The sequence below is a fragment of the Schistocerca nitens genome, chromosome 1 (genome assembly GCF_023898315.1).
Source record: "Schistocerca nitens isolate TAMUIC-IGC-003100 chromosome 1, iqSchNite1.1, whole genome shotgun sequence".
Classification (NCBI taxonomy): Eukaryota; Metazoa; Arthropoda; class Insecta; order Orthoptera; family Acrididae; genus Schistocerca; species Schistocerca nitens.
In genome coordinates, this window is record NC_064614.1 from 1,305,275,352 (window position 1) to 1,305,419,530 (window position 144,179).

The following is a 144,179-nucleotide window of genomic DNA, read 5'->3' on the forward strand; positions in this document are numbered from 1 at the left end:
ATTGTGGCGGTTATTTTAGCCATCTCCCTGAGCTACGACAGCTTCTAAGCCTGACACCTGGTTTCTGCATTGCCCTCCAGGAAACCTGGTTCCCGGCAATGCGGACCCCTGTCCTTCGTGGATACAGGGGTTATTACTGCAACCGTAGCACATACAATTGTGTGGCAGGTGGAGCCTGCGTGTATGTCCTTACCTCTGTATATAGTGCTCCTGTGCCCCTTCAAACATCATTGGAAGCTGTGGCTGTACGCGTAAGGACTACCCAGGACATAACCATCTGCAGTGTCTATCTCCCTCCAGGTGGTACAGTCTCCCTGACCGAATTGGCTGCACCTGTCGCCCAACTCCCCACGCCTTTTCTTCTCCTGGGGGATTTTAACGCCCACAATCCCCTGTGGGGTGGAACGAAGGTTACTGGCCGAGGCAGAGAGGTCGAGAATCTCATCTCCCAACTCGACCTCTGCCTCTTAAACACTGGCGCCGCCACACATTTCAGTGTGGCGCATGGCACGTTCTCGGCCATAGATCTGTCATTGTGCAGCCCAGGGCTTGTACCATCGGTCCACTGGAGAGTCCATGACGACTTGTGTGGTAGTGACCATTTTCCCATCTTCCTTTCACTACCCCAGCGTCGCTCCCATGAACGCTTGCCTAGATGGGCATTTAGCAAGGCAAACTGGGAAACGTTCTCCTCTGCTGCCACTGTTGACTCTCTCCCCCACGGTACCATCGATGTGGCGGTTGAGACACTGACTGCAGCGATTGCTTCCGCTGCACAACGTACCATTCCTCGTTAGGGTGCCCCCGGCGAAAGTCAGTGCCTTGGTGATCTCCAGAGGTCGCTGAAGCCATTAAAGAACGTCGGCGGGCTCTTCAGCGACATAAGCGGCTCCCGTCTTTGGAGAACCTCATTTTTTTCAAATGTCTCCGTGCTCAGGCACGATGGCTCATCAAAAGGCAGAAACAGGAGTGCTGGGAGAGGTACGTTTCCACCATTGGTTCCCGTACTTCACCCTCCCAGGTGTGGATGAAGATTCGGCGCATCTTTGGATTGCAGCACTCTACAGGTGTCGCAGGGCTTACCATCAATGGGGCGGTAGCCACCGATGCCGATGCAATCGCCGAGCATTTCGCACAGCACCATGTTCGGGCCTCTGCGTCGGGGAATTACCCGCCCGCGTTCCGCGCGCTAAAACGCAGGGAGGAATGCAAACGGCTTTCTTTTGCTTCTCGCCACCCTGAGGCGTATAACACCCCATTTAGTTTGTGGGAACTCCAAAGCGCCCTGGCACAGTGCCCCGATACAGCCTCTGGGCCAGATGGCATCCACAATCAGATGATCAAACACCTGTCCCCGGATTGTCAGCAGTGTGTTCTCGCCATCTTCAACCGCATATGGGACGATGGTGTCTTTCCGTCGCAGTGGCGGGAGAGTACCGTCATTCCGGTGCTGAAGCCTGGTAAGGACCCGCTTAATGTGGATAGCTATCGGCCCATCAGCTTGACAAATACTCTGTGCAAGCTATTGGAACGCATGGTGAGTCGACGGCTGTGTTGGCTGCTCGAGTCTCGGGGTCTTCTGGCTCCGTGCCAGAGCGGCTTCCGTCAGGGCCGTTCCACCGCCGATACTTTGGTCTTTCTTGAGTCTGCAATCCGCACTGCTTTTTCCAGGCGCCAACACCTCGTCTCCGTCTTTTTCGATCTCTCCAGAGCATATGACACGACGTGGTGGCACCATATTCTCGCCATGTTGCACGGGTGGGGTCTCTGGGGCTCTCTTCCCATTTTTATTCAGAATTTTTTATCTATTCGGACATTCCGCGTTTTATTTGGCACATCCCATAGTTCACTTCATATCCAGGAGAACGGCGTTCCACAGGGCTCTGTATTGAGCGTGCCCCTTTTCCTTGTGGCCATTAATGGCCTTGCAGCAGCAGTAGGGTCGTCTGTCTCACCCACGTTATATACTGACGATTTCTGCATCTTTTTCAGCTCCTCCACCATTAGTGTTGCAGAACGTAGGTTGCAGGGAGCCATACACAAGGCGCAGGCGTGGGCCCTAGCCCATGGGTTTCAATTTTCTCCTGCGAAGACTTGTGTTATGCACTTTTGTCGGCGTCGAACTGTCCATCCCCACCCTGAGCTCTATCTTCAGGATGCCATGCTCAGGGTTGTTGACACTTACCGTTTCCACATATTTGTCAACTCAAGCGTCAGTGCTGGCAGCATCTGAATGCCCTTCGCTGCCTCAGCAACACAACTTGGGGTGCAGATCGTAATACGCTGCTGCAGCTCTACAAAGCCCTTGTGCTGTCCCGGCTTGATTATGGGAGTGTGGTGTATGGCTCGGCGTCGCCCTCGGCGTTGCAACTGCTGGACCCCGTTCACCACTGTGGGGTTCGACAGGCGACAGGAGCATTCCGCACCAGCCCTGTTAATAGCGTCCTTGCTGAGGCTGGGGTTCCTCCGCTTCGTATTCGGCGTCATCAATTGTTAGCCAACTATGCTGCCCACGTCCGTTGTTCTCCCCCTCACCCAAACTACTGTCTCCTTTTCGCCGATGCGGCAGTCCATATCCCACGCCGGCGGCCGCGATCAGGCCACGCAATTGGGATCCGTGTTTGGTCACTCCTTAGTGACCTCGCGTGTTTGGCTCTTCCATCTGCTTTCCATGTCCGCCCACATACACCACCTTGGTGTATTCGTCGGCCGCAGCTTCGGCTGGAACTTTCCCGATGGCCAAAAGATTCAGTTCCTCCTGCAGTCTTGCGCCGCCAATTCCTTGCTCTCCTAGGCGCATTCCATGACTCGGAGGTTATCTATACAGATGGCTCGATGGTTGATGGCCGTGTGGGGTATGCTTATGCTCATGCGGACTATGTAGACCAGCGCTCCTTGCCGGAAGGCTGCAGTGTTTACACCGCAGAGCTAACAGCCATTTTTCGTGCCCTTGAGCGTATTCGTACCAGCACTGGCGAGTCTTTTGTCATTTGCAGTGACTCTCTCAGTAGTCTGCAGGCTCTTGACCAGTGCGACCCACGCCATCCCATTGTTGTTGCCATCCAGGAGTCCGTTCATGCTCTTGAACGGCGTGGACGTTCAGCGGTGTTCATATGGACCCCGGGACACGTTGGGATAGCGGGAAACGAACACGCCGACAAGTTAGCTAAAGAAGCCACCCGCAAACTGCCGTTGGAGATCGGCCTCCCGGCAACTGATCTCCGATCGGTGTTACGCCGTCGGGTCCTTGGGATGTGGGCAGCCGAATGGCGCACTCTGTCTGTACCCAACAAGCTGCGGCGTGTAAAGGAGACCACGACTGTGTGGGGTTCCTCCATGCGGGCCTCTCGCAGGGATTCTGCTATTCTCTGTAGGCTCCACATTGGTCACTCTTGGCTGACGCATGGTCATCTGCTGCGTCGAGAGGACCCCCCTCATTGTCGCTGCGGTGCGAACATGATGGTGGCCCATATATTGTTGGAATGTCCTCTTTTAACCGCCCTCAGGCGTACTTTTAACCTCCTGGGTGATTTATCGTGCCTTTTAGCTGACGATGTCTCTATGGCAGATCGTGTTTTAGGTTTTCTTCGAGCAAGTGGCTTTTATAGGTCCCTCTAATTTTATTGCGTCACCCTCTTTTGTGCTGTATCTTTTACTTTGTTTTGTGTTGTAATTCGACTCCACCCTAATCATTTAGGCTGGAGGTTTTAACGTGTTGCAGAGTGGCTGGCTCATCCTATTATTTTCGTGATCAGCCAGCCACAGTCCTCTGCTGTGCAGTTTTAATTCCTTCTGCCTTTCTTCTCTGTGTTGTTTTTGTTGCTGTGCTCCGTTTTCCATGTTTCTTTATTATTGACCTTGGGGATTTTCTTCCCCTGGAATTTTTATCTTGTGCTTCGAATGACTAATGGATGGTTTCCATGTGCTCTGTGTGTTTATGAAACAAGGGACCGATGACCTCTGCAGTTTGGTCCCTTTAATCCTCAAACCAACCGACCAGCCATGTCCTCTCGCTGTACTTCTAGCCTCACATGTCGAGATTGTGGACGCCCATCTCATCCCGATACTCCATGTGCTCCGCCTCCCGTCTGTGCCAACTGTGGAGAGCCTCATTCCCCTTGCTCGCCGGACTGCAGTGTCTTACAGAAAGAACGCAATATCATGGAGTATAAGACCCTGGACCGACTGACTTACACTGAGGCTAAGCGGAAATTTGAACTGCTACATCCCGTGCGCATGATGTCATCTTATGCCTCCACTGTCACTCCTGCTCCAGCTCCTTCAGCTGCAAGATATACAGTCAGCTCTCAGAGTCAGAGGACCTCACCTGCCCCCTTGACAATGGGGGCCCCTTCTCTCGCTGTTGCTCCCACACCATCTACCTCGGGAGCAGCACCCACTAAACCATCGGGGATACCAGTCCCCACTTCTAAGCCGGAGAAGCGTAAGTCTTCTTCGGCTTCTCTCGCTCGGAAGGGATCCCTTGGGTCACTCCCTTCCCAGGTTCCTACCAGCGGCACAGCAGACACCAACCAGTGGCTGAAGAAGCCACAGGTCGCTGGTCGACGGGCTTCGCGATCCTCTTCGGTCCCAGTGACTGACTCCATTAAGCCCTCTCACCAACGGCAACCAAAGGAACAGCGAGAGACAACGACTTTGAAGACCCGTAAGTCCAAGACACCTGCGGAGGCACCTACTTCACCGCTACCTGAAAGCTCTGCATCTGAGGATGAGGTGGAGATCCTTGCGTCCGCTGAGGACCTCGATCTCGCCGATCCCTCAGACGTCATGGATAGCACTTGCACGGGTGCTCCATCGGAGGTAGCAGGTGACCCAGCGGCGTAATCTGCCTTCCCAGTCCCATCACGCCTTTCTCCGCAATGGCCAATACCATCCTCCAGTGGAACTGCAGCGGTTTCTTCCACCATCTAGCTGAGCTCCGCCAACTTATCAGCCTTCACCCTTTCTTCTGCATTGCTCTTCAGGAAACTTGGTTTCCAGCAATGCGAACCCCCGCCCTCCGTGGCTATCGGGGTTATTATAAGAACCGGGCAGCATATGAAAGGGTGTCTGGTGGCATCTGCATATATGTCCTTAACTCTCTTCACAGCGAGTTTGTTCCTCTACAAACAGCTTTAGAGGCTGTCGCTGTTTGGGTGTGGACGCCACAGGCTGTTACTGTCTGCAGGCTTTACCTTCCACCGGATGTTGATGTCTCGCAGCATGTCTTGGCTGCGCTGATAGCCCAATTGCCGCCACCTTTCTTGCTATTGGGCGACTTCAGCGCCCATAACGCTCTGTGGGGTGGGTCAGTGGCAACAGGTCGAGGCGCCACCGTTGAGCATTTATTGTCGCAGCTCGATCTCTCGATTTTAAATGATGGTGCCTTCACACACTTCAGTGAGGCGCATGGCACATACTCCGCCATTGACCTTTCAATCTGTAGCCCTAGCCTCTTACCGTCTGTCCAATGGAGTGTGCATGACGACCTGTGTGGTAGTGACCACTTTCCGGTCTTTCTGTCACTACCACAGCGTCACTCTTCTGGGCGCCCTAGCAGATGGGCTATGAATAAGGCTGACTGGGACTTGTTCTCCTCCACTGCCGCTATTGAGCCTCTCTCTAATGATGACATTGATGCGGTGGTTCAATCGGTCACCACAGGCATCGTTACTGCCGCCGAATGTGCCATTCCCCGTTCCTCTGCGTCCCCTCGGCGGCGGACTGTGCCATGGTGGTCGCCTGAGATCGCTGCAGCGATTACAGATCGCCGGCGGGCGCTACAGCGTCACAAGCGACATCCCTGCATTGAACACCTGATCACCTTCAAACGGCTGCGTGCGCGGGCCCGCCGCCTTATCCGCCAAAGCAAGCAGGAGTGCTGGGAGCGGTATGTGTCCACCATTGGCCTCCATGTCTCTCCATCGCAGGTCTGGGCCAAGATCTGACGCCTCTATGGCTATCGGACCCCTGTCAGCGTCCCTGCGCTCTCACTGAATGGAGCAGTTTGTACAGACTCCGACGAAATTGCCAACAGCTTGGCAGAGCATTTTGCTCTTAGTTCCGCTTCTTCCAATTACCCACTGGCCTTCCATTCCATTAAAGAGCGGATGGAATGTCGGAGCCTTTCGTTTCGCACCCACCACCCAGAATCTTACAATGCTCCATTCGATGAGTGGGAATTTCGCAGTGCCCTTGTCGTTTGCCCTGATACCGCTCCTGGACCAGATGGCATCCACTGTCAGATGCTGAAACACCTTTCAGTGGGCTGCCAGCGACGTCTCCTTGACCTTTACAAACATTAGGTTGAGGGGGAGTTTTCGTCGCAATGGCGGGAAAGTATCGTTATCCCCATTCTGAAACCAGGCAAGAACCCTTTGGAGGTGGACAGCTACCGCCCCATTAGCCTCACCAACGTTCTTTGCAAGCTTCTCGAACGGATGGTGAGCCGGCACTTGAATTGGGTACTGGAGTCTTGGGGCCTTCTGGCTCCGTCTCAGGGTGGGTTCCGTAAAGGCCGCTCCGCCGCCGACAATCTGGTGAGCCTGGAGTCGGCCATCCGAACTGTCTTTGCCAGCCGTCAGCACCTGGTCACGGTCTTTTTCGACATGCGGAAGGCGTACGATACGACATGGCGTCATGACATCCTTTCTACGCTTCATGGATGGGGTCTTCGGGGCCCTCTGCCGATCTTTCTCCGCAATTTCCTGTCGTATCGTACCTTCCGCGTGCAAGTCGCAGCCTCCTATAGTTCGTCCCACGTCCAGGAGAACGGCGTGCCACAGGGTTCTGTTTTAAGTGTCTGCCTGTTTTTAATAGCCATTTATGGGCTCGCTGCGGCCGTGGGAAATTCTGTCTCCGCTTCCCTCTATGCTGCCGACTTCTGCCTTTACTACAGCTCTACTGGCATTGCAGCTGTTGAACGTCAGCTACAGGGCGCTATCCGCAAGGCGCAGTCTTGGGCTGTAGCTCATGGGTTCCAGTTTTCGGCCTCCAAGACCCGCGTTATGCATTTCTGCCGGCGCCGAACAGTCCATCCGGCTTTATCTTGCTGACGAACGCCTTGCTGTGGTGGAGACCCACAGGTTTTTGGGTGTAGTTTTCGATGCCCGGTTGACTTGGCTGCCTCATATCCGGCAGCTCAAACAGGCGTGTTGGCGGCATCTCAATGCTCTGCGATGCTTGAGCCACACCCGCTGGGGCGCCGACCGATCTACCCTGTACGGCTCTACCAGGCGTTAATTCAGTCTCGCCTGGATTATGGGAGCCTGGCTTATGGCTCAGCATCCCCATCTGCGTTGCGGGTGCTGGACCCAATTCTCCAAAGCGGGATACGCCTTGCCACTGGTGCTTTCCGCTCCAGCCCTGTGGACAGCATACTAGTGGAGGCAGGTGTCCCTCCCCTGCAGTTACGGCGCCAACGTTTGCTGGCCACTTATGCTGCCCATGTTTTAAGCTTGCCCGGGCATCCAAACTATCGTCTCCTGTTCCCGCAGTCGGTCGTCCACTTGCCAGAACGTTGGCCCCGGTCTGGTTGTACGATCGCGGTCCGCGTCAAAGAGCTTCTCTCCTGGCTTCGGGTTTTCACTGTTCCACCTCCTTTCCGGGCCACTTTGCATACACCCCCATGGTGTGTTCCTCGCCCTTGCCTTCGGCTCGACTTGGCACAGGGCCCGAAGGACTCAGTCCCTCCAGAGGCCTTCCGCCGCCGCTTTTATTCCATCCTGGCCACGTATCAGGGCTCTAGAATTGTTTACACCGACGGTTGGATGGTTGCTGGTCGTGTCGGGTATGCACTAACTCTAGGGGACCATTCCGAACAACGGTCCTTGGCGGCTGGCTGCAGCGTTTACACTGCTGAGCTGGTCGCCATCTTTCGAGCCCTAGAGTATATCAGCTCCTGCTCAGGTGAGTCCTTCTTATCTGTAGCGATTCCCTGAGCGGTTTACGGGCTCTCGACCAGTGTTTTCCTCGTTCTCGTCTGGTGATGGCTATCCATGAGTCCCTGCATACTCTTGCGCGTTGCGGCTGCTCTGTGGTCTTTGTGTGGACCCCCGGTCATGTCGGTATCCTGGGCAATGAACATGTTGACCGCCTAGCGACAGAGGCCATGAGACAACCGTCTCTGGATGTTGGCCTCCCAGAGACTGATTTGCGAGCAGTCCTCCGCCGAAAAGTTTTTGCGCTTTGGGACACTGAATGGCGCGATCGGATCACGCCCAATAAACTCCGTGCCATTAAGGAGACGACGACTGTGTGGCAGTCATCCATGCGAGCCATCCGCAGGGACTCAGTCGTCCTTTGTCGGCTCCGCATTGGCCACTCCCGGCTGACACACAGTTATTTACTGCGCCGGGAGGATCCTCCTCTATGTCGCTGCGGGGCGGCTTTGACAGTGGCCCACATTTTGTTGGCCTGCCCCCTTTTAGCTGTGGTCTGGCAGACATTTGCGCTGCCTGATACGCTCCCTGCCCTTTTATCTGATGACCGTGTTATGGCTGGGTTAGTTTTACGTTTTATTCGGGCAGGGGTTTTTATCGTTTACTGTGAGTGTTTGTGATGTTCTTTTGTGTTGATTCTGGCCATTGGCCTACGATTTTAATCTGTGTTTTTAATGCATTTCTCGGTGGTTGGCTTTTTCTTTTTTTATTCTATGATCGGCCAACCACCATCACACTCTGTGTGATTTTAGTTGTTCTTGTTTGGTCTTTGTCTAAGTCTCTCTTGTTCTGTGTTGCCTGTGATCTATTCTGTTACTCGTTTTTATTCTCTGTGGGTGTTTTTAGTATTTGGAAAAAGGGACCGATGACCATCGCAGTCTGGTCCCTTTAATCCCACAAACCAACCAGTACTCTTTGTTGGCATAGCTACTCAAAAGCTGTTGAGTTTTTTTTTTTTGTTATGATTTTAAGGCGCAAAACTGATACAGTCATTAGCACCCGGTCTGTGACTTAGGAAAAGCTAAAAATACGAAACTGGGAACCAACAGCAATGGGAGCAAAAGTCAAAAAAGTGGGAAAACCAAAAACAGAAGGAAAGCTTAAAAAACCACTATAGAAGGGGGTTGTTTGTCCCCAAAAAGAGCTTCAAATTACTGACGTTATCTCACTGGCACTAATGAACTCGAGAATGCGATCGGCTGATCTCATGTGATCTGCTAAAATGGAAGATATATCAGGCAACAGCTGTAGACGGGCGCGTAATGCAGTAAAATAGAGGCACTCAAGTAAAAGGTGTCTCACCGTCCACAGTTGAGAGCAGGGGGCTACAGAGTGGGGGAGGATCGCCGCTTAAAAGATGTCGATGGCTAAGAAGACAGTGCCCTATCCGGAGTCTAGTTAAAATTACCTCCTCCCGACGACGAGTTCTGGAGGTAGAGGTCCAAGCACGGGGAAGAGCTTTCACATCCCACAATTTATTATTGGGAAGTGTCGACCAATGTGCGTGCCATACAAGAGCAACACGACGCCATAAAACACTCCGTAGATCGGCGAACGGAATCATGCGAATAGTTAGCCGAAGTAGAGAGACTACAGCCTTGGGCGCTATATCGGTCGCCTCATTTCCACATATACCAACGTGTCCCGGGAGCCAGAGGAACGCCACCGAGACGCCCCCCAGGTGGAGCAATTGGAGGCAGTCCTGCATCCGGTGGACCAGAGGGTGGACAGGGTAGAGAGCTTGGGACTGAGGAGAGAGCTGAGCGAATCTGAGCAGATAACATACTGTATCCCCTGATGGCGACAGTTGTATTGGACAGCCTGGAGAACAGCGTAAAGCTCTGCAGTGTAAACTGAATACTGGTTGGGAAGCCGAAATCGATTTGGGGTGTCGTCAAAAATATAGGCACTCCCAACATCAAACAATGTTTTTGAGCCATCAGTGTAAATAAATGTGGCATCCTTCATATGTGCACCTAGAGCAGCAAATGCCCGACGATAAACAACAGAAGGGGTACCATCCTTGGGAAACTGACAAAGGTCATGGAGTAGGCAGGTCTGGGGCTGGAGCCAAGGGGGTGCTGTACCCCAAATTGTCAAGAAAGTTTTAGGAAAGTGGAAGGAAAGAGACTGGAGCAGTTGACGGAAGCGGACTCCCGGTGGTAGTAGGGAGGAAGGGCGGCCAGCATACCCTAAATCCAAGGAGGCGTCGAAAAAAATGTCATGAGCCGGATTTTCAGGCATGGAAGACAGATGGCTAGCATAACGACTCAGAAGGACAGCTCGCCGATTGGACAGTGGAGGTTCAGCAGTCTCAGCATAAAGGCTTTCCACAGGGCTGGTGTAGAAAGCTCCAGACACTAAACGTAATCCACGGTGGTGGATAGAGTCGAGACGCCGAAGAATAGTCGGCCAAGTAAACTATGCTTCCAAAGTCCAATTTCGAACGCACTAAGGCGCGATAGAGGCGGAGAAGGACCACTCGGTCCGCTCCCCAGGAGGTGCCATTCAGGACACTGAGGGTGTTGAAGGATCACAGACAGCGAGCCGAAAGATAGGAAATGTGGGAAGACCAGCACAGTTTTCTGTCAAGCATAAGACCCAAGAAATTAGCGACGTCCGCGAATGGAAGGTTGACAGGTCCTAGATGTAAGGAAGGCGGAAGAAACTCCGTACGACGCCAAAAATTAACACAAACGGTCTTACTGGGAGAAAAGTGGAAGCCGGTTTCGATGCACCAAGAGTGGAGGCGATCGAGACGTCCTTGAAGACGTCGTTCAAGAAGGCTGGTCCGTTGAGAGCTGTAGTAGATCGCAACATCGTCCACAAAGAGTGAGCCCGAGACATCAGGAAGGAGACAATCCATAATTGGATTTATAGCAATGGCAAACAGTACAAAACTTAGCACGGAGCCCTGGGGTACCCCGTTTTCTTAGGAGAAGGTACGGGAGAGAGTAGTGTTCACCCGCATCCTAAATGTGCGTTCTGCCAAAAATTCACGAAGAAAAAGGGGCAGCCGACCTCGAAAGCCCCAAGAGAACAGTGTGCGGAGGATGTCTGTCCTCCAACAGGTATCGTATGCTCTCTCCAGATCAAAAAATATCGCCACTGTTTGGCGTTTCCGGAGAAAATTGTTCATGATATCACAGGAGAGAGCAACAAGATGGTCAACTGCAGAACGATGCTTTCGGAAACCGCATTGGGAGGTGTTAAAAGACTGCGGGACTCCAGCCATCAGGCTAAACGGCAATTCACCATACGCTCCAAAACCTTACATACACTACTCATGAGAGAAATGGGGCGATAGCTAGAGGGGAGATGTTTGTCCTTTCCAGGTTTCGGAACAGGAACGACGATAGCTTCCCGCCATCGTCTGGGAAAAGTACTGTCGGTACAAATTCGATTATAAAGGCGAAGGAGGTAACGGAGACTATGGTATGATAAATGCAGCAACATTTGTATGTGGATACCATCCGGTCCTGGGGAAGAAGAGCGAGAAGAAGAGAGTGCATGTTGGAGTTCCCGCATGGAGAAAACAGTATTGTAGCTTTCGCGATTTTGAGAGGAGAAGGCAAGAGGTTGCACTTCCACTGCACGTTTCTTCGGGAGAAACGCTGGCGGGTAATTTGAAGAGCTCGAAATCTCAGCAAAGTGTTGACCCAATGAGTTAGAAATTGCGACGGGGTCCACTAATTTATCATGCACGACAGTGAGCCCAGAGACCGGGCAGAAACTAGACGCTCCAGATAACCGCCGAATCGACTCCAAACTTCCGAGGAGGGAGTGAAGGTGTTAAAGGAGCTAGTAAAGAAGTCCCAGCTTGCCTTCTTGCTATCGCGGATGACGCGACGGCATCGCGCACGTAACTGCTCGCAGTCTAACCCCCATAAACCAACCAACCACGGAACTGCTTATAGCGGATACAGTTGGCCAAAGTAGGATGGTGTCTGAAAACGCGAAGAGCACGTCGCCGCTCACGTATTGCGTCACAGCATGCCGCGTTCCACCAAAGAACTGGGGGGCGCCGGGGCAATTCGGAGGTGCGAGGTATTGAACGTTCTGCAGCTGTAAGAATAACTTCTGTAATATGAGTGACCTCATCGTCGACGCTAGGAAAGTGACGGTCATCGAATGTCGCTAGAGACGAAAAAATCAGCTCGGGCAAACTTCCAGCGTCTCGGGCGCATATATGGCAGTCGTGACTGCAATCGAAGGACACTCGAGTGTGTATCAGCAAGAGCGAACCATTCGAAGCGTCGAGCTAGCGGAACAGTACCGACCGAAAGGTCCAAATGAGAGAAGTTTGTCGTGGAGGCAGACAAAAACGTAGGATCCCCAGTGTTGAGGCAAACAAGATCCGCTTGGTGGAAGACGTCTATCAATAGCGAGCCGCGCCAACAAGGATGTGGAGATCCCCAAAACAGGTGGTGGGCATTGAAGTCCCCAACCAGCAAATAGGGGGGCGGAAGCTGACCAAGAAGATAGAGGAGATCAGCTCGCGCCACTGGTGTGGATGATGGAATGTAGACAGTACAAAGAGAGAAGGTGTATCCCGAAAGGGAAAGATGGACAGCGACAGCTTGGAAGGAAGTGCTTGAGGAGATTGGGTATAATGGAGAGTATCATGGAGAAGAATCATGAGTCCTCCATGTGCTGGAGTGCCTTCAACAGAGGGGAGATCAAGTCAGACTAAGCTGAGCCGGCCGAAGTGGCCGCGCGGTTCTGGCGCTGCAGTCTGGAGCCACAAGACCGCTACGGTCGCAGGTTCGAATCCTGCCTCGGGCATGGATGTGTGTGATGTCCTTAGGTTAGTTAGGTTTAACCAGTACTAAGTTCTAGGGGACTAATGACCTCAGCAGTTGAGTCCCATAGTGCTCAGAGCCATTTGAACCATTTTTTTGACTGAAGCTGGGGGAAAACAAAGTGGTCGTGGGGACACAGCTTTGTTTCCTGAAGACAGAAGATGACTAGGATCGTAAGAGGATCGACAATTCATCCCTAGTGGCTCGAATGTCGCGGGTATTCCAATGGATAATGGACATATGGTGGACAGAAAATGGATGAATGTGACCAAGGTTGCCCTCAACTGAACGACTGCTCAGAGCTTGCGACCGACAGCGTGGAACAGCATTCAGTCGAAGGCAGAAGATGCTCATCCATAGGTTGTTCGGGAGCAGCTCCAGCCACCAGCGATCGACCGGTTGATCGGCCGCCAGCAGTACGCCTCGGCGACACAGAAGATGGCCGAGGGCGGTTACCTCCAGGCGGTGCTGTTGATGAGACACGCCGTGGCGGAGAAGGAGAGGAACTGGGTTTCTTATTAGCCTTTTTGGAAACAGAACATTGAGATGAAGGAGGAACCGATGGTTGTGAAGTTGGGGTACGTAAAAAATCTTCACAAGTAGGCTCTTTTTTGGCAGTCCGGGTGTCAGAGTTTGGGGCTTGAGATTTAGCAGAACCCGATGACGGGTGAGCCATAGAGTGAGCAGGTGAGAGTGGGGACGCTGAACGGACGATCTTTGCGCTGGCCGATCTGACGACCATGGCAGTAAAGGTGAGATCACAAGTCTGAGTGGCTGCCTCCTTTGTTGGCCGAGGAGAGGCAAGGACAGTGCTGTATTTACCTGTGTGAGTCACAGTGGGCTTTCGACTAGCGAATAACTTTCAAGCAGCAAAGTTCGACACCTTTTCCTTCACTCTGATTTCCTGAATGAGCCATTCGTCTTTAAAAATGGGGCAATCTCTAGAGGAAGCAGCGTGGTCACCCATACAGTTGATGCAACGAGTGGATGGAGGTGGACAAGCACCCTCATGGGCATCCTTGCCACACGTAATGCATTTGGCCGGATTGCACAGGACTGGCTGGTATGATTGAACTGCTGACGCCGATAGCAATGTGTAGGGTTTGTGATGTAAGGGCGAACGGAAATTCTCTCATAGCCCGCTTTTATGTCCGATGGGTGTTGAACTCTGTCAAATGTCAAGAAGATAGTATGGGTTGGAACCAAGTCCTTGTCAACCCTTTTGAAGACTCAATGTACAGCCATAACCCCCTGGTCAGCCAGGTAGTTTTGAATTTCCTCATTGGACTATCCGTCGAGTCAGCGTGTATAAACGACCCCATGTGATGAATTTAAAGTGCAGTGCGCTTTCACCTGGACAGGGGAGGTGTGTAGCAGTGAACTACGCAGCAATTTTTGTGCCTGGAGGACACTGACTGTTTCTAACAAGAAGGTGCCATTTCGTAATCTGGAACAAGACTTTACAGGATCTGGAAGTGCATCGACACCTTTCTGAATAATGAAAGGGTTGACCGTGGAGAAGTCGTGACCTTCGTCAGACAGAGAAACAACAAGGAACTGTGGCAACGATGGAAGAACTGTCCGTGGCTGAGACTCATTGAACTTACGCTTGTGAGCATACATAGTAGATGATGAGGAAACCATTGCGGAAGTATCCCCCATGATTACCGGCGTCTCCGATGGCGCGCTCCTTCCTTATGGAGGCCCTCTCTGAGGGCACTCCCGCCTTAGGTGATTGTTCACACCTCAGGTCATATCTCCCGAGAAACGGATGGAGGGACCAATCGACGCTTTCGGAAGGTATCAGGTCGGGTAATCACCCCTCTCTGAGCCTGGCCGTTGCCAGGGGGTACGTACATACGTACATATCCTACCTGTCTACCCGGGGTGGGGAATTACGCGTTACCCCGTCACCGGCTATGCAAGGGAATGCATGGGTCAGCCTTCAGACACGCACAGGGAGGAAAAAAGAGAAAGGGAAAATCAAAGAAAGGGAAAGGAAAGAAGAGAGGTCTCAAACGCCGCAGTGGAGAAAAGGGTAAAGAGAAGAGGTAAGGAAAAGAGAAGGACAAAGACTTGCAAGCAGAGAAAGCGAAGAAGAGAGACTGTTTTACATTTTCGAGCGTCTGTCTCCGGACGTAGGCACAAAACATACTCCCAGAGGGGGACAAAGGGAAGGAAAGAGGCGGAGGTGAGGGGGGGGGCGAAGATGGGGGTTGGGGAAGGATACGGAAAAGGAAGGTATGCAGCCCGGAAAGGAAGGAGGGCCACATTACCTCGGGGTCCCGTGCTCGCTAGACACATATCCACAAAAGAGTTGTGGACCCCCTGGGGGGGGGGGGGGAGGCAGTTGAGTTGTAATACTAGGTGAAATATTAATGAAAGAAGATGCAGAAAGCTCCTCTGATACTAGTTATTCTTTGTTGGCATAGCTACTCAAAAACCGTACTTGTCCCAGTTGAGTTGAAACCCTGGATGAAATATTTATAAAGAAGATGCAGGCAGCTCCTCTCATACTAGTTACTCTTTGTTGGCATAGCTACTCCTAAGCCGTACTTGTCCCAGTTGAGTTGTAACACTAGATGAAATATTTATGAGAGAAGATGCAGAAAGCTTCTCTCCCACTAGAGAGCTTTGTTGGTATAGTTACTATAACAGTGTAGTGCTCACATATAGATGGTAACCCTAGGCGAAATATTTATGAAAGATGCTGCAGAAAGCTTCTCACCCAGTAGTAGTGACTCCTTGTTGGTATAGTAACTAGAAAGCCAATACTAGTCACATATATTTCGTAACCATATGTGAAAATTTTGTGAAAAAAGCTGCAGAAAGCTTCTCTCCCTCTAGAGACTCTTTGTAGGTGTAGTTACTACAGTACTGTACTGGTCCAATATAGTTCGTAACTCTAGGTGAAATATATATGTAAGATGCTGCACAAAGCTTCTCAACCAGTAGTGGTATAGTTACTACAAAGCATACACTAGTCACATATAGTTCGTAACCCAATGTGAAAAATTTTTGAAAGAAGCTGCAGAAAGCTTCTTCCATACTAGTAACTCTTTGTTGGCATAGCTACTCAAATGCTGTAATTGTTCCAGTTGAGTTGTAACACTAGGTGAAATATGTATGAAAAAGGTGCTGAAAGCTTCTCTCATTCTAGTTACTCTTTGTTGGCATAGATCTTCAAAATCCATACTCGTCCCAGTTTAGTTGTAACACTAGACGAAATATTGATGAAAGAAGATGCAGAAAGCTCCTCTCATACTAGTTATTCTTTGTTGGCATAGGTACTCAAAAGCCGTAATTGTCCCATATGGGTTTTAACGCTAGGTGAAGTATTTATGAAAGAACAAGCAGTAAGCTCCTCTCATATCTAGTTACTGTTTGTTGGCATAGCTTCTCAAACAACGTACTTGTCCCAGTTGAGTTGTAACAGTAGGTTAAATATTTATGAAAGAAGATGCAGAAAGCTTCTTGTATTAACACGATTCATGTTGGCCATCACACTTCACATAGTGTAGACCGGGAACTGTGCGCTTGGCATGCCCGATGTGAAAACTGACCTGGCATGGCCCGTGCTGCCAGAGTTGTTGTTGTTCCACAGGCAGAGGGCGCGGCCGAATTCTCGCGTGCCCTCTGGTGGACTGGACTTTACTTGCGGCAACTACTGTCCGTGATGCGCCATGCTGATGTGCGCCTCCCGCGATCTTCCTGGTGGCTACTGCACTTCTCCTCCTTTTGCGGGGGTGAAGCCACTGTGATGCACTGCTTTGGCAGATGGAGTGTCGTGCAGTAGCGATGACCTCGACGTCCATTGGAATTCTGGAGTCGGGGTGATCTGCCAACCCTCGAGCTGGAACCTTCGAATACGGTTGGAAGTGACCCACACGAAAAGCCCGCGTCGTCCCACCACCAGAACCCGGGACACAACGGGCGAGAAGCTGTCGAACTCCGGATCCCGTTCCACCTCGGGAGGGGCAAGTCCCAGTGGCAGGGACGATGGGAAAGGCACGACCACAGGTGAGCCAGCCGCCTGAGAAACTGGGCCTGCGAGGGGGGCTGGCTCTCGCCGGTGCATCTCTAAAGATGTCGATGCTCGTGCTGGAGCTACTGGAGGCCGCCAAGGCTGAGAACCATCGCAGTCTGGCGGAGTCACAAGTGGGAGGGGCGGTAGCGTCCCCCGGGAAAACAACACCGTTGCCGGCAATGGGGAAGCCGGCGCCTGAGGGGTCGGAGGGTGGGTGCCCAAATGTGGACGTAGCTGATTTTGGTGACTATGTACCTCCTGGTCCCACACCCGCAAGGTATAGAGCCGGCGGCCATTGTGGTGCAGGACCACTGCCTGTATCCAACGTGGATTGCGACCAAACCCACGTGCCCAGACCGACATATCTGGTGGAAAGCCGGTTACCCCATTTTGCGAAGACTTGCGATTACCAGGCCAGAGTTGCAGTAGACTCCTAGGTTGGCGCCCATTGAGGAGCTCTTCAGGGCTGTGTTCTCCCATCGGTGTGGTCTGGTATGCCGTGAGGAAAAATGTCAACGCCTCCTGTGCAGGAAATTCGTGCACATACTTTCTCATCTGCATCTTAAATGTGTGCACCATGCGCTCAGCTTTCCCATTCGATTGTGGATGAAAGGGGGGGAGAGCAAACATGCAGAATACCGAAGCACCTACAAAAATCCTGGAAGGTCTGTGAAATAAACTAAGGTCCATTGTCTGATACCAGGGTGACTGGCAGACCTTCCACAGAAAAGGTTTTTGCGAGTGCCTGGATTGCAACCTCTGAAGTGGTTGAGGAGCAGCAAACCACATATGGTAATCGTGAATAAGCATCACTGACAATAAGCCAAAAGCCATTGAGAAACGGGCCCGCAAAATCTACGTGAACACGTTCCCATGCAGGCGGCCATGAAGAGAACGCTGACCTGGGAGACGCCTGTTGGCTCGTACACTGGGAACAGGCGGCCACGAAGTGCTCAATTTCTCTGTCAGTACCGGGCCAGTACACACGTCTGCGAGCCAAGGTTTTAGTACGGGAAACATCCCAGTGCCCCTCATGTAATAACGTGAGGACCTCCCTTTGCAAACTTGCAGGAACAACCACGTGAGGAGCTGTATCATCGGTAGCCAGAAGGACAACTCCTTTTAAGACAGAGGCAGTCTCGCAGAACAAAATAATTACAAAGAGGGTCCGAGGCTCGGCCTGGAGGTCAGCACGACTACCGCTGCTGAACGAGGCGAACTACTTGTCGGAGAACCGGGTCAGCTGCCGTTTCCCTGGCGACTCTAGAACTAGTGATCGGGAAGCCATCAACTGCTTGGCAGGACGCCACATCCAAATGAAAACACATAATCTCCTCCCGACCGAACTTAGGATCCGGGCCCACCGGAAGACGGGAAAGAGCGTCGGCGTTGGCATGCTGTCCGGTAGGGCGAAAATGAATGTCATAATGGTACTTAGAGAGGAGCAAGGCCCAGCGCTGCAGTCTGTTGGCCGCCCTACCCAGAATCTGAGAGGCGGGGACAAATAACGATATTAATGGTTTATGGTCAGTGATTAACTGAAACTTCGTGCCATACAAGAAAGGGTGAAACTTGGTAACAGCGTAGACAATGGCCAAAGCCTCTTTTTCCACCTGGGAGTAATGGGCCTGCACGGGGCTAAGAGTTTTAGACGCAAACGCCAGTGGCTGCTCGGAGCCATCCGCGTTGCGATGGGCCACGACCGCCACCACCCCATACTGCGAAGCATCTGTAGCCAGGACCAACGGCTCATCAGGGTCAAAAGTAGCCAAACAAGGAGCTGACATGAGGAGGCCCTTCAACGAGGTGAACGCTCTCTCGCATGCCGGCAACCAATCAAAAGGAACACCCTTGCGCAGAAGGCAGTACAGGGGGCGGACTATGGTGGAAGCCCTGGGAATGAACCGGTGGTAATAGGCAATCTTGCCTAAAAAAGGTTGTAACTCCTTCAGCGAAGCGGGCCACTGAAGTTCGACGATACCTCAGACCAAAGTTCCTAGCAGCTGAACGCCGTGCCGGGAGATGGTGTAGCCCATACTCAATGGACGATTGGAAGAAATTCGACTTACGCAGGTTGCAACGCAGGCCCACGGACCTGAATTTGAGAAAGAGGGTTCGAAGGTTGTGCAAGTGTTCCTTCGTGCTGCGGCCTGTGACAATTATGTCGTCCAGGTAATTAATACAATGAGGTATTGTCGACGCGACGTGCTCAAGATAACGCTGAAAAGTCTGAAACATGCCCCAGGCCCTCCTCAAAGATATCCTTAATGTCAGAGGTGAAAGATTCCAATGATTGCTAGGGAACGTCATCAGGGACCAACTGTATGGTGTCTGCGATAGAAAAACCGAAAGCTTGAAAGGCATCCAATCCAAAAAAAGTTAGCGGAGCTCGCATCACTGACAACAATAAAAAGTAAGAGGCCGAGTGACTGATTTGTAAGTAACCTCGGTAGTGAATTGACCCAGTAGGGGAATGAACTGTGTACCATAACCGCGGAGACGCCGGCGACCCAAGGTATCTACTTGCAGTTGTAGTCGGCGCGACCAAATCGACACTTCGATAAAGAGTTTGTGCCGATGCGTCGGGAGCCTGGCACGATGAAAGTTCCTGAATGTCAACGTCCATGTCCTCTGTAACCGCTTCCATCGATTCTTTTGAGGCTGACCGGCAAACTTTAGCAATGTGTCCTTTTCTATTACATTTGCGACAAACGGCCCAACGCTGGGGGCACTCTGACGGATCATGATGTATATAGCAGGATGCACAGGACGGTAACAGGGGCCGCTCGCACGTCGTCCACCCCGGACGCAGTGGACGCGGCCGCGCCGCCCTGAACCGCCGCGACGTCGCACCACGCTTCCAACTGTTGACCTGCGGCGTGAGAGACGTCATACGATTGAGCAATGGACAGGACTTACTCGAGGGAAGGGTCTTCCAATTTCAGGGCTCGTTGCCGGACCTCCCTATCAGGGGTGAACGAACAATGACGTCTCGCACCATAACGTGGGCAGACGACTCTCGCGACTGGTCCGTGACAAAATGACACTTGCGACTGAGACCGTGCAGCGTAGCGGCCCACGCCCGGTAAGACTGATGGGGCTGTTTCTTGCATTGATAGAACTCGACATGCGTGCGGCGGCGGCGATAATATGAAGACAGCAATGAACACAATGCGTCAAAAGACAAGGACGTGGGTTCCTGCAACGGCGCTAGCTGCCGCAAAACTTGATACAGCGAGGGAGAAAACCAAGACGAGAAGAGAGCACGACATACCTCCGCATCGGCTACATGAAATGCCTGGAAATGCTGCCGAAGGCGATGTTCATATGCGTCCCAGTCCTCCGCCGTCTCGTCATAGGGAGGAGGGAACGGCGCTGGAGCAGACTGCGTGGAAAGCAACGCCGGAAGCGCTTGTGTCATGGTTGCCATGAGCTCCGCCTACTGCCCAACCAAAACCCGCACGAAATCTTCCATGCCGTGGATAAGCTGCGAAACCGGAACAACGACGCAACACGCGAAAGAACGGTCCTACTCGTCGCCAATTGTGTATTAACACGATTCAAGTTGTCCATCACACTTCACATAGGTAGACCGGGAACTGTCTGCTAGGCATGCCCGATGAAGAAACTGACTGGGCACGGCCCGTGCTGCCTGAGTTGTTGTTCCGCCGGCAGAGGGCGCGGCCGAATTCTCGCGTGCCCTCTGGTGGACGAGACTTTACTTGCGGCAAATACCGTCCGCGACGCCCGAGCCGATGTGCGCCTCCCGCGATCTTTTTGGTGGCTACTGCACTTCTCTCATACTAGTTACTCTTTGTTGGAATAGCTACTCAAAAGCCGTACTACTCCCAGTTGAGTTGTAGTACTATATGAAAGAAGATGCAGAAAGCTCCTCTCATACTAGTTACTCTTTGTTGGCATAGATCCTCAAAAGCCCTACTTCTCCCAGTTTATTTGTAACACTAGGTGATGTATTGATAGAAGTAGATGCAGAAAGCTTTTCTCTCACTAGAGACTCTTTGTTGGTATAGCTACTAGTAGACCGTACTGATCACATATAGTTCGTAACCCTAGGTGAAATATTAATCAAAGATTCTGCAGAATGCATCTCCCCCTGTAGTGACTCCTTGTTGGTGGATGTTATAAGTTCAAGTTGAACAAATATATTTCAAGGAAGACGCCATACATGAAAGTCAAAGACCAAGTAAACAGAGTAAGATGTCTGTACACTTTAACAGTCAAATCATAACTCAGTCCAAGTCTAGCGGCTGCTGCTGTCTGGCCGCTTAGGTGGCACTGCTGCTGCATGGCTGGCAGACAGCGCCGCATGATAGAGGGCGCGCGTAACTGCGCGGCGGCACTTTGGTTGGTTTGTGGGATTAAAGGGACCAGACTGCGACGGTCATCGGTCCCTTTTTCCAAAAATTAAAACCGCCCAAAGAGAATAAAAACGAACAGCAGGAAAGACGTCAGACGACACAGGACAAGAAATACTCCGACAAAGATCAGACAAAACAAATTAAAATCACACAGAGTGTGACGGTGGTTGGCCGACCATAGAGAAGAAAAAAAAAAAAAGGAAAAGCCAACCACTGAGAACACATTAAAAACTCAATTTAAAATCGGAGGCCAAAAGCCAGAATCAACACTAAAAAACAGAAACACTCAGATTAAATGATAAAAACCCCCTGCCCGAATAAAACGCAAAACTAAGCCAGCCATAGCAGAGTCATCTGTTAAAAGGGCAGGGAGCGTGTCAGGCAGTGCGAACGTCTGCCTGAGCACAGCTAAATGCGGACACTCCAATAAAATGTGAACCACAGATAAAACGGAGCCGCAGCGACACACACCTGATACCGCTCCTGGGCCAGATGGCATCCACTGTCAGATGCTGAAACACCTATCAGTGGACTGCCAGCGGCGCCTTCTCGATCTTTACAACCGTCTTTGGGTCGAGGGGGAGTTTCCGTCGCAATGGCGGGAAGGCATTGTCGTCCCCGTTTTGAAACCTGGAAAGAACCCTCTGGAGGTGGACAGCTACCGTCCCATTAGCCTCACCAACGTTCTTTGCAAGTTGCTTGAACGGATGGTGAGCCGGCGCTTGAATTGGGTACTGGAGTCTCGGGACCTTCTGGCTCCGTCTCAGGGTGGGTTCCGTAAAGGCCGCTCCGCCACCGACAATCTGGTGAGCCTGCAGTCGGCCATCCGTACTGCCTTTGCCCGCCGTCAGCACCTGGTCGCTGTCTTTTTCGACATGCGGAAGGCGTACGATACGACATGGCGTCATCATATCCTTTCTACGCTTCATGGATGGGGTCTTCGTGGTCCTCTGCCGATTTTTATCCGCAATTTTCTGTCGTGTCGTACCTTCCGCGTGCAAGTCGCGGCCTCGTATAGTTCCTCCCACGTCCAGGAGACCGGTGTGCCACAGGGTTCTGTTTTAAGTGTCTGTCTGTTTTTAATAGCCATTAACGGGCTTGCTGCGGCCGTGGGAACTTCTGTCTCCGCTTCCCTGTATGCTGACGACTTTTGCCTTTACTACAGAGCTACTGGCATGCAGCTGTTGAACGTCAGCTACAGGGCGCTATCCGTAAGGCGCAGTCTTGGGCTGTAGCGCATGGGTTTCAGTTTTCGGCTGCCAAGACCCGCGTTATGCATTTCTGCCGGCGCCGAACAGTCCATCCTGAGCCGCGGCTTTATCTTGCCGACGAACTGCTTGCTGTGTTGGAGACCCACAGGTTTTTGGGGGTGGTTTTCGATGCCCGGTTGACTTGGCTGCCTCATATCCGGCAGCTCAAACAGGCGTGTTGGCGGCATCTCAATGCTCTGCGATGTTTGAGCCACACCCGCTGGGGCGCCGACCGCTCTACCCTGTTACGGCTCTACCAGGCGTTAATCCAGTCCCGCCTGGATTATGGGAGCCTGGCTTATGGCTCAGCATCCCCATCTGCGTTGCGGGTGCTGGACCCAATTCTCCACAGCGGGATACGCCTTGCCACTGGTGCTTTCCGCACCAGCCCTGTGGACAGCGTCCTAGTGGAGGCAGGTGTCCCTCCACTGCGGTTCCGACGCCAACACTTACTGCCTGCTTATGCTGCCCATGGTTTTAGCTCGCCTGGGCATCCAAATTACCGTGTGCTGTTCCCGCAGTCGGTCGTCCATCTGCCAGAGCGTCGGCCCCGGTCGGGTTGTCCGATCGCCGTGCGCGTTAAGGAGCTTCTCTCCGGGCTTGGATTTTTCCCTGTTCCACCTCCTTTCCGGGCCACTTTGCGTACACCCCGATGGTGTGTTCCTCGCCCTTACCTTCGGCTCGACTTAGCACAGAGCCCGAAGAACTTAGTCCCTCCAGAGGCCTTCCGCCGCCGCATTTCTTCCCTCCTGGCCACGTATCAGGGCTCTGGAATTGTTTACACTGACGGTTCGATGGTTGCTGGTCGAGTCGGTTATGCGCTCACTCTAGGGGACCAGTCCGAACAACGTTCCTTGGCGGCTGGCTGCAGCGTTTACACTGCTGAGCTGGTCGCCATCTTTCGAGCACTAGAGTATATCCGCTCCTGCTCAGGTGAGTCCTTCGTTATCTGTAGCGACTCCCTGAGCAGTTTACGAGCTCTCGACCAGTGTTTCCCTCGTTCCCGTCTAGTGATGGCTATCCAGGAGTACCTGTCTACTCTTGCGCGTTGCGGCCGCTCTGTGGTCTTTGTTTGGACCCCAGGCCATGTTAGGATCCCCGGCAATGAGAATGTTGACCGCCTGGCGAAAGAGGCCACCAGTCAACCACCTCTGGAGATTGGCCTCCTGGCGACTGATTTGCGGGCACTATTACGCCGCAAAATTTTCGCTTTATGGGACGCTGGATGGCGCAACCTGCCCGTACCGAACAAACTCCGTTGTATCAAGGCGTCGACGACTGTGTGGCGGTCGTCCATTCGGGTCTCCCGCCAGGAGTCTGTTGCCCTCTGCCGGCTGCGCATTGGGCACACTCGGCTGACACACGGCCACTCATTGCGCCGTGAGGACCCACCTCTGTGTCGCTCCGGCTCCGTTTTATCTGTGGTGCACATTTTATTGGAGTGTCCGCTTTTAGCTGTGCTCAGGCAGACGTTCGCACTGCCTGACACGCTCCCTGCCCTTTTACTAGATGACTCTGCCATGGTGGACTTAGTTTTGCGTTTTATTCGGGCAGGGGGTTTTTATAGTTTAATCTGAGTGTTTGTTTTTTAGCGTTGATTCTGGCTTTTAGCCTCTGATTTTAAACTGAGTTTTTAATGTGTTCTTGGTGGTTGGCTTTTCCTGTTTTTTTCTCTATGGTCGGCCAACCACCGTCACTGGGCGCTAATGACCGTTGACGTTGTGCGCCACAAAAAAAAAAAAAAAACCAACCACCGTCACACTCTGTGTGTTTTACTTTGTTTTGTCTGATCTCTGTTGGAGTCTTTTTCGTCCTGTCTCGTTTGACGTCTTTTCTGCTGTTTGTTTTTTATTCTCTTTGGGCGGTTTTAATTTTTTTGGAAAAAGGGACCGATGCCCATCGCAGTCTGGTCCCTTTCATCCCACAAACCAACCAACCAACCAATCTATCACGTTGACGATGGCACACAGAAATTGCCTCGCCTATTCATTCATCTTGGTAGAACCTGAGTTTTCTCTGAACTCAGTCGATTACCGAAAGTGCATGTAATGTCAGCTGCAAATAGATGTCTCTCTGATGCAAGTTTCCATGGTTACGCTAGACTTGAACCTATCATGGTTACGATGGGACACAGAATCTGCCTCGACTTTTCATACAATGGGGAACTTCCGACGTCTCTATTACTGACGCGAATACGGTAAGTGCGTGAAACCCCCCCAGGGGCTCAGCATTCATTTGCTGAGTACGGGCATGGCGACCCCGGGGTCCTGAGCTGGGGACTGGTCGGCGCCGCCAGTCTCCTGTCCCCGTAACCCCCGGACATGCTTCAGCGACCACCATATGGCGCGGCGGTAGAATGTTGTGTGCTGCGTGGAATGGTAATCTTGGCTTGACCGCCTGGATTACGAGGAAGGACGACCTCTATAAAAACCCCTCAATCTTCCGGTGTGCTCCGCGCCTATGAGATGCATGGCTGTTGAGGTGGAACAGTCGCAAGCGGGCAACCTCTGGGGCACCTGCCACACCCCAGTTGTATAAGGCTTACTCAGGCACGCGGGGCTCTGTCTGAGCGGACCTTTAGTTCCCTAGCTGCTTGTGGGACCGCAATGGACCCTTCGACCTCTACATTTCCCCCTTACCAGTGGCTTGGGTGGGCCACTGGTAGGACAACACACCCCATCGAAGAAGCGACTTCGTGCTGCGAGTCCTCCAGCGCCTAGTGTTGATCGAGATTTATCGGACTGTCGTAACAGAGCACATGCTGATAATCAGAATGTGTTTTTGATTATTAAACGGAAGGAGGGTAGCTTTGAGAGGGTTTCTCCCTTTTACATCCACAAGGGTCTTGAGGGAATTGCAGGAACACTTAAATCTGTGAAGCGACTGCGCAATGGGACTCTGTTAGTTGAGACATCTAGTTCCCGTCAAGTCACTTCTCTTCGGAAAGCAACCTGTCTCGGTGAGTACGCTATCGAGTCCGAGCTCCACTCCACTCTGAACTACAGTAAGGGTGTTGTGACATGTCGGTACTTGGTGGATATCCCCACAGACGAGTTAAAATCTGAATGGGCTGATGAAGGTATTGTTGACGTGCAGCACATTATGAAACGAGTCGATGGGAACCTAATCAAATCCGACTCGTTTATTCTCACGTTCAGTTGCCCACGACTCCCAGAGCATGTTAAAGCGGGGTTCTTACGTTTACCAGTAAGGCCATATTTCCCCAACCCAATGCGCTGTTTTAAATGTCAGCGCTTTGGGCATACCACGTTGGGGTGCAATGGGATAGCCACTTGTGGTAAATGTGGTCAGCCTGCCCATGAAGAAGCCGATTGTTCATCGCCTGTGAAGTGCGTGAATTGCTCTGGGAGTCACCCTGTCTGGAGCCGGGTCTGCCCCATCTATCTCGACGAACGGAAGATCCAGGAGATCAAAACATCTAAGCGCATCCCCTATGGTGAGGCCAGGAAGCTCTTTAAGGCCATGCAACCTCCTGTGGTTACGACATCTTTCGCTTCCGCTCTGAAAAAAACCGGTACAAATGGCCACTGTTGCTACGCAAACGGAGGTTGCTAGTGTTAGCACTAATACCTGCATCTGCCAGTGCACTTGTGCTGCTGCGGTTGTTTTGAAACCTGCGGCTCTCCCCGCAACGTCGGACAATGCCGTGGTTGCTGACATTGGGGTACTTCCTGCCTCTTCCCATATCGCGCCTCCTGCCCAGGCAGGTACAGCTCCACCTGCTGCCAAGGCTCTGCCTTCTAAGCCCCCCAAGACAAAGACGCCGAAGGTGAAGGTTTTGCCACCTGAGGAGACTGGTCAGGGTCGGTCCGATGACGAGGCCATCGTACTGTCTGACATCTCCCGTGGGTCGTCATCGGAGCTGATGGACATTGATGTCGACCGGGGGCGATCTTCTCGCCCCAGGAATAAATCTCCGGCCAGTACGGGCTCTCCTCCAAAACACAGAGGCAGGGTGAAAGTTCAGCCACCCTGATCACTGGCTCCCATATTACAATGGAACCTGAATGGGTTCAGGACGCATGTGGCCGAATTACAACTCCTTGTACGAGAGTGCCCTTTGTGCTTATGCCTCCAAGAGACACATTTTCGGGCCACTGATGCTCCTTCTTTACGGGGCTATACCGTATATCGGAAAGATGATCTGACGGGGGAACGGGCAAAGGGTGGTGTAGCGGTTTTTGTCCGTGACATGCACCCCTCATCTGAGCTCCCTCTCGTTACAGACTTGCAAACAGTTGCAGTTGATGTTCTTGTGGGTCGGAAGCTCACAGTCTGTTCACTTTACTTACCACCTCAGGATGCGATAGACTCTGAGGCTCTCACAGACCTTATTAGCCAACTCCCCCGCCCATTTCTTCTTCTGGGGGACTTCAATGCTCATAATGTCTTATGGGGCTCTTCGACTACTTGCCCCAGGGGTCGCATTCTGGAAAACCTCATGATGTCTGAAGAACTGTGCATCCTCAACTCTGGTGCTCCCACTCATTTCTGTACTGCTTCTGGGTCATCATCAGCTATTGACCTTTCCTTTTGCTCTCCAGCACTCGCGGATTCTGCTCTGTGGGAGGTTGCTGCAGACCTCCATTCTAGTGACCACTTCCCCCTTTGGATTCGCCTCGTGGCTGAGGCTATGGCATTACCAGTGCCGCCCCAGTGGCACCTCTGCAGAGCTGACTGGACACTTTTAACCAACTGGCTGTTTTGGAACACCGTGCCAGCGTCCACGAATGGGTAGACCATGTTACAGCCGTGATCTCCCATGCTGCTGAATTGTCAATCCCACGGTCATCCGGTCATCCCAAGAGGCGTCCTGTCCCTTGGTGGACCACTGAGTGCCGCTCAGCCATCCGAGCCCGCCGTGCAGCTCTGCGCCGCTTCAAGTGCCGTCCCTCAGCTGACAATCTTGCAGCCTTTCAGGTGGCGAGGGCAAGATGTCGCCGCATTATTCGTGAGAGCAAGAAGAGGTCGTGGCAAAAGTTCCTGAACACCATTAATCGTTCCACCAAAAGTTCCATTGTGTGGGAGACCATCAGGAGAATTTCTGGCAGAGGAGGGAGGTGCCCCATAGCTGCTGTGATGAATAACGGCACTCTCCACACAGATCCGCGAGACATTGCCCAGACTATGGCAGCATATTTTGCGACAGTTACTGCCACAACCAGTCAGGATCCAGGTTTCCAGCGCCATAGAGCGGTTGCTGAGAGGTGTAGTCTGAACTTCCAGTCCACCTCTCATGAAGTTTACAACTGCCCTTTTTCTATGTGGGAGCTGGATTCTGCATTGTCTGGAGCTCGTGACACATCCCCTGGTCACGACAGGATCCATTACAGTATGCTATGGCACCTCACAATGCGCAACAGAGAACTCCTCCTCGCACTTTTTAATGACATTTGGGCGTCGGGTCACTTTCCTGACGCGTGGCGTGAGGCAGTTTTAATCCCTTTTTTAAAACCTGGGAAAGACCGCACGAGCCCAAGTAGCTACCGTAGTATTGCTCTCACTAGTTGCATAGGGAAGACCTTGGAGCGGATGGTCAACCGCCGCCTTGTCTGGATGTTAGAATCCCGGCAACTCCTTAGTCGCTTTCAGTGTGGGTTCAGGAGGTTTCGTTCCACCTTCGATAACCTTGCCCTCCTGGAGGCGGCTATACAACAAGCTTTCCTACGCCGTCATCACCTTATAGGTGTATTTTTCGACATCGAGAAGGCCTACGATACCACTTGGCGGCGTCTCATCCTGGAGCAGCTTCACGAATGTGGTTTTCGTGGTTGTCTTCCTCTTTTTATTCAGTCTTTCCTCTCGCCACGATATTTTCGATACCGAATTGGTGACGTCCTGTCTGATCGCTTTGAGCAGGAGAATGGTGTCCCTCAGGGTAGCGTTTTAAGTGTGACTCTCTTTGCCATCGCTATTAATAGCATTACGTCCATAGTGAAAAGTCCTGTCCAGTGTTCTTTGTTTGTGGATGATTTCTCTTTGTTCTGCTCTTCTTCAAGCCTTGCAACGACAACTCGTCAGTTGCAACTTACGATTAGGCGTTTGGATGACTGGGCGCTGAAGAGTGGCTTTAAGTTTTCCACCGATAATTCTGTATGTGTTCTTTTTAACCGTTCTCGTTCGATTTTCACCTTTACTGAGTTGCGCTTGAGGGACACTATTCTGTCTTTTAAAGACACGGTGAGATATCTGGGGCTCATTTTTGACTCGAGGCTCACGTGGTTACCTCATCTTAAAGACCTGAAACGGCGGTCGCTTCAGGCTTTAAGTATTTTAAAATGTCTTAGCCACAGCACATGGGGAGGTGACAGGACTTGTCTGCTCCAGTTTTACAGGGCGTTTGTGCGATCTCGGCTCGATTATGGGTGCACGGTGTATGGGTCTGCGAAGCCTTCTTACTTAAAGATTTTGGACGTTGTCCACCATGAAGGGCTTCAGTTGGCCACTGGGGCATTCCGAACTAGCCCCATACCAAGCCTCTGTGCAGAGGCTGGTGAACCGCCACTTCATATGCGGCAACGGCTACTTACGGTACGCCAGGCGTATAAAACTTTGTCCAAACCATACACACCTGCATACCATACCGTTGCTCAGCCTCCTGTGGCACGGTTATTTCATAACCGGCAACATCCGACGCAGCCCTATGGGATTCGCGCACAGGATTGCCTCGCTGCACTGTCTATGGCTGGTCTTCGTGTTTTACGTCGCGGTTGGAGCAGATCTCCACCTTGGCTCCTCCGGAGACCCAAACTTATTTTAGATTTGACTCGTTTTAAAAAGGATGGCACGCCACATTTTACATTCCAGTCACTTTTTTTAAACATTTTAGATGTGCATCACGCCCCCCTGCGGGTTCGGGGGTTAGAATAGGCCCGCGGTATTCCTGCCTGTCGTAAGAGGCGACTAAAAGGAGTCTCAAATGTTTCGGCCTAATGTGATGGTCCCCTCTCGGGTTTGACCTCCATCTTTCTAAATTATTCCGAAGAGCGTGCCAATTGGGGAAGGGCGCCTTACTTGGTGCCTTGTGTCCATGTTGTGTTCAGAACTTTCGCCATCTTCTTCGTCGTTGCATTGTAGTCCTGCCCGCTCTCCATCGCTTGGGCATGGCTACGCTCTTGCGTACCCTTTCTGCCAAACACTGTGCAGGGCCCTTTTCTGCACTGACGGCGACCATGGACCACATGTCACCTCACATCCAGCACGGTAGCCAGTCCGTTGTGGTGGGGCCGCCATGTACCCTCTTGGTTGTAGCCCCCTGACAACACAGGGATCGCTCTACTGATGCCTGCGCCATTAACTCCCCACGTATGCCTAGGAGTAGATGCCCATCTCCTTGGGGCATCAGGACTCCCGGCAATGGCCGTCCTGGCAGATGGCTATTGCTGCGGCTGGGTGGCGCCCGTGGGGAGGGCCCTTGGTCGGAGTAGGTGGCATCAGGGCGGATGACCCGCAATGAAGCGTGGTACATCATCTATCGCTGGTGGGCCTCCACCAGCAGTCTCTAAGCGATCGAGGTCTAACCTCAACGGGAAAAAATGTGATCAGAGATCGTTTCCCTCCCTAGGTACTCCATGGGAGGAACGTCTTGCTAAAGAAGGCAGTGGAGAATATTCACCCCGGTACCTCGTGTGTACGCGGGTTGATGGAGAATCGTTCCTGTCGACCAAGCCCCAGTTTTTTGTGGAGCATTTAGAGGACAAGTTCGGGGAGGTGGAGGGCTTGTCCAAGATGCGCTCTGGTTCTGTGCTCATCAAAACGGCATCCTCTGCCCAGTCACGGAGGTTGCTCAATTGTAACAAGTTGGGGGATGTTTCCGTTAGCATCACGCCGCATAAGAGTCTCAACATGGTCCAGGGTATTATATTCCACAGGGATCTTCTTCTGCAGTCCGACGATGAATTACGCGCCAACCTCGAACGACGAGGTGTTCACTTCGTCCGGCGCGTCCATCGGGGTCCGAGGGATAATCAGGTAGCCGCCGGTGCCTTCATCTTGGCCTTCGAAGGTGATGTATTACCCGAAAAGGTCAAGGTGATGGTTTACCGTTGTGATGTGAAGCCATATATCCCTCCTCCGATGCGGTGTTTGAAATGCTGGAAGTTCGGGCACATGTCATCTCGTTGTACTTCCAGCCTCATGTGTCGGGATTGTGGACGTCCTTCGCATCCCGATACTCCATGTGCCCCGCCTCCTATCTGTGTTAACTGCGGAGAACACCATTCCCCCTGCTCGCCGGACTGTAGGATATTGCAGAAAGAAAGGAAGATAATGGAATATAAGACCCTGGACCGACTGACCTACCCCGAGGCTAGACGGAAATATGAGAGGCTCCATCCTGTGGCAATGACGTCAACCTACGCCGCTGCTGCAACGACGGTTCTCCCATCATCACGAATCGGCTCTAAGATCGGTCAGCATCCACCAGCCCCCTTGCTTGTGGGGGGCACTTCACACCCTGTTGCTCCTGCTCCATCTTCTCCAGGAGCAACACCCTCCCAACCATCGGGGACATCAGCTCCCTCTTCCCAGCCGGAGAAGCGTAAGACTTCTTCGGCTACTCTCGCCAGGAAGGGATCCCTTGGGGACCTCCCTTCGCAAGTTCCGACCAGCGGCACAGCAGCCACCGGCAAGTGGCTCAAACAACCACCAGCCCCTGGTCGTAGGGCCGCCCGGTCGTCCTCAGTCCCTGAGACTGACCCTGTGAAGCCCTCTAAGCCCTCCAAGCCTGAACCACCGAAGGCACAACGGGAGAAACAGAAACAGAACCAGAAGAAAGTCCCCAAGAATACCAACATTGCGGTGGCACCCGTCCCACCGCTTACTACAAGCTCCGCCTCGGAGGACGAGGTGGAGATTCTGGCGTCCGCTGAGGACCTCGATCTCGGCGGTCCCTCAGACGCCATGAATAGCACTAGCGCGGGTGCTCAATTGGAGGCAGCAGGTGACCCGTCGGCGTAATCTGCCTTCCCAGTCCCGTCACGCCTTTCCCAGCCATGGACAACACCATCCTCCAGTGGAACTGCAGCGGTTTCTTCCACCATCTAGCTGAGCTCCGCCAACTTATCAGCCTTCACCCTTTCTTCTGCATTGCTCTCCAGGAAACTTGGTTTCCAGCAATGCGAACCCCCGCCCTCCGTGGCTATCGGGGTTATTATAAGAACCGAGCAGCTTATGAAAGGGTGTCTGGTGGCGTCTGCATATATGTCCTTCACACTCTGCACAGCGAGTCTGTCCCGCTCCAGACGCCTTTAGAGGCTGTCGCTGTACGCGTGTGGACGCCGCAGGCTGTTACCGTCTGCAGTCTTTACCTTCCACCGGATGGTGATGTCTCGCAGCATGTCCTGGCTGCACTGGTCGCCCAATTGCCGCCACCTTTCTTGCTATTGGGCGACTTCAACGCCCATAACCCTCTGTGGGGTGAGTCAGTGGCAACAGGTCGAGGCGCCATCGTTGAGAATTTATTGTCACAGCTCGATCTCTCGCTGTTAAATGATGGTGCCTTCACACACTTCAGTGTGGCGCATGGCACCTACTCCGCCATTGACCTTTCAATCTGTAGCCATAGCCTCTTACCGTCTGTCAAATGGAGTGTGCATGACGACCTGTGTGGTAGTGACCACTTTCCGCTCTTTTTGTCACTACCACAGCGTCACTCTTCTGGGCGCCCTAGCAGATGGGCTATGAATAAGGCTGACTGGGACTTGTTCTCCTCCACTGCCGCTTTTGAGCCTCTCCCTACTGATGACATTGACGCGGTGGTTCAATCGGTCACCACCGGCATCGTTACTGCCGCTGAATCAGCCATTCCCCGTTCCTCTGGGTCCCCTCGGCGGCGGACTGTGCCTTGGTGGTCGCCTGAGATCGCTGAAGCGATTAAAGATCGCCGGCGGGCGCTCCAGCGTCACAAGCGACATCCCTCCATCGACCACCTTATCGCCTTCAAACGGCTGCGTGCGCGGGCCCGCCTCCTTATCCGCCAAGGCAAGAAGGAGTGCTGGGAGCGGTATGTATCCACCATTGGCCTCCATGTCACTCCATCGCAGGTCTGGGCCAAGATCGACGCGTCTACGGCCATCGGATCCCTGCCAACATCCCTGCGCTCTCACTGAATGGAGCAGTTTGTACTGACTCCGACGTCATTGCAAATCGCTTAGCAGAGCATTTTGCTATGAGTTCCGCCTCTGCAAATTACCCCCAGGCCTTCCGCTCCATTAAAGAGCGGATGGAACGTCGGAGCCTTTCGTTTCGCACTAACCACCTAGAATCTTACAATGCTCCATTTAGTGAGTGGGAATTTCGCAGTGCCGTAGCTGCTTGCCCTGATACCGCTCCTGGGCCAGATGGCATCCACTGTCAGATGCTGAAATACCTTTCAGTGGACTGCCAGCGGCGCCTTCTCGATCTTTACAACCGTCTTTGGGTCGAGGGGGAGTTTCCGTCGCAAAGGCGGGAAGGCATTGTCATCCCCGTTTTGAAAACTGGTAAGAACCCTCTGGAGGTGGACAGCTACCGTCCCATTAACCTCACCAACGTTCTTTGCAAGTTGCTTGAACGGATGGTGAGCCGGCGCTTGAATTGGGTACTGGAGACTCGGGGCCTTCTGGCTCCGTCCCAGGGTGGGTTCCGTAAAGGCCGCTCCGCCACCGACAATCTGGTGAGCCTGGAGTCGGCCATCCGTACTTCCTTTGCCCGCCGTCAGCACCTGGTCGCTTTTTCGACATGTGGAAGGCGTACGATACGACATGGCGTCATCACATCCTTTCTACGCTTCATGGATGGGGTCTTCGGGGTCCTCTGCCGATTTTTCTCCGCAATTTTCTGTCGTGTCGTACCTTCCGCGTGCAAGTCATATAGTTCACCCCCTGTGGGTTCAGGGGTTAGAATAGGCCCGCGGTATTCCTGCCTGTCGTAAGAGGCGACTAAAAGGAGTCTCAAATGTTTCGGCCTTATGTGATGGTCCCCTCTCGGGTTTGACCTCCATCTTTCTAAATTCTTCCGAAGAGCGAGCCAATTGGGGAAGGGCGCCTTACATGGTGCACTGTATCCATCGTGCAATTAGACCTTTAGCCGGCTTTCTCGTCGTTGCAATGGTGTCCCGCTCGTTTTCGATCTCTTGGGCGATTACCACACTGCACTCTGCAGTGTTTCTTTTAACTGCGACGACGACCTTGGACAGTTTTGCACCTAAGATCCAGCACGGTAGCCAGTCCGTTGTGGTGGGGCCTCCATGTACCTTCTTGGTTGTAGCCCCCTGACAACACAGGGATCGCTCTACTGATGCCTGCGCCGTTAACTCCGCACGTATGCCAAGGAGTAGATGCCCATCTCCTTGGGGCATCAGGACTCCCGGCAATGGCCGTCCTGCCAGGTGGCTATTGCTGCGGCTGGGTGGCGCCCGTGGGGAGGGCCCTTGGTCGGAGTAGGTGGCATCAGGGCGGATGACCCGCAATGAAGCGTGGTACATCATCTCTCGCTAGCGGCCAGCCGCCAGCAGTCTCTAAGCGTTCTCGGGCTCAATTTAATGCTCAGAAGTACGACCCAAAAACGTTCCCCTCCCTGGCCACGCCGTGGGAAGAGCGTAAGTCTCAGGCTGGAGGTAACAGTTATTCGCCCCGATTCTTAGTTTGCACGAGAGCTGATGGGGAGTCTTTTCTCTCCACAAAGCCTCAGTTCTTCGTCGAGCATCTAGAGGACAAGTTTGGGGAGGTGGAGGGCTTGTCTAAAATGCGCTCTGGGTCAGTACTGATACAAACGGCATCCTCCGCCCAGTCACGCAGGTTACTTGCTTGTGACAAGTTGGGGGATGTTAACGTTACTATTACACCACATAAGAGTTTGAATATGGTCCAGGGTGTTATTTTCCATAGGGACCTCCTTTTGCAGTCTGATGACGAGCTGCGCGCCAACTTAGAACGTAGAGCTGTTCATTTCGTCCGGCGCGTTCATCGGGGTCCGAGGGACAATCAGGTTGCTACCGGTGCCTTCATCTTGGCCTTCGAGGGTGATACGTTACCGGAGAAAGTCAAGGTGATGGTCTACCGATGTGACGTCAAGCCCTATATCCCTCCCCCGATGCGGTGCTTCAAGTGCTGGAAGTTCGGCCATATGTCTTCCCGCTGCACTTCCAGCCTCACATGTCGAGTTTGTGGACGCCCATCTCATCCCGATACTCCATGTGCCCCGCCTCCCATCTGCATCAACTGTGGGGAGCACCATTCACCTTGCTCGCCAGACTGCAGAATATACCAGAAAGAGCGCAAAATCATGGAATATAAGACCCTGGACAGACTGACTTATACTGAGGCCAAAAGGAAATACGACCGATTACATCCAGTGAGAATGACATCTTCCTATGCCGCTGCTACATCACCTGTTGTCGCCCCATCAGTTTCGCGACTTCCGGCCGGATCGCTGAGTGGTACAACTCGTCCCGCCCTCTTGCCAGAGGGGGGCTCTACCCACCGGGTTGCTCCTGCGCCACCTACCTCAGGGACAACACCATCCCCCCCCATCAGGGACGTCCGTCCCTGCTTCTAAGCCGGAGAAGTGTCCAACTTCTTCGGCTTCTCACGCTCGCAAAGGTTCCCTTGGGTCCCTCCCTTCCCAGGTTTCCACCAGCGGGAAGGCTGACGACCGACAGTGGCGTAAGTGCCCACAATCAGCTGGTCGAAGGGCTTCACGATCCTCTTCAGTCCCAGAGACTGAATCGGTGAAGCCCTCCCAGCCAGTTAAACCCAAGGAGCAGCGTGAGAAACCAAAGAAGAAGAGCTCTAAGCCCAAGGAACTCGCGGTGGCAGCCACCCCACCACAACCTTCCAGCTTTGCGTCTGAGGACGAGGTGGAGATTCTGGCGTCCGCTGAGGACATGGATCTCGCCGGTCCCTCAGACGCCATGAATAGCACTAGCGCGGGTGCTCAATCGGGGGCAGCAGGTGACCCGGCGGCGTAATCTGCCTTCCCAGTCCCGTCACGCTTTTCCCAGCCATGGCCAATACCATCCTCCAGTGGAACTGCAGCGGTTTCTTCCACCATCTAGCTGAGCTCCGCCAACTTATCAGCCTTCACCCTTTCTTCTGCATTGCTCTCCAGGAAACTTTGTTTCCAGCAATGCGAACCCCCGCCCTCCGTGGCTATCGGGGTTATTATAAGAACCGAGCATCTTATGAAAGGGTGTCTGGTGGCGTCTGCATATATGTCCTTCACACTCTGCACAGCGAGTCTGTCCCTCTCCAGACGCCTTTAGAGGCTGTTGCTGTACGGGTGTGGACGCCACAGGCTGTTACCGTCTGCAGTCTTTACCTTCCTTCGGATGGTGATGTCTCGCAGCATGTCCTGGCTGCACTGGTCGCCCAATTGCCGCCACCTTTCTTGCTATTGGGCGACTTCAACGCCCATAACCCTCTGTGGGGTGGGTCAGTGGCAACAGGTCGAGGCGCCATCGTTGAGCATTTATTGTCGCAGCTCGATCTCTCGCTGTTAAATGATGGTGCCTTCACACACTTCAGTGTGGCGCATGGCACCTACTCCGCCATTGACCTTTCAATCTGTAGCCACAGCCTCTTACCGTCTGTCCAATGGAGTGTGCATGACGACCTGTGTGGTAGTGACCACTTTCCGCTCCTTTTGTCACTACCACAGCGTCACTCTTCTGGGCGCCCTAGCAGATGGGCTATGAATAAGGCTGACTGGGACTTGTTCTCCTCCACTGCCGCTTTTGAGCCTCTCTCTACTGATGACATTGATGCGGTGGTTCAATCGGTCACCACCGGCATCGTTACTGCCGCCGAATCTGCCATTCCCCGTTCTTCTGGGTCCCCTCGGCGGAAGGCTGTGCCTTGGTGGTCGCCTGAGATCGCTGAAGCGATGAAAGATCGCCGGCGGGCGCTCCAGCGTCACAAGCGATATCCCTCCATAGACCACCTTATCGCCTTCAAACGGCTGCGTGCGCGGGCTCGCCTCCTTATCCGCCAAGGCAAGAAGGAGTGCTGGGAGCGGTATGTGTCCACCATTGGCCTCCATGTCACTCCATCGCAGGTCTGGGCCAAGATTCGACGCGTCTACGGCTATCGGCCACCTGTCAGCGTCCCTGCGCTCTCACTGAATGGAGCAGTTTGTACTGACTCCGACGTCATTGCAAATCGCTTAGCAGAGCATTTTGCTATGAGTTCCGCTTCTGCGAATTACCCCCAGGCCTTCCGCTCCATTAAAGAGCGGATGGAACGTCGGAGCCTTTCGTTTCGCACCAACCACCCAGAATCTTACAATGCTCCATTCAGTGAGTGGGAATTTCGCAGTGCCCTAGCTGCTTGCCCTGATACCGCTCCTTGGCCAGATGGCATCCACTGTCAGATGCTGAAACACCTTTCAGTGGACTGCCAGCGGCGCCTTCTCGATCTTTACAACCGTCTTTGGGTCGAGGGGGAGTTTCCGTCGCAATGGCGGGAAGGCATTGTCATCCCCGTTTTGAAACCTGGAAAGAACCCTCTGGAGGTGGACAGCTACCGTCCCATTAGCCTCACCAACGTTCTTTGCAAGTTCCTTGAACGGTTGGTGAGCCGGCGCTTGAATTGGGTACTGGAGTCTCGGGGCCTTCTGGCTCCGTCTCAGGGTGGGTTCCGTAAAGGCCGCTCCGCCACCGACAATCTGGTGAGCCTGGAGTCGGCCATCCGTACTGCCTTTGCCCGCCTTCAGCACCTGGTCGCTGTCTTTTTCGACATGCGGAAGGCGTACGATACGACATGGCGTCATCACATCCTTTCTACGCTTCATGGATGGGGTCTTCGTGGTCCTCTGCCGATTTTTATCCGCAATTTTCTGTCGTGTCGTACATTCCGCGTGCAAGTCGCGGCCTCGTATAGTTCCTGCCACGTCCAGGAGAACGGTGTGCCACAGGGTTCTGTTTTAAGTGTCTGTCTGTTTTTAATAGCCATTAACGGGCTTGCTGCGGCCGTGGGAACTTCTGTCTCCGCTTCCCTGTATGCTGACGACTTTGGCTTTACTACAGCTCTACTGGCATTGCAGCTGTTGAACGTAGCTACAGGGCGCTATCCGCAAGGCGCAGTCTTGGGCTGTAGCGGATGGGTTTCAGTTTTCGGCAGCCAAGACCCGCGTCATGCATTTCTGCCGGCGCCGAACAGTCCATCCTGAGCCGCGGCTTTATCTTGCCGACGAACTGCTTGCTGTGGTGGAGACCCACAGGTTTTTGGGGGTGGTTTTCGATGCCCGGTTGACTTGGCTGCCTCATATCCGGCAGCTCAAACAGGCGTGTTGGCGGCATCTCAATGCTCTGCGATGTTTGAGCCACACCCGCTGGGGCGCCGACCGCTCTACCCTGTTGCGGCTCTACCAGGCGTTAATCCAGTCCCGCCTGGATTATGGGAGCCTGGCTTATGGGTCAGCATCCCCATCTGCGTTACGGGTGTTGGACCCAATTCTCCACAGCGGGATACGCCTTGCCACTGGTGCTTTCCGCACCAGCCCTGTGGACAGCGTACTAGTGGAGGCAGGTGTCCCTCCACTGCGGTTCCGACGCCAACAATTACTGGCTGTTTATGCTGCCCATGTTTTTAGCTTGCCCGGGCATCCAAATTACCGTGTGCTGTTCCCACAGTCAGTCGTCCATCTGCCAGAGCGTCGGCCCCGGTCGGGTTGTCCGATCGCCGTACGCGTTAAGGAGCTTCTCTCCGGGCTTGGATTTTTCCCTGTTCCACCTCCTTTCCGGGCCACTTCGCGTACGCCCCCATGGTGTTGTCCTCGCCCTTGCCTTCGGCTCGACTTGGCACAGGGCTCGAAGGACTCGGTCCCTTCAGAGGCCTTCCGCCGCCGCTTTTCTTCCATCCTGGCCACGTATGAGGGCTCTGGAATTGTTTACACCGACGGTTCGATGGTTGCTGGTCGAGTCGGTTATGCGCTCACTCTAGGGGACCATTCCGAACAACGTTCCTTGCCGGATGGCTGCAGCGTTTACACTGCTGAGCTGGTTGCCATCTTTCGTGCCCTAGAGTATATCCGCTCCTGCTCAGGTGAGTCCTTCGTTATCTGTAGCGATTCCCTGAGCAGTTTACGAGCTCTCGACCGGTGTTTTCCTCGTTCCCGTCTGGTGATGGCTATCCATGAGTCCCTGCATACTCTTGCGCGTTGCGGCCGTTCTGCGGTCTTCGTGTGGACCCCAGGCCATGTTGGGATCCCCGGCAACGAGAATGTTGACCGGCAGGCGAAAGAGGCGACTAGTGCACCATCTCTGGATGTTGGCCTCCCGGAGACAGATTTGCGAGCGTTCCTTCGCCGCAAAATTCTGGACCTTTGGGACACTGAATGGCGCGCCGTGCCTTCACGCAACAAACTTCGGGCCATCAAGGGGGCTACCGGTGTGTGGCGCTCCTCCTTGCGGGTCTCTCGCAAGGAGTCTGTTGTCCTATGCCGGCTGCGCATTGGGCACACTCGGCTTACGCACGGCCACTTATTGCGCCGTGAGGACGCACCTCTCTGTCGCTGCGGCTCCGTTTTCTCTGTGGTCCATATTTTATTGGAGTGTCCGCTTTTAGCTGTGCTCAGGCAGTCGTTCGCACTGCCTGACACGCTCCCTGCCCTTTTATCTGATGACTCTGTTATGGCTGGCTTAGTTCTACGTTTTATTCGGGCAGGGGGTTTTTATCATTTAATCTAAGTGTTTCTCTGTTATCTTGTTGTTTTGGTGTTGATTCTGGCCTTTGGCCTCCGGTTTTAAACTGATTTTTTTTAATGTGTTTTAAGTGGTTGGCTTTTCCTTTTTTATTTCTATGGTCGGCCAACCACCATCACACTCTGTGTGATTTTAGTTCGTTTTGTCTGGTCTTTGTCTCAGTCTCTCTTGTTCTGTGTTGTCTGTGCTCTATTCTGTGTCTCGATTTTATTCTCTGTGGGTGTTTTTAGTACTTGGAAAAAGGGACCGATGACCGTAGCAGTCTGGTCCCTTTGATCCCCCAAACCAACCAACCAACCTACAATGGGACTCATTATTTGCCACGACTTTTCATACAACAGGGAACTTCCGCCGTCTCTATTACTGAGGGCAACTCGGTAAGGCCGTGAAACAACTGCTGAGCCCAAAAAACTTTACTCCGATGCTCTTTTGCATGTTTATTCTACATGTGGGTCTATCTAGTTGACGATGGAACACAGAAATTGCCTCGCCCATTCATTCAACTGGGTCGAATCACAAGTTTTTCTGTACTCAGTCAATTACGGAAAGCGCATGTAACGTCTGCTACCCATAAATATCTTCTCTCTGATAAAAGAATCCATTTATACGCTAGACTTGAACCTATCATGGTTACGATGGGACACAGTATTTGCCTCGACTTTTCATACAACAGGGAACTTGCGACGTCACTATTACTGAGGGCAATTCGGTAAGGGCGTGAAACGACTGCTGAGTGTAAAAAACGTGACTCTGATGCTCTTTTGCAGGTTTATTCTACATGTGGGTCTATCACGTTGACGATGGAACACAGAAATTGCCTCGCCTATTCATTAAACTGGGTGGAACCCCAGTTTTCTCTCAACTCAGTCGATTACGGAAAGCGCATGTAACGTCTGCTGCCCATAAATAACTTCTCTCTGATGCTAGATTCCATGGTCACGCTAGACTTGAACCTATCATGGTTACGATGGGACACAGTATTTGCCTCGACTTTTCATACAACAGGGAACTTGCGACGTCTCTATTACTGAGGGCAATTCGGTAAGGGCGTAAAACGACTGCTGAGTGTAAAAAACGTGACTCTGATGCTCTTTTGCAGGTTTATTCTATATGTGGGTCTATCGCGTTGACGATGGAACACAGAAATTGCCTCGCCTATTCATTAAACTGGGTCGAACCCCAGTTTTCTCTCAACTCAGTCGATTACGGAAAGCGCATGTAACGCCTGCTGCCATAAATAACTTCTCTCTGATGCTAGATTCCATGGTCACGCTAGACTTGAACCTATCATGGTTACGATGGGACACAGTATTTGCCTCGACTTTTCATACAAAAGGGAACTTCCGACGTCTCTGTTACTGAGGCCAATTCGGTAAGGGCGTGAAACGACTGCTGAGTGTAAAAACGTGACTCCGATTCTCTTTTGCATGTTTATTCTACATGTGGGTATATCACGTTGACGATGGATTACAGAAGTTGCCTCGCCTATTCATTCAACTTGGTCGAACCCGAGTTTTCTCTGAACTCAGTCGATTACGGAAAATTCCCATACATAACTTCTCTCTGATGCAAGTTTCCATGCTTACTCTAGACTTACACCTATCATGCTTACGATGGGACACAGAATTTGTCTCAACTTTTCATACAGCAGGGAACTTCCGACGTCTCTATTACTGATGCCAATTCGGTAAGGGCCTGAAACACCTGCTGAGTGTGAAAAACGTGACTCTGATGCTCTTTTGCAGGTTTATTGTACGTGTGGGTCTATCACGTTGACGATGGAACACAGAAATTGCCTCGCCTATTCATTCAACTGGGTCGATCCCGAGTTTTCTCTCAACTCAGTCGATTACGGAAAGCGCATTAACGTCTGCTGCCATAAATAACTTCTCTCTGATGCAAGTTTCCATGGTTACGCTAGACTTGAACCTATCATGGTTACGATGGGACACAGTATTTGCCTCGACTTTTCATACAACAGGGAACTTGCGACGTCTCTATTACTGAGGGCAATTCGGTAAGGGAGTGAAACGACTGCTGAGTGTAAAAAACGTGACTCTGATGCTCTTTTGCAGGTTTATTCTACATGTGGGTCTATCACGTTGACGATGGAACACAGAAATTGCCTCGCCTATTCATTCAACTGGGTCGATCCCGAGTTTTCTCTCAACTCAGTCGATTACGGAAAGCGCATGTAACGTCTGCTGCCATAAATAACTTCTCTCTGATGCAAGTTTCCATGGTTACGCTAGACTTGAACCTATCATGGTTACGATGGGACACAGTATTTGCCTCGACTTTCCATACAACAGGGAACTTGCGACGTCTCTATTACTGAGGGCAATTCGGTAAGGGCGTAAAACGACCGCTGAGTGTAAAAAACGTGACTCTGATGCTCTTTTGCAGGTTTATTCTACATGTGGGTCTACCACGTTGACGATGGAACACAGAAATTGCCTCGCCTATTCATTCAACTGGGTCGTTCCCGAGTTTTCTCTCAACTCAGTCGATTACGGAAAGCGCATGTAACGTCTGCTGCCATAAATAACTTCTCTCTGATGCAAGTTTGCATGGTTACGCTAGACTTGAACCTATCATGGTTACGATGGGACACAGTATTTGCCTCGACTTTTCATACAACAGGGAACTTGCGACGTCTCTATTACTGAGGCCAATTCGGTAAGGGCGTAAAACGACTGCTGAGTGTAAAAAACATGACTCTGATGCTCTTTTGCAGGTTTATTCTACATGTGGGTCTATCGCGTTGACGATGGAACACAGAAATTGCCTCGCCTATTCATTCAACTGGGTCGATCCCGAGTTTTCTCTCAACTCAGTCGATTACGGAAAGCGCATGTAACGTCTGCTGCCATAAATAACTTCTCTCTGATGCAAGTTTCCATGGTTACGCTAGACTTGAACCTATCATGGTTACGATGGGACACAGTATTTGCCTCGACTTTTCATTCAACAGGGAACTTCCGACGTCTCTATTACTGAGGCCAATTCGGTAAGGGCGTGAAACGACTGCTGAGTGTGAAAAACTTGCCTCCGTTGCTCTTTTGCAGGTTTATTCTACATGTGGGTCTATCACGTTGACGATGGAACACAGAAATTGCCTCGCCTATTCATTCAACTGGGTCGATCCCGAGTTTTCTCTCAACTCAGTCGATTACGGAAAGCGCATGTAACGTCTGCTGCCATAAATAACTTCTCTCTGATGCAAGTTTCCATGGTTACGCTAGACTTGAACCTATCATGGTTACGATGGGACACAGTATTTGCCTCGACTTTTCATACAACAGGGAACTTGCGACGTCTCTATTACTGAGGGCAATTCGGTAAGGGCGTAAAACGACTGCTGAGTGTAAAAAACGTGACTCTGATGCTCTTTTGCAGATTTATTCTACATGTGGGTCTATCACGTTGACGATGGAACACAGAAATTGCCTCGCCTATTCATTCAACTGGGTCGATCCCGAGCTTTCTCTCAACTCAGTCGATTACGGAAAGCGCATGTAACGTCTGCTGCCATAAATAACTTCTCTCTGATGCAAGTTTCCATGGTTACGCTAGACTTGAACCTATCATGGTTACGATGGGACACAGTATATGCCTCGACTTTTCATACAACAGGGAACTTGCGACGTCTCTATTACTGAGGGCAATTCGGTAAGGGCGTGAAACGACTGCTGAGTGTGAAAAACTTGCCTCCGTTGCTCTTTTGCAGGTTTATTCTACATGTGGGTCTATCACGTTGACGATGGAACACAGAAATTGCCTCGCCTATTCATTCAACTGGGTCGATCCCGAGTTTTCTAACTCAGTCGATTACGGAAAGCGCATGTAACGTCTGCTGCCATAAATAACTTCTCTCTGATGCAAGTTTCCATGGTTACGCTAGACTTGAACCTATCATGGATACGATGGGACACAGTATTTGCCTCGACTTTTCATACAACAGGGAACTGGCGACGTCTCTATTACTGAGGGCAATTCGGTAAGGGCGTAGAACGACTGCTGAGTGTAAAAAACGTGACTCTGATGCTCTTTTGCAGGTTTATTCTCCATGTGGGTCTATCACGTTGACGATGGAACACAGAAATTGCCTCGCCTATTCATTCAACTGGGTCGATCCCGAGTTTTCTCTCAACTCAGTCGATTACGGAAAGCGCATGTAACGTCTGCTGCCATAAATAACTTCTCTCTGATGCAAGTTTCCATGGTTACGCTAGACTTGAACCTATCATGGTTACGATGGGACACAGTATTTGCCTCGACATCTCATACAACAGGGAACTTGCGGGCAATTCGGTAAGGGCGTAAAACGACTGCTGAGTGTGAAAAACTTGCCTCCGTTGCTCTTTTGCAGCTTTATTCTACATGTGGGTCTATCACGTTGACGATGGAACACAGAAATTGCCTCGCCTATTCATTAAACTGGGTCGATCCCGAGTTTTCTCTCAACTCAGTCGATTACGGAAAGCGCATGTAACGTCTGCTGCCATAAATAACTTCTCTCTGATGCAAGTTTCCATGGTTACGCTAGACTTGAACCTATCATGGTTACGATGGGACACAGTATTTGCCTCGACTTTTCATACAACAGGGAACTTGCGACGTCTCTATTACTGAGGGCAATTCGGTAAGGGCGTGAAACGACTGCTGAGTGTAAAAAACGTGACTCTGATGCTCTTTTGCAGGTTTATTCTACATGTGGGTCTATCACGTTGACGATGGAACACAGAAATTGCCTCGCCTATTCATTCAACTGGGTCGATCCCGAGTTTTCTCTCAACTCAGTCGATTACGGAAAGCGCATGTAACGTCTGCTGCCATAAATAACTTCTTTCTGATGCAAGTTTCCATGGTTACGCTAGACTTGAACCTATCATGGTTACGATGGGACACAGTATTTGCCCGACTTTTCATTCAACAGGGAACTTGCGACGTCTCTATTACTGAGGGCAATTCGGTAAGGGCGTGAAACGACTGCTGAGTGTGAAAAACTTGCCTCCGTTGCTCTTTTGCAGGTTTAGTCTACATGTGGGTCTATCACGTTGACGATGGAACACAGAAATTGCCTCGCCTATTCATTCAACTGGGTCGATCCCGAGTTTTCTCTCAACTCAGTCGATTACGGAAAGCGCATGTAATGTCTGCTGCCATAAATAACTTATCTCTGATGCAAGTTTCCATGGTTACGCTAGACGTGAACCTATCATGGTTAAGATGGGACACAGTATTTGCCTCGACTTTTCATACAACAGGGAACTTGCGACGTCTCTATTACTGAGGGCAATTCGGTAAGGGCGTAAAACGACTGCTGAGTGTGAAAAACTTGCCTCCGTTGCTCTTTTGCAGGTTTATTCTACATGTGGGTCTATCACGTTGACGATGGAACACAGAAATTGCCTCGCCTATTCATTCAACTGGGTCGATCCCGAGTTTTCTCTCAACTCAGTCGATTACGGAAAGCGCATGTAACGTCTGCTGCCATAAATAACTTCTCTCTGATGCAAGTTTCCATGGTTACGCTAGACTTGAACCTATCATGGTTACGATGGGACACAGTATTTGCCTCGACTTTTCATACAACAGGGAACTTCCGACGTCTATATTACAGAGGCCAATTCGGTAAGGGCCTGAAACGACTGCTGAGTGTGAAAAACTTGCCTCCGTTGCTCTTTTGCATGTTGATTCTACATGTGGGTCTATCACGTTGACGATGGAACACAGAAATTGCCTCGCCTATTCATTCAACTGGGTCGATCCCGAGTTTTCTCTCAACTCAGTCGATTACAGAAAGCGCATGTAACGTCTGCTGCCATAAATAACTTCTCTCTGATGCAAGTTTCCATGGTTACGCTAGACTTGAACCTATCATGGTTACGATGGGACACAGTATTTGCCTCGACTTTTCATACAACAGGGAACTTGCGACGTCTCTATTACTGAGGGCAATTCGGTAAGGGCGTAAAACGACTGCTGAGTGTAAAAAACGTGACTCTGATGCTCTTTTGCAGGTTTATTCTACATGTGGGTCTATCACGTTGACGATGGAACACAGAAATTGCCTCGCCTATTCATTCAACTGGGTCGATCCCGAGTTTTCTCTCAACTCAGTCGATTACGGAAAGCGCATGTAACGTCTGCTGCCATAAATAACTTCTCTCTGATGCAAGTTTCCATGGTTACGCTAGACTTGAACCTATCATGGTTACGATGGGACACAGTATTTGCCTCGACTTTTCATTCAACAGGGAACTTGCGACGTCTCTATTACTGAGGGCATTTCGGTAAGGGCGTGAAACGACTGCTGAGTGTGAAAAACGTGACTCTGATGCTCTTTTGCAGATTTATTCTACATATGGGTCTATCGCGTTGACGATGGAACACAGAAATTGCCTCGCCTACTCATTCAACTGGGTCGATCCCGAGTTTTCTCTCAACTCAGTCGATTACGGAAAGCGCATGTAACGTCTGCTGCCATAAATAACTTCTCTCTGATGCAAGTTTCCATGGTTACGCTAGACTTGAACCTATCATGGTTACGATGGGACACAGTATTTGCCTCGACTTTTCATTCAACAGGGAACTTCCGACGTCTCTATTACTGAGGCCAATTCCGTAAGGGCGTGAAACGACTGCTGAGTGTGAAAAACGTGACTCTGATGCTCTTTTGCAGATTTATTCTACATGTGGGTCTATCGCGTTGACGATGGAACACAGAAATTGCCTCGCCTATTCATTCAACTTGGTCGATCCCGAGTTTTCTCTCAACTCAGTCGATTACGGAAAGCGCATGTAACGTCTGCTGCCATAAATAACTTCTCTCTGATGCAAGTTTCCATGGTTACGCTAGACTTGAACCTATCATGGTTACGATGGGACACAGTATTTGCCTCGACTTTTCATACAACAGGGAACTTGCGACGTCTATATTACAGAGGCCAATTCGGTAAGGGCGTGAGACGACTGCTGAGTGTGAAAAACTTGCCTCCGTTGCTCTTTTGCAGGTTTATTCTACATGTGGGTCTATCACGTTGACGATGGAACACAGAAATTGCCTCGCCTATTCATTCAACTGGGTCGATCCCGAGTTTTCTCTCAACTCAGTCGATTACGGAAAGCGCATGTAACGTCTGCTGCCATAAATAACTTCTCTCTGATGCAAGTTTCCATGGTTACGCTAGACTTGAACCTATCATGGTTACGATGGGACACAGTATTTGCCCCGACTTTTCATTCAACAGGGAACTTGCGACGTCTCTATTACTGAGGGCAATTCGGTAAGGGCGTGAAACGACTGCTGAGTGTGAAAAACGTGACTCTGATGCTCTTTTGCAGATTTATTCTACATGTGGGTCTATCACGTTGACGATGGAACACAGAAATTGCCTCGCCCATTCATTCAACTGGGTCGATCCCGAGTTTTCTCTCAACTCAGTCGATTACGGAAAGCGCATGTAACGTCTGCTGCCATAAATAACTTCTCTCTGATGCAAGTTTCCATGGTTACGCTAGACTTGAACCTATCATGGTTACGATGGGACACAGTATTTGCCTCGACTTTTCATTCAACAGGGAACTTCCGACGTCTCTATTACTGAGGCCAATTCGGTAAGGGCGTGAAACGACTGCTGAGTGTGAAAACGTGACTCTGATGCTCTTTTGCAGATTTATTCTACATGTGGGCCTATCGCGTTGACGATGGAACACAGAAATTGCCTCGCCTATTGATTCAACTGGGTCGATCCCGAGTTTTCTCTCAACTCAGTCGATTACGGAAAGCGCATGTAACGTCTGCTGCCATAAATAACTTCTCTCTGATGCAAGTTTCCATGGTTACGCTAGACTTGAAACTATCATGCTTACGATGGGACACAGTATTTGCCTCGACTTTTCATTCAACAGGGAACTTGCGACGTCTCTATTACTGAGGCCAATTCGGTAAGGGCGTGAAACGACTGCTGAGTGTGAAAAACTTGCCTACGTTGCTCTTTTGCAGGTTTATTCTACATGTGGGTCTATCACGTTGACGATGGAACACAGAAATTGCCTCGCCTATTCATTCAACTGGGTCGATCCCGAGTTTTCTCTCAACTCAGTCGATTACGGAAAGCGCATGTAACGTCTGCTGCCATAAATAAATTCTCTCTGATGCAAGTTTCCATGGTTACGCTAGACTTGAACCTATCATGGTTACGATGGGACACAGTATTTGCCTCGACTTTTCATTCAACAGGGAACTTGTGAAGTCTCTATTACTGAGGGCAATTCGGTAAGGGCGTGAAACGACTGCTGAGTGTGAAAAACGTGACTCTGATGCTCTTTTGCAGATTTATTCTACATGTGGGTCTATCGCGTTGACGATGGAACACAGAAATTGCCTCGCCTATTCATTCAACTGGGTCGATCCCGAGTTTTCTCTCAACTCAGTCGATTACGGAAAGCGCATGTAACGTCTGCTGCCATAAATAACTTCTCTCTGATGCAAGTTTCCATGGTTACGCTAGACTTGAACCTATCATGGTTACGATGGGACACAGTATTTGCCTCGACTTTTCATTCAACAGGGAACTTGCGACGTCTCTATTACTGAGGCCAATTCGGTAAGGGCGTGAAACGACTGCTGAGTGTGAAAAACTTGCCTCCGTTGCTCTTTTGCAGGTTTATTCTACATGTGGGTCTATCACGTTGACGATGGAACACAGAAATTGCCTCGCCTATTCATTCAACTGGGTCGATCCCGAGTTTTCTCTCAACTAAGTCGATTACGGAAAGCGCATGTAACGTCTGCTGCCATAAATAACTTCTCTCTGATGCAAGTTTCCATGGTTACGCTAGACGTGAACCTATCATGGTTAAGATGGGACACAGTATTTGCCTCGACTTTTCATACAACAGGGAACTTCCGACGTCTCTATTACTGAGGCCAATTCGGTAAGGGCGTGAAACGACTGCTGAGTGTGAAAAACTTGCCTCCGTTGCGCTTTTGCAGGTTTATTCTACATGGGGGTCTATCACGTTGACGATGGAACATAGAAATTGCCTCGCCTATTCATTCAACTGGGTCGATCCCGAGTTTTCTCTCAACTCAGTCGATTACGGAAAGCGCATGTAACGTCTGCTGCCATAAATAACTTCTCTCTGATGCAAGTTTCCATGGTTACGCTAGACTTGAACCTATCATGGTTACGATGGGACACAGTATTTGCCTCGACTTTTCATTCAACAGGGAACTTCCGACGTCTCTATTACTGAGGCCAATTCGGTAAGGGCGTGAAACGACTGCTGAGTGTGAAAACGTGACTCTGATGCTCTTTTGCAGATTTATTCTATATGTGGGCCTATCGCGTTGACGATGGAACACAGAAATTGCCTCGCCTATTCATTCAACTGGGTCGATCCCGAGTTTTCTCTCAACTCAGTCGATTACGGAAAGCGCATGTAACGTCTGCTGCCATAAATAACTTCTCTCTGATGCAAGTTTCCATGGTTACGCTAGACTTGAACCTATCATGGTTACGATGGGACACAATATTTGCCTCGTCTTTTCATACAACAGGGAACTTCCGACGTCTATATTACAGAGGCCAATTCGGTAAGGGCCTGAAACGACTGCTGAGTGTGAAAAACTTGCCTCCGTTGCTCTTTTGCATGTTGATTCTACATGTGGGTCTATCACGATGACGATGGAACACAGAAATTGCCTCGCCTATTCATTCAACTGGGTCGATCCCGAGTTTTCTCTCAACTCAGTCGATTACGGAAAGCGCATGTAACGTCTGCTGCCATAAATAACTTCTCTCTGATGCAAGTTTCCATGGTTACGCTAGACTTGAACCTATCATGGTTACGATGGGACACAGTATTTGCCTCGACTTTTCATACAACAGGGAACTTGCGACGTCTCTATTACTGAGGGCAATTCGGTAAGGGCGTAAAACGACTGCTGAGTGTAAAAAACGTGACTCTGATGCTCTTTTGCAGGTTTATTCTACATGTGGGTCTATCACGTTGACGATGGAACACAGAAATTGCCTCGCCTATTCATTCAACTGGGTCGATCCCGAGTTTTCTCTCAACTCAGTCGATTACGGAAAGCGCATGTAACGTCTGCTGCCATAAATAACTTCTCTCTGATGCAAGTTTCCATGGTTACGCTAGACTTGAACCTATCATGGTTACGATGGGACACAGTATTTGCCTCGACTTTTCATTCAACAGGGAACTTGCGACGTCTCTATTACTGAGGGCATTTCGGTAAGGGCGTGAAACGACTGCTGAGTGTGAAAAACGTGACTCTGATGCTCTTTTGCAGATTTATTCTACATATGGGTCTATCGCGTTGACGATGGAACACAGAAATTGCCTCGCCTATTCATTCAACTGGGTCGATCCCGAGTTTTCTCTCAACTCAGTCGATTACGGAAAGCGCATGTAACGTCTGCTGCCATAAATAACTTCTCTCTGATGCAAGTTTCCATGGTTACGCTAGACTTGAACCTATCATGGTTACGATGGGACACAGTATTTGCCTCGACTTTTCATTCAACAGGGAACTTCCGACGTCTCTATTACTGAGGCCAATTCCGTAAGGGCGTGAAACGACTGCTGAGTGTGAAAAACGTGACTCTGATGCTCTTTTGCAGATTTATTCTACATGTGGGTCTATCGCGTTGACGATGGAACACAGAAATTGCCTCGCCTATTCATTCAACTGGGTCGATCCCGAGTTTTCTCTCAACTCAGTCGATTACGGAAAGCGCATGTAACGTCTGCTGCCATAAATAACTTCTCTCTGATGCAAGTTTCCATGGTTACGCTAGACTTGAACCTATCATGGTTACGATGGGACACAGTATTTGCCTCGACTTTTCATACAACAGGGAACTTGCGACGTCTATATTACAGAGGCCAATTCGGTAAGGGCGTGAAACGACTGCTGAGTGTGAAAAACTTGCCTCCGTTGCTCTTTTGCAGGTTTATTCTACATGTGGGTCTATCACGTTGACGATGGAACACAGAAATTGCCTCGCCTATTCATTCAACTGGGTCGATCCCGAGTTTTCTCTCAACTCAGTCGATTACGGAAAGCGCATGTAACGTCTGCTGCCATAAATAACTTCTCTCTGATGCAAGTTTCCATGGTTACGCTAGACTTGAACCTATCATGGTTACGATGGGACACAGTATTTGCCTCGACTTTTCATTCAACAGGGAACTTGCGACGTCTCTATTACTGAGGGCAATTCGGTAAGGGCGTGAAACGACTGCTGAGTGTGAAAAACGTGACTCTGATGCTCTTTTGCAGATTTATTCTACATGTGGGTCTATCGCGTTGACGATGGAACACAGAAATTGCCTCGCCCATTCATTCAACTGGGTCGATCCCGAGTTTTCTCTCAACTCAGTCGATTACGGAAAGCGCATGTAACGTCTGCTGCCATAAATAACTTCTCTCTGATGCAAGTTTCCATGGTTACGCTAGACTTGAACCTATCATGGTTACGATGGGACACAGTATTTGCCTCGACTTTTCATTCAACAGGGAACTTCCGACGTCTCTATTACTGAGGCCAATTCGGTAAGGGCGTGAAACGACTGCTGAGTGTGAAAACGTGACTCTGATGCTCTTTTGCAGATTTATTCTACATGTGGGCCTATCGCGTTGACGATGGAACACAGAAATTGCCTCGCCTATTCATTCAACTGGGTCGATCCCGAGTTTTCTCTCAACTCAGTCGATTACGGAAAGCGCATGTAACGTCTGCTGCCATAAATAACTTCTCTCTGATGCAAGTTTCCATGGTTACGCTAGACTTGAAACTATCATGCTTACGATGGGACACAGTATTTGCCTCGACTTTTCATTCAACAGGGAACTTGCGACGTCTCTATTACTGAGGCCAATTCGGTAAGGGCGTGAAACGACTGCTGAGTGTGAAAAACTTGCCTACGTTGCTCTTTTGCAGGTTTATTCTACATGTGGGTCTATCACGTTGACGATGGAACACAGAAATTGCCTCGCCTATTCATTCAACTGGGTCGATCCCGAGTTTTCTCTCAACTCAGTCGATTACGGAAAGCGCATGTAACGTCTGCTGCCATAAATAAATTCTCTCTGATGCAAGTTTCCATGGTTACGCTAGACTTGAACCTATCATGGTTACGATGGGACACAGTATTTGCCTCGAGTTTTCATTCAACAGGGAACTTGTGAAGTCTCTATTACTGAGGGCAATTCGGTAAGGGCGTGAAACGACTGCTGAGTGTGAAAAACGTGACTCTGATGCTCTTTTGCAGATTTATTCTACATGTGGGTCTATCGCGTTGACGATGGAACACAGAAATTGCCTCGCCTATTCATTCAACTGGGTCGATCCCGAGTTTTCTCTCAACTCAGTCGATTACGGAAAGCGCATGTAACGTCTGCTGCCATAAATAACTTCTCTCTGATGCAAGTTTCCATGGTTACGCTAGACTTGAACCTATCATGGTTACGATGGGACACAGTATTTGCCTCGACTTTTCATTCAACAGGGAACTTGCGACGTCTCTATTACTGAGGCCAATTCGGTAAGGGCGTGAAACGACTGCTGAGTGTGAAAAACTTGCCTCCGTTGCTCTTTTGCAGGTTTATTCTACATGTGGGTCTATCACGTTGACGATGGAACACAGAAATTGCCTCGCCTATTCATTCAACTGGGTCGATCCCGAGTTTTCTCTCAACTAAGTCGATTACGGAAAGCGCATGTAACGTCTCCTGCCATAAATAACTTCTCTCTGATGCAAGTTTCCATGGTTACTCTAGACGTGAACCTATCATGGTTAAGATGGGACACAGTATTTGCCTCGACTTTTCATACAACAGGGAACTTCCGACGTCTCTATTACTGAGGCCAATTCGGTAAGGGCGTGAAACGACTGCTGAGTGTGAAAAACTTGCCTCCGTTGCTCTTTTGCAGGTTTATTCTACATGTGGGTCTATCACGTTGACGATGGAACATAGAAATTGCCTCGCCTATTCATTCAACTGGGTCGATCCCGAGTTTTCTCTCAACTCAGTCGATTACGGAAAGCGCATGTAACGTCTGCTGCCATAAATAACTTCTCTCTGATGCAAGTTTCCATGGTTACGCTAGACTTGAACCTATCATGGTTACGATGGGACACAGTATTTGCCTCGACTTTTCATTCAACAGGGAACTTCCGACGTCTCTATTACTGAGGCCAATTCGGTAAGGGCGTGAAACGACTGCTGAGTGTGAAAACGTGACTCTGATGCTCTTTTGCAGATTTATTCTACATGTGGGCCTATCGCGTTGACGATGGAACACAGAAATTGCCTCGCCTATTCATTCAACTGGGTCGATCCCGAGTTTTCTCTCAACTCAGTCGATTACGGAAAGCGCATGTAACGTCTGCTGCCATAAATAACTTCTCTCTGATGCAAGTTTCCATGGTTACGCTAGACTTGAAACTATCATGCTTACGATGGGACACAGTATTTGCCTCGACTTTTCATTCAACAGGGAACTTGCGACGTCTCTATTACTGAGGCCAATTCGGTAAGGGCGTGAAACGACTGCTGAGTGTGAAAAACTTGCCTACGTTGCTCTTTTGCAGGTTTATTCTACATGTGGGTCTATCACGTTGACGATGGAACACAGAAATTGCCTCGCCTATTCATTCAACTGGGTCGATCCCGAGTTTTCTCTCAACTCAGTCGATTACGGAAAGCGCATGTAACGTCTGCTGCCATAAATAAATTCTCTCTGATGCAAGTTTCCATGGTTACGCTAGACTTGAACCTATCATGGTTACGATGGGACACAGTATTTGCCTCGACTTTTCATTCAACAGGGAACTTGTGAAGTCTCTATTACTGAGGGCAATTCGGTAAGGGCGTGAAACGACTGCTGAGTGTGAAAAACGTGACTCTGATGCTCTTTTGCAGATTTATTCTACATGTGGGTCTATCGCGTTGACGATGGAACACAGAAATTGCCTCGCCTATTCATTCAACTGTGTCGATCCCGAGTTTTCTCTCAACTCAGTCGATTACGGAAAGCGCATGTAACGTCTGCTGCCATAAATAACTTCTCTCTGATGCAAGTTTCCATGGTTACGCTAGACTTGAACCTATCATGGTTACGATGGGACACAGTATTTGCCTCGACTTTTCATTCAACAGGGAACTTGCGACGTCTCTATTACTGAGGCCAATTCGGTAAGGGCGTGAAACGACTGCTGAGTGTGAAAAACTTGCCTCCGTTGCTCTTTTGCAGGTTTATTCTACATGTGGGTCTATCACGTTGACGATGGAACACAGAAATTGCCTCGCCTATTCATTCAACTGGGTCGATCCCGAGTTTTCTCTCAACTAAGTCGATTACGGAAAGCGCATGTAACGTCTGCTGCCATAAATAACTTCTCTCTGATGAGAGTTTCCATGGTTACGCTAGACGTGAACCTATCATGGTTAAGATGGGACACAGTATTTGCCTCGACTTTTCATACAACAGGGAACTTCCGACGTCTCTATTACTGAGGCCAATTCGGTAAGGGCGTGAAACGACTGCTGAGTGTGAAAAACTTGCCTCCGTTGCTCTTTTGCAGGTTTATTCTACATGTGGGTCTATCACGTTGACGATGGAACATAGAAATTGCCTCGCCTATTCATTCAACTGGGTCGATCCCGAGTTTTCTCTCAATTCAGTCGATTACGGAAAGCGCATGTAACGTCTGCTGCCATAAATAACTTCTCTCTGATGCAAGTTTCCATGGTTACGCTAGACGTGAACCTATCATGGTTAAGATGGGACACAGTATTGCCTCGACTTTTCATACAACAGGGAACTTGCGACGTCTCTATTACTGAGGGCAATTCGGTAAGGGCGTAAAACGACTGCTGAGTGTGAAAAACTTGCCTCCGTTGCTCTTTTGCAGGTTTATTCTACATGTGGGTCTATCACGTTGACGATGGAACACAGAAATTGCCTCGCCTATTCATTCAACTGGGTCGATCCCGAGTTTTCTCTCAACTCAGTCGATTACGGAAAGCGCATGTAACGTCTGCTGCCATAGATAACTTCTCTCTGATGCAAGTTTCCATGGTTACGCTAGACTTGAACCTATCATGGTTACGATGGGACACAGTATTTGCCTCGACTTTTCATACAACAGGGAACTTGCGACGTCTATATTACAGAGGCCAATTCGGTAAGGGCGTGAAACGACTGCTGAGTGTGAAAAACTTGCCTCCGTTGCTCTTTTGCAGGTTTATTCTACATGTGGGTCTATCACGTTGACGATGGAACACAGAAATTGCCTCGAGTATTCATTCAACTGGGTCGATCCCGAGTTTTCTCTCAACTCAGTCGATTACGGAAAGCGCATGTAACGTCTGCTGCCATAAATAACTTCTCTCTGATGCAAGTTTCCATGGTTACGCTAGACGTGAACCTATCATGGTTACGATGGGACACAGTATTTGCATCGACTTTTCATTCAACAGGGAACTTTCGACGTCTGTATTACTGAGGGCAATTCGGTAAGGGCGTGAAACGACTGCTGAGTGTGAAAAACGTGACTCTGATGCTCTTTTGCAGATTTATTCTACATGTGGGTCTATCGCGTTGACGATGGAACACAGAAATTGCCTCGCCTATTCATTCAACTGGATCGACCCCGAGTTTTCTCTCAACTCAGTCGATTACGGAAAGCGCATGTAACGTCTGCTGCCATAAATAACTTCTCTCTGATGCAAGTTTCCATGGTAACGCTAGACTTGAACCTATCATGGTTACGATGGGACACAGTATTTGCCTCGACTTTTCATACAACAGGGAACTTCCGACGTCTCTATTACTGAGGGCAATTCGGTAAGGGCGTAAAACGACTGCTGAGTGTAAAAAACGTGACTCTGATGCTCTTTTGCAGATTTATTCTACATGTGGGTCTATCACGTTGACGATGGAACACAGAAATTGCCTCGCCTATTCATTCAACTGGGTCGATCCCGAGCTTTCTCTCAACTCAGTCGATTACGGAAAGCGCATGTAACGTCTGCTGCCATAAATAACTTCTCTCTGATGCAAGTTTCCATGGTTACGCTAGACTTGAACCTATCATGGTTACGATGGGACACAGTATTTGCCTCGACTTTTCATACAACAGGGAACTTGCGACGTCTCTATTACTGAGGGCAATTCGGTAAGGGCGTGAAACGACTGCTGAGTGTGAAAAACTTGCCTCCGTTGCTCTTTTGCAGGTTTATTCTACATGTGGGTCTATCACGTTGACGATGGAACACAGAATTTGCCTCGCCTATTAATTCAACTGGGTCGATCCCGAGTTTTCTCCCAACTCAGTCGATTACGGAAAGCGCATGTAACGTCTGCTGCCATAAATAACTTCTCTCTGATGCAAGTTTCCATGGTTACGCTAGACTTGAACCTATCATGGTTACGATGGGACACAGTATTTGCCTCGACTTTTCATACAACAGGGAACTTGCGACGTCTCTATTACTGAGGGCAATTCGGTAAGGGCGTAAAACGACTGCTGAGTGTAAAAAACGTGACTCTGATGCTCTTTTGCAGGTTTATTCTACATGTGGGTCTATCACGTTGACGATGGAACACAGAAATTGCCTCGCCTATTCATTCAACTGGGTGGATCCCGAGTTTTCTCTCAACTCAGTCGATTACGGAAAGCGCATGTAACGTCTGCTGCCATAAATAACTTCTCTCTGATGCAAGTTTCCATGGTTACGCTAGACTTGAACCTATCATGGTTACGATGGGACACAGTATTTGCCTCGACTTTTCATACAACAGGGAACTTGCGACGTCTCTATTACTGAGGGCAATTCGGTAAGGGCGTGAAACGACTGCTGAGTGTGAAAAACTTGCCTCCGTTGCTCTTTTGCAGGTTTATTCTACATGTGGGTCTATCACGTTGACGATGGAACACAGAAATTGCCTCGCCTATTCATTCAACTGGGTCGATCCCGAGTTTTCTCCCAACTCAGTCGATTACGGAAAGCGCATGTAACGTCTGCTGCCATAAATAACTTCTCTCTGATGCAAGTTTCCATGGTTACGCTAGACTTGAACCTATCATGGTTACGATGGGACACAGTATTTGCCTCGACTTTTCATTCAACAGGGAACTTGCGACGTCTCTATTACTGAGGCCAAATCGGTAAGGGCGTGAAACGACTGCTGAGTGTGAAAAACGTGACTCTGATGCTCTTTTGCAGGTTTATTCTACATGTGGGTCTATCACGTTGACGATGGAACACAGAAATTGCCTCGCCTATTCATTCAACTGGGTCGATCCCGAGTTTTCTCTCAACTCAGTCGATTACGGAAAGCGCATGTAACGTCTGCTGCCATAAATAACTTCTCTCTGATGCAAGTTTCCATGGTTACGCTAGACTTGAACCTATCATGGTTACGATGGAACACAGTATTTGCCTCGACTTTCCATACAACAGGGAACTTGCGACGTCTCTATTACTGAGGGCAATTCGGTAAGGGCGTAAAACGACTGCTGAGTGTAAAAAACGTGACTCTGATGCTCTTTTGCAGGTTTATTCTACATGTGGGTCTATCACGTTGACGATGGAACACAGAAATTGCCTCGCCTATTCATTCAACTGGGTCGATCCCGAGTTTTCTAACTCAGTCGATTACGGAAAGCGCATGTAACGTCTGCTGCCATAAATAACTTCTCTCTGATGCAAGTTTCCATGGTTACGCTAGACTTGAACCTATCATGGATACGATGGGACACAGTATTTGCCTCGACTTTTCATACAACAGGGAACTGGCGACGTCTCTATTACTGAGGGCAATTCGGTAAGGGCGTAAAACGACTGCTGAGTGTAAAAAACGTGACTCTGATGCTCTTTTGCAGGTTTATTCTACATGTGGGTCTATCACGTTGACGATGGAACACAGAAATTGCCTCGCCTATTCATTCAACTGGGTCGATCCCGAGTTTTCTCTCAACTCAGTCGATTACAGAAAGCGCATGTAACGTCTGCTGCCATAAATAACTTCTCTCTGATGCAAGTTTCCATGGTTACGCTAGACTTGAACCTATCATGGTTACGATGGGACACAGTATTTGCCTCGACTTCTCATACAACAGGGAACTTGCGGGCAATTCGGTAAGGGCGTAAAACGACTGCTGAGTGTGAAAAACTTGCCTCCGTTGCTCTTTTGCAGGTTTATTCTACATGTGGGTCTATCACGTTGACGATGGAACACAGAAATTGCCTCGCCTATTCATTCAACTGGGTCGATCCCGAGTTTTCTCTCAACTCAGTCGATTACGGAAAGCGCATGTAACGTCTGCTGCCATAAATAACTTCTCTCTGATGCAAGTTTCCATGGTTACGCTAGACTTGAACCTATCATGGTTACGATGGGACACAGTATTTGCCTCGACTTTTCATACAACAGGGAACTTGCGACGTCTCTATTACTGAGGGCAATTCGGTAAGGGCGTGAAACGACTGCTGAGTGTGAAAAACTTGCCTCCGTTGCTCTTTTGCAGGTTTATTCTACATGTGGGTCTATCACGTTGACGATGGAACACAGAAATTGCCTCGCCTATTCATTCAACTGGGTCGATCCCGAGTTTTCTCCCAACTCAGTCGATTACGGAAAGCGCATGTAACGTCTGCTGCCATAAATAACTTCTCTCTGATGCAAGTTTCCATGGTTACGCTAGACTTGAACCTATCATGGTTACGATGGGACACAGTATTTGCCTCGACTTTTCATTCAACAGGGAACTTGCGACGTCTCTATTACTGAGGCCAAATCGGTAAGGGCGTGAAACGACTGCTGAGTGTGAAAAACGTGACTCTGATGCTCTTTTGCAGGTTTATTCTACATGTGGGTCTATCACGTTGACGATGGAACACAGAAATTGCCTCGCCTATTCATTCAACTGGGTCGATCCCGAGTTTTCTCTCAACTCAGTCGATTACGGAAAGCGCATGTAACGTCTGCTGCCATAAATAACTTCTCTCTGATGCAAGTTTCCATGGTTACGCTAGACTTGAACCTATCATGGTTACGATGGAACACAGTATTTGCCTCGACTTTCCATACAACAGGGAACTTGCGACGTCTCTATTACTGAGGGCAATTCGGTAAGGGCGTAAAACGACTGCTGAGTGTAAAAAACGTGACTCTGATGCTCTTTTGCAGGTTTATTCTACATGTGGGTCTATCACGTTGACGATGGAACACAGAAATTGCCTCGCCTATTCATTCAACTGGGTCGATCCCGAGTTTTCTAACTCAGTCGATTACGGAAAGCGCATGTAACGTCTGCTGCCATAAATAACTTCTCTCTGATGCAAGTTTCCATGGTTACGCTAGACTTGAACCTATCATGGATACGATGGGACACAGTATTTGCCTCGACTTTTCATACAACAGGGAACTGGCGACGTCTCTATTACTGAGGGCAATTCGGTAAGGGCGTAAAACGACTGCTGAGTGTAAAAAACGTGACTCTGATGCTCTTTTGCAGGTTTATTCTACATGTGGGTCTATCACGTTGACGATGGAACACAGAAATTGCCTCGCCTATTCATTCAACTGGGTCGATCCCGAGTTTTCTCTCAACTCAGTCGATTACGGAAAGCGCATGTAACGTCTGCTGCCATAAATAACTTCTCTCTGATGCAAGTTTCCATGGTTACGCTAGACTTGAACCTATCATGGTTACGATGGGACACAGTATTTGCCTCGACTTCTCATACAACAGGGAACTTGCGGGCAATTCGGTAAGGGCGTAAAACGACTGCTGAGTGTGAAAAACTTGCCTCCGTTGCTCTTTTGCAGGTTTATTCTACATGTGGGTCTATCACGTTGACGATGGAACACAGAAATTGCCTCGCCTATTCATTCAACTGGGTCGATCCCGAGTTTTCTCTCAACTCAGTCGATTACGGAAAGCGCATGTAACGTCTGCTGCCATAAATAACTTCTCTCTGATGCAAGTTTCCATGGTTACGCTAGACTTGAACCTATCATGGTTACGATGGGACACAGTATTTGCCTCGACTTTTCATACAACAGGGAACTTGCGACGTCTCTATTACTGAGGGCAATTCGGTAAGGGCGTGAAACGACTGCTGAGTGTAAAAAACGTGACTCTGATGCTCTTTTGCAGGTTTATTCTACATGTGGGTCTATCACGTTGACGATGGAACACAGAAATTGCCTCGCCTATTCATTCAACTGGGTCGATCCGGAGTTTTCTCTCAACTCAGTCGATTACGGAAAGCGCATGTAACGTCTGCTGCCATAAATAACTTCTCTCTGATGCAAGTTTCCATGGTTACGCTAGACTTGAACCTATCATGGTTACGATGGGACACAGTATTTGCCTCGACTTTTCATACAACAGGGAACTTCCGACGTCTATATTACAGAGGCCAATTCGGTAAGGGCCTGAAACGACTGCTGAGTGTGAAAAACTTGCCTCCGTTGCTCTTTTGCATGTTTATTCTACATGTGGGTCTATCACGTTGACGATGGAACACAGAAATTGCCTCGCCTATTCATTCAACTGGGTCGATCCCGAGTTTTCTCTCAACTCAGTCGATTACGGAAAGCGCATGTAACGTCTGCTGCCATAAATAACTTCTCTCTGATGCAAGTTTCCATGGTTACGCTAGACTTGAACCTATCATGGTTACGATGGGACACAGTATTTGCCTCGACTTTTCATACAACAGGGAACTTGCGACGTCTCTATTACTGAGGGCAATTCGGTAAGGGCGTAAAACGACTGCTGAGTGTAAAAAACGTGACTCTGATGCTCTTTTGCAGGTTTATTCTACATGTGGGTCTATCACGTTGACGATGGAACACAGAAATTGCCTCGCCTATTCATTCAACTGGGTCGATCCCGAGTTTTCTCTCAACTCAGTCGATTACGGAAAGCGCATGTAACGTCTGCTGCCATAAATAACTTCTCTCTGATGCAAGTTTCCATGGTTACGCTAGACTTGAACCTATCATGGTTACGATGGGACACAGTATTTGCCTCGACTTTTCATTCAACAGGGAACTTGCGACGTCTCTATTACTGAGGGCATTTCGGTAAGGGCGTGAAACGACTGCTGAGTGTGAAAATCGTGACTCTGATGCTCTTTTGCAGATTTATTCTACATATGGGTCTATCGCGTTGACGATGGAACACAGAAATTGCCTCGCCTATTCATTCAACTGGGTCGATCCCGAGTTTTCTCTCAACTCAGTCGATTACGGAAAGCGCATGTAACGTCTGCTGCCATAAATAACTTCTCTCTGATGCAAGTTTCCATGGTTACGCTAGACTTGAACCTATCATGGTTACGATGGGACACAGTATTTGCCTCGACCTTTCATTCAACAGGGAACTTCCGACGTCTCTATTACTGAGGCCAATTCCGTAAGGGCGTGAAACGACTGCTGAGTGTGAAAAACGTGACTCTGATGCTCTTTTGCAGATTTATTCTACATGTGGGTCTATCGCGTTGACGATGGAACACAGAAATTGCCTCGCCTATTCATTCAACTGGGTCGATCCCGAGTTTTCTCTCAACTCAGTCGATTACGGAAAGCGCATGTAACGTCTGCTGCCATAAATAACTTCTCTCTGATGCAAGTTTCCATGGTTACGCTAGACTTGAACCTATCATGGTTACGATGGGACACAGTATTTGCCTCGACTTTTCATACAACAGGGAACTTGCGACGTCTATATTACAGAGGCCAATTCGGTAAGGGCGTGAAACGGCTGCTGAGTGTGAAAAACTTGCCTCCGTTGCTCTTTTGCAGGTTTATTCTACATGTGGGTCTATCACGTTGACGATGGAACACAGAAATTGCCTCGCCTATTCATTCAACTGGGTCGATCCCGAGTTTTCTCTCAACTCAGTCGATTACGGAAAGCGCATGTAACGTCTGCTGCCATAAATAACTTCTCTCTGATGCAAGTTTCCATGGTTACGCTAGACTTGAACCTATCATGGTTACGATGGGACACAGTATTTGCCTCGACTTTTCATACAACAGGGAACTTGCGACGTCTCTATTACTGAGGGCAATTCGGTAAGGGCGTAAAACGACTGCTGAGTGTAAAAAACGTGACTCTGATGCTCTTTTGCAGGTTTATTCTACATGTGGGTCTATCACGTTGACGATGGAACACAGAAATTGCCTCGCCTATTCATTCAACTGGGTCGATCCCGAGTTTTCTCTCAACTCAGTCGATTACGGAAAGCGCATGTAACGTCTGCTGCCATAAATAACTTCTCTCTGATGCAAGTTTCCATGGTTACGCTAGACTTGAACCTATCATGGTTACGATGGGACACAGTATTTGCCTCGACTTTTCATTCAACAGGGAACTTGCGACGTCTCTATTACTGAGGGCAATTCGGTAAGGGCGTGAAACGACCGCTGAGTGTGAAAAACGTGGCTCTGATGCTCTTTTGCAGATTTATTCTACATGTGGGTCTATCGCGTTGACGATGGAACACAGAAATTGCCTCGCCTATTCATTCAACTGGGTCGATCCCGAGTTTTCTCTCAACTCAGTCGATTACGGAAAGCGCATGTAACGTCTGCTGCCATAAATAACTTCTCTCTGATGCAAGTTTCCATGGTTACGCTAGACTTGAACCTATCATGGTTACGATGGGACACAGTATTTGCCTCGACTTTTCATTCAACAGGGAACTTCCGACGTCTCTATTACTGAGGCCAATTCGGTAAGGGCGTGAAACGACTGCTGAGTGTGAAAACGTGACTCTGATGCTCTTTTGCAGATTTATTCTACATGTGGGCCTATCGCGTTGACGATGGAACACAGAAATCGCCTCGCCTATTCATTCAACTGGGTCGATCCCGAGTTTTCTCTCAACTCAGTCGATTACGGAAAGCGCATGTAACGTCTGCTGCCATAAATAACTTCTCTCTGATGCAAGTTTCCATGGTTACGCTAGACTTGAAACTATCATGCTTACGATGGGACACAGTATTTGCCTCGACTTTTCATTCAACAGGGAACTTGCGACGTCTCTATTACTGAGGCCAATTCGGTAAGGGCGTGAAACGACTGCTGAGTGTGAAAAACTTGCCTACGTTGCTCTTTTGCAGGTTTATTCTACATGTGGGTCTATCACGTTGACGATGGAACACAGAAATTGCCTCGCCTATTCATTCAACTGGGTCGAACCCGAGTTTTCTCTCAACTCAGTCGATTACGGAAAGCGCATGTAACGTCTGCTGCCATAAATAAATTCTCTCTGATGCAAGTTTCCATGGTTACGCTTGACTTGAACCTATCATGGTTACGATGGGACACAGTATTTGCCTCGACTTTTCATACAACAGGGAACTTGTGAAGTCTCTATTACTGAGGGCAATTCGGTAAGGGCGTGAAACGACTGCTGAGTGTGAAAAACGTGACTCTGATGCTCTTTTGCAGATTTATTCTACATGTGGGTCTATCGCGTTGACGATGGAACACAGAAATTGCCTCGCCTATTCATTCAACTGTGTCGATCCCGAGTTTTCTCTCAACTCAGTCGATTACGGAAAGCGCATGTAACGTCTGCTGCCATAAATAACTTCTCTCTGATGCAAGTTTCCATGGTTACGCTAGACTTGAACCTATCATGGTTACGATGGGACACAGTATTTGCCTCGACTTTTCATTCAACAGGGAACTTGCGACGTCTCTATTACTGAGGCCAATTCGGTAAGGGCGTGAAACGACTGCTGAGTCTGAAAAACTTGCCTCCGTTGCTCTTTTGCAGGTTTATTCTACATGTGGGTCTATCACGTTGACGATGGAACACAGAAATTGCCTCGCCTATTCATTCAACTGGGTCGATCCCGAGTTTTCTCTCAACTAAGTCGATTACGGAAAGCGCATGTAACGTCTGCTGCCATAAATAACTTCTCTCTGATGCAAGTTTCCATGGTTACGCTAGACGTGAACCTATCATGATTAAGATGGGACACAGTATTTGCCTCGACTTTTCATACAACAGGGAACTTCCGACGTCTCTATTACTGAGGCCAATTCGGTAAGGGCGTGAAACGACTGCTGAGAGTGAAAAACTTGCCTCCGTTGCTCTTTTGCAGGTTTATTCTACATGTGGGTCTATCACGTTGACGATGGAACATAGAAATTGCCTCGCCTATTCATTCAACTGGGTCGATCCCGAGTTTTCTCTCAACTCAGTCGATTACGGAAAGCGCATGTAACGTCTGCTGCCATAAATAACTTCTCTCTGATGCAAGTTTCCATGGTTACGCTAGACGTGAACCTATCATGGTTAAGATGGGACACAGTATTTGCCTCGACTTTTCATACAACAGGGAACTTGCGACGTCTCTATTACTGAGGGCAATTCGGTAAGGGCGTAAAACGACTGCTGAGTGTAAAAAACGTGACTCTGATGCTCCTTTGCAGGTTTATTCTACATGTGGGTCTATCGCGTTGACGATGGAACACAGAAATTGCCTCGCCTATTCATTCAACTGGATCGACCCCGAGTTTTCTCTCAACTCAGTCGATTACGGAAAGCGCATGTAACGTCTGCTGCCATAAATAACTTCTCTCTGATGCAAGTTTCCATGGTAACGCTAGACTTGAACCTATCATGGTTACGATGAGACACAGTATTTGCCTCGACTTTTCATTCAACAGGGAACTTGCGACGTCACTATTACTGAGGCCAATTCGGTAAGGGCGTGAAACGACTGCTGAGTCTGAAAAACTTGCCTCCGTTGCTCTTTTGCAGGTTTATTCTACATGTGGGTCTATCACGTTGACGATGGAACACAGAAATTGCCTCGCCTATTCATTCAACTGGGTCGATCCCGAGTTTTCTCTCAACTCAGTCGATTACGGAAAGCGCATGTATCGTCTGCTGCCATAAATAACTTCTCTCTGATGCAAGTTTCCATGGTTACGCTAGACTTGAACCTATCATGGTTACGATGGGACACAGTATTTGCCTCGACTTTTCATTCAACAGGGAACTTGCGACGTCTCTATTACTGAGGGCAATTCGGTAAGGGCGTAAAACGACTGCTGAGTGTAAAAAACGTGACTCTGATGCTCTTTTGCAGGTTTATTCTACATGTGGGTCTATCACGTTGACGATGGAACACAGAAATTGCCTCGCCTATTCATTCAACTGGGTCGATCCCGAGTTTTCTCTCAACTCAGTCGATTACGGAAAGCGCATGTAACGTCTGCTGCCATAAATAACTTCTTTCTGATGCAAGTTTCCATGGTTACGCTAGACTTGAACCTATCATGGTTACGATGGGACACAGTATTTGCCTCGACTTTTCATACAACAGGGAACTTCCGACGTCTCTATTACTGAGGCCAATTCGGTAAGGGCGTGAAACGACTGCTGAGTGTGAAAAACTTGCCTCCGTTGCTCTTTTGCAGGTTTATTGTACATGTGGGTCTATCACGTTGACGATGGAACACAGAAAGTGCCTCGCCTATTCATTCAACTGGGTCGATCCCGCGTTTTCTCTCAACTCAGTCGATTACGGAAAGCGCATGTAACGTCTGCTGCCATAAATAACTTCTCTCTGATGCAAGTTTCCATGGTTACGCTAGACGTGAACCTATCATGGTTAAGATGGGACACAGTATTTGCCTCGACTTTTCATACAACAGGGAACTTGCGACGTCTCTATTACTGAGGGCAATTCGGTAAGGGCGTGAAACGACTGCTGAGTGTGAAAAACTTGCCTCCGTTGCTCTTTTGCAGGTTTATTGTACATGTGGGTCTATCACGTTGACGATGGAACACAGAAAGTGCCTCGCCTATTCATTCAACTGGGTCGATCCCGAGTTTTCTCTCAACTCAGTCGATTACGGAAAGCGCATGTAACGTCTGCTGCCATAAATAACTTCTCTCTGATGCAAGTTTCCATGGTTACGCTAGACGTGAACCTATCATGGTTAAGATGGGACACAGTATTTGCCTCGACTTTTCATACAACAGGGAACTTGCGACGTCTCTATTACTGAGGGCAATTCGGTAAGGGCGTGAAACGACTGCTGAGTGTGAAAAACTTGCCTCCGTTGCTCTTTTGCAGGTTTATTCTACATGTGGGTCTATCACGTTGACGATGGAACACAGAAATTGCCTCGCCTATTCATTCAACTGGGTCGATCCCGAGTTTTCTCTCAACTCAGTCGATTACGGAAAGCGCATGTAACGTCTGCTGCCATAAATAACTTCTCTCTGATGCAAGTTTCCATGGTTACGCTAGACTTGAACCTATCATGGTTACGATGGGACACAGTATTTGCCTCGACTTTTCATACAACAGGGAACTTGCGACGTCTCTATTACTGAGGGCAATTCGGTAAGGGCGTAAAACGACTGCTGAGTGTAAAAAACGTGACTCTGATGCTCTTTTGCAGGTTTATTCTACATGTGGGTCTATCACGTTGACGATGGAACACAGAAATTGCCTCGCCTATTCATTCAACTGGGTCGATCCCGAGTTTTCTCTCAACTCAGTCGATTACGGAAAGCGCATGTAACGTCTGCTGCCATAAATAACTTCTCTCTGATGCAAGTTTCCATGGTTACGCTAGACTTGAACCTATCATGGTTACGATGGGACACAGTATTTGCCTCGACTTTTCATTCAACAGGGAACTTCCGACGTCTCTATTACTGAGGCCAATTCGGTAAGGGCGTGAAACGACTGCTGAGTGTGAAAAACGTGACTCTGATGCTCTTTTGCAGATTTATTCTACATGTGGGTCTATCGCGTTGTCGATGGAACACAGAAATTGCCTCGCCTATTCATTCAACTGGGTCGATCCCGAGTTTTCTCTCAACTCAGTAGATTACGGAAAGCGCATGTAACGTCTGCTGCCATAAATAACTTCTCTCTGATGCAAGTTTCCATGGTTACGCTAGACGTGAACCTATCATGGTTACGATGGGACACAGTATTTGCCTCGACTTTTCATTCAACAGGAAACTTCCGACGTCTCTATTACTGAGGGCAATTCGGTAAGGGCGTGAAACGACTGCTGAGTGTGAAAACGTGACGCTGATGCTCTTTTGCAGATTTATTCTACATGTGGGTCTATCGCGTTGACGATGGAACACAGAAATTGCCTCGCCTATTCATTCAACTAGGTCGATCACGAGTTTTCTCTCAACTCAGTAGATTACGGAAAGCGCATGTAACGTCTGCTGCCATAAATAAATTCTCTCTGATGCAAGTTTCCATGGTTACGCAAGACTTGAACCTATCATGGTTACGATGGGACACAGTATTTGCCTCGACTTTTCATACAACAGGGAACATGCGACGTCTCTATTACTGAGGGCAATTCGGTAAGGGCGTAAAACGACTGCTGAGTGTAAAAAACGTGACTCTGATGCTCTTTTGCAGATTTATTCTACATGTGGGTCTATCACGTTGACGATGGAACACAGAAATTGCCTCGCCTATTCATTCAACTGGGTCGATCCCGAGTTTTCTCTCAACTCAGTCGATTACGGAAAGCGCATGTAACGTCTGCTGCCATAAATAACTTCTCTCTGATGCAATTTTCCATGGTTACGCTAGACTTGAACCTATCATGGTTACGATGGGACACAGTATTTGCCTCAACTTTTCATACAACAGGGAACTTGCGACGTCTCTATTACTGAGGGCAATTCGGTAAGGGCGTAAAACGACTGCTGAGTGTAAAAAACGTGACTCTGATGCTCTTTTGCAGGTTTATTCTACATGTGGGTCTATCACGTTGACGATGGATCACAGAAATTGCCTCGCCTATTCATTCAACTGGGTCGATCCCGAGTTTTCTCTCAACTCAGTCGATTACGGAAAGCGCATGTAACGTCTGCTGCCATAAATAACTTCTCTCTGATGCAAGTTTCCATGGTTACGCTAGACTTGAACCTATCATGGTTACGATGGGACACAGTATTTGCCTCGACTTTTCATACAACAGGGAACTTGCGACGTCTCTATTACTGAGGCCAATTCGGTAAGGGCGTGAAACGACTGCTGAGTGTGAAAAACGTGCCTCCGTTGCTCTTTTGCAGGTTTATTCTACATGTGGGTCTATCACGTTGACGATGGAACACAGAAATTGCCTCGCCTATTCATTCAACTGGGTCGATCCCGAGTTTTCTCTCAACTCAGTCGATTACGGAAAGCGCATGTAACGTCTGCTGCCATAAATAACTTCTCTCTGATGCAAGTTTCCATGGTTACGCTAGACTTGAACCTATCATGGTTACGATGGGACACAGTATTTGCCTCGACTTTTCATACAACAGGGAACTTGCGACGTCTCTATTACTGAGGGCAATTCGGTAAGGGCGTTAAACGACTGCTGAGTGTAAAAAACGTGACTCTGATGCTCTTTTGCAGGTTTATTCTACATGTGGGTCTATCACGTTGACGATGGAACACAGAAATTGCCTCGCCTATTCATTCAACTGGGTCGATCCCGAGTTTTCTCTCAACTCAGTCGATTACGGAAAGCGCATGTAACGTCTGCTGCCATAAATAACTTCTCTCTGATGCAAGTTTCCATGGTTACGCTAGACTTGAACCTATCATGGTTACGATGGGACACAGTATTTTCCTCGACTTTTCATACAACAGGGAAATTGCGACGTCTATATTACTGAGGGCAATTCGGTAAGGGCGTAAAACGACTGCTGAGTGTAAAAAACGTGACTCTGATGCTCTTTTGCAGGTTTATTCTACATGTGGGTCTATCACGTTGAAGATGGAACACAGAAATTGCCTCGCCTATTCATTCAACTGGGTCGATCCCGAGTTTTCTCTCAACTCAGTCGATTACGGAAAGCGCATGTAACGTCTGCTGCCATAAATAACTTCTCTCTGATGCAAGTTTCCATGGTTACGCTAGACTTGAACCTATCATGGTTACGATGGGACACAGTATTTGCCTCGACTTTTCATACAACAGGGAACTTGCGACGTCTATATTACAGAGGCCAATACGGTAAGGGCGTAAAACGACTGCTGAGTGTAAAAAACGTGACTCTGATGCTCTTTTGCAGGTTTATTCTACATGTGGGTCTATCACGTTGACGTTGGAACACAGAAATTGCCTCGCCTATTCATTCAACTGGGTCGATCCCGAGTTTTCTCTCAACTCAGTCGATTACGGAAAGCGCATGTAACGTCTGCTGCCATAAATAACTTCTCTCTGATGCAAGTTTCCATGGTTACGCTAGACTTGTACCTATCATGGTTACGATGGGACACAGTATTTGCCTCGACTTTTCATACAACAGGGAACTTCCGACGTCTCTATTACTGAGGCCAATTCGGTAAGGGCGTGAAACGACTGCTGAGTGTGAAAAACTTGCCTCCGTTGCTCTTTTGCAGGTTTATTCTACATGTGGGTCTATCACGTTGACGATGGAACACAGAAATTGCCTCGCCTATTCATTCAACTGGGTCGATCCCGAGTTTTCTCTCAACTCAGTCGATTACGGAAAGCGCATGTAACGTCTGCTGCTATAAATAACTTCTCTCTGATGCAAGTTTCCATGGTTACGCTAGACTTGAACCTATCATGGTTACGATGGGACACAGTATTTGCCTCGACTTTTCATACAACAGGGAAGTTGCGACGTCTATATTACAGAGGCCAGTTCGGTAAGGGCGTGAAACGACTGCTGAGTGTGAAAAACTTGCCTCCGTTGCTCTTTTGCAGCTTTATTCTACATGTGGGTCTATCACGTTGACGATGGAACACAGAAATTGCCTCGCCTATTCATTAAACTGGGTCGATCCCGAGTTTTCTCTCAACTCAGTCGATTACGGAAAGCGCATGTAACGTCTGCTGCCATAAATAACTTCTCTCTGATGCAAGTTTCCATGGTTACGCTAGACTTGAACCTATCATGGTTACGATGGGACACAGTATTTGCCTCGACTTTTCATACAACAGGGAACTTGCGACGTCTCTATTACTGAGGGCAATTCGGTAAGTGCGTAAAACGACTGCTAAGTGTAAAAAACGTGACTCTGATGCTCTTTTGCAGGTTTATTCTACATGTGGGTCTATCACGTTGACGATGGAACACAGAAATTGCCTCGCCTATTCATTCAACTGGGTCGATCCCGAGTTTTCTCTCAACTCAGTCGATTACGGAAAGCGCATGTAACGTCTGCTGCCATAAATAACTTCTCTCTGATGCAAGTTTCCATGGTTACTCTAGACTTGAACCTATCATGGTTACGATGGGACACAGTATTTGCCTCGACTTTTCATACAACAGGGAACTTGCGACGTCTCTATTACTGAGGCCAATTCGGTAAGGGCGTAAAACGACTGCTGAGTGTAAAAAACGTGACTCTGATGCTCTTTTGCAGGTTTATTCTACATGTGGGTCTATCACGTTGACGATGGAACACAGAAATTGCCTCGCCTATTCATTCAACTGGGTCAATCCCGAGTTTTCTCTCAACTCAGTCGATTACGGAAAGCGCATGTAACGTCTGCTGCCATAAATAACTTCTCTCTGATGCAAGTTTCCATGGTTACGCTAGACTTGAACCTATCATGGTTACGATGGGACACAGTATTTGCCTCGACTTTTCATACAACAGGGAACTTCCGACGTCTCTATTACTGAGGCCAATTCGGTAAGGGCGTGAAACGACTGCTGAGTGTGAAAAACTTGCCTCCGTTGCTCTTTTGCAGGTTTATTCTACATGTGGGTCTATCACGTTGACGATGGAACACAGAAATTGCCTCGCCTATTCATTCAACTGGGTCGGTCCCGAGTTTTCTCTCAACTCAGTCGATTACGGAAAGCGCATGTAACGTCTGCTGCCATAAATAACTTCTCTCTGATGCAAGTTTCCATGGTTACGCTAGACTTGAACCTATCATGGTTACGATGGGACACAGTATTTGCCTCGACTTTTCATACAACAGGGAACTTGCGACGTCTATATCACAGAGGCCAATTCGGTAAGGGCGTGAAACGACTGCTGAGTGTGAAAAACTTGCCTCCGTTGCTCTTTTGCAGGTTTATTCTACATGTGGGTCTATCACGTTGACGATGGAACACAGAAATTGCCTCGCCTATTCATTCAACTGGGTCGATCCCGAGTTTTCTCTCAACTCAGTCGATTACGGAAAGCGCATGTAACGTCTGCTGCCATAAATAACTTCTCTCTGATGCAAGTTTCCATGGTTACGCTAGACTTGAACCTATCATGGTTACGATGGGACACAGTATTTACCTCGACTTTTCATACAACAGGGAACTTGCGACGTCTCTATTACTGAGGGCAATTCGGTAAGGGCGTGAAACGACTGCTGAGTGTGAAAAACTTGCCTCCGTTGCTCTTTTGCAGGTTTATTCTACATGTGGGTCTATCACGTTGACGATGGAACACAGAAATTGCCTCGCCTATTCATTCAACTGGGTCGATCCCGAGTTTTCTCCCAACTCAGTCGATTACGGAAAGCGCATGTAACGTCTGCTGCCATAAATAACTTCTCTCTGATGCAAGTTTCCATGGTTACGCTAGACTTGAACCTATCATGGTTACGATGGGACACAGTATTTGCCTCGACTTTTCATACAACAGGGAACTTGCGACGTCTCTATTGCTGAGGGCAATTCGGTGAGGGCGTAAAACGACTGCTGAGTGTAAAAAACGTGACTCTGATGCTCTTTTGCAGGTTTATTCTACATGTGGGTCTATCACGTTGACGATGGAACACAGAAATTGCCTCGCCTATTCATTCAACTGGGTCGATCCCGAGTTTTTTCTCAACTCAGTCGATTACGGAAAGCGCATGTAACGTCTGCTGCCATAAATAACTTCTCTCTGATGCAAGTTTCCATGGTTACGCTAGACTTGAACCTATCATGGTTACGATGGGACACAGTATTTGCCTCGACTTTTCATACAACAGGGAACTTGCGACGTTTCTATTACTGAGGCCAGTTCGGTGAGGGCGTGAAACGAGTGCTGAGTGTGAAAAACGTGACTCTGATGCTCTTTTGCAGGTTTATTCTACATGTGGGTCTATCACGTTGACGATGGAACACAGAAATTGCCTCGCCTATTCATTCAACTGGGTCGATCCCGAGTTTTCTCTCAACTCAGTCGATTACGGAAAGCGCATGTAACGTCTGCTGCCATAAATAACTTCTCTCTGATGCAAGTTTCCATGGTTACGCTAGACTTGAACCTATCATGGTTACGATGGGGCACAGTATTTGCCTCGACTTTTCATACAACAGGGAACTTGCGACGTCTCTATTACTGAGGGCAATTCGGTAAGGGCGTAAAACGACTGCTGAGTGTAAAAAACGTGACTCTGATGCTCTTTTGCAGGTTTATTCTACATGTGGGTCTATCACGTTGACGATGGAACACAGAAATTGCCTCGCCTATTCATTCAACTGGGTCGATCCCGAGTTTTCTCTCAACTCAGTCGATTACGGAAAGCGCATGTAACGTCTGCTGCCATAAATAACTTCTCTCTGATGCAAGTTTCCACGGTTACGCTAGACGTGAACCTATCATGGTTACGATGGGACACAGTATTTGCCTCGATTTTTCATACAACAGGGAACTTGCGACGTCTCTATTACTGAGGGCAATTCGGTAAGGGCGTAAAACGACTGCTGAGTGTAAAAAACGTGACTCTGATGCTCTTTTGCAGGTTTATTCTACATGTGGGTCTATCACGTTGACGATGGAACACAGAAATTGCCTCGCCTATTCATTCAACTGGGTCGATCCCGAGTTTTCTCTCAACTCAGTCGATTACGGAAAGCGCATGTAACGTCTGCTGCCATAAATAACTTCTCTCTGATGCAAGTTTCCATGGTTACGCAAGACTTGAACCTATCATGGTTACGATGGGACACAGTATTTGCCTCGACGTTTCATACAACAGGGAACTTCCGACGTCTCTATTACTGAGGCCAATTCGGTAAGGGCGTGAGACGACTGCTGAGTGTGAAAAACTTGCCTCCGTTGCTCTTTTGCAGGTTTATTCTACATGTGGGTCTATCACGTTGACGATGGAACACAGAAATTGCCTCGCCTATTCATTCAACTGGGTCGATCCCGAGTTTTCTCTCAACTCAGTCGATTACGGAAAGCGCATGTAACGTCTGCTGCCATAAATAACTTCTCTCTGATGCAAGTTTCCATGGTTACGCTAGACTTGAACCTATCATGGTTACGATGGGACACAGTATTTGCCTCGACGTTTCATACAACAGGGAACTTGCGACGTCTCTATTACTGAGGGCAATTCGGTAAGGGCGTAAAACGACTGCTGAGTGTAAAAAACGTGACTCTGATGCTCTTTTGCAGGTTTATTCTACATGTGGGTCTATCACGTTGACGATGGAACACAGAAATTGCCTCGCCTATTCATTAAACTGGGTCGATCCCGAGTTTTCTCTCAACTCAGTCGATTACGGAAAGCGCATGTAACGTCTGCTGCCAGAAATAACTTCTCTCTGATGCAAGTCTCCATGGTTACGCTAGACTTGAACCTATCATGGTTACGATGGGACACAGTATTTGCCTCGACTTTTCATACAACAGGGAACTTCCGACGTCTCTATTACTGAGGCCAATTCGGTAAGGGCGTGAAACGACTGCTGAGTGTGAAAAACTTGCCTCCGTTGCTGTTTTGCAGGTTTATTCTACATGTGGGTCTATCACGTTGACGATGGAACACAGAAATTGCCTCGCCTATTCATTCAACTGGGTCGATCCCGAGTTTTCTCTCAACTCAGTCGATTACGGAAAGCGCATGTAACGTCTGCTGCCATAAATAACTTCTCTCTGATGCAAGTTTCCATGGTTACGCTAGACTTGAACCTATCATGGTTACGATGGGACACAGTATTTGCCTCGACTTTTCATACAACAGGGAACTTGCGACGTCTCTATTACTGAGGGCAATTCGGTAAGGGCGTAAAACGACTGCTGAGTGTAAAAAACGTGACTCTGATGCTCTTTTGCAGGTTTATTCTACATGTGGGTCTATCACGTTGACGATGGAACACAGAAATTGCCTCGCCTATTCATTCAACTGGGTCGATCCCGAGTTTTCTCTCAACTCAGTCGATTACGGAAAGCGCATGTAACGTCTGCTGCCATAAATAACTTCTCTCTGATGCAAGTTTCCATGGTTACGCTAGACGTGAACCTATCATGGTTACGATGGGACACAGTATTTGCCTCGACTTTTCATACAACAGGGAACTTCCGACGTCTCTATTACTGAGGCCAATTCTGTAAGGGCGTGAAACGACTGCTGATTGTGAAAAACTTGCCTCCGTTGCTCTTTTGCAGGTTTATTCTACATGTGGGTCTATCACGTTGACGATGGAACACAGAAATTGCCTCGCCTATTCATTCAACTGGGTCGATCCCGAGTTTTTTCTCAACTCAGTCGATTACAGAAAGCGCATGTAACGTCTGCTGCCATAAATAACTTCTCTCTGATGCAAGTTTCCATGGTTACGCTAGACTTGAACCTATCATGGTTACGATGGGACACAGTATTTGCCTCGACTTTTCATACAACAGGGAACTTGCGACGTTTCTATAACTGAGGCCAATTCGGTGAGGGCGTGAAACGACTGCTGAGTGTGAAAAACGTGACTCTGATGCTCTTTTGCAGGTTTATTCTACATGTGGGTCTATCACGTTGACGATGGAACACAGAAATTGCCTCGCCTATTCATTCAACTGGGTCGATCCCGAGTTTTCTCTCAACTCAGTCGATTACGGAAAGCGCATGTAACGTCTGCTGCCATAAATAACTTCTCTCTGATGCAAGTTTCCATGGTTACGCTAGACTTGAACCTATCATGGTTACGATGGGACACAGTATTTGCCTCGACGTTTCATACAACAGAGAACTTCCGACGTCTCTATTACTGAGGCCAATTCGGTAAGGGTGTGAGACGACTGCTGAGTGTGAAAAACTTGCCTCCGTTGCTCTTTTGCAGGTTTATTCTACATGTGGGTCTATCACGTTGACGATGGAACACAGAAATTGCCTCGCCTATTCATTCAACTGGGTCGATCCCGAGTTTTCTCTCAACTCAGTCGATTACGGAAAGCGCATCTAACGTCTGCTGCCATAAATAACTTCTCTCTGATGCAAGTTTCCATGGTTACGCTAGACTTGAACCTATCATGGTTACGATGGGACACAGTATTTGCCTCGACGTTTCATACAACAGGGAACTTGCGACGTCTCTATTACTGAGGGCAATTCGGGAAGGGCGTAAAACGACTGCTGAGTGTAAAAAACGTGACTCTGATGCTCTTTTGCAGGTTTATTCTACATGTGGGTCTATCACGTTGACGATGGAACACAGAAATTGCCTCGCCTATTCATTCAACTGGGTCGATCCCGAGTTTTCTCTCAACTCAGTCCATTACGGAAAGCGCATGTAACGTCTGCTGCCATAAATAACTTCTCTCTGATGCAAGTTTCCATGGTTACGCTAGACTTGAACCTATCATGGTTACGATGGGACACAGTATTTGCCTCGACGTTTCATACAACAGGGAACTTCCGACGTCTCTATTACTGAGGCCAATTCGGTAAGGGCGTGAGACGACTGCTGAGTGTGAAAAACTTGCCTCCGTTGCTCTTTTGCAGGTTTATTCTACATGTGGGTCTATCACGTTGACGATGTAACACAGAAATTGCCTCGCCTATTCATTCAACTGGGTCGATCCCGAGTTTTCTCTCAACTCAGTCGATTACGGAAAGCGCATGTAACGTCTGCTGCCATAAATAACTTCTCTCTGATGCAAGTTTCCATGGTTACGCTAGACTTGAACCTATCATGGTTACGATGGGACACAGTATTTGCCTCGACGTTTCATACAACAGGGAACTTGCGACGTCTCTATTACTGAGGGCAATTCGGTAAGGGCGTAAAACGACTGCTGAGTGTAAAAAACGTGACTCTGATGCTCTTTTGCAGGTTTATTCTACATGTGGGTCTATCACGTTGACGATGGAACACAGAAATTGCCTCGCCTATTCATTAAACTGGGTCGATCCCGAGTTTTCTCTCAACTCAGTCGATTACGGAAAGCGCATGTAACGTCTGCTGCCAGAAATAACTTCTCTCTGATGCAAGTCTCCATGGTTACGCTAGACTTGAACCTATCATGGTTACGATGGGACACAGTATTTGCCTCGACTTTTCATACAACAGGGAACTTCCGACGTCTCTATTACTGAGGCCAATTCGGTAAGGGCGTGAAACGACTGCTGAGTGTGAAAAACTTGCCTCCGTTGCTGTTTTGCAGGTTTATTCTACATGTGGGTCTATCACGTTGACGATGGAACACAGAAATTGCCTCGCCTATTCATTCAACTGGGTCGATCCCGAGTTTTCTCTCAACTCAGTCGATTACGGAAAGCGCATGTAACGTCTGCTGCCATAAATAACTTCTCTCTGATGCAAGTTTCCATGGTTACGCTAGACTTGAACCTATCATGGTTACGATGGGACACAGTATTTGCCTCGACTTTTCATACAACAGGGAACTTGCGACGTCTCTATTACTGAGGGCAATTCGGTAAGGGCGTAAAACGACTGCTGAGTGTAAAAAACGTGACTCTGATGCTCTTTTGCAGGTTTATTCTACATGTGGGTCTATCACGTTGACGATGGAACACAGAAATTGCCTCGCCTATTCATTCAACTGGGTCGATCCCGAGTTTTCTCTCAACTCAGTCGATTACGGAAAGCGCATGTAACGTCTGCTGCCATAAATAACTTCTCTCTGATGCAAGTTTCCATGGTTACGCTAGACGTGAACCTATCATGGTTACGATGGGACACAGTATTTGCCTCGACTTTTCATACAACAGGGAACTTCCGACGTCTCTATTACTGAGGCCAATTTATGTAAGGGCGTGAAACGACTGCTGATTGTGAAAAACTTGCCTCCGTTGCTCTTTTGCAGGTTTATTCTACATGTGGGTCTATCACGTTGACGATGGAACACAGAAATTGCCTCGCCTATTCATTCAACTGGGTCGATCCCGAGTTTTTTCTCAACTCAGTCGATTACAGAAAGCGCATGTAACGTCTGCTGCCATAAATAACTTCTCTCTGATGCAAGTTTCCATGGTTACGCTAGACTTGAACCTATCATGGTTACGATGGGACACAGTATTTGCCTCGACTTTTCATACAACAGGGAACTTGGGACGTTTCTATAACTGAGGCCAATTCGGTGAGGGCGTGAAACGACTGCTGAGTGTGAAAAACGTGACTCTGATGCTCTTTTGCAGGTTTATTCTACATGTGGGTCTATCACGTTGACGATGGAACACAGAAATTGCCTCGCCTATTCATTCAACTGGGTCGATCCCGAGTTTTCTCTCAACTCAGTCGATTACGGAAAGCGCATGTAACGTCTGCTGCCATAAATAACTTCTCTCTGATGCAAGTTTCCATGGTTACGCTAGACTTGAACCTATCATGGTTACGATGGGACACAGTATTTGCCTCGACGTTTCATACAACAGAGAACTTCCGACGTCTCTATTACTGAGGCCAATTCGGTAAGGGTGTGAGACGACTGCTGAGTGTGAAAAACTTGCCTCCGTTGCTCTTTTGCAGGTTTATTCTACATGTGGGTCTATCACGTTGACGATGGAACACAGAAATTGCCTCGCCTATTCATTCAACTGGGTCGATCCCGAGTTTTTTCTCAACTCAGTCCATTACGGAAAGCGCATGTAACGTCTGCTGCCATAAATAACTTCTCTCTGATGCAAGTTTCCATGGTTACGCTAGACTTGAACCTATCATGGTTACGATGGGACACAGTATTTGCCTCGACTTTTCATACGACAGGGAACTTGCGACGTCTCTTTTACTGAGGCCAATTCGGTGAGGGCGTGAAACGACTGCTGAGTGTGAAAAACGTGACTCTGATGCTCTTTTGCAGGTTTATTCTACATGTGGGTCTATCACGTTGACGATGGAACACAGAAATTGCCTCGCCTATTCATTCAACTGGGTCGATCCCGAGTTTTCTCTCAACTCAGTCGATTACGGAAAGCGCATGTAACGTCTGCTGCCATAAATAACTTCTCTCTGATGCAAGTTTCCATGGTTACGCTAGACTTGAACCTATCATGGTTACGATGGGACACAGTATTTGCCTCGACTTTTCATACAATAGGGAACTTGCGACGTCTCTATTACTGAGGGCAATTCGGTAAGGGCGTAAAACGACTGCTGAGTGTAAAAAACGTGACTCTGATGCTCTTTTGCAGGTTTATTCTACATGTGGGTCTATCACGTTGACGATGGAACACAGAAATTGCCTCGCCTATTCATTCAACTGGGTCGATCCCGAGTTTTCTCTCAACTCAGTCGATTACGGAAAGCGCATCTAACGTCTGCTGCCATAAATAACTTCTCTCTGATGCAAGTTTCCATGGTTACGCTAGACTTGAACCTATCATGGTTACGATGGGACACAGTATTTGCCTCGACTTTTCATACAACAGGGAACTTCCGACGTCTCTATTACTGAGGCCAATTCGGTAAGGGCGTGAAACGACTGCTGAGTGTGAAAACCTTGCCTCCGTTGCTCTTTTGCAGGTTTATTCTACATGTGGGTCTATCACGTTGACGATGGAACACAGAAATTGCCTCGCCTATTCATTCAACTGGGTAGATCCCGAGTTTTCTCTCAACTCAGTCGATTACGGAAAGCGCATGTAACGTCTGCTGCCATAAATAACTTCTCTCTGATGCAAGTTTCCATGGTTACGCTGGACTTGAACCTATCATGGTTACGATGGGACACAGTATTTGCCTCGACTTTTCATACAACAGGTAACTTGCGACGTCTCTATTACTGAGGGCAATTCGGTAAGGGCGTAAAACGACTGCTGAGTGTAAAAAACGTGACTCTGATGCTCTTTTGCAGATTTATTATACATGTGGGTCTGTCACGTTGACGATGGAACACAGAAATTGCCTCGCCTATTCATTCAACTGGGTCGATCCCGAGTTTTCTCTCAACTCAGTCGATTACGGAAAGCGCATGTAATGTCTGCTGCCATAAATAACTTCTCGCTGATGCAAGTTTCCATGGTTACGCTAGACTTGAACCTATCATGGTTACGATGGGACACAGTATTTGCCTCGACTTTTCATACAACAGGGAACTTGCGACGTCTCTATTACTGAGGCCAATTCGGTAAGGGCGTAAAACGACTGCTGAGTGTAAAAAACGTGACTCTGATGCTCTTTTGCAGGTTTATTCTACATGTGGGTCTATCACGTTGACGATGGAACACAGAAATTGCCTCACCTATTCATTCAACTGGGTCGATCCCGAGTTTTCTCTCAACTCAGTCGTTTACGGCAAGCGCATGTAACGTCTGCTGCCATAAATAACTTCTCTCTGATGCAAGTTTCCATGGTTACGCTAGACTTGAACCTATCATGGTTACGATGGGACACAGTATTTGCCTCGACTTTTCATACAACAGGGAACTTCCGACGTCTCTATTACTGAGGGCAATTCGGTAAGGGCGTAAAACGACTGCTGAGTGTAAAAAACGTGACTCTGATGCTCTTTTGCAGGTTTATTCTACATGTGGGTCTATCACGTTGACGATGGAACACAGAAATTGCCTCGCCTATTCATTCAACTGGGTCGATCCCGAGTTTTCTCTCAACTCAGTCGATTACGGAAAGCGCATGTAACGTCTGCTGCCATAAATAACTTCTCCCTGATGCAAGTTTCCATGGTTACGCTAGACTTGAACCTATCAAGGTTACGATGGGACACAGTATTTGCCTCGACTTTTCATACAACAGGGAACTTGCGACGTCTCTATTACTGAGGCCAATTCGGTAAGGGCGTGAAACGACTGCTGAGTGTGAAAAACGTGACTCTGATGCTCTTTTGCAGGTTTATTCTACATGTGGGTCTATCACGTTGACGATGGAACACAGAAATTGCCTCGCCTATTCATTCAACTGGGTCGATCCCGAGTTTTCTAACTCAGTCGATTACGGAAAGCGCATGTAACGTCTGCTGCCATAAATAACTTCTCTCTGATGCAAGTTTCCATGGTTACGCTAGACTTGAACCTATCATGGATACGATGGGACACAGTATTTGCCTCGACTTTTCATACAACAGGGAACTGGCGACGTCTCTATTACTGAGGGCAATTCGGTAAGGGCGTAAAACGACTGCTGAGTGTAAAAAACGTGACTCTGATGCTCTTTTGCAGGTTTATTCTACATGTGGGTCTATCACGTTGACGATGGAACACAGAAATTGCCTCGCCTATTCATTCAACTGGGTCGATCCCGAGTTTTCTCTCAACTCAGTCGATTACGGAAAGCGCATGTAACGTCTGCTGCCATAAATAACTTCTCTCTGATGCAAGTTTCCATGGTTACGCTAGACTTGAACCTATCATGGTTACGATGGGACACAGTATTTGCCTCGACTTTTCATACAACAGGGAACTTCCGACGTCTCTATTACTGAGGCCAATTCGGTAAGGGCGTGAAACGACTGCTGAGTGTGAAAAACTTGCCTCCGTTGCTCTTTTGCAGGTTTATTCTACATGTGGGTCTATCACGTTGACGATGGAACACAGAAATTGCCTCGCCTATTCATTCAACTGGGTCGGTCCCGAGTTTTCTCTCAACTCAGTCGATTACGGAAAGCGCATGTAACGTCTGCTGCCATAAATAACTTCTCTCTGATGCAAGTTTCCATGGTTACGCTAGACTTGAACCTATCATGGTTACGATGGGACACAGTATTTGCCTCGACTTTTCATACAACAGGGAACTTGCGACGTCTATATCACAGAGGCCAATTCGGTAAGGGCGTGAAACGACTGCTGAGTGTGAAAAACTTGCCTCCGTTGCTCTTTTGCAGGTTTATTCTACATGTGGGTCTATCACGTTGACGATGGAACACAGAAATATCCTCGCCTATTCATTCAACTGGGTCGATCCCGAGTTTTCTCTCAACTCAGTCGATTACGGAAAGCGCATGTAACGTCTGCTGCCATAAATAACTTCTCTCTGATGCAAGTTTCCATGGTTACGCTAGACTTGAACCTATCATGGTTACGATGGGACACAGTATTTGCCTCGACTTTTCATACAACAGGGAACTTGCGACGTCTCTATTACTGAGGGCAATTCGGTAAGGGCGTGAAACGACTGCTGAGTGTGAAAAACTTGCCTCCGTTGCTCTTTTGCAGGTTTATTCTACATGTGGGTCTATCACGTTGACGATGGAACACAGAAATTGCCTCGCCTATTCATTCAACTGGGTCGATCCCGAGTTTTCTCCCAACTCAGTCGATTACGGAAAGCGCATGTAACGTCTGCTGCCATAAATAACTTCTCTCTGATGCAAGTTTCCATGGTTACGCTAGACTTGAACCTATCATGGTTACGATGGGGCACAGTATTTGCCTCGACTTTTCATACAACAGGGAACTTGCGACGTCTCTATTACTGAGGGCAATTCGGTAAGGGCGTAAAACGACTGCTGAGTGTAAAAAACGTGACTCTGATGCTCTTTTGCAGGTTTATTCTACATGTGGGTCTATCACGTTGACGATGGAACACAGAAATTGCCTCGCCTATTCATTCAACTGGGTCGATCCCGAGTTTTCTCTCAACTCAGTCGATTACGGAAAGCGCATGTAACGTCTGCTGCCATAAATAACTTCTCTCTGATGCAAGTTTCCACGGTTACGCTAGACGTGAACCTATCATGGTTACGATGGGACACAGTATTTGCCTCGATTTTTCATACAACAGGGAACTTGCGACGTCTCTATTACTGAGGGCAATTCGGTAAGGGCGTAAAACGACTGCTGAGTGTAAAAAACGTGACTCTGATGCTCTTTTGCAGGTTTATTCTACATGTGGGTCTATCACGTTGACGATGGAACACAGAAATTGCCTCGCCTATTCATTCAACTGGGTCGATCCCGAGTTTTCTCTCAACTCAGTCGATTACGGAAAGCGCATGTAACGTCTGCTGCCATAAATAACTTCTCTCTGATGCAAGTTTCCATGGTTACGCTAGACTTGAACCTATCATGGTTACGATGGGACACAGTATTTGCCTCGACGTTTCATACAACAGGGAACTTCCGACGTCTCTATTACTGAGGCCAATTCGGTAAGGGCGTGAGACGACTGCTGAGTGTGAAAAACTTGCCTCCGTTGCTCTTTTGCAGGTTTATTCTACATGTGGGTCTATCACGTTGACGATGGAACACAGAAATTGCCTCGCCTATTCATTCAACTGGGTCGATCCCGAGTTTTCTCTCAACTCAGTCGATTACGGAAAGCGCATGTAACGTCTGCTGCCATAAATAACTTCTCTCTGATGCAAGTTTCCATGGTTACGCTAGACTTGAACCTATCATGGTTACGATGGGACACAGTATTTGCCTCGACGTTTCATACAACAGGGAACTTGCGACGTCTCTATTACTGAGGGCAATTCGGTAAGGGCGTAAAACGACTGCTGAGTGTAAAAAACGTGACTCTGATGCTCTTTTGCAAGTTTATTCTACATGTGGGTCTATCACGTTGACGATGGAACACAGAAATTGCCTCGCCTATTCATTAAACTGGGTCGATCCCGAGTTTTCTCTCAACTCAGTCGATTACGGAAAGCGCATGTAACGTCTGCTGCCAGAAATAACTTCTCTCTGATGCAAGTCTCCATGGTTACGCTAGACTTGAACCTATCATGGTTACGATGGGACACAGTATTTGCCTCGACTTTTCATACAACAGGGAACTTCCGACGTCTCTATTACTGAGGCCAATTCGGTAAGGGCGTGAAACGACTGCTGAGTGTGAAAAACTTGCCTCCGTTGCTGTTTTGCAGGTTTATTCTACATGTGGGTCTATCACGTTGACGATGGAACACAGAAATTGCCTCGCCTATTCATTCAACTGGGTCGATCCCGAGTTTTCTCTCAACTCAGTCGATTACGGAAAGCGCATGTAACGTCTGCTGCCATAAATAACTTCTCTCTGATGCAAGTTTCCATGGTTACGCTAGACTTGAACCTATCATGGTTACGATGGGACACAGTATTTGCCTCGACTTTTCATACAACAGGGAACTTGCGACGTCTCTATTACTGAGGGCAATTCGGTAAGGGCGTAAAACGACTGCTGAGTGTAAAAAACGTGACTCTGATTCTCTTTTGCAGGTTTATTCTACATGTGGGTCTATCACGTTGACGATGGAACACAGAAATTGCCTCGCCTATTCATTCAACTGGGTCGATCCCGAGTTTTCTCTCAACTCAGTCGATTACGGAAAGCGCATGTAACGTCTGCTGCCATAAATAACTTCTCTCTGATGCAAGTTTCCATGGTTACGCTAGACGTGAACCTATCATGGTTACGATGGGACACAGTATTTGCCTCGACTTTTCATACAACAGGGAACTTCCGACGTCTCTATTACTGAGGCCAATTCTGTAAGGGCGTGAAACGACTGCTGATTGTGAAAAACTTGCCTCCGTTGCTCTTTTGCAGGTTTATTCTACATGTGGGTCTATCACGTTGACGATGGAACACAGAAATTGCCTCGCCTATTCATTCAACTGGGTCGATCCCGAGTTTTTTCTCAACTCAGTCGATTACAGAAAGCGCATGTAACGTCTGCTGCCATAAATAACTTCTCTCTGATGCAAGTTTCCATGGTTACGCTAGACTTGAACCTATCATGGTTACGATGGGACACAGTATTTGCCTCGACTTTTCATACAACAGGGAACTTGCGACGTTTCTATAACTGAGGCCAATTCGGTGAGGGCGTGAAACGACTGCTGAGTGTGAAAAACGTGACTCTGATGCTCTTTTGCAGGTTTATTCTACATGTGGGTCTATCACGTTGACGATGGAACACAGAAATTGCCTCGCCTATTCATTCAACTGGGTCGATCCCGAGTTTTCTCTCAACTCAGTCGATTACGGAAAGCGCATGTAACGTCTGCTGCCATAAATAACTTCTCTCTGATGCAAGTTTCCATGGTTACGCTAGACTTGAACCTATCATGGTTACGATGGGACACAGTATTTGCCTCGACGTTTCATACAACAGAGAACTTCCGACGTCTCTATTACTGAGGCCAATTCGGTAAGGGTGTGAGACGACTGCTGAGTGTGAAAAACTTGCCTCCGTTGCTCTTTTGCAGGTTTATTCTACATGTGGGTCTATCACGTTGACGATGGAACACAGAAATTGCCTCGCCTATTCATTCAACTGGGTCGATCCCGAGTTTTCTCTCAACTCAGTCGATTACGGAAAGCGCATCTAACGTCTGCTGCCATAAATAACTTCTCTCTGATGCAAGTTTCCATGGTTACGCTAGACTTGAACCTATCATGGTTACGATGGGACACAGTATTTGCCTCGACGTTTCATACAACAGGGAACTTGCGACGTCTCTATTACTGAGGGCAATTCGGGAAGGGCGTAAAACGACTGCTGAGTGTAAAAAACGTGACTCTGATGCTCTTTTGCAGGTTTATTCTACATGTGGGTCTATCACGTTGACGATGGAACACAGAAATTGCCTCGCCTATTCATTAAACTGGGTCGATCCCGAGTTTTCTCTCAACTCAGTCGATTACGGAAAGCGCATGTAACGTCTGCTGCCATAAATAACTTCTCTCTGATGCAAGTCTCCATGGTTACGCTAGACTTGAACCTATCATGGTTACGATGGGACACAGTATTTGCCTCGACGTTTCATACAACAGGGAACTTGCGACGTCTCTATTACTGAGGCCAATTCGGTAAGGGCGTGAAACGACTGCTGAGTGTGAAAAACTTGCCTCCGTTGCTCTTTTGCAGGTTTATTCTACATGTGGGTCTATCACGTTGACGATGGAACACAGAAATTGCCTCGCCTATTCATTCAACTGGGTCGATCCCGAGTTTTTTCTCAACTCAGTCCATTACGGAAAGCGCATGTAACGTCTGCTGCCATAAATAACTTCTCTCTGATGCAAGTTTCCATGGTTACGCTAGACTTGAACCTATCATGGTTACGATGGGACACAGTATTTGCCTCGACTTTTCATACGACAGGGAACTTGCGACGTCTCTTTTACTGAGGCCAATTCGGTGAGGGCGTGAAACGACTGCTGAGTGTGAAAAACGTGACTCTGATGCTCTTTTGCAGGTTTATTCTACATGTGGGTCTATCACGTTGACGATGGAACACAGAAATTGCCTCGCCTATTCATTCAACTGGGTCGATCCCGAGTTTTCTCTCAACTCAGTCGATTACGGAAAGCGCATGTAACGTCTGCTGCCATAAATAACTTCTCTCTGATGCAAGTTTCCATGGTTACGCTAGACTTGAACCTATCATGGTTACGATGGGACACAGTATTTGCCTCGACTTTTCATACAATAGGGAACTTGCGACGTCTCTATTACTGAGGGCAATTCGGTAAGGGCGTAAAACGACTGCTGAGTGTAAAAAACGTGACTCTGATGCTCTTTTGCAGGTTTATTCTACATGTGGGTCTATCACGTTGACGATGGAACACAGAAATTGCCTCGCCTATTCATTCAACTGGGTCGATCCCGAGTTTTCTCTCAACTCAGTCGATTACGGAAAGCGCATGTAACGTCTGCTGCCATAAATAACTTCTCTCTGATGCAAGTTTCCATGGTTACGCTAGACTTGAACCTATCATGGTTACGATGGGACACAGTATTTGCCTCGACTTTTCATACAACAGGGAACTTCCGACGTCTCTATTACTGAGGCCAATTCGGTAAGGGCGTGAAACGACTGCTGAGTGTGAAAACCTTGCCTCCGTTGCTCTTTTGCAGGTTTATTCTACATGTGGGTCTATCACGTTGACGATGGAACACAGAAATTGCCTCGGCTATTCATTCAACTGGGTAGATCCCGAGTTTTCTCTCAACTCAGTCGATTACGGAAAGCGCATGTAACGTCTGCTGCCATAAATAACTTCTCTCTGATGCAAGTTTCCATGGTTACGCTGGACTTGAACCTATCATGGTTACGATGGGACACAGTATTTGCCTCGACTTTTCATACAACAGGTAACTTGCGACGTCTCTATTACTGAGGGCAATTCGGTAAGGGCGTAAAACGACTGCTGAGTGTAAAAAACGTGACTCTGATGCTCTTTTGCAGATTTATTATACATGTGGGTCTGTCACGTTGACGATGGAACACAGAAATTGCCTCGCCTATTCATTCAACTGGGTCGATCCCGAGTTTTCTCTCAACTCAGTCGATTACGGAAAGCGCATGTAATGTCTGCTGCCATAAATAACTTCTCTCTGATGCAAGTTTCCATGGTTACGCTAGACTTGAACCTATCATGGTTACGATGGGACACAGTATTTGCCTCGACTTTTCATACAACAGGGAACTTGCGACGTCTCTATTACTGAGGCCAATTCGGTAAGGGCGTAAAACGACTGCTGAGTGTAAAAAACGTGACTCTGATGCTCTTTTGCAGGTTTATTCTACATGTGGGTCTATCACGTTGACGATGGAACACAGAAATTGCCTCACCTATTCATTCAACTGGGTCGATCCCGAGTTTTCTCTCAACTCAGTCGTTTACGGCAAGCGCATGTAACGTCTGCTGCCATAAATAACTTCTCTCTGATGCAAGTTTCCATGGTTACGCTAGACTTGAACCTATCATGGTTACGATGGGACACAGTATTTGCCTCGACTTTTCATACAACAGGGAACTTCCGACGTCTCTATTACTGAGGGCAATTCGGTAAGGGCGTAAAACGACTGCTGAGTGTAAAAAACGTGACTCTGATGCTCTTTTGCAGGTTTATTCTACATGTGGGTCTATCACGTTGACGATGGAACACAGAAATTGCCTCGCCTATTCATTCAACTGGGTCGATCCCGAGTTTTCTCTCAACTCAGTCGATTACGGAAAGCGCATGTAACGTCTGCTGCCATAAATAACTTCTCCCTGATGCAAGTTTCCATGGTTACGCTAGACTTGAACCTATCAAGGTTACGATGGGACACAGTATTTGCCTCGACTTTTCATACAACAGGGAACTTGCGACGTCTCTATTACTGAGGCCAATTCGGTAAGGGCGTGAAACGACTGCTGAGTGTGAAAAACGTGACTCTGATGCTCTTTTGCAGGTTTATTCTACATGTGGGTCTATCACGTTGACGATGGAACACAGAAATTGCCTCGCCTATTCATTCAACTGGGTCGATCCCGAGTTTTCTAACTCAGTCGATTACGGAAAGCGCATGTAACGTCTGCTGCCATAAATAACTTCTCTCTGATGCAAGTTTCCATGGTTACGCTAGACTTGAACCTATCATGGATACGATGGGACACAGTATTTGCCTCGACTTTTCATACAACAGGGAACTGGCGACGTCTCTATTACTGAGGGCAATTCGGTAAGGGCGTAAAACGACTGCTGAGTGTAAAAAACGTGACTCTGATGCTCTTTTGCAGGTTTATTCTACATGTGGGTCTATCACGTTGACGATGGAACACAGAAATTGCCTCGCCTATTCATTCAACTGGGTCGATCCCGAGTTTTCTCTCAACTCAGTCGATTACGGAAAGCGCATGTAACGTCTGCTGCCATAAATAACTTCTCTCTGATGCAAGTTTCCATGGTTACGCTAGACTTGAACCTATCATGGTTACGATGGGACACAGTATTTGCCTCGACTTTTCATACAACAGGGAACTTCCGACGTCTCTATTACTGAGGCCAATTCGGTAAGGGCGTGAAACGACTGCTGAGTGTGAAAAACTTGCCTCCGTTGCTCTTTTGCAGGTTTATTCTACATGTGGGTCTATCACGTTGACGATGGAACACAGAAATTGCCTCACCTATTCATTCAACTGGGTCGGTCCCGAGTTTTCTCTCAACTCAGTCGATTACGGAAAGCGCATGTAATGTCTGCTGCCATAAATAACTTCTCTCTGATGCAAGTTTCCATGGTTACGCTAGACTTGAACCTATCATGGTTACGATGGGACACAGTATTTGCCTCGACTTTTCATACAACAGGGAACTTGCGACGTCTATATCACAGAGGCCAATTCGGTAAGGGCGTGAAACGACTGCTGAGTGTGAAAAACTTGCCTCCGTTGCTCTTTTGCAGGTTTATTCTACATGTGGGTCTATCACGTTGACGATGGAACACAGAAATTGCCTCGCCTATTCATTCAACTGGGTCGATCCCGAGTTTTCTCTCAACTCAGTCGATTACGGAAAGCGCATGTAACGTCTGCTGCCATAAATAACTTCTCTCTGATGCAAGTTTCCATGGTTACGCTAGACTTGAACCTATCATGGTTACGATGGGACACAGTATTTGCCTCGACTTTTCATACAACAGGGAACTTGCGACGTCTCTATTACTGAGGGCAATTCGGTAAGGGCGTGAAACGACTGCTGAGTGTGAAAAACTTGCCTCCGTTGCTCTTTTGCAGGTTTATTCTACATGTGGGTCTATCACGTTGACGATGGAACACAGAAATTGCCTCGCCTATTCATTCAACTGGGTCGATCCCGAGTTTTCTCCCAACTCAGTCGATTACGGAAAGCGCATGTAACGTCTGCTGCCATAAATAACTTCTCTCTGATGCAAGTTTCCATGGTTACGCTAGACTTGAACCTATCATGGTTACGATGGGGCACAGTATTTGCCTCGACTTTTCATACAACAGGGAACTTGCGACGTCTCTATTACTGAGGGCAATTCGGTAAGGGCGTAAAACGACTGCTGAGTGTAAAAAACGTGACTCTGATGCTCTTTTGCAGGTTTATTCTACATGTGGGTCTATCACGTTGACGATGGAACACAGAAATTGCCTCGCCTATTCATTCAACTGGGTCGATCCCGAGTTTTCTCTCAACTCAGTCGATTACGGAAAGCGCATGTAACGTCTGCTGCCATAAATAACTTCTCTCTGATGCAAGTTTCCACGGTTACGCTAGACGTGAACCTATCATGGTTACGATGGGACACAGTATTTGCCTCGATTTTTCATACAACAGGGAACTTGCGACGTCTCTATTACTGAGGGCAATTCGGTAAGGGCGTAAAACGACTGCTGAGTGTAAAAAACGTGACTCTGATGCTCTTTTGCAGGTTTATTCTACATGTGGGTCTATCACGTTGACGATGGAACACAGAAATTGCCTCGCCTATTCATTCAACTGGGTCGATCCCGAGTTTTCTCTCAACTCAGTCGATTACGGAAAGCGCATGTAACGTCTGCTGCCATAAATAACTTCTCTCTGATGCAAGTTTCCATGGTTACGCTAGACTTGAACCTATCATGGTTACGATGGGACACAGTATTTGCCTCGACGTTTCATACAACAGGGAACTTCCGACGTCTCTATTACTGAGGCCAATTCGGTAAGGGCGTGAGACGACTGCTGAGTGTGAAAAACTTGCCTCCGTTGCTCTTTTGCAGGTTTATTCTACATGTGGGTCTATCACGTTGACGATGGAACACAGAAATTGCCTCGCCTATTCATTCAACTGGGTCGATCCCGAGTTTTCTCTCAACTCAGTCGATTACGGAAAGCGCATGTAACGTCTGCTGCCATAAATAACTTCTCTCTGATGCAAGTTTCCATGGTTACGCTAGACTTGAACCTATCATGGTTACGATGGGACACAGTATTTGCCTCGACGTTTCATACAACAGGGAACTTGCGACGTCTCTATTACTGAGGGCAATTCGGTAAGGGCGTAAAACGACTGCTGAGTGTAAAAAACGTGACTCTGATGCTCTTTTGCAGGTTTATTCTACATGTGGGTCTATCACGTTGACGATGGAACACAGAAATTGCCTCGCCTATTCATTAAACTGGGTCGATCCCGAGTTTTCTCTCAACTCAGTCGATTACGGAAAGCGCATGTAACGTCTGCTGCCAGAAATAACTTCTCTCTGATGCAAGTCTCCATGGTTACGCTAGACTTGAACCTATCATGGTTACGATGGGACACAGTATTTGCCTCGACTTTTCATACAACAGGGAACTTCCGACGTCTCTATTACTGAGGCCAATTCGGTAAGGGCGTGAAACGACTGCTGAGTGTGAAAAACTTGCCTCCGTTGCTGTTTTGCAGGTTTATTCTACATGTGGGTCTATCACGTTGACGATGGAACACAGAAATTGCCTCGCCTATTCATTCAACTGGGTCGATCCCGAGTTTTCTCTCAACTCAGTCGATTACGGAAAGCGCATGTAACGTCTGCTGCCATAAATAACTTCTCTCTGATGCAAGTTTCCATGGTTACGCTAGACTTGAACCTATCATGGTTACGATGGGACACAGTATTTGCCTCGACTTTTCATACAACAGGGAACTTGCGACGTCTCTATTACTGAGGGCAATTCGGTAAGGGCGTAAAACGACTGCTGAGTGTAAAAAACGTGACTCTGATGCTCTTTTGCAGGTTTATTCTACATGTGGGTCTATCACGTTGACGATGGAACACAGAAATTGCCTCGCCTATTCATTCAACTGGGTCGATCCCGAGTTTTCTCTCAACTCAGTCGATTACGGAAAGCGCATGTAACGTCTGCTGCCATAAATAACTTCTCTCTGATGCAAGTTTCCATGGTTACGCTAGACGTGAACCTATCATGGTTACGATGGGACACAGTATTTGCCTCGACTTTTCATACAACAGGGAACTTCCGACGTCTCTATTACTGAGGCCAATTCTGTAAGGGCGTGAAACGACTGCTGATTGTGAAAAACTTGCCTCCGTTGCTCTTTTGCAGGTTTATTCTACATGTGGGTCTATCACGTTGACGATGGAACACAGAAATTGCCTCGCCTATTCATTCAACTGGGTCGATCCCGAGTTTTTTCTCAACTCAGTCGATTACAGAAAGCGCATGTAACGTCTGCTGCCATAAATAACTTCTCTCTGATGCAAGTTTCCATGGTTACGCTAGACTTGAACCTATCATGGTTACGATGGGACACAGTATTTGCCTCGACTTTTCATACAACAGGGAACTTGCGACGTTTCTATAACTGAGGCCAATTCGGTGAGGGCGTGAAACGACTGCTGAGTGTGAAAAACGTGACTCTGATGCTCTTTTGCAGGTTTATTCTACATGTGGGTCTATCACGTTGACGATGGAACACAGAAATTGCCTCGCCTATTCATTCAACTGGGTCGATCCCGAGTTTTCTCTCAACTCAGTCGATTACGGAAAGCGCATGTAACGTCTGCTGCCATAAATAACTTCTCTCTGATGCAAGTTTCCATGGTTACGCTAGACTTGAACCTATCATGGTTACGATGGGACACAGTATTTGCCTCGACGTTTCATACAACAGAGAACTTCCGACGTCTCTATTACTGAGGCCAATTCGGTAAGGGTGTGAGACGACTGCTGAGTGTGAAAAACTTGCCTCCGTTGCTCTTTTGCAGGTTTATTCTACATGTGGGTCTATCACGTTGACGATGGAACACAGAAATTGCCTCGCCTATTCATTCAACTGGGTCGATCCCGAGTTATCTCTCAACTCAGTCGATTACGGAAAGCGCATGTAACGTCTGCTGCCATAAATAACTTCTCTCTGATGCAAGTTTCCATGGTTACGCTAGACTTGAACCTATCATGGTTACGATGGGACACAGTATTTGCCTCGACGTTTCATACAACAGGGAACTTGCGACGTCTCTATTACTGAGGGCAATTCGGTAAGGGCGTAAAACGACTGCTGAGTGTAAAAAACGTGACTCTGATGCTCTTTTGCAGGTTTATTCTACATGTGGGTCTATCACGTTGACGATGGAACACAGAAATTGCCTCGCCTATTCATTAAACTGGGTCGATCCCGAGTTTTCTCTCAACTCAGTCGATTACGGAAAGCGCATGTAACGTCTGCTGCCATAAATAACTTCTCTCTGATGCAAGTCTCCATGGTTACGCTAGACTTGAACCTATCATGGTTACGATGGGACACAGTATTTGCCTCGACGTTTCATACAACAGGGAACTTGCGACGTCTCTATTACTGAGGCCAATTCGGTAAGGGCGTGAAACGACTGCTGAGTGTGAAAAACTTGCCTCCGTTGCTCTTTTGCAGGTTTATTCTACATGTGGGTCTATCACGTTGACGATGGAACACAGAAATTGCCTCGCCTATTCATTCAACTGGGTCGATCCCGAGTTTTTTCTCAACTCAGTCCATTACGGAAAGCGCATGTAACGTCTGCTGCCATAAATAACTTCTCTCTGATGCAAGTTTCCATGGTTACGCTAGACTTGAACCTATCATGGTTACGATGGGACACAGTATTTGCCTCGACTTTTCATACGACAGGGAACTTGCGACGTCTCTTTTACTGAGGCCAATTCGGTGAGGGCGTGAAACGACTGCTGAGTGTGAAAAACGTGACTCTGATGCTCTTTTGCAGGTTTATTCTACATGTGGGTCTATCACGTTGACGATGGAACACAGAAATTGCCTCGCCTATTCATTCAACTGGGTCGATCCCGAGTTTTCTCTCAACTCAGTCGATTACGGAAAGCGCATGTAACGTCTGCTGCCATAAATAACTTCTCTCTGATGCAAGTTTCCATGGTTACGCTAGACTTGAACCTATCATGGTTACGATGGGACACAGTATTTGCCTCGACTTTTCATACAATAGGGAACTTGCGACGTCTCTATTACTGAGGGCAATTCGGTAAGGGCGTAAAACGACTGCTGAGTGTAAAAAACGTGACTCTGATGCTCTTTTGCAGGTTTATTCTACATGTGGGTCTATCACGTTGACGATGGAACACAGAAATTGCCTCGCCTATTCATTCAACTGGGTCGATCCCGAGTTTTCTCTCAACTCAGTCGATTACGGAAAGCGCATGTAACGTCTGCTGCCATAAATAACTTCTCTCTGATGCAAGTTTCCATGGTTACGCTAGACTTGAACCTATCATGGTTACGATGGGACACAGTATTTGCCTCGACTTTTCATACAACAGGGAACTTCCGACGTCTCTATTACTGAGGCCAATTCGGTAAGGGCGTGAAACGACTGCTGAGTGTGAAAACCTTGCCTCCGTTGCTCTTTTGCAGGTTTATTCTACATGTGGGTCTATCACGTTGACGATGGAACACAGAAATTGCCTCGCCTATTCATTCAACTGGGTAGATCCCGAGTTTTCTCTCAACTCAGTCGATTACGGAAAGCGCATGTAACGTCTGCTGCCATAAATAACTTCTCTCTGATGCAAGTTTCCATGGTTACGCTGGACTTGAACCTATCATGGTTACGATGGGACAAAGTATTTGCCTCGACTTTTCATACAACAGGTAACTTGCGACGTCTCTATTACTGAGGGCAATTCGGTAAGGGCGTAAAACGACTGCTGAGTGTAAAAAACGTGACTCTGATGCTCTTTTGCAGATTTATTATACATGTGGGTCTGTCACGTTGACGATGGAACACAGAAATTGCCTCGCCTATTCATTCAACTGGGTCGATCCCGAGTTTTCTCTCAACTCAGTCGATTACGGAAAGCGCATGTAATGTCTGCTGCCATAAATAACTTCTCTCTGATGCAAGTTTCCATGGTTACGCTAGACTTGAACCTATCATGGTTACGATGGGACACAGTATTTGCCTCGACTTTTCATACAACAGGGAACTTGCGACGTCTCTATTACTGAGGCCAATTCGGTAAGGGCGTAAAACGACTGCTGAGTGTAAAAAACGTGACTCTGATGCTCTTTTGCAGGTTTATTCTACATGTGGGTCTATCACGTTGACGATGGAACACAGAAATTGCCTCACCTATTCATTCAACTGGGTCGATCCCGAGTTTTCTCTCAACTCAGTCGTTTACGGCAAGCGCATGTAACGTCTGCTGCCATAAATAACTTCTCTCTGATGCAAGTTTCCATGGTTACGCTAGACTTGAACCTATCATGGTTACGATGGGACACAGTATTTGCCTCGACTTTTCATACAACAGGGAACTTCCGACGTCTCTATTACTGAGGGCAATTCGGTAAGGGCGTAAAACGACTGCTGAGTGTAAAAAACGTGACTCTGATGCTCTTTTGCAGGTTTATTCTACATGTGGGTCTATCACGTTGACGATGGAACACAGAAATTGCCTCGCCTATTCATTCAACTGGGTCGATCCCGAGTTTTCTCTCAACTCAGTCGATTACGGAAAGCGCATGTAACGTCTGCTGCCATAAATAACTTCTCCCTGATGCAAGTTTCCATGGTTACGCTAGACTTGAACCTATCAAGGTTACGATGGGACACAGTATTTGCCTCGACTTTTCATACAACAGGGAACTTGCGACGTCTCTATTACTGAGGCCAATTCGGTAAGGGCGTGAAACGACTGCTGAGTGTGAAAAACGTGACTCTGATGCTCTTTTGCAGGTTTATTCTACATGTGGGTCTATCACGTTGACGATGGAACACAGAAATTGCCTCGCCTATTCATTCAACTGGGTCGATCCCGAGTTTTCTCTCAACTCAATCGATTAAGAAACCGCATGTAAAGTCTGCTGCCATAAATAACTTCTCTCTGATGCAAGTTTCCATGGTTACGCTAGACTTGAACCTATCATGGTTACGATGGGACACAGTATTTGCCTCGACTTTTCATACAACAGGGAACTTGCGACGTCTCTATTACTGAGGCCAAATCGGTAAGGGCGTGAAACGACTGCTGAGTGTGAAAAACGTGACTCTGATGCTCTTTTGCAGGTTTATTCTACATGTGGGTCTATCACGTTGACGATGGAATACAGAAATTGCCTCGCCTATTCATTTAACTGGGTCGATCCCGAGTTTTCTCTCAACTCAGTCGATTACGGAAAGCGCATGTAATGTCTGCTGCCATAAATAAATTCTCTCTGATGCAAGTTTCCATGGTTACGCTAGACTTGAACCTATCATGGTTACGATAGGACACAGTATTTGCCTCGACTTTTCATACAACAGGGAACTTCCGACGTCTCTATTACTGAGGCCAATTCGGTAAGGGCGTGAAACGACTGCTGAGTGTGAAAACCTTGCCTCCGTTGCTCTTTTGCAGGTTTATTCTACATGTGGGTCTATCACGTTGACGATGGAACACAGAAATTGCCTCGCCTATTCATTCAACTGGGTCGATCCCGAGTTTTCTCTCAACTCAGTCGATTACGGAAAGCGCATGTAACGTCTGCTGCCATAAATAACTTCTCCCTGATGCAAGTTTCCATGGTTACGCTAGACTTGAACCTATCATGGTTACGATGGGACACAGTATTTGCCTCGACTTTTCATACAACAGGGAACTTCCGACGTCTCTATTACTGAGGCCAATTCGGTAAGGGCGTGAAACGACTGCTGAGTGTGAAAAACTTGCCTCCGTTGCTCTTTTGCAGGTTTATTCTACATGTGGGTCTATCACGTTGACGATGGAACACAGAAATTGCCTCGCCTATTCATTCAACTGGGTCGATCCCGGGTTTTCTCTCAACTCAGTCCATTACGGAAAGCGCATGTAACGTCTGCTGCCATAAATAACTTCTCTCTGTTGCAAGTTTCCATGGTTACGCTAGACTTGAACCTATCATGGTTACGATGGGACACAGTATTTTCCTCGACTTTTCATACAACAGGGAACTTCCGACGTCTCTATTACTGAGGCCAATTCGGTAAGGGCGTGAAACGACTGCTGAGTGTGAAAAACGTGACTCTGATGCTCTTTTGCAGGTTTATTCTACATGTGGGTCTATCACGTTGACGATGGAATACAGAAATTGCCTCGCCTATTCATTTAACTGGGTCGATCCCGAGTTTTCTCTCAACTCAGTCGATTACGGAAAGCGCATGTAACGACTGCTGCCATAAATAACTTCTCTCTGATGCAAGTATCCACGGTTACGCTAGACTTGAACCTATCATGGTTACGATGGGACACAGTATTTGCCTCGACTTTTCATACAACAGGGAACTTGCGACGTCTCTATTACTGAGGCCAATTCGGTAAGGGCGTGAAACGACTGCTGAGTGTGAAAAACTTGCCTCCGTTGCTCTTTTGCAGGTTTATTCTACATGTGGGTCTATCACGTTGACTATGGAACACAGAAATTGCCTCGCCTATTCATTAAACTGGGTCGATCCCGAGTTTTCTCTCAACTCAGTCGATTACGGAAAGCGCATGTAACGTCTGCTGCCATAAATAACTTCTCTCTGATGCAAGTTTCTATGGTTACGCTAGACTTGAACCTATCATGGTTACGATGGGACACAGTATTTTCCTCGACTTTTCATACAACAGGGAACTTCCGACGTCTCTATTACTGAGGCCAATTCGGTAAGGGCGTGAAACGACTGCTGAGTGTGAAAAACGTGACTCTGATGCTCTTTTGCAGGTTTATTCTACATGTGGGTCTATCACGTTGACGATGGAATACAGAAATTGCCTCGCCTATTCATTTAACTGGGTCGATCCCGAGTTTTCTCTCAACTCAGTCGATTACGGAAAGCGCATGTAACGTCTGCTGCCATAAATAACTTCTCTCTGATGCAAGTTTCCATGGTTACGCTAGACTTGAACCTATCATGGTTACGATGGGACACAGTATTTGCCTCGACTTTTCATACAACAGGGAGCTTGCGACGTCTCTATTACTGAGGCCAATTCGGTAAGGGCGTGAAACGACTGCTGAGTGTGAAAAACTTGCCTCCGTTGCTCTTTTGCAGGTTTATTCTACATGTGGGTCTATCACGTTGACGATGGAACACAGAAATTGCCTCGCCTATTCATTTAACTGGGTCGATCCCGAGTTTTCTCTCAACTCAGTCGATTACGGAAAGCGCATGTAATGTCTGCTGCCATAAATAACTTCTCTCTGATGCAAGTTTCCATGGTTACGCTAGACTTGAACCTATCATGGTTACGATGGGACACAGTATTTGCCTCGACTTTTCATACAACAGGGAGCTTGCGACGTCTCTATTACTGAGGCCAATTCGGTAAGGGCGTGAAACGACTGCTGAGTGTGATAAACGTGACTCTGATGCTCTTTTGCATGTTTATTCTACATGTGGGTCTATCACGTTGACGATGGAACACAGAAATTGCCTCGCCTATTCATTCAACTGGGTCGATCCCGAGTTTTCTCTCAACTCAATCGATTACGAAACCGCATGTAACGTCTGCTGCCATAAATAACTTCTCTCTGTTGCAAGTTTCCATGGTTACGCTAGACTTGAACCTATCATGGTTACGATGGGACACAGTATTTTCCTCGACTTTTCATACAACAGGGAACTTCCGACGTCTCTATTACTGAGGCCAATTCGGTAAGGGCGTGAAACGACTGCTGAGTGTGAAAAACGTGACTCTGATGCTCTTTTGCAGGTTTATTCTACATGTGGGTCTATCACGTTGACGATGGAATACCGAAATTGCCTCGCCTATTCATTTAACTGGGTCGATCCCGAGTTTTCTCTCAACTCAGTCGATTACGGAAAGCGCATGTAACGACTGCTGCCATAAATAACTTCTCTCTGATGCAAGTATCCACGGTTACGCTAGACTTGAACCTATCATGGTTACGATGGGACACAGTATTTGCCTCGACTTTTCATACAACAGGGAACTTGCGACGTCTCTATTACTGAGGCCAATTCGGTAAGGGCGTGAAACGACTGCTGAGTGTGAAAAACTTGCCTCCGTTGCTCTTTTGCAGGTTTATTCTACATGTGGGTCTATCACGTTGACTATGGAACACAGAAATTGCCTCGCCTATTCATTAAACTGGGTCGATCCCGAGTTTTCTCTCAACTCAGTCGATTACGGAAAGCGCATGTAACGTCTGCTGCCATAAATAACTTCTCTCTGATGCAAGTTTCTATGGTTACGCTAGACTTGAACGTATCATGGTTACGATGGGACACAGTATTTGCCTCGACTTTTCATACAACAGGGAACTTCCGACGTCTCTATTACTGAGGCCAATTCGGTAAGGGCGTGAAACGACTGCTGAGTGTGAAAAACGTGACTCTGATGCTCTTTTGCAGGTTTATTCTACATGTGGGTCTATCACGTTGACGATGGAATACAGAAATTGCCTCGCCTATTCATTTAACTGGGTCGATCCCGAGTTTTCTCTCAACTCAGTCGATTACGGAAAGCGCATGTAACGTCTGCTGCCATAAATAACTTCTCTCTGATGCAAGTTTCCATGGTTACGCTAGACTTGAACCTATCATGGTTACGATGGGACACAGTATTTGCCTCGACTTTTCATACAACAGGGAACTTGCGACGTCTCTATTACTGAGGCCAATTCGGTAAGGGCGTGAAACGACTGCTGAGTGTGAAAAACGTGACTCTGATGCTCTTTTGCAGGTTTATTCTACATGTGGGTCTATCACGTTGACGATGGAACACAGAAATTGCCTCGTCTATTCATTCATCTGGGTCGATCCAGAGTTTTCCCTCAACTCAGTCGATTACGGAAAGCGCATGTAACGTCTGCTGCCATAAATAAATTCTCTCTGATGCAAGTTTCCATGGTTACGCTAGACTTGAACCTATCATGGTTACGATGGGACACAGTATTTGCCTCGACTTTTCATACAACAGGGAGCTTGCGACGTCTCTATTACTGAGGCCAATTCGGTAAGGGCGTGAAACGACTGCTGAGTGTGAAAAACGTGACTCTGATGCTCTTTTGCAGGTTTATTCTACATGCGGGTCTATCACGTTGACGATGGAACACAGAAATTGCCTCGCCTATTCATTCAACTGGGTCGATCCCGAGTTTTCTCTCAACTCAGTCGATTACGGAAAGCGCATGTAACGTCTGCTGCCATAAATAACTTCTCTCTGATGCAAGTTTCCATGGTTACGCTAGACTTGAACCTATCATGGTTACGATGGGACACAGTATTTGCCTCGACTTTTCATACAACAGGGAACTTGCGACGTCTCTATTACTGAGGGCAATTCGGTAAGGGCGTAAAACGACTGCTGAGTGTAAAAAACGTGACTCTGATGCTCTTTTGCAGGTTTATTCTACGAGGGTCTGTCAAAAAGTAATGCCTCCCATTTTTTTTCTACTTAAAGAAATTAAGTTAAGTGAAAAATTTGAATTTGGCGCCATTCCTCAAACCTTCTTCTGCAATCCACTGCAGTAGTAACTTTCTGTGTCAACAGGTGGCAGCACAGCAGAAGTTTGTAAGATGGCCGACATCGATGTTCGTTTGAGACAGCGTTGTGTGATTGAATTCTTGAATGCAGAAGGTGAAACGCCCATACGCATTCATGAAAGACTGAAGAAGGTGTATGGTGTTGTGACAGTGGATGTCAGCACTGTTAGACGATGGGTTCGTCGTTGTAAGGAAGCTGAAGGGCAAACACCGTTGACTGACGAAAAGCGGAGCGGCAGGCCGGTGAGTGCAGTGACTCCACACAACATTCAGCAAGTTGATGACATCATTCGTGGTGACCGTCGAGTGACTGCAGATGAAGTGTGTCGCATTATTTCTCTTAGTAAAGGCAGTGTGATCACGATTATTAAACAATTGGGGTACTCAAAAGTTTGTGCACGGTGGGTTCCAAGAATGTTAACCGATCAGAATAAAGAGGCAAGGAAAACAATAGCCTCCCAACACTTGCAGCGCTTCCGTTTGGAGGGAGATGAGTTTCTGAAAAAAATTGTGACCGGGGACGAAACATGGGTGCATTTTTTTGAACCCGAATCAAAGAGGCAGTCAATGGAGTGGCGTCACACAAGCTCGCCGAGGAAGAAAAAATTCAAAACTGTGCGATCGGCAGGGAAAGTTATGGCAACAGTTTTCTGGGATACAGAGGGTGTGATTCTGGTTGATTTTTTGGAGCAGGGATGCACAATAAATTCTGTTCAATACGTCACAACCCTCAAAAAACTTAAAGCACGTCTTCAGCGAGTTCGCCCAACAAAATCAATGGCAGATGTTCTTCTTTTGCATGACAATGCAAGACCACACACCAGTCGTCACACCTCTGACGAGATTGTCAAAATTGGATGGGAAGTTTTGCCTCATCCCCCATACAGCCCTGACCTGGCACCATCAGACTTCCATCTGTTCGGGCCACTAAAAGAAGCTCATCGTGGGATTCATTTTGAAGATGAGGAGGCCGTCAAAACATCCGTGCGTCAATGGCTTAGGAAGCAGAGCTGTGATTTTTACCGTGCTGGGATACATGCCCTTGTTCAAAGATGGACCAAAACTGTAGAGATGGGCGGAGATTACATTGAAAAATGACAAAATGATCCTCAATGTTGTGGTTTTCAACCTATGTAATTGCATTTAAATTTCCTGACAATTAAACGTAGAAAAAAAAATAGGAGGCATTACTTTTTGACTGACCCTCGTACATGTGGGTCTATCACGTTGACGATGTAACACAGAAATTGCCTCGCCTCTTCATTCAACTGGGTCGATCCCGAGTTTTCTCTCAACTCAGTCGATTACGGAAAGCGCATGTAACGTCTGCTGCCATAAATAACTTCTCTCTGATGCAAGTTTCCATGGTTACGCTAGACTTGAACCTATCATGGTTACGATGGGACACAGTATTTGCCTCGACTTTTCATACAACAGGGAACTTCCGACGTCTCTATTACTGAGGCCAATTCGGTAAGGGCGTGAAACGACTGCTGAGTGTGAAAAACTTGCCTCCGTTGCTCTTTTGCAGGTTTATTCTACATGTGGGTCTATCACGTTGACGATGGAACACAGAAATTGCCTCGCCTATTCATTCAACTGGGTCGATCCCGAGTTTTCTCTCAACTCAGTCGATTACGGAAAGCGCATGTAACGTCTGCTGCCATAAATAACTTCTCTCTGATGCAAGTTTCCATGGTTACGCTAGACGTGAACCTATCATGGTTACGATGGGACACAGTATTTGCCTCGACTTTTCATACAACAGGGAACTTGCGACGTCTCTATTACTGAGGGCAATTCGGTAAGGGCGTAAAACGACTGCTGAGTGTAAAAAACGTGACTCTGATGCTCTTTTGCAGGTTTATTCTACATGTGGGTCTATCACGTTGACGATGGAACACAGAAATTGCCTCGCCTATTCATTAAACTGGGTCGATCCCGAGTTTTCTCTCAACTCAGTCGATTACGGAAAGCGCATGTAACGTCTGCTGCCATAAATAACTTCTCTCTGATGCAAGTTTCCATGATTACGCTAGACATAAACCTATCATGGTTACGATGGGACACAGTATTTGCCTCGACTTTTCATACAACAGGGAACTTGCGACGTCTCTATTACTGAGGGCAATTCGGTAAGGGCGTAAAACGACTGCTGAGTGTAAAAAACGTGACTCTGATGCTCTTTTGCAGGTTTATTCTACATGTGGGTCTATCACGTTGACGATGTAACACAGAAATTGCCTCGCCTATTCATTCAACTGGGTCGATCCCGAGTTTTCTCTCAACTCAGTCGATTACGGAAAGCGCATGTAACGTCTGCTGCCATAAATAACTTCTCTCTGATGCAAGTTTCCATGGTTACGCTAGACGTGAACCTATCATGGTTACGATGGGACACAGTATTTGCCTCGACTTTTCATACAACAGGGAACTTCCGACGTCTCTATTACTGAGGCCAATTCGGTAAGGGCATGAAACGACTGCTGAGTGTGAAAAACTTGCCTCCGTTGCTCTTTTGCAGGTTTATTCTACATGTGGGTCTATCACGTTGACGATGGAACCCAGAAATTGCCTCGCCTATTCATTCAACTGGGTCAATCCCGAGTTTTCTCTCAACTCAGTCGATTACGGAAAGCGCATGTAACGTCTGCTGCCATAAATAACTTCTCTCTGATGCAAGTTTCCATGGTTACGCTAGACGTGAACCTATCATGGTTACGATGGGACACAGTATTTGCCTCGACTTTTCATACAACAGGGAACTTGCGACGTCTCTATTACTGAGGGCAATTCGGTAAGGGCGTAAAACGACTGCTGAGTGTAAAAAACGTGACTCTGATGCTCTTTTGCAGGTTTATTCTACATGTGGGTCTATCACGTTGACGATGGAACACAGAAATTGCCTCGCCTATTCATTCAACTGGGTCGATCCCGAGTTTTCTCTCAACTCAGTCGATTACGGAAAGCGCATGTAACGTCTGCTGCCATAAATAACTTCTCTCTGATGCAAGTTTCCATGGTTACGCTAGACTTGAACCTATCATGGTTACGATGGGACACAGTATTTGCCTCGACTTTTCATACAACAGGGAACTTGCGACGTCTCTATTACTGAGGGCAATTCGGTAAGGGCGTAAAACGACTGCTGAGTGTAAAAAACGTGACTCTGATGCTCTTTTGCAGGTTTATTCTACATGTGGGTCTATCACGTTGACGATGGAACACAGAAATTGCCTCGCCTATTCATTCAACTGGGTCGATCCCGAGTTTTCTCTCAACTCAGTCGATTACGGAAAGCGCATGTAACGTCTGCTGCCATAAATAACTTCTCTCTGATGCAAGTTTCCATGGTTACGCTAGACGTGAACCTATCATGGTTACGATGGGACACAGTATTTGCCTCGACTTTTCATACAACAGGGAACTTGCGACGTCTCTATTACTGAGGGCAATTCGGTAAGGGCATAAAACGACTGCTGAGTGTAAAAAACGTGACTCTGATGCTCTTTTGCAGGTTTATTCTACATGTGGGTCTATCACGTTGACGATGGAACACAGAAATTGCCTCGCCTATTCATTCAACTGGGTCGATCCCGAGTTTTCTCTCAACTCAGTCGATTACGGAAAGCGCATGTAACGTCTGCTGCCATAAATAACTTCTCTCTGATGCAAGTTTCCATGGTTACGCTAGACATAAACCTATCATGGTTACGATGGGACACAGTATTTGCCTCGACTTTTCATACAACAGGGAACTTGCGACGTCTCTATTACTGAGGGCAATTCGGTAAGGGCGTAAAACGACTGCTGAGTGTAAAAAACGTGACTCTGATGCTCTTTTGCAGGTTTATTCTACATGTGGGTCTATCACGTTGACGATGGAACACAGAAATTGCCTCGCCTATTCATTTAACTGGGTCGATCCCGAGTTTTCTCTCAACTCAATCGATTACGGAAAGCGCATGTAACGTCTGCTGCCATAAATAACTTTTCCCTGATGCAAGTTTCCATGGTTACGCTAGACTTGAACCTATCAAGGTTACGATGGGACACAGTATTTGCCTCGACTTTTCATACAACAGGGAACTTGCGACGTCTCTATTACTGAGGCCAATTCGGTAAGGGCGTGAAACGACTGCTGAGTGTGAAAAACGTGACTCTGATGCTCTTTTGCAGGTTTATTCTACATGTGGGTCTATCACGTTGACGATGGAACACAGAAATTGCCTCGCCTATTCATTCAACTGGGTCGATCCCGAGTTTTCTCTCAACTCAATCGATTACGAAACCGCATGTAAAGTCTGCTGCCATAAATAACTTCTCTCTGATGCAAGTTTCCATGGTTACGCTAGACTTGAACCTATCATGGTTACGATGGGACACAGTATTTGCCTCGACTTTTCATACAACAGGGAACTTGCGACGTCTCTATTACTGAGGCCAAATCGGTAAGGGCGTGAAACGACTGCTGAGTGTGAAAAACGTGACTCTGATGCTCTTTTGCAGGTTTATTCTACATGTGGGTCTATCACGTTGACGATGGAATGCAGAAATTGCCTCGCCTATTCATTTAACTGGGTCGATCCCGAGTTTTCTCTCAACTCAGTCGATTACGGAAAGCGCATGTAATGTCTGCTGCCATAAATAACTTCTCTCTGATGCAAGTTTCCATGGTTACGCTAGACTTGAACGTATCATGGTTACGATGGGACACAGTATTTGCCTCGACTTTTCATACAACAGGGAACTTGCGTCGTCTCTATTACTGAGGCCAATTCGGTAAGGGCGTGAAACGACTGCTGAGTGTGAAGACCTTGCCTCCGTTGCTCTTTTGCAGGTTTATTCTACATGTGGGTCTATCACGTTGACGATGGAACACAGAAATTGCCTCGCCTATTCATTCAACTGGGTCGATCCCGAGTTTTCTCTCAACTCAGTCGATTACGGAAAGCGCATGTAACGTCTGCTGCCATAAATAACTTCTCTCTGATGCAAGTTTCCATGGTTACGCTAGACTTGAACCTATCATGGTTACGATGGGACACAGTATTTGCCTCGACTTTTCATACAACAGGGAACTTCCGACGTCTCTATTACTGAGGCCAATTCGGTAAGGGCGTGAAACGACTGCTGAGTGTGAAAAACTTGCCTCCGTTGCTCTTTTGCAGGTTTATTCTACATGTGGGAATATCACGTTGACGATGGAACACAGAAATTGCCTCGCCTATTCATTCAACTGGGTCGATCCCGAGTTTTCTCTCAACTCAGTCGATTACGGAAAGCGCATGTAACGTCTGCTGCCATAAATAACTTCTCTCTGATGCAAGTTTCCATGGTTACGCTAGACTTGAACCTATCATGGTTACGATGGGACACAGTATTTGCCTCGACTTTTCATACAACAGGGAACTTGCGACGTCTCTATTACTGAGGGCAATTCGGTAAGGGCGTAAAACGACTGCTGAGTGTAAAAAACGTGACTCTGATGCTCTTTTGCAGGTTTATTCTACATGTGGGTCTATCACGTTGACGATGGAACACAGAAATTGCCTCGCCTATTCATTCAACTGGGTCGATCCCGAGTTTTCTCTCAACTCAGTCGATTACGGAAAGCGCATGTAACGTCTGCTGCCATAAATAACTTCTCTCTGATGCAAGTTTCCATGGTTACGCTAGACGTGAACCTATCATGGTTACGATGGGACACAGTATTTGCCTCGACTTTTCATACAACAGGGAACTTGCGACGTCTCTATTACTGAGGGCAATTCGGTAAGGGCGTAAAACGACTGCTGAGTGTAAAAAACGTGACTCTGATGCTCTTTTGCAGGTTTATTCTACATGTGGGTCTATCACGTTGACGATGGAATGCAGAAATTGCCTCGCCTATTCATTCAACTGGGTCGATCCCGAGTTTTCTCTCAACTCAGTCGATTACGGAAAGCGCATGTAACGTCTGCTGCCAAAAATAACTTCTCTCTGATGCAAGTTTCCATGGTTACGCTAGACATAAACCTATCATGGTTACGATGGGACGCAGTATTTGCCTCGACTTTTCATACAACAGGGAACTTCCGACGTCTCTATTACTGAGGGCAATTCGGTAAGGGCGTAAAACGACTGCTGAGTGTAAAAAACGTGACTATGATGCTCTTTTGCAGGTTTATTCTACATGTGGGTCTATCACGTTGACGATGGAACACAGAAATTGCCTCGCCTATTCATTTAACTGGGTCGATCCCGAGTTTTCTCTCAACTCAATCGATTACGGAAAGCGCATGTAACGTCTGCTGCCATAAATAACTTCTCCCTGATGCAAGTTTCCATGGTTACGCTAGACTTGAACCTATCAAGGTTACGATGGGACACAGTATTTGCCTCGACTTTTCATACAACAGGGAACTTGCGACGTCTCTATTACTGAGGCCAATTCGGTAAGGGCGTGAAACGACTGCTGAGTGTGAAAAACGTGACTCTGATGCTCTTTTGCAGGTTTATTCTACATGTGGGTCTATCACGTTGACGATGGAACACAGAAATTGCCTCGCCTATTCATTCAACTGGGTCGATCCCGAGTTTTCTCTCAACTCAATCGATTACGAAACCGCATGTAAAGTCTGCTGCCATAAATAACTTCTCTCTGATGCAAGTTTCCATGGTTACGCTAGACTTGAACCTATCATGGTTACGATGGGACACAGTATTTGCCTCGACTTTTCATACAACAGGGAACTTGCGACGTCTCTATTACTGAGGCCAAATCGGTAAGGGCGTGAAACGACTGCTGAGTGTGAAAAACGTGACTCTGATGCTCTTTTGCAGGTTTATTCTACATGTGGGTCTATCACGTTGACGATGGAATGCAGAAATTGCCTCGCCTATTCATTTAACTGGGTCGATCCCGAGTTTTCTCTCAACTCAGTCGATTACGGAAAGCGCATGTAATGTCTGCTGCCATAAATAACTTCTCTCTGATGCAAGTTTCCATGGTTACGCTAGACTTGAACCTATCATGGTTACGATGGGACACAGTATTTGCCTCGACTTTTCATACAACAGGGAACTTGCGACGTCTCTATTACTGAGGCCAATTCGGTAAGGGCGTGAAACGACTGCTGAGTGTGAAAACCTTGCCTCCGTTGCTCTTTTGCAGGTTTATTCTACATGTGGGTCTATCACGTTGACGATGGAACACAGAAATTGCCTCGCCTATTCATTCAACTGGGTCGATCCCGAGTTTTCTCTCAACTCAGTCGATTACGGAAAGCGCATGTAACGTCTGCTGCCATAAATAACTTCTCTCTGATGCAAGTTTCCATGGTTACGCTAGACTTGAACCTATCATGGTTACGATGGGACACAGTATTTGCCTCGACTTTTCATACAACAGGGAACTTCCGACGTCTCTATTACTGAGGCCAATTCGGTAAGGGCGTGAAACGACTGCTGAGTGTGAAAAACTTGCCTCCGTTGCTCTTTTGCAGGTTTATTCTACATGTGGGAATATCACGTTGACGATGGAACACAGAAATTGCCTCGCCTATTCATTCAACTGGGTCGATCCCGAGTTTTCTCTCAACTCAGTCGATTACGGAAAGCGCATGTAACGTCTGCTGCCATAAATAACTTCTCTCTGATGCAAGTTTCCATGGTTACGCTAGACTTGAACCTATCATGGTTACGATGGGACACAGTATTTGCCTCGACTTTTCATACAACAGGGAACTTGCGACGTCTCTATTACTGAGGGCAATTCGGTAAGGGCGTAAAACGACTGCTGAGTGTAAAAAACGTGACTCTGATGCTCTTTTGCAGGTTTATTCTACATGTGGGTCTATCACGTTGACGATGGAACACAGAAATTGCCTCGCCTATTCATTCAACTGGGTCGATCCCGAGTTTTCTCTCAACTCAGTCGATTACGGAAAGCGCATGTAACGTCTGCTGCCATAAATAACTTCTCTCTGATGCAAGTTTCCATGGTTACGCTAGACGTGAACCTATCATGGTTACGATGGGACACAGTATTTGCCTCGACTTTTCATACAACAGGGAACTTGCGACGTCTCTATTACTGAGGGCAATTCGGTAAGGGCGTAAAACGACTGCTGAGTGTAAAAAACGTGACTCTGATGCTCTTTTGCAGGTTTATTCTACATGTGGGTCTCTCACGTTGACGATGGAACACAGAAATTGCCTCGCCTATTCATTCAACTGGGTCGATCCCGAGTTTTCTCTCAACTCAGTCGATTACGGAAAGCGCATGTAACGTCTGCTGCCATAAATAACTTCTCTCTGATGCAAGTTTCCATGGTTACGCTAGACATAAACCTATCATGGTTACGATGGGACGCAGTATTTGCCTCGACTTTTCATACAACAGGGAACTTCCGACGTCTCTATTACTGAGGGCAATTCGGTAAGGGCGTAAAACGACTGCTGAGTGTAAAAAACGTGACTCTGATGCTCTTTTGCAGGTTTATTCTACATGTGGGTCTATCACGTTGACGATGGAACACAGAAATTGCCTCGCCTATTCATTTAACTGGGTCGATCCCGAGTTTTCTCTCAACTCAATCGATTACGGAAAGCGCATGTAACGTCTGCTGCCATAAATAACTTCTCCCTGATGCAAGTTTCCATGGTTACGCTAGACTTGAACCTATCAAGGTTACGATGGGACACAGTATTTGCCTCGACTTTTCATACAACAGGGAACTTGCGACGTCTCTATTACTGAGGCCAATTCGGTAAGGGCGTGAAACGACTGCTGAGTGTGAAAAACGTGACTCTGATGCTCCGTTGCAGGTTTATTCTACATGTGGGTCTATCACGTTGACGATGGAACACAGAAATTGCCTCGCCTATTCATTCAACTGGGTCGATCCCGAGTTTTCTCTCAACTCAATCGATTACGAAACCGCATGTAAAGTCTGCTGCCATAAATAACTTCTCTCTGATGCAAGTTTCCATGGTTACGCTAGACTTGAACCTATCATGGTTACGATGGGACACAGTATTTGCCTCGACTTTTCATACAACAGGGAACTTGCGACGTCTCTATTACTGAGGCCAAATCGGTAAGGGCGTGAAACGACTGCTGAGTGTGAAAAACGTGACTCTGATGCTCTTTTGCAGGTTTATTCTACATGTGGGTCTATCACGTTGACGATGGAATACAGAAATTGCCTCGCCTATTCATTTAACTGGGTCGATCCCGAGTTTTCTCTCAACTCAGTCGATTACGGAAAGCGCATGTAATGTCTGCTGCCATAAATAACTTCTCTCTGATGCAAGTTTCCATGGTTACGCTAGACTTGAACCTATCATGGTTACGATGGGACACAGTATTTGCCTCGACTTTTCATACAACAGGGAACTTGCGACGTCTCTATTACTGAGGCCAAATCGGTAAGGGCGTGAAACGACTGCTGAGTGTGAAAAACGTGACTCTGATGCTCTTTTGCAGGTTTATTCTACATGTGGGTCTATCACGTTGACGATGGAATACAGAAATTGCCTCGCCTATTCATTTAACTGGGTCGATCCCGAGTTTTCTCTCAACTCAGTCGATTACGGAAAGCGCATGTAATGTCTGCTGCCATAAATAACTTCTCTCTGATGCAAGTTTCCATGGTTACGCTAGACTTGAACGTATCATGGTTACGATGGGACACAGTATTTGCCTCGACTTTTCATACAACAGGGAACTTGCGACGTCTCTATTACTGAGGCCAATTCGGTAAGGGCGTGAAACGACTGCTGAGTGTGAAAACCTTGCCTCCGTTGCTCTTTTGCAGGTTTATTCTACATGTGGGTCTATCACGTTGACGATGGAACACAGAAATTGCCTCGCCTATTCATTCAACTGGGTCGATCCCGAGTTTTCTCTCAACTCAGTCGATTACGGAAAGCGCATGTAACGTCTGCTGCCATAAATAACTTCTCTCTGATGCAAGTTTCCATGGTTACGCTAGACTTGAACCTATCATGGTTACGATGGGACACAGTATTTGCCTCGACTTTTCATACAACAGGGAACTTGCGACGTCTCTATTACTGAGGCCAATTCGGTAAGGGCGTGAAACGACTGCTGAGTGTGAAAAACTTGCCTCCGTTGCTCTTTTGCAGGTTTATTCTACATGTGGGTCTATCACGTTGACGATGGAACACAGAAATTGCCTCGCCTATTCATTCAACTGGGTCGATCCCGAGTTTTCTCTCAACTCAGTCGATTACGGAAAGCGCATGTAACGTCTGCTGCCATAAATAACTTCTCTCTGATGCAAGTTTCCATGGTTACGCTAGACTTGAACCTATCATGGTTACGATGGGACACAGTATTTGCCTCGACTTTTCATACAACAGGGAACTTGCGACGTCTCTATTACTGAGGCCAATTCGGTAAGGGCGTAAAACGACTGCTGAGTGTAAAAAACGTGACTCTGATGCTCTTTTGCAGGTTTATTCTACATGTGGGTCTATCACGTTGACGATGGAACCCAGAAATTGCCTCGCCTATTCATTCAACTGGGTCGATCCCGAGTTTTCTCTCAACTCAGTCGATTACGGAAAGCGCATGTAACGTCTGCTGCCATAAATAACTTCTCTCTGATGCAAGTTTCCATGGTTACGCTAGACGTGAACCTATCATGGTTACGATGGGACACAGTATTTGCCTCGACTTTTCATACAACAGGGAACTTGCGACGTCTCTATTACTGAGGGCAATTCGGTAAGGGCGTAAAACGACTGCTGAGTGTAAAAAACGTGACTCTGATGCTCTTTTGCAGGTTTATTCTACATGTGGGTCTATCACGTTGACGATGGAACACAGAAATTGCCTCGCCTATTCATTCAACTGGGTCGATCCCGAGTTTTCTCTCAACTCAGTCGATTACGGAAAGCGCATGTAACGTCTGCTGCCATAAATAACTTCTCTCTGATGCAAGTTTCCATGGTTACGCTAGACATAAACCTATCATGGTTACGATGGGACACAGTATTTGCCTCGACTTTTCATACAACAGGGAACTTCCGACGTCTCTATTACTGAGGGCAATTCGGTAAGGGCGTAAAACGACTGCTGAGTGTAAAAAACGTGACTCTGATGCTCTTTTGCAGGTTTATTCTACGAGGGTCGGTCAAAAAGTAATGCCTCCCATTTTTTTTCTACTTAAAGAAATTAAGTTAAGTGAAAAATTTGAATTTGGCGCCATTCCTCAAACCTTCTTCTGCAATCCACTGCAGTAGTAACTTTCTGTGTCAACAGGTGGCAGCACAGCAGAAGTTTGTAAGATGGCCGACATCGATGTTCGTTTGAGACAGCGTTGTGTGATTGAATTCTTGAATGCAGAAGGTGAAACGCCCATACGCATTCATGAAAGACTGAAGAAGGTGTATGGTGTTGTGACAGTGGATGTCAGCACTGTTAGACGATGGGTTCGTCGTTGTAAGGAAGCTGAAGGGCAAACACCGTTGACTGACGAAAAGCGGAGCGGCAGGCCGGTGAGTGCAGTGACTCCACACAACATTCAGCAAGTTGATGACATCATTCGTGGTGACCGTCGAGTGACTGCAGATGAAGTGTGTCGCATTATTTCTCTTAGTAAAGGCAGTGTGATCACGATTATTAAACAATTGGGGTACTCAAAAGTTTGTGCACGGTGGGTTCCAAGAATGTTAACCGATCAGAATAAAGAGGCAAGGAAAACAATAGCCTCCCAACACTTGCAGCGCTTCCGTTTGGAGGGAGATGAGTTTCTGAAAAAAATTGTGACCGGGGACGAAACATGGGTGCATTTTTTTGAACCCGAATCAAAGAGGCAGTCAATGGAGTGGCGTCACACAAGCTCGCCGAGGAAGAAAAAATTCAAAACTGTGCGATCGGCAGGGAAAGTTATGGCAACAGTTTTCTGGGATACAGAGGGTGTGATTCTGGTTGATTTTTTGGAGCAGGGATGCACAATAAATTCTGTTCAATACGTCACAACCCTCAAAAAACTTAAAGCACGTCTTCAGCGAGTTCGCCCAACAAAATCAATGGCAGATGTTCTTCTTTTGCATGACAATGCAAGACCACACACCAGTCGTCACACCTCTGACGAGATTGTCAAAATTGGATGGGAAGTTTTGCCTCATCCCCCATACAGCCCTGACCTGGCACCATCAGACTTCCATCTGTTCGGGCCACTAAAAGAAGCTCATCGTGGGATTCATTTTGAAGATGAGGAGGCCGTCAAAACATCCGTGCGTCAATGGCTTAGGAAGCAGAGCTGTGATTTTTACCGTGCTGGGATACATGCCCTTGTTCAAAGATGGACCAAAACTGTAGAGATGGGCGGAGATTACATTGAAAAATGACAAAATGATCCTCAATGTTGTGGTTTTCAACCTATGTAATTGCATTTAAATTTCCTGACAATTAAACGTAGAAAAAAAAATAGGAGGCATTACTTTTTGACTGACCCTCGTACATGTGGGTCTATCACGTTGACGATGTAACACAGAAATTGCCTCGCCTCTTCATTCAACTGGGTCGATCCCGAGTTTTCTCTCAACTCAGTCGATTACGGAAAGCGCATGTAACGTCTGCTGCCATAAATAACTTCTCTCTGATGCAAGTTTCCATGGTTACGCTAGACTTGAACCTATCATGGTTACGATGGGACACAGTATTTGCCTCGACTTTTCATACAACAGGGAACTTCCGACGTCTCTATTACTGAGGCCAATTCGGTAAGGGCGTGAAACGACTGCTGAGTGTGAAAAACTTGCCTCCGTTGCTCTTTTGCAGGTTTATTCTACATGTGGGTCTATCACGTTGACGATGGAACACAGAAATTGCCTCGCCTATTCATTCAACTGGGTCGATCCCGAGTTTTCTCTCAACTCAGTCGATTACGGAAAGCGCATGTAACGTCTGCTGCCATAAATAACTTCTCTCTGATGCAAGTTTCCATGGTTACGCTAGACTTGAACCTATCATGGTTACGATGGGACACAGTATTTGCCTCGACTTTTCATACAACAGGGAACTTCCGACGTCTCTATTACTGAGGCCAATTCGGTAAGGGCGTGAAACGACTGCTGAGTGTGAAAAACTTGCCTCCGTTGCTCTTTTGCAGGTTTATTCTACATGTGGGTCTATCACGTTGACGATGGAACACAGAAATTGCCTCGCCTATTCAGTCAACTGGGTCGATCCCGAGTTTTCTCTCAACTCAGTCGATTACGGAAAGCGCATGTAACGTCTGCTGCCATAAATAACTTCTCTCTGATGCAAGTTTCCATGGTTACGCTAGACGTGAACCTATCATGGTTACGATGGGACACAGTATTTGCCTCGACTTTTCATACAACAGGGAACTTGCGACGTCTCTATTACTGAGGGCAATTCGGTAAGGGCGTAAAACGACTGCTGAGTGTAAAAAACGTGACTCTGATGCTCTTTTGCAGGTTTATTCTACATGTGGGTCTATCACGTTGACGATGGAACACAGAAATTGCCTCGCCTATTCATTAAACTGGGTCGATCCCGAGTTTTCTCTCAACTCAGTCGATTACGGAAAGCGCATGTAACGTCTGCTGCCATAAATAACTTCTCTCTGATGCAAGTTTCCATGATTACGCTAGACATAAACCTATCATGGTTACGATGGGACACAGTATTTGCCTCGACTTTTCATACAACAGGGAACTTCCGACGTCTCTATTACTGAGGGCAATTCGGTAAGGGCGTAAAACGACTGCAGAGTGTAAAAAACGTGACTCTGATGCTCTTTTGCAGGTTTATTCTACATGTGGGTCTATCACGTTGACGATGGAACACAGAAATTGCCTCGCCTATTCATTCAACTGGGTCGATCCCGAGTTTTCTCTCAACTCAGTCGATTACGGAAAGCGCATGTAACGTCTGCTGCCATAAATAACTTCTCTCTGATGCAAGTTTCCATGGTTACGCTAGACGTGAACCTATCATGGTTACGATGGGACACAGTATTTGCCTCGACTTTTCATACAACAGGGAACTTGCGACGTCTCTATTACTGAGGCCAATTCGGTAAGGGCATGAAACGACTGCTGAGTGTGAAAAACTTGCCTCCGTTGCTCTTTTGCAGGTTTATTCTACATGTGGGTCTATCACGTTGACGATGGAACACAGAAATTGCCTCGCCTATTCAGTCAACTGGGTCGATCCCGAGTTTTCTCTCAACTCAGTCGATTACGGAAAGCGCATGTAACGTCTGCTGCCATAAATAACTTCTCTCTGATGCAAGTTTCCATGGTTACGCTAGACTTGAACCTATCATGGTTACGATGGGACACAGTATTTGCCTCGACTTTTCATACAACAGGGAACTTGCGACGTCTCTATTACTGAGGGCAATTCGGTAAGGGCGTAAATCGACTGCTGAGTGTAAAAAACGTGACTCTGATGCTCTTTTGCAGGTTTATTCTACATGTGGGTCTATCACGTTGACGATGGAACACAGAAATTGCCTCGCCTATTCATTAAACTGGGTCGATCCCGAGTTTTCTCTCAACTCAATCGATTACGGAAAGCGCATGTAACGTCTGCTGCCATAAATAACTTCTCCCTGATGCAAGTTTCCATGGTTACGCTAGACTTGAACCTATCAAGGTTACGATGGGACACAGTATTTGCCTCGACTTTTCATACAACAGGGAACTTGCGACGTCTCTATTACTGAGGCCAATTCGGTAAGGGCGTGAAACGACTGCTGAGTGTGAAAAACGTGACTCTGATGCTCTTTTGCAGGTTTATTCTACATGTGGGTCTCTCACGTTGACGATGGAACACAGAAATTGCCTCGCCTATTCATTCAACTGGGTCGATCCCGAGTTTTCTCTCAACTCAATCGATTACGAAACCGCATGTAAAGTCTGCTGCCATAAATAACTTCTCTCTGATGCAAGTTTCCATGGTTACGCTAGACTTGAACCTATCATGGTTACGATGGGACACAGTATTTGCCTCGACTTTTCATACAACAGGGAACTTGCGACGTCTCTATTACTGAGGCCAAATCGGTAAGGGCGTGAAACGACTGCTGAGTGTGAAAAACGTGACTCTGATGCTCTTTTGCAGGTTTATTCTACATGTGGGTCTATCACGTTGACGATGGAATGCAGAAATTGCCTCGCCTATTCATTTAACTGGGTCGATCCCGAGTTTTCTCTCAACTCAGTCGTTTACGGAAAGCGCATGTAATGTCTGCTGCCATAAATAACTTCTCTCTGATGCAAGTTTCCATGGTTACGCTAGACTTGAACCTATCATGGTTACGATGGGACACAGTATTTGCCTCGACTTTTCATACAACAGGGAACTTGCGTCGTCTCTATTACTGAGGGCAATTCGGTAAGGGCGTGAAACGACTGCTGAGTGTGAAAAGCTTGCCTCCGTTGCTCTTTTGCAGGTTTATTCTACATGTGGGTCTATCACGTTGACGATGGAACACAGAAATTGCCTCGCCTATTCATTCAACTGGGTCGATCCCGAGTTTTCTCTCAACTCAGTCGATTACGGAAAGCGCATGTAACTTCTGCTGCCATAAATAACTTCTCTCTGATGCAAGTTTCCATGGTTACGCTAGACTTGAACCTATCATGGTTACGATGGGACACAGTATTTGCCTCGACTTTTCATACAACAGGGAACTTGCGACGTCTCTATTACTGAGGGCAATTCGGTAAGGGCGTAAAACGACTGCTGAGTGTAAAAAACGTGACTCTGATGCTCTTTTGCAGGTTTATTCTACATGTGGGTCTATCACGTTGACGATGGAACACAGAAATTGCCTCGCCTATTCATTCAACTGGGTCGATCCCGAGTTTTCTCTCAACTCAGTCGATTACGGAAAGCGCATGTAACGTCTGCTGCCATAAATAACTTCTCTCTGATGCAAGTTTCCATGGTTACGCTAGACGTGAACCTATCATGGTTACGATGGGACACAGTATTTGCCTCGACTTTTCATACAACAGGGAACTTGCGACGTCTCTATTACTGAGGGCAATTCGGTAAGGGCATAAAACGACTGCTGAGTGTAAAAAACGTGACTCTGATGCTCTTTTGCAGGTTTATTCTACATGTGGGTCTATCACGTTGACGATGGAACACAGAAATTGCCTCGCCTATTCATTCAACTGGGTCGATCCCGAGTTTTCTCTCAACTCAGTCGATTACGGAAAGCGCATGTAACGTCTGCTGCCATAAATAACTTCTCTCTGATGCAAGTTTCCATGGTTACGCTAGACATAAACCTATCATGGTTACGATGGGACACAGTATTTGCCTCGACTTTTCATACAACAGGGAACTTGCGACGTCTCTATTACTGAGGGCAATTCGGTAAGGGCGTAAAACGACTGCTGAGTGTAAAAAACGTGACTCTGATGCTCTTTTGCATGTTTATTCTACATGTGGGTCTATCACGTTGACGATGGAACACAGAAATTGCCTCGCCTATTCATTCAACTGGGTCGATCCCGAGTTTTCTCTCAACTCAGTCGATTACGGAAAGCGCATGTAACGTCTGCTGCCATAAATAACTTCTCCCTGATGCAAGTTTCCATGGTTACGCTAGACTTGAACCTATCAAGGTTACGATGGGACACAGTATTTGCCTCGACTTTTCATACAACAGGGAACTTGCGACGTCTCTATTACTGAGGCCAATTCGGTAAGGGCGTGAAACGACTGCTGAGTGTGAAAAACGTGACTCTGATGCTCTTTTGCAGGTTTATTCTACATGTGGGTCTATCACGTTGACGATGGAACACAGAAATTGCCTCGCCTATTCATTCAACTGGGTCGATCCCGAGTTTTCTCTCAACTCAATCGATTACGAAACCGCATGTAAAGTCTGCTGCCATAAATAACTTCTCTCTGATGCAAGTTTCCATGGTTACGCTAGACTTGAACCTATCATGGTTACGATGGGACACAGTATTTGCCTCGACTTTTCATACAACAGGGAACTTGCGACGTCTCTATTACTGAGGCCAAATCGGTAAGGGCGTGAAACGACTGCTGAGTGTGAAAAACGTGACTCTGATGCTCTTTTGCAGGTTTATTCTACATGTGGGTCTATCACGTTGACGATGGAATGCAGAAATTGCCTCGCCTATTCATTTAACTGGGTCGATCCCGAGTTTTCTCTCAACTCAGTCGATTACGGAAAGCGCATGTAATGTCTGCTGCCATAAATAACTTCTCTCTGATGCAAGTTTCCATGGTTACGCTAGACTTGAACCTATCATGGTTACGATGGGACACAGTATTTGCCTCGACTTTTCATACAACAGGGAACTTGCGTCGTCTCTATTACTGAGGCCAATTCGGTAAGGGCGTGAAACGACTGCTGAGTGTGAAAAGCTTGCCTCCGTTGCTCTTTTGCAGGTTTATTCTACATGTGGGTCTATCACGTTGACGATGGAACACAGAAATTGCCTCGCCTATTCATTCAACTGGGTCGATCCCGAGTTTTCTCTCAACTCAGTCGATTACGGAAAGCGCATGTAACGTCTGCTGCCATAAATAACTTCTCTCTGATGCAAGTTTCCATGGTTACGCTAGACTTGAACCTATCATGGTTACGATGGGACACAGTATTTGCCTCGACTTTTCATACAACAGGGAACTTGCGACGTCTCTATTACTGAGGCCAATTCGGTAAGGGCGTGAAACGACTGCTGAGTGTGAAAAACTTGCCTCCGTTGCTCTTTTGCAGGTTTATTCTACATGTGGGAATATCACGTTGACGATGGAACACAGAAATTGCCTCGCCTATTCATTCAACTGGGTCGATCCCGAGTTTTCTCTCAACTCAGTCGATTACGGAAAGCGCATGTAACGTCTGCTGCCATAAATAACTTCTCTCTGATGCAAGTTTCCATGGTTACGCTAGACTTGAACCTATCATGGTTACGATGGGACACAGTATTTGCCTCGACTTTTCATACAACAGGGAACTTGCGACGTCTCTATTACTGAGGGCAATTCGGTAAGGGCGTAAAACGACTGCTGAGTGTAAAAAACGTGACTCTGATGCTCTTTTGCAGGTTTATTCTACATGTGGGTCTATCACGTTGACGATGGAACACAGAAATTGCCTCGCCTATTCATTCAACTGGGTCGATCCCGAGTTTTCTCTCAACTCAGTCGATTACGGAAAGCGCATGTAACGTCTGCTGCCATAAATAACTTCTCTCTGATGCAAGTTTCCATGGTTACGCTAGACGTGAACCTATCATGGTTACGATGGGACACAGTATTTGCCTCGACTTTTCATACAACAGGGAACTTGCGACGTCTCTATTACTGAGGGCAATTCGGTAAGGGCGTAAAACGACTGTTGAGTGTAAAAAACGTGACTCTGATGCTCTTTTGCAGGTTTATTCTACATGTGGGTCTATCACGTTGACGATGGAACACAGAAATTGCCTCGCCTATTCATTCAACTGGGTCGATCCCGAGTTTTCTCTCAACTCAGTCGATTACGGAAAGCGCATGTAACGTCTGCTGTCAAAAATAACTTCTCTCTGATGCAAGTTTCCATGGTTACGCTAGACATAAACCTATCATGGTTACGATGGGACGCAGTATTTGCCTCGACTTTTCATACAACAGGGAACTTCCGACGTCTCTATTACTGAGGGCAATTCGGTAAGGGCGTAAAACGACTGCTGAGTGTAAAAAACGTGACTCTGATGCTCTTTTGCAGGTTTATTCTACATGTGGGTCTATCACGTTGACGATGGAACACAGAAATTGCCTCGCCTATTCATTTAACTGGGTCGATCCCGAGTTTTCTCTCAACTCAATCGATTACGGAAAGCGCATGTAACGTCTGCTGCCATAAATAACTTCTCCCTGATGCAAGTTTCCATGGTTACGCTAGACTTGAACCTATCAAGGTTACGATGGGACACAGTATTTGCCTCGACTTTTCATACAACAGGGAACTTGCGACGTCTCTATTACTGAGGCCAATTCGGTAAGGGCGTGAAACGACTGCTGAGTGTGAAAAACGTGACTCTGATGCTCTTTTGCAGGTTTATTCTACATGTGGGTCTATCACGTTGACGATGGAACACAGAAATTGCCTCGCCTATTCATTCAACTGGGTCGATCCCGAGTTTTCTCTCAACTCAATCGATTACGAAACCGCATGTAAAGTCTGCTGCCATAAATAACTTCTCTCTGATGCAAGTTTCCATGGTTACGCTAGACTTGAACCTATCATGGTTACGATGGGACACAGTATTTGCCTCGACTTTTCATACAACAGGGAACTTGCGACGTCTCTATTACTGAGGCCAAATCGGTAAGGGCGTGAAACGACTGCTGAGTGTGAAAAACGTGACTCTGATGCTCTTTTGCAGGTTTATTCTACATGTGGGTCTATCACGTTGACGATGGAATGCAGAAATTGCCTCGCCTATTCATTTAACTGGGTCGATCCCGAGTTTTCTCTCAACTCAGTCGATTACGGAAAGCGCATGTAATGTCTGCTGCCATAAATAACTTCTCTCTGATGCAAGTTTCCATGGTTACGCTAGACTTGAACCTATCATGGTTACGATGGGACACAGTATTTGCCTCGACTTTTCATACAACAGGGAACTTGCGACGTCTCTATTACTGAGGCCAATTCGGTAAGGGCGTGAAACGACTGCTGAGTGTGAAAACCTTGCCTCCGTTGCTCTTTTGCAGGTTTATTCTACATGTGGGTCTATCACGTTGACGATGGAACACAGAAATTGCCTCGCCTATTCATTCAACTGGGTCGATCCCGAGTTTTCTCTCAACTCAGTCGATTACGGAAAGCGCATGTAACGTCTGCTGCCATAAATAACTTCTCTCTGATGCAAGTTTCCATGGTTACGCTAGACTTGAACCTATCATGGTTACGATGGGACACAGTATTTGCCTCGACTTTTCATACAACAGGGAACTTCCGACGTCTCTATTACTGAGGCCAATTCGGTAAGGGCGTGAAACGACTGCTGAGTGTGAAAAACTTGCCTCCGTTGCTCTTTTGCAGGTTTATTCTACATGTGGGAATATCACGTTGACGATGGAACACAGAAATTGCCGCGCCTATTCATTCAACTGGGTCGATCCCGAGTTTTCTCTCAACTCAGTCGATTACGGAAAGCGCATGTAACGTCTGCTGCCATAAATAACTTCTCTCTGATGCAAGTTTCCATGGTTACGCTAGACTTGAACCTATCATGGTTACGATGGGACACAGTATTTGCCTCGACTTTTCATACAACAGGGAACTTGCGACGTCTCTATTACTGAGGGCAATTCGGTAAGGGCGTAAAACGACTGCTGAGTGTAAAAAACGTGACTCTGATGCTCTTTTGCAGGTTTATTCTACATGTGGGTCTATCACGTTGACGATGGAACACAGAAATTGCCTCGCCTATTCATTCAACTGGGTCGATCCCGAGTTTTCTCTCAACTCAGTCGATTACGGAAAGCGCATGTAACGTCTGCTGCCATAAATAACTTCTCTCTGATGCAAGTTTCCATGGTTACGCTAGACGTGAACCTATCATGGTTACGATGGGACACAGTATTTGCCTCGACTTTTCATACAACAGGGAACTTGCGACGTCTCTATTACTGAGGGCAATTCGGTAAGGGCGTAAAACGACTGCTGAGTGTAAAAAACGTGACTCTGATGCTCTTTTGCAGGTTTATTCTACATGTGGGTCTCTCACGTTGACGATGGAACACAGAAATTGCCTCGCCTATTCATTCAACTGGGTCGATCCCGAGTTTTCTCTCAACTCAGTCGATTACGGAAAGCGCATGTAACGTCTGCTGCCATAAATAACTTCTCTCTGATGCAAGTTTCCATGGTTACGCTAGACATAAACCTATCATGGTTACGATGGGACGCAGTATTTGCCTCGACTTTTCATACAACAGGGAACTTCCGACGTCTCTATTACTGAGGGCAATTCGGTAAGGGCGTAAAACGACTGCTGAGTGTAAAAAACGTGACTCTGATGCTCTTTTGCAGGTTTATTCTACATGTGGGTCTATCACGTTGACGATGGAACACAGAAATTGCCTCGCCTATTCATTTAACTGGGTCGATCCCGAGTTTTCTCTCAACTCAATCGATTACGGAAAGCGCATGTAACGTCTGCTGCCATAAATAACTTCTCCCTGATGCAAGTTTCCATGGTTACGCTAGACTTGAACCTATCAAGGTTACGATGGGACACAGTATTTGCCTCGACTTTTCATACAACAGGGAACTTGCGACGTCTCTATTACTGAGGCCAATTCGGTAAGGGCGTGAAACGACTGCTGAGTGTGAAAAACGTGACTCTGATGCTCCGTTGCAGGTTTATTCTACATGTGGGTCTATCACGTTGACGATGGAACACAGAAATTGCCTCGCCTATTCATTCAACTGGGTCGATCCCGAGTTTTCTCTCAACTCAATCGATTACGAAACCGCATGTAAAGTCTGCTGCCATAAATAACTTCTCTCTGATGCAAGTTTCCATGGTTACGCTAGACTTGAACCTATCATGGTTACGATGGGACACAGTATTTGCCTCGACTTTTCATACAACAGGGAACTTGCGACGTCTCTATTACTGAGGCCAAATCGGTAAGGGCGTGAAACGACTGCTGAGTGTGAAAAACGTGACTCTGATGCTCTTTTGCAGGTTTATTCTACATGTGGGTCTATCACGTTGACGATGGAATACAGAAATTGCCTCGCCTATTCATTTAACTGGGTCGATCCCGAGTTTTCTCTCAACTCAGTCGATTACGGAAAGCGCATGTAATGTCTGCTGCCATAAATAACTTCTCTCTGATGCAAGTTTCCATGGTTACGCTAGACTTGAACCTATCATGGTTACGATGGGACACAGTATTTGCCTCGACTTTTCATACAACAGGGAACTTGCGACGTCTCTATTACTGAGGCCAAATCGGTAAGGGCGTGAAACGACTGCTGAGTGTGAAAAACGTGACTCTGATGCTCTTTTGCAGGTTTATTCTACATGTGGGTCTATCACGTTGACGATGGAATACAGAAATTGCCTCGCCTATTCATTTAACTGGGTCGATCCCGAGTTTTCTCTCAACTCAGTCGATTACGGAAAGCGCATGTAATGTCTGCTGCCATAAATAACTTCTCTCTGATGCAAGTTTCCATGGTTACGCTAGACTTGAACCTATCATGGTTACGATGGGACACAGTATTTGCCTCGACTTTTCATACAACAGGGAACTTGCGACGTCTCTATTACTGAGGCCAATTCGGTAAGGGCGTGAAACGACTGCTGAGTGTGAAAACCTTGCCTCCGTTGCTCTTTTGCAGGTTTATTCTACATGTGGGTCTATCACGTTGACGATGGAACACAGAAATTGCCTCGCCTATTCATTCAACTGGGTCGATCCCGAGTTTTCTCTCAACTCAGTCGATTACGGAAAGCGCATGTAACGTCTGCTGCCATAAATAACTTCTCTCTGATGCAAGTTTCCATGGTTACGCTAGACTTGAACCTATCATGGTTACGATGGGACACAGTATTTGCCTCGACTTTTCATACAACAGGGAACTTGCGACGTCTCTATTACTGAGGCCAATTCGGTAAGGGCGTGAAACGACTGCTGAGTGTGAAAAACTTGCCTCCGTTGCTCTTTTGCAGGTTTATTCTACATGTGGGTCTATCACGTTGACGATGGAACACAGAAATTGCCTCGCCTATTCATTCAACTGGGTCGATCCCGAGTTTTCTCTCAACTCAGTCGATTACGGAAAGCGCATGTAACGTCTGCTGCCATAAATAACTTCTCTCTGATGCAAGTTTCCATGGTTACGCTAGACTTGAACCTATCATGGTTACGATGGGACACAGTATTTGCCTCGACTTTTCATACAACAGGGAACTTGCGACGTCTATATTACTGAGGCCAATTCGGTAAGGGCGTAAAACGACTGCTGAGTGTAAAAAACGTGACTCTGATGCTCTTTTGCAGGTTTATTCTACATGTGGGTCTATCACGTTGACGATGGAACCCAGAAATTGCCTCGCCTATTCATTCAACTGGGTCAATCCCGAGTTTTCTCTCAACTCAGTCGATTACGGAAAGCGCATGTAACGTCTGCTGCCATAAATAACTTCTCTCTGATGCAAGTTTCCATGGTTACGCTAGACGTGAACCTATCATGGTTACGATGGGACACAGTATTTGCCTCGACTTTTCATACAACAGGGAACTTGCGACGTCTCTATTACTGAGGGCAATTCGGTAAGGGCGTAAAACGACTGCTGAGTGTAAAAAACGTGACTCTGATGCTCTTTTGCAGGTTTATTCTACATGTGGGTCTATCACGTTGACGATGGAACACAGAAATTGCCTCGCCTATTCATTCAACTGGGTCGATCCCGAGTTTTCTCTCAACTCAGTCGATTACGGAAAGCGCATGTAACGTCTGCTGCCATAAATAACTTCTCCCTGATGCAAGTTTCCATGGTTACGCTAGACTTGAACCTATCAAGGTTACGATGGGACACAGTATTTGCCTCGACTTTTCATACAACAGGGAACTTGCGACGTCTCTATTACTGAGGCCAATTCGGTAAGGGCGTGAAACGACTGCTGAGTGTGAAAAACGTGACTCTGATGCTCCTTTGCAGGTTTATTCTACATGTGGGTCTATCACGTTGACGATGGAACACAGAAATTGCCTCGCCTATTCATTCAACTGGGTCGATCCCGAGTTTTCTCTCAACTCAATCGATTACGAAACCGCATGTAAAGTCTGCTGCCATAAATAACTTCTCTCTGATGCAAGTTTCCATGGTTACGCTAGACTTGAACCTATCATGGTTACGATGGGACACAGTATTTGCCTCGACTTTTCATACAACAGGGAACTTGCGACGTCTCTATTACTGAGGCCAAATCGGTAAGGGCGTGAAACGACTGCTGAGTGTGAAAAACGTGACTCTGATGCTCTTTTGCAGGTTTATTCTACATGTGGGTCTATCACGTTGACGATGGAATACAGAAATTGCCTCGCCTATTCATTTAACTGGGTCGATCCCGAGTTTTCTCTCAACTCAGTCGATTACGGAAAGCGCATGTAATGTCTGCTGCCATAAATAACTTCTCTCTGATGCAAGTTTCCATGGTTACGCTAGACTTGAACCTATCATGGTTACGATGGGACACAGTATTTGCCTCGACTTTTCATACAACAGGGAACTTCCGACGTCTCTATTACTGAGGCCAATTCGGTAAGGGCGTGAAACGACTGCTGAGTGTGAAAACCTTGCCTCCGTTGCTGTTTTGCAGATTTATTCTACATGTGGGTCTATCACGTTGACGATGGAACACAGAAATTGCCTCGCCTATTCATTCAACTGGGTCGATCCCGAGTTTTCTCTCAACTCAGTCGATTACGGAAAGCGCATGTAACGTCTGCTGCCATAAATAACTTCTCTCTGATGCAAGTTTCCATGGTTACGCTAGACTTGAACCTATCATGGTTACGATGGGACACAGTATTTGCCTCGACTTTTCATACAACAGGGAACTTCCGACGTCTCTATTACTGAGGCCAATTCGGTAAGGGCGTGAAACGACTGCTGAGTGTGAAAAACTTGCCTCCGTTGCTCTTTTGCAGGTTTATTCTACATGTGGGTCTATCACGTTGACGATGGAACACAGAAATTGCCTCGCCTATTCATTCAACTGGGTCGATCCCGAGTTTTCTCTCAACTCAGTCGATTACGGAAAGCGCATGTAACGTCTGCTGCCATAAATAACTTCTCTCTGATGCAAGTTTCCATGGTTACGCTAGACTTGAACCTATCATGGTTACGATGGGACACAGTATTTGCCTCGACGTTTCATACAACAGGGAACTTCCGACGTCTCTATTACTGAGGCCAATTCGGTAAGGGCGTGAGACGACTGCTGAGTGTGAAAAACTTGCCTCCGTTGCTCTTTTGCAGGTTTATTCTACATGTGGGTCTATCACGTTGACGATGGAACAGAGAAATTGCCTCGCCTATTCATTCAACTGGGTCGATCCCGAGTTTTCTCTCAACTCAGTCGATTACGGAAAGCGCATGTAACGTCTGCTGCCATAAATAACTTCTCTCTGATGCAAGTTTCCATGGTTACGCTAGACTTGAACCTATCATGGTTACGATGGGGCACAGTATTTGCCTCGACGTTTCATACAACAGGGAACTTGCGACGTCTCTATTACTGAGGGCAATTCGGTAAGGGCGTAAAACGACTGCTGAGTGTAAAAAACGTGACTCTGATGCTCTTTTGCAGGTTTATTCTACATGTGGGTCTATCACGTTGACGATGGAACACAGAAATTGCCTCGCCTATTCATTAAACTGGGTCGATCCCGAGTTTTCTCTCAACTCAGTCGATTACGGAAAGCGCATGTAACGTCTGCTGCCATAAATAACTTCTCTCTGATGCAAGTCTCCATGGTTACGCTAGACTTGAACCTATCATGGTTACGATGGGACACAGTATTTGCCTCGACTTTTCATACAACAGGGAACTTCCGACGTCTCTATTACTGAGGCCAATTCGGTAAGGGCGTGAAACGACTGCTGAGTGTGAAAAACTTGCCTCCGTTGCTCTTTTGCAGGTTTATTCTACATGTGGGTCTATCACGTTGACGATGGAACACAGAAATTGCCTCGCCTATTCATTCAACTGGGTCGATCCCGAGTTTTCTCTCAACTCAGTCGATTACGGAAAGCGCATGTAACGTCTGCTGCCATAAATAACTTCTCTCTGATGCAAGTTTCCATGGTTACGCTAGACTTGAACCTATCATGGTTACGATGGGACACAGTATTTGCCTCGACTTTTCATACAACAGGGAACTTGCGACGTCTCTATTACTGAGGGCAATTCGGTAAGGCGTGAAACGACTGCTGAGTGTGAAAAACGTGACTCTGATGCTCCTTTGCAGGTTTATTCTACATGTGGGTCTATCACGTTGACGATGGAACACAGAAATTGCCTCGCCTATTCATTCAACTGGGTCGATCCCGAGTTTTCTCTCAACTCAATCGATTACGAAACCGCATGTAAAGTCTGCTGCCATAAATAACTTCTCTCTGATGCAAGTTTCCATGGTTACGCTAGACTTGAACCTATCATGGTTACGATGGGACACAGTATTTGCCTCGACTTTTCATACAACAGGGAACTTGCGACGTCTCTATTACTGAGGCCAAATCGGTAAGGGCGTGAAACGACTGCTGAGTGTGAAAAACGTGACTCTGATGCTCTTTTGCAGGTTTATTCTACATGTGGGTCTATCACGTTGACGATGGAATACAGAAATTGCCTCGCCTATTCATTTAACTGGGTCGATCCCGAGTTTTCTCTCAACTCAGTCGATTACGGAAAGCGCATGTAATGTCTGCTGCCATAAATAACTTCTCTCTGATGCAAGTTTCCATGGTTACGCTAGACTTGAACCTATCATGGTTACGATGGGACACAGTATTTGCCTCGACTTTTCATACAACAGGGAACTTCCGACGTCTCTATTACTGAGGCCAATTCGGTAAGGGCGTGAAACGACTGCTGAGTGTGAAAACCTTGCCTCCGTTGCTGTTTTGCAGATTTATTCTACATGTGGGTCTATCACGTTGACGATGGAACACAGAAATTGCCTCGCCTTTTCATTCAACTGGGTCGATCCCGAGTTTTCTCTCAACTCAGTCGATTACGGAAAGCGCATGTAACGTCTGCTGCCATAAATAACTTCTCTCTGATGCAAGTTTCCATGGTTACGCTAGACTTGAACCTATCATGGTTACGATGGGACACAGTATTTGCCTCGACTTTTCATACAACAGGGAACTTCCGACGTCTCTATTACTGAGGCCAATTCGGTAAGGGCGTGAAACGACTGCTGAGTGTGAAAAACTTGCCTCCGTTGCTCTTTTGCAGGTTTATTCTACATGTGGGTCTATTACGTTGACGATGGAACACAGAAATTGCCTCGCCTATTCATTCAACTGGGTCGATCCCGAGTTTTCTCTCAACTCAGTCGATTACGGAAAGCGCATGTAACGTCTGCTGCCATAAATAACTTCTCTCTGATGCAAGTTTCCATGGTTACGCTAGACTTGAACCTATCATGGTTACGATGGGACACAGTATTTGCCTCGACGTTTCATACAACAGGGAACTTCCGACGTCTCTATTACTGAGGCCAATTCGGTAAGGGCGTGAGACGACTGCTGAGTGTGAAAAACTTGCCTCCGTTGCTCTTTTGCAGGTTTATTCTACATGTGGGTCTATCACGTTGACGATGGAACACAGAAATTGCCTCGCCTATTCATTCAACTGGGTCGATCCCGAGTTTTCTCTCAACTCAGTCGATTACGGAAAGCGCATGTAACGTCTGCTGCCATAAATAACTTCTCTCTGATGCAAGATTCCATGGTTACGCTAGACTTGAACCTATCATGGTTACGATGGGACACAGTATTTGCCTCGACGTTTCATACAACAGGGAACTTGCGACGTCTCTATTACTGAGGGCAATTCGGTAAGGGCGTAAAACGACTGCTGAGTGTGAAAAACGTGACTCTGATGCTCTTTTGCAGGTTTATTCTACATGTGGGTCTATCACGTTGACGATGGAACACAGAAATTGCCTCGCCTATTCATTAAACTGGGTCGATCCCGAGTTTTCTCTCAACTCAGTCGATTACGGAAAGCGCATGTAACGTCTGCTGCCATAAATAACTTCTCTCTGATGCAAGTCTCCATGGTTACGCTAGACTTGAACCTATCATGGTTACGATGGGACACAGTATTTGCCTCGACTTTTCATACAACAGGGAACTTCCGACGTCTCTATTACTGAGGCCAATTCAGTAAGGGCGTGAAACGACTGCTGAGTGTGAAAAACTTGCCTCCGTTGCTCTTTTGCAGGTTTATTCTACATGTGGGTCTATCACGTTGACGATGGAACACAGAAATTGCCTCGCCTATTCATTCAACTGGGTCGATCCCGAGTTTTCTCTCAACTCAGTCGATTACGGAAAGCGCATGTAACGTCTGCTGCCATAAATAACTTCTCTCTGATGCAAGTTTCCATGGTTACGCTAGACTTGAACCTATCATGGTTACGATGGGACACAGTATTTGCCTCGACTTTTCATACAACAGGGAACTTGCGACGTCTCTATTACTGAGGGCAATTCGGTAAGGGCGTAAAACGACTGCTGAGTGTAAAAAACGTGACTCTGATGCTCTTTTGCAGGTTTATTCTACATGTGGGTCTATCACGTTGACGATGGAACACAGAAATTGCCTCGCCTATTCATTCAACTGGGTCGATCCCGAGTTTTCTCTCAACTCAGTCGATTACGGAGAGCGCATGTAACGTCTGCTGCCATAAATAACTTCTCTCTGATGCAAGTTTCCATGGTTACGCTAGACGTGAACCTATCATGGTTACGATGGGACACAGTATTTGCCTCGACTTTTCATACAACAGGGAACTTCCGACGTCTCTATTACTGAGGCCAATTCGGTAAGGGCGTGAAACGACTGCTGATTGTGAAAAACTTGCCTCCGTTGCTCTTTTGCAGGTTTATTCTACATGTGGGTCTATCACGTTGACGATGGAACACAGAAATTGCCTCGCCTATTCATTCAACTGGGTCGATCCCGAGTTTTTTCTCAACTCAGTCGATTACAGAAAGCGCATGTAACGTCTGCTGCCATAAATAACTTCTCTCTGATGCAAGTTTCCATGGTTACGCTAGACTTGAACCTATCATGGTTACGATGGGACACAGTATTTGCCTCGACTTTTCATACAACAGGGAACTTGCGACGTTTCTATTACTGAGGCCAATTCGGTGAGGGCGTGAAACGACTGCTGAGTGTGAAAAACGTGACTCTGATGCTCTTTTGCAGGTTTATTCTACATGTGGGTCTATCACGTTGACGATGGAACACAGAAATTGCCTCGCCTATTCATTCAACTGGGTCGATCCCGAGTTTTCTCTCAACTCAGTCGATTACGGAAAGCGCATGTAACGTCTGCTGCCATAAATAACTTCTCTCTGATGCAAGTTTCCATGGTTACGCTAGACTTGAACCTATCATGGTTACGATGGGACACAGTATTTGCCTCGACGTTTCATACAACAGGGAACTTCCGACGTCTCTATTACTGAGGCCAATTCGGTAAGGGCGTGAGACGACTGCTGAGTGTGAAAAACTTGCCTCCGTTGCTCTTTTGCAGGTTTATTCTACATGTGGGTCTATCACGTTGACGATGGAACACAGAAATTGCCTCGCCTATTCATTCAACTGGGTCGATCCCGAGTTTTCTCTCAACTCAGTCGATTACGGAAAGCGCATGTAACGTCTGCTGCCATAAATAACTTCTCTCTGATGCAAGATTCCATGGTTACGCTAGACTTGAACCTATCATGGTTACGATGGGACACAGTATTTGCCTCGACGTTTCATACAACAGGGAACTTGCGACGTCTCTATTACTGAGGGCAATTCGGTAAGGGCGTAAAACGACTGCTGAGTGTGAAAAACGTGACTCTGATGCTCTTTTGCAGGTTTATTCTACATGTGGGTCTATCACGTTGACGATGGAACACAGAAATTGCCTCGCCTATTCATTAAACTGGGTCGATCCCGAGTTTTCTCTCAACTCAGTCGATTACGGAAAGCGCATGTAACGTCTGCTGCCATAAATAACTTCTCTCTGATGCAAGTCTCCATGGTTACGCTAGACTTGAACCTATCATGGTTACGATGGGACACAGTATTTGCCTCGACTTTTCATACAACAGGGAACTTCCGACGTCTCTATTACTGAGGCCAATTCAGTAAGGGCGTGAAACGACTGCTGAGTGTGAAAAACTTGCCTCCGTTGCTCTTTTGCAGGTTTATTCTACATGTGGGTCTATCACGTTGACGATGGAACACAGAAATTGCCTCGCCTATTCATTCAACTGGGTCGATCCCGAGTTTTCTCTCAACTCAGTCGATTACGGAAAGCGCATGTAACGTCTGCTGCCATAAATAACTTCTCTCTGATGCAAGTTTCCATGGTTACGCTAGACTTGAACCTATCATGGTTACGATGGGACACAGTATTTGCCTCGACTTTTCATACAACAGGGAACTTGCGACGTCTCTATTACTGAGGGCAATTCGGTAAGGGCGTAAAACGACTGCTGAGTGTAAAAAACGTGACTCTGATGCTCTTTTGCAGGTTTATTCTACATGTGGGTCTATCACGTTGACGATGGAACACAGAAATTGCCTCGCCTATTCATTCAACTGGGTCGATCCCGAGTTTTCTCTCAACTCAGTCGATTACGGAGAGCGCATGTAACGTCTGCTGCCATAAATAACTTCTCTCTGATGCAAGTTTCCATGGTTACGCTAGACGTGAACCTATCATGGTTACGATGGGACACAGTATTTGCCTCGACTTTTCATACAACAGGGAACTTCCGACGTCTCTATTACTGAGGCCAATTCGGTAAGGGCGTGAAACGACTGCTGATTGTGAAAAACTTGCCTCCGTTGCTCTTTTGCAGGTTTATTCTACATGTGGGTCTATCACGTTGACGATGGAACACAGAAATTGCCTCGCCTATTCATTCAACTGGGTCGATCCCGAGTTTTTTCTCAACTCAGTCGATTACAGAAAGCGCATGTAACGTCTGCTGCCATAAATAACTTCTCTCTGATGCAAGTTTCCATGGTTACGCTAGACTTGAACCTATCATGGTTACGATGGGACACAGTATTTGCCTCGACTTTTCATACAACAGGGAACTTGCGACGTTTCTATTACTGAGGCCAATTCGGTGAGGGCGTGAAACGACTGCTGAGTGTGAAAAACGTGACTCTGATGCTCTTTTGCAGGTTTATTCTACATGTGGGTCTATCACGTTGACGATGGAACACAGAAATTGCCTCGCCTATTCATTCAACTGGGTCGATCCCGAGTTTTCTCTCAACTCAGTCGATTACGGAAAGCGCATGTAACGTCTGCTGCCATAAATAACTTCTCTCTGATGCAAGTTTCCATGGTTACGCTAGACTTGAACCTATCATGGTTACGATGGGACACAGTATTTGCCTCGACGTTTCATACAACAGGGAACTTCCGACGTCTCTATTACTGAGGCCAATTCGGTAAGGGCGTGAGACGACTGCTGAGTGTGAAAAACTTGCCTCCGTTGCTCTTTTGCAGGTTTATTCTACATGTGGGTCTATCACGTTGACGATGGAACACAGAAATTGCCTCGCCTATTCATTCAACTGGGTCGATCCCGAGTTTTCTCTCAACTCAGTCGATTACGGAAAGCGCATGTAACGTCTGCTGCCATAAATAACTTCTCTCTGATGCAAGTTTCCATGGTTACGCTAGACTTGAACCTATCATGGTTACGATGGGACACAGTATTTGCCTCGACGTTTCATACAACACGGAACTTGCGACGTCTCTATTACTGAGGGCAATTCGGGAAGGGCGTAAAACGACTGCTGAGTGTAAAAAACGTGACTCTGATGCTCTTTTGCAGGTTTATTCTACATGTGGGTCTATCACGTTGACGATGGAACACAGAAATTGCCTCGCCTATTCATTAAACTGGGTCGATCCCGAGTTTTCTCTCATCTCAGTCGATTACGGAAAGCGCATGTAACGTCTGCTGCCATAAATAACTTCTCTCTGATGCAAGTCTCCATGGTTACGCTAGACTTGAACCTATCATGGTTACGATGGGACACAGTATTTGCCTCGACTTTTCATACAACAGGGAACTTGCGACGTCTCTATTACTGAGGCCAATTCGGTAAGGGCGTGAAACGACTGCTGAGTGTGAAAAACTTGCCTCCGTTGCTCTTTTGCAGGTTTATTCTACATGTGGGTCTATCACGTTGACGATGGAACACAGAAATTGCCTCGCCTATTCATTCAACTGGGTCGATCCCGAGTTTTTTCTCAACTCAGTCGATTACGGAAAGCGCATGTAACGTCTGCTGCCATAAATAACTTCTCTCTGATGCAAGTTTCCATGGTTACGCTAGACTTGAACCTATCATGGTTACGATGGGACACAGTATTTGCCTCGACTTTTCATACAACAGGGAACTTGCGACGTCTCTATTACTGAGGCCAATTCGGTGAGGGCGTGAAACGACTGCTGAGTGTGAAAAACGTGACTCTGATGCTCTTTTGCAGGTTTATTCTACATGTGGGTCTATCACGTTGACGATGGAACACAGAAATTGCCTCGCCTATTCATTCAACTGGGTCGATCCCGAGTTTTCTCTCAACTCAGTCGATTACGGAAAGCGCATGTAACGTCTGCTGCCATAAATAACTTCTCTCTGATGCAAGTTTCCATGGTTACGCTAGACTTGAACCTATCATGGTTACGATGGGACACAGTATTTGCCTCGACTTTTCATACAACAGGAAACTTGCGACGTCTCTATTACTGAGGGCAATTCGGTAAGGGCGTAAAACGACTGCTGAGTGTAAAAAACGTGACTCTGATGCTCTTTTGCAGATTTATTCTACATGTGGGTCTATCACGTTGACGATGGAACACAGAAATTGCCTCGCCTATTCATTCAACTGGGTCGATCCCGAGTTTTCTCTCAACTCAGTCGATTACGGAAAGCGCATGTAATGTCTGCTGCCATAAATAACTTCTCTCTGATGCAAGTTTCCATGGTTACGCTAGACTTGAACCTATCATGGTTACGATGGGACACAGTATTTGCCTCGACTTTTCATACAACAGGGAACTTGCGACGCCTCTATTACTGAGGCCAATTCGGTAAGGGCGTAAAACGACTGCTGAGTGTAAAAAACGTGACTCTGATGCTCTTTTGCAGGTTTATTCTACATGTGGGTCTATCACGTTGACGATGGAACACAGAAATTGCCTCACCTATTCATTCAACTGGGTCGATCCCGAGTTTTCTCTCAACTCAGTCGTTTACGGCAAGCGCATGTAACGTCTGCTGCCATAAATAACTTCTCTCTGATGCAAGTTTCCATGGTTACGCTAGACTTGAACCTATCATGGTTACGATGGGACACAGTATTTGCCTCGACTTTTCATACAACAGGGAACTTGCGACGTCTCTATTACTGAGGGCAATTCGGTAAGGGCGTAAAACGACTGCTGAGTGTAAAAAACGTGACTCTGATGCTCTTTTGCAGGTTTATTCTACATGTGGGTCTATCACGTTGACGATGGAACACAGAAATTGCCTCGCCTATTCATTAAACTGGGTCGATCCCGAGTTTTCTCTCAACTCAGTCGATTACGGAAAGCGCATGTAACGCCTGCTGCCATAAATAACTTCTCTCTGATGCAAGTTTCCATGGTTACGCTAGACGTGAACCTATCATGGTTACGATGGGACACAGTATTTGCCTCGACTTTTCATACAACAGGGAACTTGCGACGTCTCTATTACTGAGGGCAATTCGGTAAGGGCGTAAAACGACTGCTGAGTGTAAAAAACGTGACTCTGATGCTCTTTTGCAGGTTTATTCTACATGTGGGTCTATCACGTTGACGATGGAACACAGAAATTGCCTCGCCTATTCATTAAACTGGGTCGATCCCGAGTTTTCTCTCAACTCAGTCGATTACGGAAAGCGCATGTAACGTCTGCTGCCATAAATAACTTCTCTCTGATGCAAGTTTCCATGGTTACGCTAGACATAAACCTATCATGGTTACGATGGGACACAGTATTTGCCTCGACTTTTCATACAACAGGGAACTTCCGACGTCTCTATTACTGAGGGCAATTCGGTAAGGGCGTAAAACGACTGCTGAGTGTAAAAAACGTGACTCTGATGCTCTTTTGCAGGTTTATTCTACATGTGGGTCTATCACGTTGACGATGGAACACAGAAATTGCCTCGCCTATTCATTAAACTGGGTCGATCCCGAGTTTTCTCTCAACTCAGTCGATTACGGAAAGCGCATGTAACGCCTGCTGCCATAAATAACTTCTCTCTGATGCAAGTTTCCATGGTTACGCTAGACGTGAACCTATCATGGTTACGATGGGACACAGTATTTGCCTCGACTTTTCATACAACAGGGAACTTGCGACGTCTCTATTACTGAGGGCAATTCGGTAAGGGCGTAAAACGACTGCTGAGTGTAAAAAACGTGACTGTGATGCTCTTTTGCAGGTTTATTCTACATGTGGGTCTATCACGTTGACGATGGAACACAGAAATTGCCTCGCCTATTCATTAAACTGGGTCGATCCCGAGTTTTCTCTCAACTCAGTCGATTACGGAAAGCGCATGTAACGTCTGCTGCCATAAATAACTTCTCTCTGATGCAAGTTTCCATGGTTACGCTAGACATAAACCTATCATGGTTACGATGGGACACAGTATTTGCCTCGACTTTTCATACAACAGGGAACTTCCGACGTCTCTATTACTGGGGGCAATTCGGTAAGGGCGTAAAACGACTGCTGAGTGTAAAAAACGTGACTCTGATGCTCTTTTGCAGGTTTATTCTACATGTGGGTCTATCACGTTGACGATGGAACACAGAAATTGCCTCGCCTATTCATTTAACTGGGTCGATCCCGAGTTTTCTCTCAACTCAATCGATTACGGAAAGCGCATGTAACGTCTGCTGCCATAAATAACTTCTCCCTGATGCAAGTTTCCATGGTTACGCTAGACTTGAACCTATCAAGGTTACGATGGGACACAGTATTTGCCTCGACTTTTCATACAACAGGGAACTTGCGACGTCTCTATTACTGAGGCCAAATCGGTAAGGGCGTGAAACGACTGCTGAGTGTGAAAAACGTGACTCTGATGCTCTTTTGCAGGTTTATTCTACATGTGGGTCTATCACGTTGACGATGGAACACAGAAATTGCCTCGCCTATTCATTCAACTGGGTCGATCCCGAGTTTTCTCTCAACTCAATCGATTACGAAACCGCATGTAAAGTCTGCTGCCATAAATAACTTCTCTCTGATGCAAGTTTCCATGGTTACGCTAGACTTGAACCTATCATGGTTACGATGGGACACAGTATTTGCCTCGACTTTTCATACAACAGGGAACTTGCGACGTCTCTATTACTGAGGCCAAATCGGTAAGGGCGTGAAACGACTGCTGAGTGTGAAAAACGTGACTCTGATGCTCTTTTGCAGGTTTATTCTACATGTGGGTCTATCACGTTGACGATGGAATACAGAAATTGCCTCGCCTATTCATTTAACTGGGTCGATCCCGAGTTTTCTCTCAACTCAGTCGATTACGGAAAGCGCATGTAATGTCTGCTGCCATAAATAACTTCTCTCTGATGCAAGTTTCCATGGTTACGCTAGACTTGAACCTATCATGGTTACGATAGGACACAGTATTTGCCTCGACTTTTCATACAACAGGGAACTTCCGACGTCTCTATTACTGAGGCCAATTCGGTAAGGGCGTGAAACGACTGCTGAGTGTGAAAACCTTGCCTCCGTTGCTCTTTTGCAGGTTTATTCTACATGTGGGTCTATCACGTTGACGATGGAACACAGAAATTGCCTCGCCTATTCATTCAACTGGGTCGATCCCGAGTTTTCTCTCAACTCAGTCGATTACGGAAAGCGCATGTAACGTCTGCTGCCATAAATAACTTCTCTCTGATGCAAGTTTCCATGGTTACGCTAGACTTGAACCTATCATGGTTACGATGGGACACAGTATTTGCCTCGACTTTTCATACAACAGGGAACTTCCGACGTCTCTATTACTGAGGCCAATTCGGTAAGGGCGTGAAACGACTGCTGAGTGTGAAAAACTTGCCTCCGTTGCTCTTTTGCAGGTTTATTCTACATGTGGGTCTATCACGTTGACGACGGAACACAGAAATTGCCTCGCCTATTCATTCAACTGGGTCGATCCCGAGTTTTCTCTCAACTCAGTCGATTACGGAAAGCGCATGTAACGTTTGCTGCCATAAATAACTTCTCTCTGATGCAAGTTTCCATGGTTACGCTAGACTTGAACCTATCATGGTTACGATGGGACACAGTATTTGCCTCGACTTTTCATACAACAGGGAGCTTGCGACGTCTCTATTACTGAGGCCAATTCGGTAAGGGCGTGAAACGACTGCTGAGTGTGAAAAACGTGACTCTGATGCTCTTTTGCATGTTTATTCTACATGTGGGTCTATCACGTTGACGATGGAACACAGAAATTGCCTCGCCTATTCATTCAACTGGGTCGATCCCGAGTTTTCTCTCAACTCAATCGATTACGAAACCGCATGTAACGTCTGCTGCCATAAATAACTTCTCTCTGTTGCAAGTTTCCATGGTTACGCTAGACTTGAACCTATCAAGGTTACGATGGGACACAGTATTTTCCTCGACTTTTCATACAACAGGGAACTTCCGACGTCTCTATTACTGAGGCCAATTCGGTAAGGGCGTGAAACGACTGCTGAGTGTGAAAAACGTGACTCTGATGCTCTTTTGCAGGTTTATTCTACATGTGGGTCTATCACGTTGACGATGGAATACAGAAATTGCCTCGCCTATTCATTTAACTGGGTCGATCCCGAGTTTTCTCTCAACTCAGTCGATTACGGAAAGCGCATGTAACGACTGCTGCCATAAATAACTTCTCTCTGATGCAAGTATCCACGGTTACGCTAGACTTGAACCTATCATGGTTACGATGGGACACAGTATTTGCCTCGACTTTTCATACAACAGGGAACTTGCGACGTCTCTATTACTGAGGCCAATTCGGTAAGGGCGTGAAACGACTGCTGAGTGTGAAAAACTTGCCTCCGTTGCTCTTTTGCAGGTTTATTCTACATGTGGGTCTATCACGTTGACTATGGAACACAGAAATTGCCTCGCCTATTCATTCAACTGGGTCGATCCCGAGTTTTCTCTCAACTCAGTCGATTACGGAAAGCGCATGTAACGTCTGCTGCCATAAATAACTTCTCTCTGATGCAAGTTTCTATGGTTACGCTAGACTTGAACCTATCATGGTTACGATGGGACACAGTATTTTCCTCGAGTTTTCATACAACAGGGAACTTCCGACGTCTCTATTACTGAGGCCAATTCGGTAAGGGCGTGAAACGACTGCTGAGTGTGAAAAACGTGACTCTGATGCTCTTTTGCAGGTTTATTCTACATGTGGGTCTATCACGTTGACGATGGAATACAGAAATTGCCTCGCCTATTCATTTAACTGGGTCGATCCCGAGTTTTCTCTCAACTCAGTCGATTACGGAAAGCGCATGTAACGTCTGCTGCCATAAATAACTTCTCTCTGATGCAAGTTTCCATGGTTACGCTAGACTTGAACCTATCATGGTTACGATGGGACACAGTATTTGCCTCGACTTTTCATACAACAGGGAACTTGCGACGTCTCTATTACTGAGGCCAATTCGGTAAGGGCGTGAAACGACTGCTGAGTGTGAAAAACGTGACTCTGATGCTCTTTTGCAGGTTTATTCTACATGTGGGTCTATCACGTTGACGATGGAACACAGAAATTGCCTCGTCTATTCATTCAACTGGGTCGATCCAGAGTTTTCTCTCAACTCAGTCGATTACGGAAAGCGCATGTAACGTCTGCTGCCATAAATAACTTCTCTCTGATGCAAGTTTCCATGGTTACGCTAGACTTGAACCTATCATGGTTACGATGGGACACAGTATTTGCCTCGACTTTTCATACAACAGGGAGCTTGCGACGTCTCTATTACTGAGGGCAATTCGGGAAGGGCGTAAAACGACTGCTGAGTGTAAAAAACGTGACTCTGATGCTCTTTTGCAGGTTTATTCTACATGTGGGTCTATCACGTTGACGATGGAACACAGAAATTGCCTCGCCTATTCATTCAACTGGGTCGATCCCGAGTTTTCTCTCAACTCAGTCGATTACGGAAAGCGCATGTAACGTCTGCTGCCATAAATAACTTCTCTCTGATGCAAGTTTCCATGGTTACGCTAGACATAAACCTATCATGGTTACGATGGGACACAGTATTTGCCTCGACTTATCATACAACAGGGAACTTGCGACGTCTCTATTAGTGAGGCCAATTCGGTAAGGGCGTGAAACGACTGCTGAGTGTGAAAAACGTGACTCTGATGCTCTTTTGCAGGTTTATTCTACATGTGGGTCTATCCCGTTGACGATTTAACACAGAAATTGTCTCGCCTATTCATTCAACTGGGTCGATCCCGAGTTTTCTCTCAACTCAGTCGATTACGGAAAGCGCATGTAACGTCTGCTGCCATAAATAACTTCTCTCTGATGCAAGTTTCCATGGTTACGCTAGACTTGAACCTATCATGGTTACGATGGGACACAGTATTTGCCTCGACTTTTCATACAACAGGGAACTTCCGACGTCTCTATTACTGAGGCCAATTCGGTAAGGGCGTGAAACGACTGCTGAGTGTGAAAAACTTGCCTCCGTTGCTCTTTTGCAGGTTTATTCTACATGTGGGTCTATCACGTTGACGATGGAACACAGAAATTGCCTCGCCTATTCAGTCAACTGGGTCGATCCCGAGTTTTCTCTCAACTCAGTCGATTACGGAAAGCGCATGTAACGTCTGCTGCCATAAATAACTTCTCTCTGATGCAAGTTTCCATGGTTACGCTAGACGTGAACCTATCATGGTTACGATGGGACACAGTATTTGCCTCGACTTTTCATACAACAGGGAACTTGCGACGTCTCTATTACTGAGGGCAATTCGGTAAGGGCGTAAAACGACTGCTGAGTGTAAAAAACGTGACTCTGATGCTCTTTTGCAGGTTTATTCTACATGTGGGTCTATCACGTTGACGATGGAACACAGAAATTGCCTCGCCTATTCATTAAACTGGGTCGATCCCGAGTTTTCTCTCAACTCAGTCGATTACGGAAAGCGCATGTAACGTCTGCTGCCATAAATAACTTCTCTCTGATGCAAGTTTCCATGGTTACGCTAGACATAAACCTATCATGGTTACGATGGGACACAGTATTTGCCTCGACTTTTCATACAACAGGGAACTTGCGACGTCTCTATTACTGAGGGCAATTCGGTAAGGGCGTAAAACGACTGCTGAGTGTAAAAAACGTGACTCTGATGCTCTTTTGCAGGTTTATTCTACATGTGGGTCTATCACGTTGACGATGTAACACAGAAATTGCCTCGCCTATTCATTCAACTGGGTCGATCCCGAGTTTTCTCTCAACTCAGTCGATTACGGAAAGCGCATGTAACGTCTGCTGCCATAAATAACTTCTCTCTGATGCAAGTTTCCATGGTTACGCTAGACTTGAACCTATCATGGTTACGATGGGACACAGTATTTGCCTCGACTTTTCATACAACAGGGAACTTCCGACGTCTCTATTACTGAGGCCAATTCGGTAAGGGCATGAAACGACTGCTGAGTGTGAAAAACTTGCCTCCGTTGCTCTTTTGCAGGTTTATTCTACATGTGGGTCTATCACGTTGACGATGGAACACAGAAATTGCCTCGCCTATTCAGTCAACTGGGTCGATCCCGAGTTTTCTCTCAACTCAGTCGATTACGGAAAGCGCATGTAACGTCTGCTGCCATAAATAACTTCTCTCTTATGCAAGTTTCCATGGTTACGCTAGACTTGAACCTATCATGGTTACGATGGGACACAGTATTTGCCTCGACTTTTCATACAACAGGGAACTTGCGACGTCTCTATTACTGAGGGCAATTCGGTAAGGGCGTAAAACGACTGCTGAGTGTAAAAAACGTGACTCTGATGCTCTTTTGCAGGTTTATTCTACATGTGGGTCTATCACGTTGACGATGGAACACAGAAATTGCCTCGCCTATTCATTCAACTGGGTCGATCCCGAGTTTTCTCTCAACTCAGTCGATTACGGAAAGCGCATGTAACGTCTGCTGCTATAAATAACTTCTCTCTGATGCAAGTTTCCATGGTTACGCTAGACGTGAACCTATCATGGTTACGATGGGACACAGTATTTGCCTCGACTTTTCATACAACAGGGAACTTGCGACGTCTCTATTACTGAGGGCAATTCGGTAAGGGCGTAAAACGACTGCTGAGTGTAAAAAACGTGACTCTGATGCTCTTTTGCAGGTTTATTCTACATGTGGGTCTATCACGTTGACGATGGAACACAGAAATTGCCTCGCCTATTCATTAAACTGGGTCGATCCCGAGTTTTCTCTCAACTCAGTCGATTACGGAAAGCGCATGTAACGTCTGCTGCCATAAATAACTTCTCTCTGATGCAAGTTTCCATGGTTACGCTAGACATAAACCTATCATGGTTACGATGGGACACAGTATTTGCCTCGACTTTTCATACAACAGGGAACTTGCGACGTCTCTATTACCGAGGGCAATTCGGTAAGGGCGTAAAACGACTGCTGAGTGTAAAAAACGTGACTCTGATGCTCTTTTGCAGGTTTATTCTACATGTGGGTCTATCACGTTGACGATGGAACACAGAAATTGCCTCGCCTATTCATTTAACTGGGTCGATCCCGAGTTTTCTCTCAACTCAATCGATTACGGAAAGCGCATGTAACGTCTGCTGCCATAAATAACTTCTCCCTGATGCAAGTTTCCATGGTTACGCTAGACTTGAACCTATCAAGGTTACGATGGGACACAGTATTTGCCCCGACTTTTCATACAACAGGGAACTTGCGACGTCTCTATCACTGAGGCCAATTCGGTAAGGGCGTGACTCTGACGCTCTTTTGCAGGTTTATTCTACATGTGGGTCTATCACGTTGACGATGGAACACAGAAATTGCCTCGCCTATTCATTCAACTGGGTCGATCCCGAGTTTTCTCTCAACTCAATCGATTACGAAACCGCATGTAAAGTCTGCTGCCATAAATAACTTCTCTCTGATGCAAGTTTCCATGGTTACGCTAGACTTGAACCTATCATGGTTACGATGGGACACAGTATTTGCCTCGACTTTTCATACAACAGGGAACTTGCGACGTCTCTATTACTGAGGCCAAATCGGTAAGGGCGTGAAACGACTGCTGAGTGTGAAAAACGTGACTCTGATGCTCTTTTGCAGGTTTATTCTACATGTGGGTCTATCACGTTGACGATGGAATACAGAAATTGCCTCGCCTATTCATTTAACTGGGTCGATCCCGAGTTTTCTCTCAACTCAGTCGATTACGGAAAGCGAATGTAATGTCTGCTGCCATAAATAACTTCTCTCTGATGCAAGTTTCCATGGTTACGCTAGACTTGAACCTATCATGGTTACGATGGGACACAGTATTTGCCTCGACTTTTCATACAACAGGGAACTTGCGACGTCTCTATTACTGAGGCCAATTCGGTAAGGGCGTGAAACGACTGCTGAGTGTGAAAACCTTGCCTCCGTTGCTCTTTTGCAGGTTTATTCTACATGTGGGTCTATCACGTTGACGATGGAACACAGAAATTGCCTCGCCTATTCATTCAACTGGGTCGATCCCGAGTTTTCTCTCAACTCAGTCGATTACGGAAAGCGCATGTAACGTCTGCTGCCATAAATAACTTCTCTCTGATGCAAGTTTCCATGGTTACGCTAGACTTGAACCTATCATGGTTACGATGGGACACAGTATTTGCCTCGACTTTTCATACAACAGGGAACTTCCGACGTCTCTATTACTGAGGCCAATTCGGTAAGGGCGTGAAACGACTGCTGAGTGTGAAAAACTTGCCTCCGTTGCTCTTTTGCAGGTTTATTCTACATGTGGGTCTATCACGTTGACGATGGAACACAGAAATTGCCTCGCCTATTCATTCAACTGGGTCGATCCCGAGTTTTCTCTCAACTCAGTCGATTACGGAAAGCGCATGTAACGTCTGCTGCCATAAATAACTTCTCTCTGATGCAAGTTTCCATGGTTACGCTAGACTTGAACCTATCAAGGTTACGATGGGACACAGTATTTGCCTCGACTTTTCATACAACAGGGAACTTGCGACGTCTCTATTACTGAGGGCAATTCGGTAAGGGCGTAAAACGACTGCTGAGTGTAAAAAACGTGACTCTGATGCTCTTTTGCAGGTTTATTCTACATGTGGGTCTATCACGTTGACGATGGAACACAGAAATTGCCTCGCCTATTCATTCAACTGGGTCGATCCCGAGTTTTCTCTCAACTCAGTCGATTACGGAAAGCGCATGTAACGTCTGCTGCCATAAATAACTTCTCTCTGACGCAAGTTTCCATGGTTACGCTAGACGTGAACCTATCATGGTTACGATGGGACACAGTATTTGCCTCGACTTTTCAAACAACAGGGAACTTGCGACGTCTCTATTACTGAGGGCAATTCGGTAAGGGCGTAAAACGACTGCTGAGTGTAAAAAACGTGACTCTGATGCTCTTTTGCAGGTTTATTCTACATGTGGGTCTATCACGTTGACGATGGAACACAGAAATTGCCTCGCCTATTCATTCAACTGGGTCGATCCCGAGATTTCTCTCAACTCAGTCGATTACGGAAAGCGCATGTAACGTCTGCTGCCATAAATAACTTCTCTCTGATGCAAGTTTCCATGGTTACGCTAGACTTGAACCTATCATGGTTACGATGGGACACAGTATTTGCCTCGACTTTTCATACAACAGGGAACTTGCGACGTCTCTATTACTGAGGCCAAATCGGTAAGGGCGTGAAACGACTGCTGAGTGTGAAAAACGTGACTCTGATGCTCTTTTGCAGGTTTATTCTACATGTGGGTCTATCACGTTGACGATGGAATACAGAAATTGCCTCGCCTATTCATTTAACTGGGTCGATCCCGAGTTTTCTCTCAACTCAGTCGATTACGGAAAGCGCATGTAATGTCTGCTGCCATAAATAACTTCTCTCTGATGCAAGTTTCCATGGTTACGCTAGACTTGAACCTATCATGGTTACGATGGGACACAGTATTTGCCTCGACTTTTCATACAACAGGGAACTTGCGACGTCTCTATTACTGAGGCCAATTCGGTAAGGGCGTGAAACGACTGCTGAGTGTGAAAACCTTGCCTCCGTTGCTCTTTTGCAGGTTTATTCTACATGTGGGTCTATCACGTTGACGATGGAACACAGAAATTGCCTCGCCTATTCATTCAACTGGGTCGATCCCGAGTTTTCTCTCAACTCAGTCGATTACGGAAAGCGCATGTAACGTCTGCTGCCATAAATAACTTCTCTCTGATGCAAGTTTCCATGGTTACGCTAGACTTGAACCTATCATGGTTACGATGGGACACAGTATTTGCCTCGACTTTTCATACAACAGGGAACTTCCGACGTCTCTATTACTGAGGCCAATTCGGTAAGGGCGTGAAACGACTGCTGAGTGTGAAAAACTTGCCTCCGTTGCTCTTTTGCAGGTTTATTCTACATGTGGGTCTATCACGTTGACGATGGAACACAGAAATTGCCTCGCCTATTCATTCAACTGGGTCGATCCCGAGTTTTCTCTCAACTCAGTCGATTACGGAAAGCGCATGTAACGTCTGCTGCCATAAATAACTTCTCTCTGATGCAAGTTTCCATGGTTACGCTAGACTTGAACCTATCATGGTTACGATGGGACACAGTATTTGCCTCGACTTTTCATACAACAGGGAACTTGCGACGTCTCTATTACTGAGGGCAATTCGGTAAGGCCGTAAAACGACTGCTGAGTGTAAAAAACGTGACTCTGATGCTCTTTTGCAGGTTTATTCTACATGTGGGTCTATCACGTTGACGATGGAACACAGAAATTGCCTCGCCTATTCATTCAACTGGGTCGATCCCGAGTTTTCTCTCAACTCAGTCGATTACGGAAAGCGCATGTAACGTCTGCTGCCATAAATAACTTCTCTCTGATGCAAGTTTCCATGGTTACGCTAGACGTGAACCTATCATGGTTACGATGGGACACAGTATTTGCCTCGACTTTTCATACAACAGGGAACTTGCGACGTCTCTATTACTGAGGGCAATTCGGTAAGGGCGTAAAACGACTGCTGAGTGTAAAAAACGTGACTCTGATGCTCTTTTGCAGGTTTATTCTACATGTGGGTCTATCACGTTGACGATGTAACACAGAAATTGATTCGCCTATTCATTCAACTGGGTCGATCCCGAGTTTTCTCTCAACTCAGTCGATTACGGAAAGCGCATGTAACGTCTGCTGCCATAAATAACTTCTCTCTGACGCAAGTTTCCATGGTTACGCTAGACATAAACCTATCATGGTTACGATGGGACACAGTATTTGCCTCGACTTTTCATACAACAGGGAACTTCCGACGTCTCTATTACTGAGGGCAATTCTGTAAGGGCGTAAAACGACTGCTGAGTGTAAAAAACGTGACTCTGATGCTCTTTTGCAGGTTTATTCTACATGTGGGTCTATCACGTTGACGATGGAACACAGAAATTGCCTCGCCTATTCATTTAACTGGGTCGATCCCGAGTTTTCTCTCAACTCAATCGATTACGGAAAGCGCATGTAACGTCTGCTGCCATAAATAACTTCTCCCTGATGCAAGTTTCCATGGTTACGCTAGACTTGAACCTATCAAGGTTACGATGGGACACAGTATTTGCCTCGACTTTTCATACAACAGGGAACTTGCGACGTCTCTATTACTGAGGCCAATTCGGTAAGGGCGTGAAACGACTGCTGAGTGTGAAAAACGTGACTCTGATGCTCCTTTGCACGTTTATTCTACATGTGGGTCTATCACGTTGACGATGGAACACAGAAATTGCCTCGCCTATTCATTCAACTGGGTCGATCCCGAGTTTTCTCTCAACTCAATCGATTACGAAACCGCATGTAAAGTCTGCTGCCATAAATAACTTCTCTCTGAAGCAAGTTTCCATGGTTACGCTAGACTTGAACCTATCATGGTTACGATGGGACACAGTATTTGCCTCGACTTTTCATACAACAGGGAACTTGCGACGTCTCTATTACTGAGGCCAAATCGGTAAGGGCGTGAAACGACTGCTGAGTGTGAAAAACGTGACTCTGATGCTCTTTTGCAGGTTTATTCTATATGTGGGTCTATCACGTTGACGATGGAATACAGAAATTGCCTCGGCTATTCATTTAACTGGGTCGATCCCGAGTTTTCTCTCAACTCAGTCGATTACGGAAAGCGCATGTAATGTCTGCTGCCATAAATAACTTCTCTCTGATGCAAGTTTCCATGGTTACGCTAGACTTGAACCTATCATGGTTACTATGGGACACAGTATTTGCCTCGACTTTTCATACAACAGGGAACTTCCGACGTCTCTATTACTGAGGCCAATTCGGTAAGGGCGTGAAACGACTGCTGAGTGTGAAAACCTTGCCTCCGTTGCTCTTTTGCAGATTTATTCTACATGTGGGTCTATCACGTTGACGATGGAACACAGAAATTGCCTCGCCTATTCATTCAACTGGGTCGATCCCGAGTTTTCTCTCAACTCAGTCGATTACGGAAAGCGCATGTAACGTCTGCTGCCATAAATAACTT